At 38.6% G+C, this 111843-nt stretch overlaps 4 protein-coding genes across 21 annotated transcripts; 1 reads left to right on the top strand and 3 right to left on the bottom strand.

Annotated features, from left to right (window-relative positions):
• Positions 1-29897: 29897 nt before the first annotated feature.
• LOC148880237 (glutathione S-transferase 2-like) lies at positions 29898-35544 on the bottom strand. 17 transcript variants are annotated; one of them, XR_016104503.1, is made up of 12 exons: positions 35269-35526; positions 34980-35085; positions 34700-34756; positions 34445-34530; positions 34264-34335; positions 32499-32552; positions 32314-32389; positions 31746-31807; positions 31254-31392; positions 30468-30527; positions 30109-30264; positions 29898-29962 (listed from the first exon to the last, which is right to left on the bottom strand). XR_016104503.1 is itself a non-coding variant. In XM_088962096.1 (11 exons), exons 1-10 carry the CDS (start codon positions 35287-35289, stop codon positions 30163-30165), a joined length of 696 nt encoding a protein of 231 aa, XP_088818222.1. In that variant the 5' UTR covers positions 35290-35526; the 3' UTR covers positions 29898-29962; positions 30114-30162. The 17 variants fall into 17 exon arrangements, 8 of the variants coding, with proteins under 8 accessions (XP_088818222.1, XP_088818220.1, XP_088818226.1 ...); XR_016104504.1 differs by having other exon boundaries at positions 30114-30264; XR_016104497.1 differs by having other exon boundaries at positions 31751-31807.
• Positions 35545-43451: 7907 nt separating this feature from the next.
• KU80 (Ku80 family protein) lies at positions 43452-71255 on the bottom strand. 2 transcript variants are annotated; one of them, XM_088962092.1, is made up of 12 exons: positions 71073-71255; positions 70553-70645; positions 70183-70234; positions 69127-69258; positions 58254-58657; positions 56401-56687; positions 50564-50759; positions 50207-50410; positions 46505-46672; positions 46088-46414; positions 43851-43981; positions 43452-43710 (listed from the first exon to the last, which is right to left on the bottom strand). In XM_088962092.1, exons 1-12 carry the CDS (start codon positions 71085-71087, stop codon positions 43650-43652), a joined length of 2070 nt encoding a protein of 689 aa, XP_088818218.1. In that variant the 5' UTR covers positions 71088-71255; the 3' UTR covers positions 43452-43649. The 2 variants fall into 2 exon arrangements, with proteins under 2 accessions (XP_088818218.1, XP_088818219.1); XM_088962093.1 differs by lacking the exons at positions 69127-69258; positions 70553-70645; positions 71073-71255 and having other exon boundaries at positions 70121-70215.
• Positions 71256-71884: 629 nt separating this feature from the next.
• LOC148880235 (DUF1499 family protein) lies at positions 71885-74590 on the top strand. The gene is made up of 7 exons (XM_088962091.1): positions 71885-72615; positions 72726-72782; positions 72878-73003; positions 73120-73189; positions 73266-73358; positions 73464-73577; positions 74396-74590. Exons 1-7 carry the CDS (start codon positions 72470-72472, stop codon positions 74447-74449), a joined length of 660 nt encoding a protein of 219 aa, XP_088818217.1. The 5' UTR covers positions 71885-72469; the 3' UTR covers positions 74450-74590.
• PBF1 (N-terminal nucleophile aminohydrolases (Ntn hydrolases) superfamily protein) lies at positions 74537-84124 on the bottom strand. Its single transcript, XM_088962090.1, has 7 exons — positions 83928-84124; positions 83735-83842; positions 82204-82285; positions 76524-76653; positions 76305-76447; positions 76145-76231; positions 74537-74896 (listed from the first exon to the last, which is right to left on the bottom strand). The coding sequence occupies exons 1-7, from the start codon at positions 83975-83977 to the stop codon at positions 74822-74824; spliced, it is 675 nt and encodes a 224-aa protein (XP_088818216.1). The 5' UTR covers positions 83978-84124; the 3' UTR covers positions 74537-74821.
• Between the last annotated feature and the right edge of the window lie 27719 nt (positions 84125-111843).

The following is a 111843-nucleotide window of genomic DNA, read 5'->3' as shown; positions in this document are numbered from 1 at the left end:
GAATATTAGCTTGCACCAAAATGGATCCCTGTGATAAATAATAATGTCTAAGCAGAATACCAAAAGCTTAGGAAATTTTCATTTCGTTTGGCTTGAGTAAAATGCTAAAATTCCACACAATTAATTAGAAGTAAGGATTGATATTTTGTTACTTCAATATGTACAATTTGGAATAATGTTCTCTAAGCGAGTCATCACTTGGATTGGATCTGTTCTCCAAACGACCATCCTATTAGCTTAGCCTCTTAGCAGGGCTGAAAAGCTGCTCCATGAATCACAATTCAAAAGGAGACTCCTCTACCAATCACATACGTACATCTCCTTCTCATTTTCTTTAGGGTAAAAGACTTAAACCCCCCTTCATTTCTATCCTATATACTAAAACATCCCCTTCTTTTTCAAGTTGGACTAAGACCTCTCAAGCCTTGTAACCTCACAAGGCAAAAGCATCCCCTATGTTAACATTCCATATCTGTTAGCATTTGGCATCATGTGGGAGTTATTTTTTCCTTAAAAACCCAATTCTTTCCATTATTGCCCATTGCTCCGTTGTCTGTGCGTCATTGTATCGCATACCCCAAAACATGATAGAGGTCTGCACTCCCTCTACCACCCAACCACTAGGGGTGGCACTTTTTCACCCAACCCGCTGAACCCACCCAATCCACACAGAATCTAATCCATCCAACCCGCTCAATTACTTGTCGGGTTGTGTGATCAATCCATCACCCAATCTGTCCATTTAAATGGATTGAATTGGGTTAGGTTGTGGATAATCATTGGATTAATCATTATAGACATAAGTATTAATTCCTTAGCTTTTCTTTTCTTCATTTGAATTAAATAATTTATAATTAATCAATTAATTTTCTATTAATTATTGACTAAATTTAGTTTTGTCTTGAATCAACACACTTCACTCAACATAAATCCAAATGAATTTGACCTAAGTCCGAACCAGTTCAACACGGGCTGACCCGATCTAGCATATACTGATCCGGGTCGACCCAAATCCAAAATAGATCTCAGGCAGGATGGTTTGGTATTGCTTACTTTGCCTAGTTTGGGTCATCCGGTCCAACCAGAATGCACACAGCCTGATCCGACCCAGTACAAAGTCGATATGGGTCGACCTAAATCCGAAACGGTTCCAGACAGGATGGTTCGATGTTTTGTGTGCTTTTTCTCGGTCTAGACTGTTTGAGAGGAGCAATATCCACACACCCGACCTGAATCCGGACCAACCCGATTTACTTATGTGGACCCGCTTTGGGTCAGTCGGTCCAGTCCCAAACCCATGCACAAACTTGATATGGCTGATCAAAGTCAATCCACCACTGACTAAACCGGTCCGGTCCAGTTCGATCGGACTGATCCAGATCTAAACGGTTCAACCACCCTTTATGTGATTAACTTGAAGATAATCTAATTAGATAGTTCAAATTAGTCTTACCGGTTTGAACCAAGTGGTTCGGTCAAACCCAAAATCCGAACATAGTCAAATGGCTCCACCACTTGTGTAAAAATAACATGCATTAATGTGATTTGAACCTTCATCACTTATGTAAATAGTAACTACTATTACCACCAAGCTATATCCAAGTTATTTGTGAAGAGAGAGTTATTTTTTTTTTAAGTCCATAAATATAAGATTAATGGGTTTGGGCGGGTTGGATTGGATTAAAGCCGGTTTGAGTTGAACACAACCCATTTAATTTTATATAACTAGGTCATTAATGGATTGACGGGTTAAATGGATTGGATTGAAGCTCAACCCAAACCAAACCCAATTCAACCCGCCTAATTGCCACCGCTACCAACCAGTAACATCTCCAATCCACAAATGGCTGCCTCTCTCAACAGCAACACCACCACACTTTTTATTTTGGTATTGCGACATTGCTCATTTGGGTTGAACCTTGGCTATTGGCCAGACATGGTTGCATCTGGCTTCTTGATAGAATGGCTGCATAACACTATTTTGGAGGTTGCTTGGACTGATTTCTTAACCTAAGTGCTTGTGGGCAATCCAGAGGGTTTCTATGTCAGTGGTTGAAGGATAAAAGATTCTTTTTACACTTTCTTAAATTTAGGGTACCAAAGTATAGGGTACCTACCTGTAATTTACCCTTTCTTAAATTTAAAGAATAATGAAGGATAAAAGATTCTTTTTATTGTTTTCATCAAATTAAAAATCTTATTCTAACAGAGGAGGTTTAAGTCCTATTAAAAATTACAAGGGATGTATTAGTATTTACTTTAAACTTTAGGGGAGGTTTACGTCTTTTACCCACCAATGTGATTTACATTCTATTTAGTCCAATCTTGCCCAAATTTTCATTTAGGCTGCGTTTGGTAGATGTGTAAAATCAAACCGGGGTAAACTTTACACCCCGGTCTGATTTTGCAGGTATTTGGTAAATCAGTGTAAAATTACATTTGTCCAACTAATTACATCGATAATCAATGTAATAAATACATCGAAATTATTGATGTATTTATTACATCGCTCTCTCTCTCTCTGTCTTGCCATTGCTAACTGACGCTCCTCTCCTTCCGCCTAACTCCAAATTCCCGCTATAAGTCTAGCGATCTTCTACTTTATTCTATCTGGAGTAGAATACATCAACTCTAAGACCACAAAAGCAAGCGGAATCTATGGATTTGCCACTGCTAACGGGCATGAGGTTTAACGGAAAGATCTTCAATCGAAATGAGGATGAGAAGGAGAACGATAGGAACCAGAAAACAGCTCCCTCCATCTTTGGGTTTCTATAGATGCGGCTACAAGGTAACCGATGGAGGAGAAGGAGATCTCTAGTGGCTAGGTAACAAATTAATTTAAGCCGTTGGAGAACATCGATGGGGGAGAAGGAGATCTCCAACAGATAGGTAATAAATGAATTTAAGCCGTTGGAGAACACCGATGGAGGAGAAGGAGATCTCCAATAGTTGTCGGGTTTCGTCTCCCTCTCTTTCTCTTTCACTCCCTCTCTGATAAATCTCCCCAGAAAATAGGGTAACCTCTAACCAAACGGGATGAATATAAATGGGCACTAGCGGGTCCATATTTTACACTCTCACCAAACCATCATGTCTCAACTCCATTAGTGTAAATGTGCATTTATGCGGAAACAAATGCAGCCTTATTAATTGGACTCCATAAAAAAGGAAGGGCATTTTCTTATCCTACCTGACAAGATATTAGGTTAAAATTAAAAGAATAATTTGTGGCAAGTGAAGTTACCTAAGAAGGTAATCTTCAGATTAGGGTGAATTTGACATTATCTGTAACCCAAAAGCTTAAATTGTGGGATAATCTTGTGTTAATGGACAAGTGACAACCAATGGGGCCTCAAACTCAGACCCAGGATTTCCCTTGGCCCTTGCCTATAGGGGTGTCAATTGGAGTGGATCTGGTTCAATCCAATCCGGTTCAATATGAGTCCATTATAAATGGACCAGGTCCTATACAATCCAATGAATATTTTGGACCAATACATTCAATGTGTGGACCGTCTCAATCTGTTCAAATTGTTTTTAATTTAGATTTATTCCAATCCAAAACCTAGTCCATTGACACCTATGTTCTTATATTCTATCAATAGACCTGATATTGATTCAATTTCACCCAATCCAATATAAATCCATTATGGATAGATCAGGTTCACTCTAATCTATTAAATACTTTAGACCATTAAGTCTAGATTGGTTCAATTCAATATATTTTATTGGCCCATCCAATCCATTCAAATTAATTTTGATTTAGAAGGTCTAACTCAACTGGTCCATTGTGCAATGAAATATCAATACCTCTTGCTCTCGAGAGCAAGCATCCCTCTTGTCATAGCGCAGGCTTCCCTCCCTCTCTTCCCCTTCCACATCTCTCCTCCCACCACCATCTCCTCCCCCTCCCCCTCCCCCTTTCAAAGCCACTCTACATATGATACCATGGAAGAAGAAGACCTTTATACTACTTTCTCTAGAATGCTTACCCCTCATGCTACAAGGGGAGTCGAAGCCTCTTCAGAGGATGCCCTCCCTGGTGAAGAATGGAGAAGAAGCCTTACATTCAAAGTCTTAACGAATAGAATCATCAAACCAGGGGATCTAAAGGAGATGGTGAGCAAGGCTTGGAAGATACCTGTTTGAACTGTCTTGGATTTTGCGAAAGACACTTACATTATTAGTTCCCTAACAACTTTGATAGGGACTTGGTCTTCGATAAAGGCCCATGGCTTTTTGAAAACGACATCATTCTACTATGTAGAGGAGAACCAGATCTAAGCCCTGAAGACTATGAGATACCAACGGCAGATTTTTGGATTCACCTAAGTGGATTCCCTGTAGGATATCTATCAGTCAATGCAGTGAAAAAAGTGACAACTTCTATTGGTAAACCATTTGAACCTTCACCAAAAGAGCTGGCACTATGGAGCAAGTTTGCTCGCATTAAGGTTGTTCTGAATATCAATGAACCATTAGTTGATTCAGTCCCATAAGCTCTACTCTCAAGGAAGACAATTGCGATTAAGGTTAAGTATGAAAGGCTACCACGGTTCTGCTTGTTCTGTGGGAGATTAGGCCACGAGAAGGGTGCATGCAAAACTCTCCACCGACTGAAACTGTTCATTGAAGATTGCAGGAACCCGCATCAAAAAGAAAAGTTACAGTCCCTTAATGTAGATAGACTAATAGAAGACATTAAAGTCACTCCAGTTGGTAGGACTAATGTTCGTCAAAAGTCCGAAGCTACAAAAGGAGATCTTCGGAGGAATACAAACAACAATGATGCCCCCGGGGAGTTACGACCAGACTATACGCCGACGAACTCACATTCTCTGACAAATGGCAACAATGGAAAGTACCCAACAGAAGACGGGCCTCCCTCCAATTTCAGTGTTAGAGAGCCCGCCAAATCAGGCAAGCCCTTCCCACCTTCCTTTTTAATTTCTGACATTTCCAACATTGAAACGGATATGCAATCCTTCAATTTCTCTCCTAATCCTAAGTTAGTGGCACCAATCATGGAAACACACCTAAATGGTATGAGTGTTCATATTCATGACCTTACTACCAACCAGCTAGTAGCAAGGGGCATGGAGGATCATGCTATTGAATCTCCCACTATGGACAACGGGACCACCTCTATTTTACGTGGTGCTCCTGCCAAATCAACAATATTGGAGAACCATGGATCGATTCTCAATACTAAGGAACAACATGACATTAAGGGGAATAATATGAATGAAAGCTCACCCATGCAAACAAATGAAATACATGTGATTGCTAAATCTGAAATTACAATGGGGAAAAAACGCGTTGGTCGGCTTCTCAACCCCAACATCAAAGAAGCTGAACCTATGAAAGGATCATGGACATTCCAATAGACAATCAATTAAATGATTGGTGCGTGCAAAAGGAGATGATCTCCATCCTACAATTAGTTCTCCGAATCTAGATGAAGAATTGAGGGCCGGGGTGGCGGGCCCAAAACCACCCCACAATCAGCCATGAAAATCCTTAGTTGGAACTATCAAGGGGGAAGGAGGCCCCCGACAATTCGTCAACTGCATCATCTCCTGAAAAAACATGCTCCAGATATTATCTTCATTTAGGAGACTAAGTGCTCTCAGGAAAAGTCCTTAAAAATCTGTAGAAGCTTTTCTACATTTGACTTTCACATAGTTCATTCTGTAGGACGATCTGGCGGACTTTGGCTTGGCTGGTTGAAGCCTCTTAAATTAAATGTTTATCAATATTCTCCTTACATTATTGCTTGTGATTTCTTAATGGGCCCACCCGACTTGCAATGGACCTTATTATGCTGCTATGTCTACCCTAATAATGAAAGCCGACGGAATTCCAGTCTCAAATTATAAATTTTAATGCTTCTTCAACAAGGTTGTGGGCAGTGTTAGGTGACCTTAATATGATCCTAAACGCAGATAAAAAGGAGGGGGTGTGGAAGTGTCTCAGTCCAAGTGTTCTTTTTTCAATCTATAATACATGATAGCGCTCTCATTGACCTAGGCTTTAAAGGTCCTAGTTTTACTTGGTCGAACCACCAGGAAGCCTAATACCATGTCCGTCAAAGACTAGATCGAGTTCTAGTGTCTACTGATTGGTTACAACCTTTTCCTACAACTTGGGTTTCATATATCTTTGTGACTAATAGTGATCACCTCTCTCTATTACTTGAACTACAAAAGAAGATTACTCATGAGAACCAACCTCGAGTTGAAGCCAATTGGTTTAATGAAGAAGGTTTCAATCAGTTTTTCCTGACTTCTTGGGCAGCTCATGAGGACCCTTTTCATGTTAAAATGCCCAAGGTACTAAGGGATCTCCAAAATTGGGGAAACAAATGCTGCATCAACTTCCAACCCCATATCCCGAAGCTTAAATCCCAACTTAGTAAAATCCAACAGCTTCCCCTATCCCAAGTTACAATTACTGAGGAGAATAGAATTAAAGCTCAAATTAACGAGTGGTTATACAAGGAAGAGGTTTACTGGCATCAACAGTCACTTTCCATGTAGTGGTGTCAAATAGGAACATGAAGAACTCGGTGCTCTGGCTGAAAAATAACAACGGAATTTGGACATCAGATATAAAGGAAATTGGTGCCACATTGTTCTCCTTCCAAAAGCTATTCCAATCTTCTAATAGTGACATTGAAGATTTTGTTCTGCCTTCAAATACTGGTTGCACCCTCTCACATGAAGATAACAATAACTTATGCATGGTGCCTACGAAGGAAGAAATCTAAGCAGCGGTGTTCAGTACAGGGGCCAATAAAGCCCCAGGTCCTGATGGGATAAGTGCAGCCTTGTACCAAAGATGCTGGGATGTCATGGAGCCGGAGGTGACTACTCTCATTCAAAACATCTTTATGAACCCCAACTATTAAGGAGATTAACAAAGCAATTCTTTGCTTAATCCCCATGGACCAAAATGTTGAGGATGCCAATGACTTCCGTCTAATTGGATTAAGCAAGGTAAAATACAAGATTGTTACTAAAATTATCACAAACCGGCTCCGTCCTCTTCTTAAGAAATTGATATCCCCCATGCAAGGTGCCTTCACCTTAGGAAGATTGATAACAGACAACACTATTGTTGCACAAGAAGTGATTCATAGGATGAGGAGGGTCAAGGGCAGGAATGGATTCTTCATGCTCAAAATGGACTTATCAAAAGCTTATGATTGGATCGATTGGAACTTTCTGTTGAAAATGTTGAATATTTTGGGGTTCTCTAGAGAGTTCTGCAATCTCATTCACAACTGTCTTGCTACCAATGAATTGGCAGTGAAAGTTAATGGTGTAATCAGTTATGTCTTCAGCCCCACGAGAGGACTAAGACAAAGTTGTCCTTTAAGCCCTTATCTATTCATTATATGCATGGAATCTCTTTCCCGCACTCTCATTCACAACCTAGATACAAAGCAACTTACAGGTTTCAGGTTTGGGAAGTCAACAATAAGAATAAATCACTTGTTATTTCCAAATGACTTACTCCTATTTGGAAAAAATTCACTGCAAGAAGCCATAAAATTGAAGGATATTCTTGATGCTTTTTGTAGGTGGTCTGGCCAACTCCCAAACAAACAAAAATCAACCATTTTCTTCAGCACCAATGTGCATAGAAGAGCGAGACTCCAGATTTCTAGCATTATGGGAGTGACCCAAATAAAACTAAAGGATAATATCTAGGTAACCCTTTGTTTGTGGCTCGAAGATCCATTGGAGATTGGAACCAAATTATCGAAAAGGTGATAGACAGATTGGCCACTTGGAAGGGTAGGCTCCTATCTCAGGCTGGTAGATCAGTGCTCATCAAGTCCACACTTGAAAGCAACCCAACTTATACAATGCAAACTCACCTTTTGCTAAAGACAATAACGGATAAGTTGGATACCCTAAGCCGAAACTTTTGGTGGGGAGACGTGGAGAACCATATGAAGATTCATCTTTGCAACTGGAAATTCATGCAAAAATCCAAATATAAAGGGGGTCTGGGCTTTAAAAGTACCTACTATAGAAACCTGGCTCTAATCGTGAAACTGGGATGGCGTTTTTTAACCATGGTAGATTCATTATGGGTTACTATTCTATGACAGAAATACTTACAGAATAGTTCTTTTTGGGAAGTTAAGGCATCCAACAATGCTTCATCAATCTGGAGTGGTATCTTAAAGTGCAGACAACTCTTAAGGCTAGGGTGCAAATGGTTAATTGGTAATGGGTAGGACACGGAAGTAACTACAGACCCTTGGTTACCTAATGGCTCAATACCAAGACTTAAGCAAGAAACAAGTGCATGCCCTCACAAAGTTGCTGAATTAATTGGCCAGGACTCAATGACTTGGAGAGCTAAGAGAGTTGAGAGTCTTTTTTATGATACATCATGTGAAGCCATTTTGTCTATACCACTCCCTCCACTTGGAAACATGTTAAATGATAAAGTTGTGTGGCATGTGACAACTTCAGACAAGTTTTCCACTTCATCAACTTACATGCTTATAAGCAATTTGGACCCATCATCGTCACAAGATGGAGTCATTGCAGGAAACTTCAAATGGAAGCAGTTTTGATCTTTCACCACTATCCCTCAAAGAGTGTTACTCTTTGCTTGGAGATGTGTTCACAATCTATTACCAGTTCGAGCTTCCCTTCAGAAGCTTGTGCCAAATATTGATATGAACTACCCATTGCATCACAAAGTGAGGGAAACAGGGGACCATTTATTTTTTGAGTGTCCAGTCACATTTATAGTTTGGTTTGGATGTTCTCTATCACTCAGAGTGGCGGACAAACCATAGTTCACAATAAAGAATTGGTTCCTTTTCTGGTGAAGGGTGGATGATGAAAATGAGGAGCAGACCCACCACACCTTTGCTCTAGCCCTACTAGTCATGTGGCATATTTGGAGGGCTAGAAATCAGGTCATTTTTTAAAACAAGCCATTCGACCCTTCCTCTATCATTACAAATGCCCACCGAGATCTGGAAATGGTAGTGAAGAACAAAAGAAACAATATGGCACCACAAGCTTCACTTTCAGAAGTGAAATACCCATATGGCAAAAACCCACTCCGGGTTTTCTCAAAATCAACGTGGATGGTGCCGTGGCCCAAAATCGGTATGGAGTAGGAATTATTGTCAGAGATGACCATGATCATTGCATTTGTGCTAGAGCTGCCCCCTATCTCTTTGTCCAGCCCTAGAAGCGGAGACCCAAGCTATCCTTGAAGGGTTAAGATTGGCCTTATCTTGGAATTTTTCTGATACAGTTATTGAGAGTGATGCTAAGTTTATTGTTGACCTCTTGTTGGTGGAAAATTCTGAACCACCATGGCGACTCAGATTGGTGATTGCAGAGTGTAAGAGGCTTATTCATTAGCTACAAAACTGTGTCATTATTTACAAATCAAGGAATTGTAACAAAGTAGCTCATCGTTTGGCCAAATTTGCTCTTTCTTGTTGATCTCTTGGGGAGTAATTGTAACTTGAGTTGATTAATGTTAAGCCTATGGGCTTAAAAAAAAACTGGTCCATTGACACTCGTACTAGCATTCAACAACCACAACGAGAAAAGAATGTAAATATTATATACATTTAATGCCCTACAAAAGGACTGACCACAAAACATAAGAGATTGCACCTACGCCACATTCGCCAGCTGTAGAGCTGTAGTCTATGGCCCAAGCAACGTTCTTGGTTCTTCCTTAATCATTTGGTGAACGTAAAACATAGACAAAACTTGCTTGTACGAGATGTCCCTTCAAAATACAACCCAAGAAGTTCTCGTTACCCGTTGAAGCTTGAGAATATGGAGTTCCCAAAGATAATTAATCGTGATAAATTAATTTCAATCAAGTTTTATTTATTGGTAATAGCAAGGGGTACATTACATCAGATCTTATGTGAGCTCCATCAAAGCTACAAATTTATTATCTGCCGCCCTGATTTTGTATATACAAATATACACATAGCACTTATAGTGACTACCAGTAAAAAATTATTTAATATTTTCTTTTCAAATAAAGAATATATATACTTTAGATTTTTATCAAATAAGTATTGGTAGTAATGGGAATCACACGTCGCAATAGCATTGCATTGCTAGAAGTCAAGATAAGAATGCATAATTTAACTGTTAGACAGTGTATGCCCTTACTCCAATCAGAATGATGTACATTATGACATTTAATGTAAATGAATAGAGTACATATTTGATTCTTGTTATTATGGTGTGTTTCTGTGTAATAACTTTAAACTGTAAACATATGAGACTCGTGTTTGTTTAGAATCTTTACTAGAGAGATTTATCCTGCCAAGGCTGACACTGATGTGCCACAAAGTTGGTTGGGGTGGCTTGTCTTACCTGTCAGGGTGAGACCTGAGGTACATGCAGTGTGGGTTTTCTTGAAACCTTGAACCGGACCAAAATTATTGTATTGTCATGTACCTTGGAGATAGATGGGCAAAACTGAAATGTTATACCTGACCCCTAGACTCGATTATGATACTACACTAGGTGTCGGATTGGACTGCCTTTGATGTGCCAATCAGTGGGATCCATAGAAGGGGTCAAAACCTGGGTATGTTGGGACAGTTCAAGAATTCATCTGAGTGGGTGATCATAGTGACATGATCAACCCTTTTGTCGAACAAAATGATCGGGGATGCACTCTCTCTGATGGAAACCTAAAATGTCGGCAGTTGATTTCAACCGTTGAAATTTGTTTTGCAAAATATATTTATATAAAGATATACATATATATATTATGGTTTCAAAATGCTTGCAAAATGTTTTAATTCTTGAGATCCATATGAGTAGAGAATGCAACACTGTACCTTGCAGCCGAGGGAGAGATCCTCTCTTGTCGGGTAATGTTTGATCATTATGGGCTGAAAAGTTAAGTGTAAGACCATTGAGGATAATACCTGATGGGCTAATCTTGCATATGCCCACAGTTCTTGGCTTTTTATAAGGTGGCTTGACCTAATGACCATTTAGTGTAAGTGTTGGGCTCATCAAGAGCCCATAGTGATGGACTCTGGGGTTCACTGTCTCCTACAGTGAATTTGGCCAAGCCTTGTAACAAAGGCTGGGCTGAACCCATGTAGCTGATGTGTAGATTAATGTTTGAGTCCCATGCCATAGAAGGATAGCCAGCTGGGCAGTAGAAAAAGAGGGTAGTGAGCACATAGACTTAATGGGCCTAAAGCCCAACTCGAGCTGGCTTAATAAGATTAATTAAATGGGGGCGGTTCTGGGATTTGGATCAGTAGATAGGATAAGGGATTATCCCTATCCATTCAAAAGAGTCTAGATCCAAGAAAAAAGTTTGGATTAGGAAACTCCTAATTTGATAGGAAGGTTGATCTTTATCTACAGATAAGATAAGGGGTTATCCTTATCTCTTAAAGAGAGTCCAGATCCAAATATAAGATTTGAATTAGGAAACTCCTAATGGGATTAGGAAAACCTCTCTTTAAGGCTATAAATAGAAGAGCAAGGCGAACCTCCAAATCATCTAGCAATCTGCAGAATTACAAAAGAGAGACAACACAATTTGATTGCACTGTCTTCTTCTCTTTTGCTCTTGCCGCCCTACCAGTTTGATCTCCACCAGTGGGAGTGATCAAGAACAGTTCTTTATATTGCATTTTGCAAGAAGAGGCAATTCTTGCTGAAGAATTCGGTTCTTGCTGAAGAATCATCATGTTGACTCTACTTTACCTTGCACCGTGTCATCTTCAGTGGAAGTAGTCTTTGGTCTTCTCCTTGGGCATGAACACCTTCATTGGGGGTTTACTATTACTCCGTATCAAGTATATCCCTCTACTCCCTTTTGGTTTCAAGATTGATTGTTGAAAACGCAGTTTTCTAAAATAGGGAATGTGATTCCCACATGGGAAAGAAAAATTTTTGAAACTTCGCCCAACCTTACTGTAGGGTTCGGTCATCCATATGATGGATCTCTCATCCCTTCAATGGTATCAGAGCCAGGTTCAAATCTTGAACCGAATTAAGCCAGATCTGGATCTGCACAAATGGGAAGAAGGTGTTCTACCCAATTTACGTAGTTAACGTTTTACTGGGAAATTGGTTCCTAGTTTTTGGGCGATTGATCTCAAATTAAATCTTTATAAATCTGATTTATATTTAGAATTGTTCTACATATTTTTCTTGATTTTTGGGTTGTTCGTATGGTGGAGATCTAATTCTTTAATGGTGCAAGAAATCTGCGCACCTGATGTTATTTTCATTCTTGGTCTGTAATTAATTATTTTTAATTTTTAGATGGAATGTATAGGAATTCAATTCTGATGTAGTATTAATAGAAAATAGGTTTTCTAGTTTATTCCATTTGAAGATGAAGCAGATTGTGCAAAGGAGAAATTTTCATAGATATGGGTTCAGCTATCTACGATTTGCAGTTTTGGAAACTGCATTCCGCGATGTAATCTTTGTTTTGATGGGTAGCAATCCTATGAACAACCCTCCTACTGATTCTTGATTGTCTTTTATTAGTTATTTAATTTCTAATCATCATTCTTGAATTAAAAATCAAACCCTAGACCCATGCAAAGTAGATTGGACCAAACTAGTTGGATCGAATCTATGGTTCGATGGGGGCTATTCTCAGCCTTAAAATTTCATATTTGGGTTCAGGAGTTGATGATTAATTGCAAGATGCAATTCAGCCCACATCTGTAAAACCTAGTTTTAATATGTTACAATTGTTTTAGCCCATTTTAGCATAAAAACTATATAGGCCGAACTGCTCTTTGCAATTCAGCCCATATACCTAGATAATATTAATCAATAATATAATGAATTTATATGGGCTTTACTTATGGGTTTTATAGTTATTTAATTGATCGGATCAATTATGGATTTCATGCATGTGATGTATGGATGTGTTATGCAACGTTCATGGGCCATAAGTACTTGGTCCATGCTGATTTGATAGTGGCTCTTGCGCACACCATGGTTGAATGTACATCATTGCCATGGTGTCCTTCAGATCATTAGATGATCTCCCTTCGTGGTGAGCCCCACATCATCTTCATCCCCAAGAGGAACCGTGCGGAACCCTAGCCGTTTAGGGCCTATCTAAATCTGGCTTTGTGAAAACCAGTGGGAGCCACTTTGGTTTGACCCAAATTAAAATAGGGCGTAATATTTCGTTCCCTCCATAGAAATATGAGTGCATGTGATAAGGAGATTCATATGATGAACTCTCTAAAGGCCTTCCATCATTAACATGAAGATGTGTTCTTCAGTAATGAGGAAATGCATCATAAAATTGGGTTATCCATTTGTTGTTGGATCAGTTGGATTGTTTCATAAGATGATAGGGGCGTCATAGACCGATGTGGGAGGAGTCTATCCTAAAATGGAACTCTTTCATGGTACCTTGGCGTCCATGAATATAATGGGTGAGCACTCATTGGACAGAAAGGTTTAATCTAAAATGGCAAAGAACCTTGTCTAACAGAGGCCAAAGGGAAAACTCATAAGATGAGTGGATATGATCATTCACAGAAAGGTGGTGGGGTTATGTAGCTGAAACAATTGGCTCCATGCACCCTATGTGATTTCCCACATTTTCAGAGACATAATTCGTAGTCTCCGTCATTGAGATAAGAGGGAAATCTCGTGGATGAATAAATGGAAATGGAACATAGATTAAAAGTCATATCTATGTAGATAACATGAATCAAATAAGGTTGTAGACTAATATTTGCTTTGCCCTTTATTAGAAATGGCAAACGGTCAATTCGCTAACATGTTGGATGACAACAAGCTTAAGGGCCCAAATTATGCTGACTGGTATTGTAACCTTATGTTGGTCCTAACATCCGAGAAATTGGACAAGGTAGCTAAGAACTCTGCTCTGAAACGTTTGGGTGATAGGGCTTTTCTTGCCCGGTGCTATATCATAACCTCCTTAGATAATCAGATACAACGACAATTCGATCCCAAGTATATCTTGATAGTCTAAAGACAATGTATAGGAGTATAATCGTTCTATTCGTCAGAATGTCCTGAAATAGTTCATGACCACACAAATGTCCAAGAAACAGCTAGTTCATGACCATTGTCTTAAGATGATGGGATACATCAATGAACTGGAGGCTCTTGGATCTGGGCTAGATCATGTCACCAAGGTTGATGCCTTTCTGAACTCTTTGCCTCTTTCCTTCAATCAGTTCATCATGAACTATAACAAGAACAAGCTAAACGTTAGCACCTAGGAACTCATCAATATGTTGCAAAGGGTCGAGTAACTAATAAAGAAGGATGAGCCCATTGCCATGCTTGTTGAGAGCGGCAAATCGGGCAAGAAGTAGAGGAAGGCAAAGAAGAAGTCTCAGAAGAAAATTAGCAAGCCCAAAAGGCAGAGGAAGGACAAAGCATCAGATGCTTGTCATTTCTGCAGGCAAGCCTACCACTGGAAGAAGAACTGTCCTCAGTACCTGGAGACCAAGAAACAAGGTAATTTTGAATCCTTTGTTATAGAAACCAATATGTTGGTAACTTTTTCTTCCTGGTGTATTGGCTCCGGGGCTTCTACTCATACACGTAATACATTGCAGGGGTCAAGACAAGCAGAAGACTGAGTGATAGAGATGTGATTCTTTACTTGGGGGCTTCTACAAGTGTTGCAGCTACAACCATAGGAACTGTCAAATTGTATTTAAGAGAATGAACAATTACATTGTCTTTATGTACCCAATTTGAGAAGAAATTTGACTTTTGTTTCAAAACTGTGCGGATGGAGATTCCGTTCTCTTTAGTAATATAATTACTATCGAAATAAATAACAAATTTCTCGCATACGGAGAACTTGAGAATAGTCTCTATGTTCTCCATCCTTCTCTAGAAACAAATATAACCGAAAACTATTTAAAGGATAATGGGATAGTATCACAACTAGCTCCTCTTGCTACACCATAGTTAAATGGTGTGTCAGAAAGGAGGATCCAGACTTTATTGGATATGGTCCGATCACTTCTCGTGCACTCAGAGCTACCAACATCCTTTTGGGGTTACGCATTAGAGACTGCAATATACATGCTGAACCGGGTCCCTACCAAATCCATTCCAAAGACTCCCTATGAGCTTTAGACCGGTAAGAAACCAAGTGTAAGACACTTGAAGATTTGGGGTTGTCTGGCACATGTTAAAAGAACAAGTGCTGACAAATTGGAATCCAATACCAGTTGTTGCCTATTTATAGATTACCCAAAAGGCTTTGTAGGCTTTGGAAGATGATTACATCCTGAACAATCATCGTCAAGAAGTTGTTCTTGATGAGGAGAGCTCAAAGATAATGGGAGATGTCCCACAAGCTCCAGTTAATAACCAACCTAGGAGATCTACTCGGGATTCTAGGCCTCTAGTTCGTTACGACTATGACCAAGAAAGTTACTTGGTGGAAGCCACGACCAATGAGGAGGACCCCGTGACTTATACGGAAGCTATGTTGGACATAGATTCCTTGAAATGGGTAGATGCCATGAGAGCAGAGATGGACTCAATGGAGACCAATGGAGTCTGCACTCTAGTAGATCCGCTCCTAGGGGTAAAAGCAATTGGTTTCAAGTGGATCTATAAGAGGAAGAAGGGCCCCGATGATAAGGTCAAAACCTACAAGGCTCGTCTTGTGGCGAAAGGGTACACTCAGAAAGAAGGAATCGATTATGAGAAAACATTTTCGCCCGTGCCCATGCTTAAATCTATTAGGATCATGCCAGATGTAGCAGCATACCATGATAACAAGATTTGGCAAATGGATGTCAAAATTGTGTTCTTGAATGGAGATCTTACTGAAGACATCTATATGCAGCAACCGCAATGTTTCATAGCTGCGGGTTAGGAACACATGGTATGTAAGCTAAACGGATCCATATATGGACTTAAACAAGCTTCTAGGAGTTGGAACATCATGTTTGAATCTACCATCAAATAGTTTGATTTTGAACAAAATCTGAATGAGCCTTGTATTTATAGAAAAACTACTGGGGATAATGTTACATTCTTGGTTCTGTATGTAGATGACATTCTACTCATTGAGAATGATGTAGGAATGTTAACTACGGTGAAAGTATGACTTTCCCAGTAATTCTCCATGAAAGATCTTGGAGAAGCCTCCTACATATTGGGTTTTCGACTCTATAGAGATAGATCGAAGAGGATAATAGGACTATCCCAATCTGCTTACATTGACAAAATTGTCAAGAGATACAACATGGAGAAATCTAAGAAAATAAATGTTCCTTTCAGGTATGGAGTCACTCTCTCCGAAGGTATGTCTCCCATGAATCCCGAAGAGGTTGAGGGCAAGAAAGAGGTTCCCTATGCCTCAGCCATAAGGAGCATCATGTATGCCATGTTGTGTACTCGTCCTGACATTTCTCAGGCATTAAGTGTGGTAAACAGATACCAATCTAACCCAGGGTAGAAGCACTAGACCGCTATGAAAAACATACTAAAATACCTTCGAAGGACAAAAGAGTTTTGTCTGGTATTCGATGGTAGTTAACTATAGATCCAGGGGTATACTGATGCCGATTTCCAGTCAGATCCAGATGATAGAAAATCTACATCTGGTTATATCTTCATGATAGGATCGTGTGCTATTTTCTAAAAAAGTAGTAAACAGGGGTCCACCGCAAATTCCACAACCGAGGTCGAACACATTGTCATAAGTGAGGCTACCTAAAGAATGAAGGTGTTCATTCTGGAATTTGGAATTCAGCACATCACCCATTACACTGTTGTGTGACAACACTGAATCTACAGAAGATTGATGTTAAAAAGGTAGCATCAGCGGAAAATGTGGCAGACCCATTGACTAAGCCACTGACATAGAAAGTGTTTGAGAAACACGTGGAAGGTCTAGGACTCCGGCTTATACCCGATTGGACCTAAGTGCAAGTGGGAGCTGTTAGACAGTGTATGCCCTTAGCTCCAATCAAAATGATGTACATTATGACATTTAATGTAAATGAATAAAGTACATATTTGATTCATGTTATTATGGTGTGTTTCTGTGTAATACCCTTAAACTAGACACATATGAGACTCATGTTAGTTTAGAATCGTTACAGCGTTGGATAGATCTGGGGAGATTTATCCTGCCAAGGCTGACACTGATGTACCGCTAAGTTGGTTGGGGTGGCTTGTCTCAGCTGCTAGGGTGAGACCTGAGGTACATGTAGTGTGGGTTTTCTTAAAACACTGAACCGGACCAAAATTCTAGTATTGCCCTGGACCTTGGAGATAGATGGGTAAAACTGGAATGTTACACCTAACCCCTCAACTCGATTATGATACTATACTAGGTGTCGGATTGTACTATCTTTGATGTGCCAATCAGTGAGATCCTTAGAGGGGGTCAAAACCTGGTTATGTTGGAACAGTCCAGGAATTCATCTGATTGGGTGATCATAGTGACAGGATCAACCCCTTTGTCGGACAAAGTGAATGATCGGGGATGCACTCTCTGATGGAAATCTAAACTGCTGGCAGTTGATTTCAACCGTTGAAATTTGTTTTACAATATATATATATATATATATATATATATTATGGTTTCAAAATGTTTGCAAAAAGGTTTTAATTCCCGGGATCCATATGAGTAGAGAGTGCAACACTGTACCTTGTAGTCGAGGGAAAGGTCATCTCTTATCGGGCAGTGTTTGATCATTATGGACCGAGAGGTTAAGTGTAAGACCATTGAAAGTAATACCTGATGGGCTAATCTTGCATCTGCCCATAGTCCTTGGGTTTTTATAAGGTGGTTTAACCCAATGACCATTTAGTGTAAATGTTGGGCCCAATAATAGCCCATGGTGATGGACTCAGGGGTTCACTGCTCCTATAGTGAATTCGGCAGGTATTGTTATAAAGGTTGGGTTGAACCCATGTGGTTGATGTGTAGATCAATGTTTGGGTCCCACGCCATACAAGGATAGCCAAATGGACAGCAGATTAAGAGGGCGAGTGAGCACATAGACTTAATGAGCCTAAAGCCCAATTCGAACTAGCTTAATAAGATTAATTAAATGGAGGCGATTCTGGGATTTGGATCAATAGATTGGATGAGGGATTATCCCTATCCACTCAAAAGAGTCCAGATCCAAATAAAGATTTGGATCAGGAAACTCCTAATTTGATTAGGATGGTTGATATTTATCTACAGATAAGATAAGGGGTTATCCTTATATCTTAAAGAGAGTTTAGATCCAAATATAATATTTGGATTAGGAAACTCCTAATGGGATTAGGAGAACCTCTCTTTAAGGCTATAAATAGAAGAGTAGGGCGAACCTCCAAATCATCTAACAGTCTGCTGAATTACAGAAGAGAGACAACACAGTTTGACTGCACTGTCTTCTTCTCTCTTGCTCTTGCCGCCCTAGCAGTTCGATCTCTATTAGTGGGAGTTATAAAAAATAGTTCTTGATATTGCCTTTTGCAAGAAGAGGCAATCTGAAGCCGTGCTCACCTTGCACCGTGTCATCTTCGGTGGAAGCAGTGTTTGGCCTTCTCCTTGGGCGTGAACACCTTCATTGGGGGTTACTATTACTACATATCAGGTATATCCCTCTACTCCCTTTTGGTTTTAGATTTGGCCCGATTTGGTTTCAAGATTGATCCTTGAACATGCAGTTTTCTAAAATAGGGAATGTGATTCCCACATGAGAGAGAGAGAGAGAAAAAAAAATTTTTGAAATTTCGCCCAACCTTCCTATAGGGTTCGACCATCCATATGATGGATATCTCATCCCTTCATTAACAACAAAACTAATTTGTTATTATAAATATTATAAACCCAAAGCTTTCTCTTTATTCAGATGAAGCAAAAAATTTCCTCTATTGGTCTCTCGTTAGTCTGACTCCAATTTGTGATGCAAATCATATACAACCTAAAACCTTGAAACATGGTTTTAAAAAATGACTTGGACAATTTGTTCTCACAACAAAAAATTTTAGAAAAATAATTAAAAATATAAAATAACTAAAAAATCGTTGAACAAGTCTACACATTGATAATTTGACCACCCGGATAAAAAACGGAACCGATTGCCTGAAATCCTGAATGCTTCTCGGGCTGAACGATGCAACCATTCGGATGAAACACGGTTCGAAAACCATGCCTTCAACGATTGGTAGTTAAAAAGGAATCTACCAGTCAATCCAAATTGACTTTTTTGTTGAGCTAAAGTTGAAATTTTATCAAATAGGAAATAAAATTAAAGGATGTACTCGTAGTCCCCATTCTCAAAAAAAGTAAAGGGTAATAGGAAATCCGTCCTACCAAACAACAACGCAAGTCACAGCATTAGCCAATACAAAGCATATAGTAATACATATATGATGATCTTCCTGTTTAAAGGAACTGATAATATATGCATTAATGCCCATGAAGCCCTCTTTGAAAGATTAACTGTTAAAAAAAAAAAGAAAATAAAAAAACTCAGGTGTTTCACCCAATTCAATTTAAATATCGGATTAATGTTCAAAGATGTTTGGCTGGTAAAAAATAGAAAAGTGATTTGTTAAGTTGAGGGAAGAGCCCCTAAAAGGTAGAAGTAGAAAACCGTTCTCCTCAAAGAAAAAACGGTGGTAGTAAAGAAAAGAGGACCTTAGAAATTACCATGTATAAATGGATGGGATCATGATCGGGTATTCTGGTCTGGTCCTATTTTAGTTGGATTCAGATATCCCCATTGGATTTTTTAATTCAATAATAGGATCTGATTTTTAATTGGGTCTAATCCGGATCACCCCTATCTGATGATATATATGCTATTTATTTAAAATTTGTTTATATTGCATTTTCGTAATTTTTTATATTATTTATTCTTTTTTTTTATATAAAAAGACATGTATATATATGATGAAAATAGTTTGTTATATAAATTGTTATATTTTTTCTTTTATTAATTTATAAAAATTTTCAGAAATTAAATCATATTGAATCATATTAGGATATCCAACATCCTTAACTAATTCAAATTCAAATTAATGTTTGTAAAATCCAATAGAATCTTTAGATTAAATCTAAGATTTATATTATCAAATCGGGTTTAGATACAACCTAAATCAAACCTGATCTGATTTGTTTGCATCCCCAGGCCGAAATGAGAGAATAGAAAAAAATTAAATGATTTATTATAGGGTAAATTACATATTGGTACCATATACTTTGGGATAGTGAGAGATAGGTACCCTGAACTTTCAATTGCAACACTTGAGCATCTTGAACTTTCAAAAATAGACACTTGGGTCCATCTGTTAGTATTCCATCAATTAAATGTTACATAATATAAAAAAATACCCTTCTCACATATTTTTGGGATCATTTTATGGAATAAAATCATCACCAAAGAATGTCATTGTCGAAAATTTTGAATATATTATTTGTTGTTCATGCGAGAACGTCATTATGGGAAAATGTTCGATTACCTAAGAATAATCTCAGAAATACCTGAAAAAATATATTTTTGACATTATATAATGATTAAATGACGGAATATTGAGGGATTGACCTAAAAAGGTCTATTTTTGAGAGTTCAAGTAAAGTGTTGCAATTGAAATTTCATATTCCTATCACTGGCCCAAGGTACATTAATCTTATATCTTATCTTACATATATACTTAAAGTAAAAGGGGGCTAAAGGGAGGGGACGTGGATGCATGAGAACGGAGTAAATAACATATACACGTGTGGAGCTTGGGGCATGTAAAATTTACCATTATAAATTTGATATTAAACATGTAATTAATTATGATAATACCATTCAATAAAACAAAAAAAAAAAAAAAACAATGATAACTTGTAATCTCTCCTTTTCCATTTTCATATTTGGTGCTAAACTTATAATTATTTACAATATTGCCACTGTTAACTATGCCACTAAATTTTTACGTTTTCATATTTATTAAAAATTATCTCTCTCTCATTTTATATACAATCAAGTTGTGTGAGGCCATGTCGTGCAGGCCATGCTTCCCTCTCTTGGGATACCTTAGGGGGTCAGCCCAGCACGCCTTGCCACGGGCCAAGTCTTAAGCCAGGACGGGCAATGAAGTGGGCTAGGCCATGTTTTTAAAAATTAAGAAAAAAATAATGAAAATTTTAACATAAACTAAAAATAGACAAAAACTAAAAAAGATCTTAAAATTTTATTTTATATGATTTTTTATGTATACAATTGTTTATATGTGATATATAAAATGAAATAATATAATAAAAATAAAAATAAAATTATGTATACACTAATATATTATATAACTATTGTATATAAAATACGGCTCGAGCCCGTACGGGGCTGTGTCGTACCATGGGTCGGGCTGGTCCGCGAGCCAAATCTTAGGTCAAGTTGGGCCATGAACCGAGCTAAGCCATGTTTTTTGAAAATTTTGAAAAAAAAAGTAATGAAATTTTTAACATAAATTAAAAAAATAGACAAAAAATAAAAAAATATCTTAAAATTTTATTTTATACGAATTTTGATGTATACAATTATTTATATATGCAATAATAAAATGAAATAATATAATAAAATTGAAAATAAAATTATATATATTAATATATTATATAATAATTTTATATAATAAATATAATATACATATTATATTATATAAATAGTATATATAGGTCGTGTTGGGCTGTTCCGCGGATGACACCACCCAATTTACACTTCTGCCCGCGACCTAAAGGCAAAAACGACTCGACCTATGGTTTGGTTTTTAAAACATTAGCTTTAACCTGTTCCAATAAAGTTGGGCTTGGTGTTTTAGGCCCGAGAGTGAGCCCGGAGGCCTAAATTCTTATCCAAGCCTAACCAACAGTGAGTCGTGTAGGCCATGTTGAGCTGGGCCATGCTTCCCAATTCCCTCCCCTAGGATACTTTAGGGGGTCATCCCAACACAGCCCATGGCCAAAGCTCGCACAAGCTCGTGCCATGCCGTAGACCAAGTCTTAGGCCAGGACGGGCCACCAACCAGGCTAAGCCATGTTTTTTAAAAATTTTGAAAAAATAATGAAAATTTTAACATAAATCAAAAGAAATAGAAAAAAATGCAAAAAGATCTCCAAATTATATTTTATATGAAATGTGGTGTATACAATTGTTTATATATGCAATAATAAAATGAAATAATATGATAAAATTTAAAATAAAATTTATATATATTAATATATTATATAATTATTGCATATAATATATAGCCCGAGCTTGCACGAGCCTGCGCCATGCTGCGAGCTGGTTGGTCCACAGGCCAAGTCTTAGGCCAGGTCGTGCCACGAACCGAGCTAAGCTATGTTTTTTTTTTTAATTTTGAAAATAATAATGAAATTTTTTACATAAATTAAAAAGTAGACAAAAAAAATTAAAAAGGATCTTAAAATTTTATTTTATATGAATTTTGATGTATATAATTGTTTATATATGCAATAATAAAATGAAATAATATAATAAAAATGAAAATAAAATTATATAATATATTATATAATTATTATAAATAATATATAATATTATATATATAAAATATATATGGGTCATGTAGGGTCGTTCGTAGGCCATGGGCTAGGTCGTGCCTACATGCAGGCCATGAGCAGCATGGCCTGCTGGATTGTGCCGTGTCGTGCTAGCCCATGGACATGAAACCCTAAACCCAGCACGACCCATAGTCTATTGTGTCAGGCCGCGGACGACATGACCCGATTTATACCTCAACCCACAACCTAGAGGCAAAAACAGTTCAACCTACGATTGAGTTTTTAAAACATTGGCTTGGACCAGTTCCAATAAAATCGGATTTGGTGTTCTGGGTCTGAGCCTGTGCTCAGAGGCCTAAATTCTTATCCAAGCCCGACCAATAGTGAGCCAAGTAGCTCGATCTTTGGAACTGGAGCATGTGGACAATGGTCGAGTCTGTGAGGAGGTCTAGTCTATCTTGTTTACGTCTGACCCGATGATTGGGTCACAAGTTGCACACTAAATGTGTATAAAAAAATTTTAAAACTGAAATAAAAAAAATATTTAGGGTTGTCAATGGGTTGGGTTTGGTCCAATTGGTTAAATCACTCGAATCATCACCTAGTCAAGATTTTGGGTCTAGTTTTAGTAAAACCTAAGTGGAGGTAAAAAATTGTTGACTTGGTCAAAAACCATTTGACCCAAATTGTTGGAGCATTAACCCATTCGACCCAATGACCAGGTCATGGGTTGCACACTAAATATGTATGCAAACTTTGGGAGGCCATAACTTTGCACTCTAATGTTCGATTGAAGTGATTTTTTTTTGGGTAACTATTTTTGCCAAAACCTCTTTTTTGCCCTCAAATTGTATTTTTTTTATATTTTTACAAATAGAAAAAACTTAAAACTAATTCAAAAAAATATTTAGGGTTTCCAATGGGTTGGGTTTGGTCGAACTTGACTGGTTGCACTGCTCAAACCATCACCCGATAAAGACTTCGGGTCTAGTTTGAGTGAAACCCGGAGGGAGGTAAAAAATTATTGACTTGGTCAAAAAATGTCTAACCCAAATAGTTGGACTGTTGACCCATTCGACCCGGTGACCAAGTTATGGGTTGCGCATTAAATGTGTATGAACTTTAGGAGGCCATAACTTTGCATTCCAATGTTTGATTGAGGTGATTTTTTTTTTTATTTTAGATAACTTTTTGAGATCTATGTGTCTCAAGGAGTCATAGGCATCCTTGCCCTTCTATTTTCTCAAAAAAAAAAAACCTTTTTGGCCTCAAATTGTAAATTTTAATATTTTTTTACAAATAAAAAAATTTAATATAAAATAATACATACATTACATGTAAAACATGATTATACATTATTTATTGAAAAATGCATTCTTATAAAAATGGTTCAACCTGTGGTTCGACCACAACCCAGAGGCAAAAACGGTTTGGCCTCCGGTTCGATTTTCAAAACATTGGCTTGGACAAGTTCCAATAAAGTCAAGCTTGGTGTGTTTAGGTCCAAGCCTAAACCTGGAGGCAAAAACGATTTGGCCTCCGACTTGATTTTCAAAACATTGGCTTGGACAAGTTCCAATAAAGTGAAGCTTGGTGTGTTTGGGTCCAAGCCTAAACCTGGAGGCCTAAATTCTTATCTAAGCCTTGCCAATAGTGTGTCGGGTAGCCCAATGGCCCATTGACAACTCATGCTCAAAAAAAAGTCGGGCTTGGTGTTTTGGGCTTGAGCTCGAGCTCGGAGGCCTAAATTCTTATCCAAGACCAATGGCCAATTGACAGCTCAGGCTCAGAAAAAAGAAAAAAAGTTGGGCCCTAGCCTGCAAGCCTAAATTTTTGTCCAAGCCAGACCAAGAGCAGGCCAGATAACCCAAAGACCCAATGTAGTTTGTTGGCAACGCTTAATTAATTAATTTAGTAAAATAAGTAAACAAATAAACTTGTTGACGACCCTACATGTTGGGCTTAGGAGAGAAAGAGAGATCCGAGAGAAATAGTCTATTAGTAAATAAATTATTATTTAATTTAATAATTTAGTAAATTCAACAAATAAAAATTGATGGATAATAATTTACTTAATTTATTAAAATAAATAAATAAATAAATTATTTTAGTAAAACAAAATAAATAAAAACTCGTTTATTATTGGGATGGAAGAGGGACAGGCTATACCAACTAGACCTAGAATCGTGTATATATTTATATATATTTACTCTCTCACTAGATTATCTATTTATCTCATCTATTTTACTAAATTTATTTATTTATTAAATTAAATTAATTATTATTTAACTATTTACAATTATTCCACTATGTAAAACAAAAATACAATGACAAAAACTATCTCTCCCTCTTTCACTCTATTGCCTAATGGCCCTAATTATTTATTTATTATTTTGTTTTATTAAATTAAATATATTATTATCTATAAATTTATATTTATTTTAAATAGATCTTTTTTCAATAAACTTTTAATTAAAAAATTACCTTTCGCAAATATTTTCTATATAATAATTTAGCTTTGTCAAGCCACTTACCATCGTGTTCCTCACTAGTTTACCCCTTATCATAATATACCTTCCTTACCGACCACAGAGAACATGTTAGACATTCAATAAAACTAAATCTTTTGAATACCGAAAAATAAGAATAGTCTTTTCTACTTTCAAAAAGAGTACTGGAGTCTCCATCTTACCTCCCAATGGCAATGGCATACAGGTCATTTTTTAGAAAATGATGGCTAATTTCGTAACTTCCAATCCCCAAACCCAAACAAGTATAATGAAAGAACCACCAAGAACGACTGACAGCATTCTCACGCAACGAAGGCAAACCAACGCCACAAGGAAGAGAAAGTCTCCAAGCAACCACCCCTTCCTTCCTTCCTCTCTCCCCTCCAACTCCCCAACCAAAGCAACTTCCTTCGTCTTTCCTCTCTCTCTCTCTCTCTCTCTCTTTAAGAACTCAGTCTCGTTCTCTCTCTTTACATGTCAGAGAGAAGTTTCCGGCGACGAATTCTGGCAAAAGCCCCAAAAACTAGACCCCCATCGCAACCTATTCCGCCGCCTCGTCGGCGAACTCCGACGCCTTGTCGCTCAAAACCATCAAAGCCCATCGAAGTTCTGGAGAGATGCTCCTCCGAACCGATCCTTTACACCGTCGGATTGGCCTTGAGCGACGACCAAAATCGTAGTACTTCGAAATCCGATGTTCCACTATATCGCCTGCAGACATGTATGGACGTGTTCACAGCAGCACCGTCTCCACTTATATCTCCGTCTCCCTCTTCTCATAATGTCGAGGTACAGCGAGTCAAACCCATAAAATATAATTTCTTATAGATGTATTCGAATACTGAGATTCGATTTCGACAAAATTTGGGGGTGGTGTAAATGCAGAGATACAATGAGGAAGCGAAGGTGGTGGTGAGTGTGACGGTGGAAGGAAGTTCGGGACCGGTTCGAACCATGGTCCGATTGGGTTCGAGCGTGGAAGATACAATAAGACTTGTCGTTCAAAAGTACAGCGAGGAAGGGCGAAGCCCCCAGCTCGATCTCAGCGCTGCTTCGTCGTTCCAGTTGCATCATTCCTACTTCAGCCTTGAAAGTGAGCTTTCTGATTAATTTTAATTTTCATCTTTACTTGATCCAATAAACAAAGCCAAAAAAAAAAAAAAGAAAAAAGAAAAGATTGCCGAGTCAATAATTGACTCGCCCAGCTTTCGTGCTTCAACGCCGAGTCTTGGGTCAGGAAATGGACCGAGTCAATAATTGGTCCTTACTGAAAGATCCATCACAGATAACCCCGGGGCCCAAATTCGATGGTCTATATAGCTTATTTGAGGGATAGACATTCTTTTACCGAGAAACAAGAGTATCATATCATTTCCTTTTCCAAACGACGAGTCGTAGTGACTAGTGCTACGTGCCTAGTGGAAGTGGGGTCATAAATCAGTAATTCAGTTCAGTGTGGTCGGCCTGGGCCCGTCTGCTGCACTTTGGGCCACACTATGAAGGTGAAGCCCATTCCACGGTGGACCTTGCATTGTCTGTACCTTGGCCCGTATCCATATGCAGGGCATGACTAACAAGTCATAACTCATAACTAAAAGTCTAAAACCAACGAAAGGAGGAAAAAAGAAGAAGAAGATGACGGAGTAGAGTAGAGAGTAGAGACTTGTGTTTCGACTTGTGTTCTGTGTTTTTTGTGTTTGATAGGTCTGGATAAGACGGAGAAGATCGGGGAAACCGGGACCAGAAGCTTCTACCTCCGCAAGGGTGGTAGTGGTCGAAGTAATAATAGTTATCATGGCCATGGCCAAGCCCGAGGGATGCTGCAACAACCAATTTCTTCTTCTTCTTCTTCTTTTTCAACGTCGGAGGTTGTTTCCGTGAGAGAGAGCGCTCCCTTGCCACGGCCGCCGGTGATTTCACTACCACGTTTTGTCTTTTTCCCAGCCTTCATTGGCCGGAAGATGGGCATACTCGGTAGAAGAACGCGTAAGCTTTGGAAGATCCTAGGCTGTATATAAATCAATTAAAGATGGATGGCCTGGTTATGTTGATCACCATTATTTGTTTAGAACAGATCTTCTTCATTTTCTGGGTAAAGCGTTAATTCGAATGTATCAATGGTCAAGTCTGGCTTCCGGGCATCGCCTGGCTTTGTCTTCGTTAAACCAGCTGTGGCTACTAACACAGGGCTAGGCTAATTGAAAACATACTAAGAGGGGGTGGCAGGACGGCACCGTCGGCCAGAAAAATTTCGAACCAGTTAAGGCGATGCAGATTCGATCCGTTTATAATTGGATTGAATTTGGATCAAATCAAATTATGTACTTTGAATGTTGATAAAGTCATTTTGTTCATGATAATAACTTCATTTATATATTAATGATATATAATATTCTTATCGTTTTTAATTTTTTATTGTTGTATTCAATATTATCTAAATCAAATCAGATAGTTTGGATGTATAATATTTGATTCAAATCTAAATATTAGCAAATCAATTTTGGATCTAGTTATATCCAATCCCATCCCTCCATTTGCAGCCCTAGAAGACAGGCTTTTTTTTCCCACTCCCTTGCTCAGTTTGGGAAGAATACAAATACAAACATGTAAAACATGTTAAATGTAAGATTTTGTATATTGTTTTTCTAAACCTTGCATTGGCATTGTACATTACGAGGGGTGATTTGGCCCTCCAGCAGCCTAGTGACATGTGGCATTTGTCCTCGCTGCATGACACCTACAGTCACGAATCTAACTAAGTCAAGGAGGTGGACCCCGAAACTAGTCTTAGCACCTCGTATATAGCTCGAGCACCTTGGAAGAGCGCCTAGTAACACCTTGTCCAAAGCCGACTTGTTGTACCTCGTCAATACTGGTCCAAAGGACCTCGGCGTGAGGAATGACCTCCCCTAAGGAGTTGCTGGCCTGACTAAGGACCAGGTGGTGACCTACATGACATGTTCTCCGACCTCCTCTGCATGCACCTTATCACTCCCTAGTCCTCTAAAAGTCAGCTCTTGCACCGTCCGCTCTGGAGGCAACCAGATAAGGCCTTATCACTTCACACGGAAGCCTAGTCCATGTGCAAAATTACCTCCAAGGACAGCGGATCAGTGAGCCATGTCCTTCCGGAAATCTTGAACACGTTGTGTGAAGCTTACGATGACCAATGCCTATATAAAAGCCTCTCCTTCAACCTCACGAGGTATGCGCGATTCAGCACTAATAACTCTCTTACTCTTAAGCAATGGAGTGCCCACCCTAGGTAAAGCAAGCCAGACACTTTGGCATTGTTCTCTTATAGCTCACCCAAGTGACCACACCAACCTGGCGTTCGAGCATTCACCACCAGGGAGCACTAAATTGCACACCATAAGTACATATTTGTATTTGTACGCTTTCCAAACTAATTTTTTCATTTGGTAATTTGAGTGCAAAGAGTGAATTCACTAATGTGAATGCAAATTTGTTCAAACAGAAGGATGTAAACCTGGTTTGGTTTTGCACTCATAAATTTCCAGTATATTGTTTAGTTGTGATGGATGCAAATATGAATTTCAAGACTAAAACAAACCTATTTTACTTTTGTTTCAGTACAAAAATAGGTTCTTACTAAACACTTGCAAAACTGAACTGAAATACAAATTGGATTTGATTCCGCATTTATACAAATACAAATATGTATAATGCAAATACAAGGCTTAGAAGCACTTTTTTTTCTTGGTTTTTGGCCTAATGGCCTCATGGGGCTACACAGAAGCGAGGTAGCGTATTTGGGATGATCATGGGCTGGGCTGGGTTGGTTTTAGGGTGTTAACAGCTTTTAGGCCTGCCTGGGCTGGCCCATATGAACATACGGTATTTATATTTTAAAACAAATAAAGTTTTAATTGAACTTTATAATCAAAATTACAGAAAATATATATATATATATATACATGTTCATATCATATATGCTTATATGCCATTTGGTATAATACCATGCATATATGTAAGATACTATTCAATTACCAAAAATGTAAGACATTATACAAATAAATAGGGTATTATACCAATTGTATAAGATATTCTAAATATATAATAATTATACACAATTGGCCCGGGCCTAACCCACATTCACTAGTGTGTACATGCAGTTTCAGTCGTCTCATAAACATCAAACATGGATGTAGAGTTACGGAAGGTGGAGGGTTTCAGGTCTGAAATTGGAAATTGGAGAAAGAAAACGGATTACGGAAGGTCGAGGGATACTTACCTCCTGTCGGAACGGTCATCGGCGTCGACCAACGGATCTCAAAGAGAGCAATCTCCGGTGGATTACAGAAGGTAGAGAGTTTCAGGTCTGAAATTGGAGAAAGAGGATAAGGGAATGATGCCCTTTTGGGCGAAAAAGAGATAACGGGGCAGAATTAACGGCCGTCCTATGAGCTCCGCACGAATCTCTTTATTTCGCGTGTGAGCGGACACATGGCACTCCCACAACGCATGAGATGTATTTGGAGACCAACTGGGGGGGGGGGGGCGGATGCGAACTCCACATCCCGACCTTGTATTGGGAACATCTCCCAATGATATACTATCATCTGAAGATGTTCCCAGTATTAAGGTCGGGGTACTATCAGCGCCCCACGAGGGGCACCGACGTTGTGGGGCGCCTCCCTGTGGAGGGGCTACCAAGCTCCACCCATCCATTCCATCATTCTTCAATTTCCATCTACCAATTATTAAAGAGTTGCTTAATCATATGTTTTCTCAATTGTATGTTTACTCGGCTGACTGTATTAAGTTTTTAATTAGATTTTTGAGAATCAAAGAGATTGGTTTTGAAGCATGATTCAACCTTCTAGATGATTCAAAAAGTGACGTCATACCGCATCAGTTCGTTCTTATTTCATGAGATTAATATGAACAACCTGGATTGTTCAATACAATAAACAGTAATCAGCACTGAGATAAACTCCCTTCCCATGGGAAAAGCAAATTACTAACTAGGCCAAATAATGAAAGTAATGTTTTCACTAAGCCAATATGTTACTAATAATAAACCATAGTATCATACATTACTTGATTACACTGGACGCCATGGATATGAAGAGAATGCACTCAAGCATGCTCAATCTATACTAGCATCAGGTTGTCTTTCCGGCAAAGAAGCTTGGAATGCTGGGTGAACCTTATATGCTTCATAGATCCTACATAGAGTTGGGAACTTGGACTGCACAAATACCAAACAAAATTAAAAAAAAAAAAATTCTAATGAAGATTGAACACCAACCAATGGGGGCCAAAACATGCATATCAAGTAGCAACAAAACTACAGAAAATACATCACAAGTTTGCTGGCATTGCAGTAGATAATTTAATTCCAGCAATAAAGAAAAGTAGAACAGGACAACAGAAAGGAGAGAAGAGTTTCACCATATCAAACTTGAACCTCATAACAGCTACACTGATCTGTGGGGCCAAAAAGACATCAGCCTGCATATTAAAGAATCTCTGATTAGCACTAAGCTCAAGCCACCCATTAAGTATTCTGAGGAATGTTGCATGAAATTAATCATACCATAATGCTGTTCAGAATAAACTATTTGAGTACATAAAAAGAACTTTATTAATGACAAAACATTTAAGCTATGATTACAGAGCTAATACCTAAGAATTTTTTTACTGCAAAGAGACTTCACTACTGAATCTTAAATTTTACATTATTTCTAACCAAAAATCATTTATAGAAGAAAATGAATGGACAGTTGAGGATGATCAAACATATGAAGCCAAGAATTTAAGTAGTATTTAGAAAGAAAATTTATGTCATTCCAAAAGAAGGCTGGGGAAGATTAAGAACATCAACAAGAATCATAATGGGGTGGAATTAGATAGACAATGCATATAATTGATTGGGGTTTCTGTGATGATGGGAATCATTTAACATGGTGAGAAAGGTGAGGGAATCAGAAAAGAAGCATTAAGATTTCTACAGATATGAGGAGTTTGGAGATTTCATTTGTTTTTTATTGGGGAACATAAATAGAACCTTTCTTGGGAGGTTGCTTTTTTTTATATGCATAACTTTGATTAGACTCCTCTGTTTCTTATTTACATCAGTTGCTTTTTTGTAATTGTCATTCATGAAGGGGGGAGGGGGGAGGGGGGAGGGGGAAGACAACATTAATAACTTATTTTTTTCAACTTAAAACTAAATACATGAATGTGCTAGCTGGCTGAGCTGGTGATGTATCCTGTTCATTGCAATTGAGACCTGGATCAATCCCATCTTCCTCTGGGTTGATTGGTGTTTGGGGATGGGTTAAACCCCCACCCCGAGTTGTTTTAGCCCATTTGCCTAGCAAAATTGAACAGAAAAATTAAAACTAAATACATAGGAAGTAGATAACAGGGGGAAAAAAAAAGAAAAGGAAAAATTAAAATCTAGACCATTCTAATTACATTGAAGAGCTAGTGGCTAAAGCATCAAGTCAATTCAACATGCCACAACTATTACTGACAGAGAGAAAGTAACATTCTAAATAATGATTATTTACATAACAACCTTCACACCTTCAGAGTAAATCATTATTTGGAGCTCCCAAGTATAGAGAATAATCATAATGCAATGAACGAAAACATAAGCTATTACTCTACAGGTTTGAGTGGTTTCAATATGTATCATAAGAACATAAAGAAACAGAAAGAAACCATGCATATTTCATCCCCAGTAGCGTATCTTCCAGCAAAATCTTTCAACAACTTCTCAAGAGCTGTATACACATGCACAGACAATTTAGATTAGTGCCAGTAGTAGAGTGATACATTATCATGAAGGCTAGATAAAACAACGTACCTGAAGAACAAATATCAATACAAACTTAAAATTAGAAGCACAAAAAATGAAAATAAAAAATTGTAGTAGAAAACATACTGTTAACATCAAGTTACAATTAGAAAAACATATTGGTATCATTCACCAATTTATGATTCACTGTTGCATATATTCACTGTTGTTCTTTGATATTTAGTTTGTTCTGTTGTTTATTCACTGTTGCTTTTATTATTTATTATAGAAATAGTTAAGAAAAGGGTGGCAGATGGATTTTTTTTGCTTGATTGTATATAAACAAAAGAGACAACATGAGGAAGAATGTGCTTTAAACTAAAATAGATATCAGATGAAACAGCTTGTTCAATAGAGAATTCATGCATGCGAATTTCCAAATGTCAGTTGGTCATGAGCACAGTGGACAATATGGAGGATATAAGAACATACCAGCAAAACCTTTCCCTATATGATACTCAGCCCATGATTGGCGTTCTTCAGGACCAACTTTTTCCTCAATGTACTTCTATAGAAATGGAGATACAGATATTGAATTATAATAAATAACACTAGGCTGTCAGATAAATGCTTTTAAAAAGACCAAAATTTATATGCATTGAGGCAAGCAGAAATACCAGCACTGACATCATATGAAGAGGTTGCATGCTAGAGGTAACAATACTTGCAGCCTGCATTATAATATTCTTCTTTTAGCATATAGTGGCGACCACTGAGAACACTACAAGAAGGGCTGCTATATAGTCAGACCAGGCAACACCAAAATGAAGCTTGCAGGTTTTCCAAGAAGTGAATGTGCTATGTGTAACAATTCAATTAAGCTGTACTCTTTGCTCAAACTTTAATAGAAAGATTCCCAAATATTCTCATAAATTGTAAGCCACCAAATTGAATGACCTTATTGGTGATTCCCCAATCTATGGGATTGAAATCTGAAGCTCATTTAGAGGATGTTTGTTATAGATTTGTCTATTGCCATTTGAAATTTGGACACTGCCATATTAGCAGTTCAGCACCACATTGGTATTTAGAACTCAATGGTAAGAAAAAAAAAGAAAAAGAAAAAGAAAACATGTTAGGTATGGCCTGTTTATGGTGGAAGCTGCAAAACAACACTACACCTCGGGTTATGTGAATAAGCCCTGTCTTTTTTTTTGGTATTTAGCGCAACACATTAATTAGTCTCGAAGATAGGTGGTAATAGCAGGACTCGATTCTGCATATCTGCAGGGATTACCCAGCTAACGTACCAACTGAGCCACCACTCAGTTGGAAAGCCCTGTCTGAGGATGCCAATTTTTTAGCTTCCTTTAACATCCATGTGTTTCAGAAGCTATGTGACATGCCAACATCATAGCAATGAGGTATACCAATCAATTTGTACTTTTGAAATGCCCCACCTTGATTTCAGGGGAAAACAATGCAAAAACTGCCTAGTCAGCAGTTTTTAAAACCAAACAGATTTATGGTTATAACAGAAACACAATGGTGAGGTGTTGTGCGGACATTTTGAAATTGATTGTTTGATTGGTATCATAGCTAAAGCATCCATATCATGTGTGTGGATCCAGAAAATTGCAGATTCATTGGTGTTTCTGTTTCCTTTTCTTTGGGAGGGAGGATCATTTGAAATTCCACATGGTGATCCATTAGTCCAACCAAACGTTACTTACAGCATCTACACTTTTGTGCATGTCAGGATAAATGTGGTATTTTGACACTGCATCTTGAAATGCACATGACAGATTATTCATTTGAAATTTGTGGGTGCAGGCCATATGTTAGGACTTCTGACAGTTGTGAAAATCTACTTTTCAACATTGAAATACATGATTCACTATCAGAACTTGGCAGGGAAAACTCCTCTACTTAGAACAAACCTAGGTGTTCACCCCACTAAAAAGGAGTTCGGATCTGCTAACCACAACACATTGCTGGCCACGTTCACCCAGTAGCACATCAAGAACATTGGTTGTACTTTATATAGCCGATATTCTCAATGTGGGGCTGGGTGAATGTGACCAGCAATGTGTTGTAGTCAGCAGATCCGGACTCACTAAAGAGAACGACAATAGATCTTGCCTGGAGGTTGACTGCTCTGCGTTTGGCATCAACTGGCAAAAGGATACATGATTCACTATCAGAACTTGGCAGGGAAAACTCCTCTACTTAGAACAAACCTAGGTGTTCACCCCACTAAAAAGGAGTTCGGATCTGCTAACCACAACACATTGCTGGCCACGTTCACCCAGTAGCACATCAAGAACATTGGTTGTACTTTATATAGCCGATATTCTCAATGTGGGGCTGGGTGAATGTGACCAGCAATGTGTTGTAGTCAGCAGATCCGGACTCACTAAAGAGAACCACAATAGATCTTGCCTGGAGGTTGACTGCTCTGCGTTTGGCATCAACTGGCAAAAGGGCGTTTTGAGGATACTTCTCTTCCAAATACTGTCCATGAACAAGAATAAGGCAGAAAATTTCAACATTAAACAAGCAGCTTGGAAACATCATACTAGCATAGAAAAGGACAAAGTTAGCATCAATGTAGATTACCAACCAGTAAGATTGCAAAGGAGTCTGAAACCACAAGATCACCATCCACTAACACCGGAACAAAGTGAAGAGGGTTTAAACGCTCAAACTCTGCAATGTAAGCATGATATGTGTGAGGTCTTGGATCGACCAAGCGCATAATTCTGGTGCATTTGAGAACGTAAATATCCTTGTATAGATAACGGTTTGGATAAATCAATGAATAATACACGGAACACTTTAGACCGATTAGACTCTAAATAAAAAGCTTCGAATTCACCTGGACTAAACTGCTCTCCTTTTGAAAGGTTGACTGCTTTGTACTCATAGGGAAGTCCTACAAATCCGATGAAAGTGCGGAAGAAAAACAGATAAAATTTTCCAGAAAGACTGATTAATTCATAACTAGGCAATGCTTTGCCACATCATCATTTTAACTCTAATCGCGTAAACAACGAAAATAAGAACATAAAAAATAATAAAATTAGTAGTTACGCAGGCCAGCTCTCTGAAATCAACAAATACAACTTGGCAAATTCTTAAGTGGTGATCGAACTGACTTTTCAGGTTTAAGGCGAAGCGAACACGCCACGAGCACGAGCTCTGCCAGTAGGAATACAGCTGAAGTTTATCCGAGGACGAGGAAAAAGAACTGCCAGAGGTATCCTGAAAGAAGATGGAGAAAACTTATCTTAAGTAAATCTTATTTTATAAGATTTCTATTAAAAGGGGATTAAATGCATAACAAAATGGTTGCTCAATTTCGATGGAATTCAGAGTGGAAGTGCTAGAATCGTAAATTTTGCAACTAAATGAGCATGCAGTGGAAGATACGAAGAGGAAGTGTACCTGATGAGGTCTCGAGTCCATTGCTCAGGAATTAGAGAAGATCGGGAGAAGCAAGACTGAAGCTCTCGGCAACGAAGTGGTGGCTTCGAGTCTCCCCACGACTTTCGATCTTCGAATATGATCGACTGAAATAAATTCGAGTCCGCAGCCAACTCAAAAAAATAATAAAAAAAAAAGGGGGTTTTATTGTTCGGCTCCCCCTCGGACTAGTAGAGTAGTAGACTAAGAGGGGCTGTAATTTCAGATTTTCCAACAAACAAGTTTCAACCTCTTACCAATTCATGATTTAACACCGTATATCTGATATCTCACCGTCACCGTGAGACTGACACCCACCATAAAAGTAACATCCGCCATATATAAGATGTGCGATGTGAGATTATATTGATAGATGGTTAGAATATACATTGTTGGCAGGTGATTTGGGTTCAATTGAAATTGGGATTTGCCCTTTACAGTGCCTTTCACACCGACCTCACAGCCACATTCCACCTTGAATGTACCAAAGATGTTCCCAATGTGTAGTCAAAACATGCTGTGAGGTCTGTATGAGACACTTTCTATGAGGAGCAGATTCGGATTCCCATGCGTATCAAATCAAATTAGATCAAGAGTGTGTTGGGGTGTGGGTGGCATCAGGCTAAATTTTGAAAGAGTACAAATACTAATATATACAAAATATTAGGTTTGATGTATTAATAATTGTCTAAGCCAGGAAATAAAGATTAAATAAATCGAACCAATTAATATCTGACTCGAATCCATTAATAATTGGATTACATTTTTTAATTTAATCTAATTATAACTCGATGAATTTCTAAGGAAGGGTTTCATGAAAAAATGGTTTATTATTGTTCTTAATGTATAGTTGTAGACTTGTAGTGTCTTCCCAGTGGGTAGGATTATTATGTGAATCTGTTCAAGGGGTCCAAAATCCAAACCACCACTGAAGGGCCATCATGCCAAGGCCCAGAAAAGTAAGCGTCAGTGCAATCCTTAATACCTGCAGACTTGCAGAGAAAGACAGGTGCCATTTGAATAGTTAGGCAGTTAGAGACCCTGCATGGTGTTGGTACAGCGTTCGCATGGCGGGGTCACTGGTAGACCTGATGGACCGAGCTTCAGGCCCAATTTTATATTTGTCTCGGCCCATCAATAGGTCTATTCACTGGGATCCAAGGTTTAAAGTATGGATAGGATACGTATTTCGGCCGTATCATATTGGTACTTAGAAACAGTCGAAATACTTTTTTTCTTTTAGTTTTATTTTTAAATTTTAATTTCTTTTGAAAGCTTAAAACATGTTTTTTTATTATTAAAAAAAGTTGGGGGTTTGAAACACTTGGAAACAGACATTTTGGACCGTATCTTTTTCAAAAGATACGATACAATATGTTCGATATGGGGCGTGTCGTATCGATACTTTAAACCATATTGGGATCTTTGTTCCTATTAGATATAATAATGACACTGGAAGAGTTTCCATTCATATATGAGGGCCCAAGCCCAATTCAAGAAAATGATAGTAATCTGAAACAAAAAAAATATATGGAATCGACAGGTTTATTGCTGCCTTATAAGTTCATATTATTATTATCTAAAATCAAATACAAATGAAGATGTGGAATTTTTGTTTTTGATTAAAATATTCTTATTTTTTAATTTAGTGTCTCTATTTGTGAAAGTTGAAAGTGTAATTTAAAATTTTGAATTACTACTTTTTATCACATTTAATTTTCTCATTAAGTCTTATATTTAAGGTATTAACTATTATTCTCTCTCATTAAATCTTATATTTTAGGTATCAACTCTCATTCTCTCTCTCTCTCATTTAATTGTAAAGGTAAATAATGTAATTTAATCTACTACTTTTCATTTCATTTATTTTCCCTTTTTAAGTCTTATATTTAAGGTATTAACTCTCATTTAATCTTATATTTAAGGTCCACTACTTGGAAAATCAAACAAGATCGATTAGTAGGCCCATCAAGTTCAGTCATATCCTTGAAACTTGAATGTGTTAAAACCAATCAAAATCATCAACTAGAAAACTGTTGAACTAGTCTTGGTTTTTGAAAACTGGTCAATTTTTTTTATTTTTTTTAAATATAAATGCAAATGTCCACATGGAATAACTTTTTTATTTCCAATAACTTTTCAAGATCTATCTTTGCATTTGGACGCCATAACCTTTCCCTACTATTTTTGCCAAAAAATCGCCTTTTTGGCCTCAAATCTTAATTGTTAATATAAAAAAGTTGTAACTAAAATAAAAAATATTTGTCATAGTAGAATATAATCATATAATTGAATATATGTATACACATAATAGTACATTAAATTACATTTTCTGCCCTCATTGTCAGAGGTAAACCAAATTCAAAAAATAAGGGTGTTTTAGTCAAGAAAAAAAATCCATAAAGTGCATTTATTTAGTATACCTTAGAAATAAGATTTAATGAGAGGGAATGAGAGTTAATACTATGAATATAGGACTTAATAAGGATAATGGAATGAATTTAATAAGAGTAGTAATTAAAATTATGTTTTTATTCTCATAACAGGCACCAATTTCAAAATAGGGATATTTTAGTCAAGAACTTCAAAAACTAAACCTCACTTTTTTGGGAGGAGCCTACTGCCCTGGAGAGTCGAGAATGACCTACTTTTGTTTGCTTGAAAATTGAAATCAAGGTAGCCAGAAATTGAATGGATCTGCCCAACCAATTTCTCAGGTAATGGCAGGACTAAGCAAGTAAGCATTACATGACAACGATGATGTCATGATGGTAATTGTCATAATTCATGTATAGTTTATACATAGAATGCCCCATTCCCCATACCCATCCTTGTAAATATGGATACAATACGTCTCGTATTGGTATTGTTGGAGAAAATGGAGTCACTATAACTTTGGAGGAGAAGTTCTGAGGCGTGTCTGAAGACACTGTCTTTAGAACGTTATTTGCCCCCACTCAGTTTTACTGAGTTTGCTGTTGGGTTACAGGCAAATTCGTTCCCAGGATGCAACAGAGACTTGGGTGAGAATCTGCAACCAGCAAAGTTGAAGAGTCTCCAAAGAAACCTTATTTGAGACTGTAGTAGACCGGATTGGGAGAGAAAGAGAGAGAGAGAGAGAGAGAGAGAGAGTGAGTGAATTTTGAAATTGCGTGTTTTGGAGTCTGATTCATGCTCCTTAAATAATTTGTGAAGAGATATGAGGAAAATGTAAGTGCTAGTTTAGAGAAGGCACATTGAACAGTCACAATTTCAAACATTGTGACTGTTTAAAAAGTAGTTAACAGTTGGTGACTATTAACTTTGAATTGTGCCTCTTGATCACACTCGATCGAATTGTGACCGTTGATCTCATCAACAGTGATCAACGGTCAGCAATGCACCAAAACCAAAGCCGCCCATCGTGAGCCACACAGGTGTGTGCGAAGTGCGAGCAAAGTGCGCATCTAAAGCGCCTCATTGCGTCGCACACGCGTGCGCGTGCGTTGCGAGGTATCGAATCTCCATACTCTCCTCTACTAATTCTAAGGAGTGTAAATCAGCTCCTATTGAAATACTGAAAACAAAACTTATAATTTTCCAATGTGGGACAAGTTCAAAACTACGTTTTGCAAGAGAAAAATTCATTTTTCAATCAAGTGCAAGTGCAATTTCTCACGTAATTGACCAATCAAACCCATTAGATTTAATCTCTTATGAGATCAAAATCCAACAATCCTCCACATTGATTGATCAATTACATAGTTCTCTCTCAATCCAAACTACTATGACACAATTATGCATACAAAAGGTGTTTATCAACTTAAACCTCATGTTAGTATAGTTATCTCAGAGCCTTGTCAAAATTATTGGTGGTAAGACCTTAAACCAATTACTCTCAAGAAAAACCGGAAACACCTATACACACAAAAATGTTCAGTCTCTGCAAAAGCTTCAAGTTTTGCTCAGCACTATTATGACCATGTGCTTCTTTCCTGGTTTCATGAACAATCCCGAGAGCAAACCCAAACCCTCATGAAAAGCAGCACCACTTCTATGTTCACATAGGTGAAGTTCTACTATGTGCTCCGTTATTTGACACATTTCAGAACTTCATTAAGAGTTTATCTCAACCTCTCATCATAACGAACAATACTGTTTATGTTGTGATGGGAAATTTCTCAATACCAGTGCTAACAGTCACATTGCTGTAACTTATTGTTACCCATTAAACCCAATACTGATGGTTTTCAGTTCATGTTGGATTACCATTACAGGTGACTAAGTAAAGGGCTTTAATCTCATCTCTTTGGTTGGCATTCTTACCAATTCTCTGGCCAAGCCCTTGGTAAGAGGATCAACCAAGTTTTTACTTGACCTCACATAGGTTATAGTAATGACTCCATCTTTAATCAGTTGCCTAACAAATTCATGTCTCAGACTTATATGTCTGGACTTACCATTGTAGGTACCACTATAGGCCCTTGACAGAGTTGCCTCACTATCACAGTAAATGGAAATTGGAGGCATAGAACTAGGCCAAAGTTTTATATCCAATAATAAATTCCTAATCCATTCACCATCTTTTTCAGCAGCCACTAAGGCTATGAATTCGGATTCCATGGTCGAGTGAAATATACAAGTTTGTCTCTTGGATGCTCAAGAGATTGCACCCCCACCAAGGACGAAAATCCATCCAGATGTGGTCTTGTTATCTCCATTACCGGTAATCCAATTTGCATCAGTGTTCCCTTCTAGTACAACTGGATAATCACAGTAAAACAAGCCAAGTTCCAAGGTTCTCTTGAGATATCCAAGAACTCTCCCAATTGCCTTCCGGTGCTCTACATTGGGATTACTTGTAAATCGACTAAGTTTACTTATTGCAAATGCAATATCAGGTCTGGTACAAAGCATAACATACATCAAGCTTCTTACTGCACTAGCATACTCAAGTTGTGCAATTGCTCTACCAGTATTTTCTACTAGCTTTATACTAGAATCATATGGCGTGATATATTCTTTAAACCCTAAATGCTTAAATTTCTCAAGTACTTTCTCGATATAATGTGATTGGCTTAATGCATAGCCCCTACAATTTCTCAAGTAATCGCAGGACTAAGTAAGTAAGCATTACATGACAACGATGATGTCATGATGGTAATTGTCATAATTCATGTATAGTTTATACATAGAATGCCCCATTCCCCATACCCATCCTTGTAAATATGGATACACTACGTCCCGCATTGGTATTATCTGCAATTCACAAACCCAGAAATACGATGAAACGAATATAATTGAATGAGAGGGAGGGGGGAAGCAATTGTGCAACCGATAGCCATGGTAGAGAAAATAGATGGAAGATAGTTTTGGGTGGATGTAGAGAGAAGACAATGAACAGCCGTGGTAGAGAAAGTTTGGTTCATGGCAGGATTTGAAATCGCAATCCCTCAAAAATAGAATGGTCTATTCTTATAATCCGTTTGATTCAAACAGGAATTGGATTCAACTGGAATGGGATTTCATTCACAAAGGAGGGGGGGGGGAGGGAAGACCATTCCCTCAAGTGAGGAATAACATTCTATTAAGAATGGAAATGAGATTCCAATTCTACCCAACCAAATAGTTGAAACTGAAATAGCCCATTTTGATACTAATTCTAGACATTTATTCCTACGAACCAAACGGACCATAAGAGTTTTTATTTTGGTTAATGGTTAAGAAAAAATTAACAAAGGCATTCATCTATGTCACCACTCACCAGTGGCGAGTCACCATCATTAGCAGAGAGACTTTGGAAAACAAGTCTCATAATGTCCAAGATAATAATAGGGAATGATACAATGCTTCTAAGGCTTTACCACCACAATAGTACTCTCAATAAAACCACTACGGATCTCTTAAATAAGGTTTTGTGATAAAGTGTACACTAACAACGATAATTCATCAAAATTCACTCACGGGAGGAGTGGATTTGATTAACCAGGTTGATAGAATTCTCATTGATTAGTATGGTGCTTTAATAACAAAGCCTCAAGCTTTGGAGATCCGGACTCCTATAAATCATAACAGAACAATACCATAAAAATGGAGAAAATTAGAACTTGTACGGTTGTACCATTGCTGGGTGACGAGGACTCCATCAAAGTAGTTCAATTTAAGTTTTCTTTTTGCGTTTGTGTTTTTAATTCTAAAATATATTTTATTTAATAATTCTTTTGTTCGTTGAAGTGTTGGGCTCCATGAGTTTGGCAAGTTTCAATCATAATAAGAGAGAAAAAAGAACAGGTAAAAGTCCTTAAACCTCGCCTAAGGTAAATGTAAAAGACCCCCTCACCTTTCTAAGACACTAGACAATCCTGTTCACTGAGATGGCAAGAAAAACCCCACAAGTCAAGCATTTTTAGGGATTCGATTCAAACAACCAAAACCCTACAAGGTTTTCCTACCTTTCCCTATTTTTTCCTTCAAATCAAAAACAATCTAAATGAAAAATGGGCATTCTTGGTTTTCCAGGTCAAGGAAAGCAACCCATTTTTGTTACGATAGTGCCATAGCCCTGAGTTGAAACCATGGTTTTTAAAATCAGACCGGAAAAACCGGAAACCAATCAAGTGACTGATTCCGTTTTTCCTCAAAACCAGATTTTTGCGAAAAAATCGTTGATTTGGTCAGCAAACCGCTGACTCGAGCGTTCGAACCATTCAATGGTTTTGACTGTTATTTATTTATTTATTATTATTTTTTTGTCAGAACAAGTTGATTGTTCGATTCAAACGGTCGGACCGTTCGACCTAGGAACCAAACCCCTAACCGATTCAATCTCCGGGTAGATTTTAAAAACCTTGGCTGAAACAACTAAATCAAAGCCTTTGATTTGTTTCCATGTCCCCACCTTGAATTAGATATAGTGACTTTTTGATGGGGCCATGCAATACATCTAAGGTCATGAAAAGTAAACTCTAAGGGGGAAGAGAGAACAGCCAAAAATTCAGTCCAATAAAGCATAAAAGTGATGCAATAAATGATCGATTAATGGGGCAAATATCAGCTTAACCTCCCTTGCCACATGGTCAATAAAACAAATTTCTTGTTTAAACGCATGAGAATTCAAAATTTTGAGTGGTATAACTTGGGGTTTGGGGTCCTATCTTCCCACCCTTCTCACTTGAGGAGTAACATCTGTTCCATTACACAAGTTCTGTATTTCCAATGTGCAAGCAATCTCATTTCTCAAGGCTGTGTTTGGTTTGAAGGAAAAAGTAAGGAAATGAAGGAAAATGTAAGAAAACCTTTACAAATCTTGTATAGGTTTTCCTATGTTTTCCTTCCTTTCCATGCCTTTCCTTCAAACCAAACATAGCCTGAGGGAAAACCCTTTCTCTACCGTCTGTACAATATAGAAAAGGGAACACAAGATGCAGTTCCCCCTCCCTCTCTCTCGTTTTACCGCTGACTCTACAGTCTCCATCAACCTTTCACCAAAACCTGGAACCCTTCTCAGAATAGTGTCTCCTTCCTGGTTATGACATTAGTTTTGCCTTACAAGGTTTTTCTAATGGCCTAAAACTGGAAACCTGATCCATGGATAGAAAAGATGGATAGCAATAAATCCTACATTCCTACTTTCTTGGGTTAAATCTCAAAAATCTAATACAGGGAGATTGAATTGGTAGGAAGCAAAAAAACAAATTTTTGTGAAGAACATATCTGGAACTACAAGGAGATTCAAAAATCTATGTAAATGTCACCCACTTTCTTTACTTTCAAATCTTCCGTTTTTCATAAGCATTAAAGTCGTTTAGGAAACAAAATGCAAAGGACAGATCAGAGAGAGAGAGAGAGAGAATTGAGCTCATGAAGAGAAAAAACTGGTAGGATGAATGGTTAGGGTTGAGATACTGGGAGAGAGGAATTCAACCCATATCGACCAATACGTATCATTCCGAGAGCTCTGCGATATGCCCCTACAGAGGGTGGAGGAACCTTGAACCCACCCCCCCCCCCAACTGGTTTTGAAAAAAAAAATAAAAATAAAAGTAATAAAAAAATTATCGATATCACCCAATACACCCCTACCTGCAGATTAGACTAGGCAAATATGGCCTATCCAGGCATTTTCCTATCGTCTAAAAGATACATTCTCCTGGCAAAAACAGGTCAGGTTGTCCGCCGAACTTCCCTAGTTTACCCAATTACTAAAACTTCTTTCCAACAACGAAAAGAGTAACTATTTTTTGGCAGAGATTGGATGCAAAATGAGGATACATCTATATATATATATATATATATATATATATATATATCACAAAAGGAGCCTTAAATTGATATCAGTGCACTCTATATCAATAGAGAAGCAATTCCACGGTACACCTGGTTCTTTACAGAAATGTTGGCTCACTTTTAACCAGAAAACTCCTGGCCTCCTCTTCCGTTGCATCACTGTACAAGTGCAAATACAGAAAATAATGAAAGTCAACTTCTCTGTAATAACTAACAAATGAATGAGAATAATTAGGGGCTGGAACCTGGTATACCAACCCAAGCAGATAAAAGAAAAGATGAAACAGAGCAGAGCAAACCTGTCTACAGCTTCTGTTTTGGTTATCAACGTAATTTGTTTGGATGTAAGGAATTCACAAAAACTGCTCAGGTCTTTCTTCCGGCAGAATTTACAAAGATGACGTAGAAAGTCGTTGAACTGCTTTGGCTCCTGCATACAATGACTATTAAAACAGAGACCAGTGATATGATTTCATTTGTTCAGCTACACGGATATGACATTGGAAAACATGAAGATGGGATTGACCCACTTACGAAAATGTAAACTCAAAGTTGAAATGGAGATGGACCAACAAAAAGGTTAGATGATCCCTTAATTTCAGTGTGAAGATCCTTTCTAGCCAATATGAGGAGCACCTTTCTATTTACACAATAGCTAACAAATAGCTAGATGCATATCTGGAACCCTGATAACATTATTATTTCTATGTACAAATACATGGATTGCAAGACATATCATGATTGAATCAAGAAAAATCACAATGGAAACACTCTATTAAGTGGTATCATTCTTTTAAGACAGTAATTTTTTTTTTTGGTAAGTTTTGAGATATAAATTCAGGACAAAAGAAAGGCATCTTCCTATAATTTTATAGACATGAATCGAAAAGCATGATTGCTGAACAAAACCTATTTAGACATTTCTAGAAATATGGTGATTATGAGATAGCATTTCCATAACCACACATTTGCATAGTATTAATGTGGCAACATAACAGCAGTTAGGCATCCATGAACAACTACAACTGCTTGTAATCACTGGACTTTTTTCTCAGTGAACAACTACAAATGCTTGTAAGCATAAGTTTTACCAATCCAAATGTAACACCAAAAAGAGATAGCATACTACCATCTTCAACAGTAAAAATTCATGGGTGATGGAGAGTGTAATTTGTGCCACATCATGTAGTCTTCGCCTACTCATGTACTCATGGGTCAAAGGCTCATGGATCTTTTTTTCCCTTTTCGGATCAGTAACTGTTAAAAGATCTATTAAGATATGTACAAAGGAATGATATACAGCATTGGTGTTCCTAGACCCCTAAAAGGCTAAAAGGAAGTTAGCCATGGCTAACCACCACAATCCAGTCTTCCAAGTCCCTCATCCCCTTGGGGATTAAAACCCCAATACATTTGAGTTCTATTCACTCACGGGTTATGTTTAATTGGGTTTCTTTAGGTCTCTATAGGTCTGTTTGAGTGAGTTTCTATTTTGAATTAATTCTAGGTTAGTTTTCTATGCAAGTTCTTTTTGGATTCTGTTATTTGTATAGGTAATATGGTGAGAGACGTAAAATTGTGGATGAAACCATGGCAGACAGTGGAATGAAAAAATGCAGAGCCAAAAATATTATAAAAACTAAAGATAAATTCCTAATCCTTCCAATGCAATAACCAATATATCAGAAAAAAAAAAAGGATGAACCAGAGCCACAGCTTTTTCTTTATGCTTCATAACGTTCTTCTGATTGAAATAAGAGCTAAATAACCACTTTCTTCAAACTCAAAATCTCAACACATCATGCGTGTTTAGAAAACAAGGAAAGAGAAATCAAGTGATACGACTGGATGTCACATTCACCATCACAAAATCTACACAAGTAATAAACTGCATCTTGTATTAATATGATACCTTAAGAGATATGAAACAGCAACTTCTACCAGATATGGACCCAATATCTATTCTGAAGATTTGCTAATTTTGAACCCACCAAACGATTCATGTGGACATTTTGATCGTCTTTACTCTATAAATATTGTTGTTTTAACCCCTTCCCCTGAAGAAAAAGAAAAAAAAGGGAGAAGAGAGAGAGAGAAATACTGTGAGTCTGTAAGACAAGTAATTCTCAACTCTCAAATGTAATATTTCTTTTCCCTCTTTTAAGAAAATAACCAGAATCCCTTTGATTAACGATAATATAATTGGAAATATCTATCTTCTTGCAGCTACTATCGGAAACTGGTAAGCTGAAAACAAAACAAGGAAAAGAGAAGGCATTGCCATTTTGAAAAACTGAATTTCCAGTGTCATTATATTAGAGAATATATTATACATAGAGCAGGCTCAGAAAGGAAAAATAACAGGAACTACCACTGAAATCTAATGTTATTTTTCTAATTGAACTAAAAGGACAAAATCTAAACTTGGCAAAGCACCAAGAATAGGCGCATGAGATCATAAAAAAATATTATTAATTAGAATTATAAACAGATAAAAAGGTCAGATGAATGGGAGGAAATAGAGACAATGGAGTACCTGTTCAAGGATGCAACCCTTGCGAAAAGCAATTAAACATTCCACTGCCTTCTGATAGGTATCCCCTTCATAGGAATTTTCTACTAGGTCAAAAATTATATTTTTCATATCTTTAATTGCTTTGTTAACCCACTCAGTACTATCTCTACGTGACATCATGGCTTCAAAATCTTGGACAGGAGTCAAATCCCCAATTTTGTCAACCTTCACAGCAGACTCATTTTTAGCACTCTCAACTGCCCGGGCATCGGAAACATCTCCAGCACCCTCTCCCTCATTTGATCCCGATGGTTTTTCTCTCCACAATCTTCTAGATGACTTCTTTATCTGCAAGAAACATCCACAAAATAAATTAGCATAAATATTCACCAAATATAAACAATTTGTTTTCTCAAGTCACTCTTGGAATAAAATGACCTTTATGTTCTCCATAAGCTCAAACTGCTTAGAGAATTCATCTATGAAAGATTTGTTCTGAGAAAGAAGTTCTGGATCAGGTTCAGTTATCAGCTTAAGAGTGTTGTGAAGTAGAGGTACAGTTGCATCTGGCTGCTTTGATTTCAATTCAAGGAAGCAATAGAAACGCTGAAAGAATATACAAACAGCAAGATAAGTTTGAAAACAGAAAGAAGAGAGATAAGCAGCTATCATAAATCTCTGCTCAGAACCAGCAGATAGATATGCATATTCGATACCATTTTTTCTCTTGCAGCTGACATTTAGTTGCTTAAGTATAGCTATATACCACAAGACCATAAGAAAAGGAATGGGAAAAGCATAAACACCAAGGACAACGGTAAATTGCATAGAAAGGTGAGTCTAAACATTTCCAAACATTGATGATATATATATATATATATATTAAAACAAAGCAGTCAAGAAATTTTCTCCTTTTTTTGAATATTTTGTTTTTTTTATTCCATGTCATTTTTGAAATAACCAATGAGATGCACTTTCCCAATAAATAATTTCTTCTCCTAAAATTTATCCTAAACTACCTCCCCCACTTTCTCCAGAATTATCACTAATTCCTATTTATCTTCTAAATTATCTCTAATTTAGTACAAAGTTTTTCTCCTAAATTATCTCTAATTCCTATTTATCCTCTCCCCTACTTTTTATCTATATCTAACTAAAGAAAGTTTCGATTAAAAATTTTAAGAATTATTTAAATATTCTAACAAAATTAAATAATAACTTTAAAATATTTATTAAAAACACAAAAAAAATAATTTTATATTTTTACAAAATATATCACGAAAAATAATTATAGCATAATATTGAAATTAATAATAATTTAATATAATACAAAATTAACAATGAAATCACGTAATAATAGTATAAATTGGGATTTTATCGATAATTAAATTCGATAGATAATTAATATTTTACATATTATTTAAGTATTTAAATAACAAAATATTTTAAATAAAAAATATTTAACATAACTAGATTTTGAATAGCTAAAATAAAGAAATTATGTAATAAATTAAAAAAAAAATCTGAAAAGTAGAAAAATAATTATAACATAATATTGAAAATAATAATAATTTAATATTTTTACATAATATTGTAAGTGACTAATTTCACTTATATCAAGTAATAATTCGAAAAAAATAACTTTCAAAAAGATTAATATTTATGAATAATAATTTTAAACTCTTAATATGTATATATTATATAATTATATATACTAAAATTAATATTTATTGTATTTCAGTAATTATTTATTGTTTTTTTGTGATAAATGTATTTTCAATGAATATGTATAAAGTTATTTTGTTTTGTTATTTAACAGAAAACTTTCAATAATTATTGGAGATTAAACTACTATTTTTGAAATTTTTAAATTTAATTTATTGCATTTTTGTTATAACTTATTGATAATATTTATTAGATATTAAACTATTATTTAAGATTATACTATTTATTGACTAAGTTAATATACTTTTAGTACTTATTGTATTTTTGTAATTATTGTATTTTTTCATTATCAATATATTTTCAATAATTGTGTATTTTCATTATAAATTTTCAATAATTATTGGAGATTAAACTACTGCTATTTAGCAGATATGAGACTATTAATTTAACTAAAATTATGAGTGTTCATAAGTTGGTTTAGTTCGGTTATAGGATATTTGGCAAACCAAATTGACTTGGTCAGGTTGGGGAGTTGGTCAGCTGAAACCAACTGACCTTTTGTGAAAACTGACCCACTCAAATGGTATCGGTTTGGGTCTATTTTTTTGTTTTGTCAGTCGGTTCAAAAGATTTAAACTTAAAAATTTAATTTAATTTTTAAAAATATAGTGCAATTATTAATTTTAAAACATTTTAGACTGAAAAATATGGGAAATTTCCCACTTTCCATGTTAAAAAATATATTTAAAATATAAAATATTAATATATCCATGGTAAGATTGTTCGATTTTGATCAGTTTACAAATGGCCAAAGTGAAACTGATGCAACTTGGTCGAATTGGCAAATTTTTTAACCAAAGCCGACCTAAAATACTAGAGAACCTACCAACTCGAGTCGAGTTGACCGGGTTGGTTGGTTTCATCAGTTTGATGAATAAACCTAACTAAAATTAATTATTGCTATTTTTGTATTATAAAAAAATATTAAAAGTAGTATATAAAATATGAATAATTATTAATTATTTAAAAAGTTGAAAATATAAAACAACTGTATATTTTTATGTGTTTTTATTAGGGTCATTTACTAGAACACACCATATAGTTTTACATATTTACTTAAACCTACCTTTTCATTTTACTAAAACATCTCATATATTTTAACACTTATTTACTTAATCAACCTTTCATTAAGGAGTGTTTGTTTTTCCATTAGGCCCGTGATTTTTTATTCCAAAAATACACTTAACACTATTTTTGTATAGAAAAAAATGGCCAAATATAGCCAATAGAGTAGTTGCCCGTGTCTTATTAAGGGCAAAAAATGGTATTTTTAACTTTATTTTCTTTTGATTAAATTTATTTAAATGAACATTAGGGTCGACACTATCATCTAATGGAAGATTGATTAAATCCATTGCAAATTATAAATGGTGTTTTAGTAAAATGCCAACTATAGGATAGATTTTAGTAAATCCATGAAACTATAAGGGGTATTTTAGTAAATAACCCTTTCTATTATTTAGCTTTCGCTTAATAAATCCCGTGCATCGCACGGGTCCCCACTAGTGGACTGTTATGCTTATGTTTATTTGTTGGATTAGTGGGCTTGGCTCGTTAATAGTCATGTAATGAGTTGGGACCACATTTAATATGCCCATTAAGACTTGGAGAGCTTGGTGTTGGCATTGAGCAGCCATTAAGAATATATTGTGACAATTAGGCTGCTATCAACATAACCCACAACCCAATACAGCACAATAGGGTGAAGCACATAGAAGTGGATAGACATTTTATTAGAAAGAGAGTGGCATCTGATGAAGTATGGCTTCCATATGTCCCCTTCCTCTGTTTTCTCTCTTCTCTACAGCTTTCTTCTTCCTTTCTTTTACTATTTTCTCATTACTTTATCAGTCTCATAATTTACAAGTCCAAGCATGCATTGTGAGGCATTACAGAGATCTATTCTTTAGTGGACCAACTTTTGTACTTAAATATTTCCAAATCCATTCAACACACACATCAAAGTAAATAAATAAATAAATAAAATTTATGGATCCCTGTGGGTGTGAGGTGGGGACCCATAATGGCTTTTATCTCAAAATACCAGAATTTTGTGCATCACACGATATATTCAGTATACTAAATGAGGTATGTAAATGCTCTTATTATTAATAGGAAAAGAAAGATAAGCACATATTGAAAACGCATAGAAATAGAGAATATGTATCAAACACATCAGACGTCCTAATCATGTTACCATTAGACAATGCAGTTGTGGTAAATTCACCTTTATAACTTTATTTAAAGGCATATTGTGATTTTAAATATCAGTTGCACTTTCAAAAATGTATAAGCAACAAATCAACTAGTAAAATAAGTACTTAAACTAATAAATGAATCAGTCAAATATATGCAACACAAATGAAAAATGTATAATCTTGTGGTATTTTCAAGAAAGAATTGCAAATTAAGAACCTCCAAGATGGGATTAGGTGTCAAGTCAGGTGGCAGCACTTCTTTTCCTGGTGATCCAAGGTCAAGCATCTTGACCAAATTGTCTGCTGCCTTTTGCTGCTGAGCATTTGGCTGGCATGATGAAGGCAGATATTTGAAGGAGGGAAACTGAAACTCTCTGATATCTTCAGCAAAAGGAAGTACATTGAAGTAAAATGAATCCGGCTGCTCAACAAAGTAAACAACCTTGCTGAATCAAAAAAGTAACTAAAGCCAGAAAAGGAAAGAGATTCTTGTAGTGTATACACATACATATAATTATATATGTATTAAAAAGGTGAAGTAAAGCATGCACAGGAACCGGATAATAGAACTTACAATATTATCCTGGTGGGATACATTAGGTGTCAAGACCCCCACAACAACATTCCCCTGTCCTTGCCTCCAAACACAGCGCAAAATTGCCACCTTATTCATATCCCGCATTGCTCTTGCAAGGGCAGAAACTGCAAGAATGGCCCTTGTATTGCCCGGTTCAGCCATGAAGATGTTCACATCTCTCATATAATAGTGTCTTTGAGGTTATATATAAAAATAGATGTAAATCAGTCCTCCAATATCAGATTTAAAACAGTGAAAAACAGAACAAATAAGAGCTGAATAATGGTGCAAGAGATGTGTATGTCGAATAGAAGAGGTAAGAGAAGGAGTTGAATCATCCACCCTTCTACCCTAACCCTATTTATTAATTTCTAAAAAAATAATGATGACAAGTATGCCCTTAAGTGGGCGGCCAGCTTGGCAATTACATAAAGAAAATAAAACATGAATAAATAACAGGCCCATTAAGAGAGGCCCATCAACATAAAATAAAAAATAAAAAACAAAGATATCACATAAGAGGCTATTAGGGCCCATTCGACCCAGTCTCTTTACACTCCCCCTCAAGCTGAGCATAGATGTCAATCATGCCCAGCTTGCTTATATAATGTGTCAGCTTCCCTTTTGGAACTCCCTTGGTCAAGACATCTAGCAATTGCTCTTCTGATGTAATAAATGGCAAACAAACTTCCCCTTAAGAGACTCTTTCCTTTATGAAATGCCTATCAACCTCAATGTGCTTAGTTCTGTCATGTTGAACAGGATTATGTGCAATGTTGATAGCAACTTGATTGTCGCAATAGAGCATCATTGGTTTCTCATAGTCCGCCCCCAATTCCTCTAGGAGAGATCGTAGCCATAGTAGTTCTGATATATCATGAGCCATAGCCCTGTATTCTGCTTCAGCTGAGGATCTAGCAACCACTGATTGTTTCTTACTTCTCCAAGACACAATATTTCCTGCCACCAGAGCACAATAACCTGAGGTGGACCTCCTATCATCCACACATCCTGCCCAATCTGCATCAGTAAAGGCCTCCAGCTTCATGTGACCATGCTTAGCAAATAGAATATCTTTCCCTGGAGTACCTTTCAAGTAGCACAGGACCCTTTCCGCAACAACAAGATGAGTATCTCTAGGCGAATGCATAAACTGACTAATAACACTTACTACATAGGAAATATCTAGCCGAGTCATGCAAAAATACAAAAACTTCCCAAGCAGTCTCTAAAACACTCCCTTATCAAACAAAGGTTCACCATCTGTGGCAGAAAGTTTATGATTAGGACCAATGGGAGTGGAGATGGGTTTAACTCCAAGTTTACCAGTTTCAGCAAGAAGATTAAGGACATATTTGCGCTGAGATTTGAAAATACCCTCCTTAGACCGAGCAACTTCAATGCCCAAGAAATACCGAAGGTCTCCTAAGTCTTTGATTTCAAATTCAAAATTGAGGAACCCTTTTAGTTTCTTGGCCTCTTCACTGTCATTACCCATGACCACAATATCATCAACATAAACAATCAAGAAGGTCACCAAAGTGTTATTTCTCTTCAAGAACAATGTATGATCATATTGTGTTTGAGTATATCCAAAGGAGACAAGAGAAGCCTGAAATCTCTCAAACCAAGCCCGAGGAGATTGTTTGAGACCATAAATGGATTTGTGTAATTTGTACACCTTGCCTTTCATCTCTTTCCCATACACCCCTGGAGGTAGAGACATATAGACTTCTTCATGTAGATCTCCATTCAAGAAAGCATTTTTAACATCAAACTGGTGTAGGGGTCAATCAAAGGTAGCCGCTAGAAAAAGCAAAACCCTAACTGAAGTCATCTTAGCTACCTGGGCAAAGGTCTCAAGATAGTCAATGTCGTACATTTGGGTGTAACCCTTGGCAATCAACCTAGCCTTATACCTTTCAACCGAGCCATCAAAGTGATATTTAATGGTAAACACCCATTTACACCCCACTGGTTCCTTCCCTTCCGGCAAGTCCACAATATCCCAAGTATGGTTCTTATGTAATGCTTCAAGTTCAGTCATCACAGCATCCCTCCATTCAGGTTGAGATAATGCTTCTGGTACAGACCTGGGTATCACATGGGAAGAGACAGAAGCAAGAAAGGAGTGGTAGAAAGAGAGAAGGCTATAAGATAAATGCTTGGAGATGCAATGGGTTGTACACTTCCGCTTGCCCTTGCGTAGAGCAATAGAAAGGTCAAGATCTGAGACGGCCAAAGGTGAGTCGACAGAGGGCTGACCTGTTTGCTCAGGAACTATGGGAGTGGCAAGATGCTCTTCTGAAGGAGTGGAAACAACCTGCATATGTCTGAATCGCTGCCTTTGGTAACACGTTTGGAGAGGAGGAGCAGGGGTATTAGGGGTGGGTCCAGTGGAAGAGGTGGACACCCCATGGTCAGACTCACAAGGGATGGGAAGAAGAACAGCAGGAGACACGGCAAAAGGTTCATCAGATTTCTCCCCCTCAGGAGGAATACTAAAGAAAGGAGTCAACTCTGCAAAGGTGACATCCCGAGATGCAAAGCGGGTGCCACGAACTGGATCAAAACAACAATAACCCTTTTGTGTAGAGGCATATCCCAGAAACACACACTTATGAGCCTTAGGTTCAAATTTATGCCTTTGGTGACTATGAATATGCACATAACAAGTACACCCAAATATACAAAGAGGGAGAGAAAAGATATCCTCATCCGGGAAGAGAAGACTAAAGGGGATTTTAAAGCCAAGGACCCTAGAGGGCATACGGTTGATTAGGTAGGTAGCAGTATGAATAGCATCTCCCCAGAAACGTATAGGCACATGGGATGCAAACAAAAGGGATCTGGCAACCTCAACCACATGTCTGTTCTTTCTTTCCGCCACCCCGTTTTGTTGTGGAGTGTAGGAACAAGAACTCTGATGAATAACCCCACCCCAAAGGTTTCAAGGTAGGTAGAAAGGGTTCTCTCAAAATACTCCTTAGCATTGTCAGAACGGAATATTTTGATACGAGTATTAAATTGGGTGAGGATGAGTTCATGAAAATTTTTCACAATAGTGGGTACTTCATCCCAGGATTTCATGAGGTAAATCCAAGTATAACGAGAATAGTCATCAATAAAAATGATAAAATACCTGTAGCCCCCCATGGTTGGCATGTGATATGGCCTCCACACATCAGAGTGAACAATATGGAAAGGAGAAAGGGATCTTTTATTACTGATTGAATAGGAATGTCTACAATGGTTTGCTATCTCACATGACTCACAATGAAGACTAGATAAGGACACTCCTTTAAACATATCTGGGAACAAATGACTTAAAGCAGAAAAAGACAAATGACCGAACCGAAAATGACATAACAAAATTAATAGACTCTGACACAACTAACTCGAAAGCAACTCCATGAGGTGGTCCAAAGGCTTGATCTGGTGTGTCTAGCAGGTATATCCTGTTCGCCTCATGGCCACTCCCAATCGTCCTTTGAGACTGCAAGTCCTGGAAAACACAATGAGTGGGAAAGAAGGTTATGTTGCAGTTCATGGACTTTGTTAAGCTACTAACAGATAAAAGGTTTGTGTTAAGCTTAGGAACATGGAGAACAGAAGATAGGAACAGGGTGTCAGAGGTCTTTATATCTCCTTTACCAGAGATAGGAGCAAGTGACCCATCGGCGAGGGATATTTTCTCTTTCCCAGAGAGGAGATGATATGAACAAAAAATGTTAGATAGGTTGGTCATATGGTCTGATGCACCGGAATCTATAATCCAATGGATATTATGATTACCTGAGACTGAAGCATGATGTGCTGAGGCATATGTACCTGAGTGAGCAAAAGCTGATGAAGAGGATGCACTGTTGGACGGGTGGGCAGAAGAAACTGTAGCTTCCAAGTGATTTAGGAGTCTTCCATACTTCTCAAAGTCTAATTTCATTGCGACCAACTGCTCAAAGGTTGATTTTTCCTCACTCTCCTTACTACCCCTTCAGGTACTGTAGCAGCATTAGCAGTCTTGGGTTTTCCCACTTGACTGCCCTTCTTAGGATTGTTCTTGAACCTCTCAAGGAGTAGTCCAGGATGAAGTTTCCAGTAGGTATCCTTGGTATGTCATGGTTTCTTGCAATATTCACACACCTGCTCCCCTTTTTCAGTAGGCCCCTTAGATTTCATTCCCGCATGTGCAAGGTGTTCTGTAGGTGGATTCTGCAACTGAACCTGTCGTCTACTATCCTCACTACTTATCATCGCATATGCCTGTGATAGGGTAACCTCATCTCTGGCCAAAATATTATGTTTGATAATATCAAACTCAGGGTTGAGTCTAGTGAGAAACTCGAACACCCTATTTCTCTCCACCAGTTTTCTGTACATTTCAGCATCCTTTTTACTCTCCCATACCACAGTTTCCATAACATCAATTTCCTGCCATAGGGATTTTAGCATAGAGTAGTAGATTGCTACACTCTTCTCCCCCTGTCTCAGGTTTTTCACATCACTTTTCAATTTATATGCTCGGACAACATTCAGTTTCTGTGAATAAGTCTCAGTTACATTGTCCCATATCTCCTTAGCAGTAGACATCCAGAGATAGTGTTGGCTTATATGAGGTTGCATAGAGTTAACTAACCATCCTATAACGGTATAGTTCTCTTGCATCCATCTCTCAAATTCAGGATTTGTTTCTTCGGGTTTCACTTTACTGCCTATAAGATACCCGAGTTTTCCTCTACTACAAACATAAATTTTTATAGATTGTGCCCAAGCAAGATAGTTCGTCCCATCTAGCTTAATTGTGGTCACACCCGTCAAAACGGAATCTACTGGGGCAGGTCCAAAAGCTGGCACCTTCTTGAACTCACTTCCGTATGTCTCCATTAATCAAACGAAAATCAAAGAACAACAAATTTTGACTATGTAAACTTACTTGAAGTCAAACCAGAACTTCGGTGCTTGAAAACCTAGGGTTTTGCTCCATCTAGTAGATGGACGGGAGAGAGAAGACACTGCCGCACCTACCAGAATAACCCAAACTCTTCCAAACCTGAACCGCCCTCCTCTAGCAATCACCAGACACCTTCCAAGCATAGAGCGCCACACCCAAGCTTCACCTTTCCTGGTAACTTGAAAATCTCCAACCGACTAGGGTTTTGGGTAGCAACAAAACAGCATCACTTCTTGGCAAAATCTGGACAGAACTAAACTCTCCAAACCCTTCTACCAACTAGGCAAGTGATTCTCTAACTATTGAGAACCTATCTCTCCATACACTCTCTTGATTTTAGAGTGTACAGGAACGAAGAAAAAGAAGAAAGAGGAATTGAACCCGCTCTGATACCAAGATGTAAATCAGTCCTCTAATATCAGAATTTAAACAGTGAGAAACAGAACAAATAAGAGCTGAATAATGGTGCAAGAGATGTGTATGTCGAATAGAAGAGGTAAGAGAAGGAGTTGAATCATCCACCCTTCAATCCTAACCCTATTTATTAATTTCCAAAAAAATAATGATGACAAGTATGCCCTTAAGTGGGCGGCCAGCTTGGCAATTACATAAAGAAAATAAAACATGAATAAATAACAGGCCCATTAAGAGAGGCCCATCAACATAAAATAAAAAATAAAAAACAAAGATATCACATAAGAGGCTGTTAGGGCCCATTCGGCCCAGTCTCTTTACAAAAATCAAACAGAATTAGAGGATAGAGAAGCTAATAGTTCATAAGTAAAAAAGATTAAAAATGGCAATGGCTTGCACTAGCCATTGTAATCAGTATGAGAAACAAAATTATATGAAACCAAATTTAAAAAAAAAAAACTAGACTTACCGCAATATGTTTGAAGAATCTGTAAATCCTAACAACTTAACACTCCTTTCTGGTTTGAATTTGACTGCATCCCATTCTGCAGATGAAATAGGAATAACTTGAGGTCCATAGCGATAACCCTTAATCCTTTGCTCTGGGGGTACAACTTTACTAGGATCATCAACCCTTCTATATTCATAATCTACCTTCACTTCATGAGTTGCAAATCTATCAGTTGGAGGTGCTTTATCAGAATACTTCTTTAGCCTGGGGAACCTCTCCTCACTTGTCTTCTTATACACCCAGACCTGAATCATAAGCAAAGTTACATTAAATGAACCAAGACACCTTGCTCTCAAAATCCAACTTGTAAGATAGACTGATAAGATGTTTAATTCACACATAATTGTGGTAATGGAAATCAAAAGATTTCATTTTTTTATCATAGCAGATCAATAAGAATTTTATTAATGTAGTAAAAATCAGAAAATAGAAAGAATTAGCTTAAATTAAGCTGGATCAAAACAGACTTATGAGAGGCCAGGAATTAATGAAAAAAAGGAAAAAGAAATGAATCCAAAAGATATTAAAATTATCTTGTGCCCACCCCCCCCCAGGCCCCATGAGGACACCCAATACAAAATCTTCTCTATTTGCCTGTTCTCATGCTAAGGAACCAGTGGTAGAGTTAACTGATCTTAGCACCCATCTGAATGAGGTGTTCATATTAGATGCCAAGGATCCAGCCTCTCTTAATGCATGAAAACATAACCATGAATCTGATAGACAGCATCCATCCAATGACAACCTGTTAATCCCCTATGAAGAACAAGTGAAATACCCCCAAGGGATTAGAAGCCAAAACTCTACTATCAAATTTTGAAAAGTCTATAAAAATACCCTCAAGTGAAATAAGCGGGTCCAATGTCAAGGGGGTTTCAAAATCCCCTGTAGCCCTTTCTTGAAGTCAAATCCATGCAATCACAAGGTTTGAGGATAAGAATGGTTAAAGAAAAATATTTTTCAAATATCCCTGCACCAGACATCTTCCCAAAACTTAGTACATTCCCAGAACAAATATCAAACCTGATAATGTCACCAAAAGAAAGGGAACAAACCAGAAATGGATGCTAACCACCATCCATTAGAATGCATTATCCAAATCAGACAGAAATCTCCACCCTAACGTTGCCCAACCCAAGCCCACCTTGCTCTTTTTCTTTTGCACACTATTTCCCACTTAACTATGTGATCCCTCTTGGATTCAACAAGCCCCCACAAGAAATCTCTCATGACTTTTCCTAGCCTCCTAGCCGCCAATGCTGGGATTCTAAATCATATTAGTCATCCTCAATTTTTTGGGTCTATAAAAATACATAAATATTTATATGTAAATAGAAAGATAGGAGGCGCACAATCAAAAACACATATATATGGGGAAATCTTTGCTAGCCAAGTTGTTTAGAAAACTCTAAATGACCCAAGAATCTTCAGCAGAGTAATGTAGGTATGCATGTATACATGCATCATACGTCTATCCATCCATACATATATGCATATATGCATACATATAGTGTGTTTGTGTGTGTGTGAGTGCGCACGTGCGCACATGCCGACATGCAAGAGAGAGAGAGAGAGAGATCATCACAAACAGTAGAGCTTCCATGAAACATCAGATGAAAACGATGGACAGACTATTACTCCTCTAGTAGAGCAATGCCCAACTTAGCCTCTGTGAAGTAATTAGATAGAATAATAGAGTTGAACATTTTATCAAAAAAAGCAGAGAGAAACAGTTATATTTACAAGGTAAAAATTATCTTGTAGGTATAACATTGCATGCAGAAATTAATTGGCAGGAAAGGTTATCTCACCTTGATTTTCATTCGTGGGCTTAGTTCAAGATCACCTCTGAATATTGTAACAGGAGATATATTTCGAGTTCTTATAGCACCTAACAGTGAAGTTGGACTCTCAACATATGCTGTTTTTGCACATGATTTCTTTGAAAATCGATTCAACAAGAGATCATTTTCATCCATTATCCTCCTATTTGCATCACCAGTTAGCTTTCCTCTAACTATTATACATTCCAGTTTCATTCCATTAGCATTCATTTGTGCAGCAATCATGTCAATCTGATCTTCTTTTGTTCCTTCATATGGCTCTTTAATGCGGTACTGGGCACTCGTCAGAAGGCAAAGGCGTTTCTTTCCCTTGTTTGTTGGTCCAAACTTCTTTATCAGCATATCCATTCCTACCACAATAGCATCAAGAACTAGAGACAAGTCAAGGATCCTGCAACTCAGTGCCAACAAGGTACAGAAGGAAAACAATGAACAGAATACTGGCTTTGAATCACTGACTTGATAACTTCATAGGCAATGTTGTCAAACTTAGACTGGACAGAGAACCATTTTGGTGACTGGTAACAGACCAAATGGTTAAACAATCCAGTTCAACAGCTTGAATTGTTCAAATATAAAAAGTTAAAAAATTTTGGAAATGGTTCTGGATTGTCTTTTAAAGCTATTTCACATCAAAATAAGCTTAACACAATAAATATGAGAGGGTGTAATACATATTAGCACATGCAAATAGGGTTATTTGACCAAGTCAACTGGGCAACCAAAAATCCATTTTGGCTGTCAGTTCTCAATTCTAGCACTTTAACCATCCAGTTTAGTCTGAGAGTCTAACAACGCTGGCATTAGGCATATGATGGTATTTACTCATAAAGGATACTTTTTGTCATTGTACTTGTACAGTCATATTATATAGAAGCTGTTGATCTAGGTGGCAAGCCCTAGGTTTTGTTTTCTCTTCTAATTTCTATCTTCTACCTTTACTCAAACATATAATACTCAATTCATAATACAAAAAAATATAACCCCTTACACCTTGTGAAACAAAATATAAAAATTGTCTTTCTTTAAATTGAAATTCAAAAAAGTAATAGATGCAAGTTGCAATTGAGCCCAATACAATTTATCCCTGTTTACCCCTTGCTTAAAAGCATCTACCATCACATAGGCCGATCTCCTAACTCAATTAATCCTCAAATCCATATTTCTAGTAAGCCATTTAAATTTCTTCATCTTATCCCTAAAGCACCAAATTATAGACTTTGGTTCCTTCAACTAGCCTACCACCAAGGCACCAATTTAGAGTCCCCTTTCAATCTTCGCATTTATCAAATTCAATTTGTTTGCAAGCTGCATCCCTTGCAATGCAAGAAGTAATTGGACCCCAATGGAAACCACCTCTCCTACTGAACCCAAGAATGAAGCAACGTTATTTCCTTCTTTGTCTCTCTCAGCCCTCCTGTTCCAAAGGGGCCTAGGTTACCTTGACGACTCTAGTCAAAGTTTAGCTTCACAAAATCATCAACAGGAGGCTTCCAAACTAATTTAGCTCTTCCTTTTTGGATGAACTTATAGCCAACACCTCCCAATTTCTCCAAATATCATCCAAGGAAAATTACGAAAATGAGTCCAAAGTTCTAACCCAATGTATCCCCCTAACCATTACACAATCTCTTACATCTTCTTTACTCCGCACCTTCTCTGAGAAGATTCTAGCACTCCCTTCTTCCCAAAAGAGTCCAAATCACAGTTGTTCTTACACATCTCAACATAATCCTTCCCATTCTCTAAGGTCAAAGAAAGGTAGAAGGGTCAAAAAGCATGCACCTCCGTTGGTAGATTCTACCTGCACCCAAACAACGAAAAAACCCTTCCCAAATATCCATGGCAAAAAGACATGAGATTAGCAAGTGACAGCAATTCTCTCCATTGGATTACAAAAAAATGCACCAATTTAGGGATAAGCACAAAAAATGGTCTTCCTTTTTGTAACAAACCTAGAGTGTTAGCCTTCCCATGAGACACTTCCTAACAAAAATCTCCTATTTTAGGTGGAATAGGCCAAAACTAAGTAGGAATTGCAAGGAAGCAACTGCGCAAAAAAAAGGAACATAGGGATTATCCATTTGATGCATGAAATAAATTATCTTTTTTCTTTTTTGATGGGTATATGCATGAAATTATCTTATAACACTTTTTCATTACCAAATTAATAAAATTCATAAGATTTTATTCATCCAGAAAAACATTATTAGTAAGATCAAAAATCATGGAGGATGAACAACAAAAAAACTAATCGGATTAGTAACCCAATCAAAACCAAAGACCAAAAACATGTCCCTGTAAGAATTAAAAGAGCACAAAGAAAGCTTCGCATTCATGATCTTGTAGACCATCTAAAACTAAATTACTAAAATTTAAAGAATTACCAAACATTCCAAAAAGAAACATGGTTGTGAAAAATGGAGAAAAATATAGGCAAAAGAACATTGTCCACACCATAGGCCTTCCCAATTGTAGAGACTAATTTAGGTCTCTTACATCTTCTTTCCTTTTTTGGCTCTTGGGACCACTCTTTTATGTTGTAACTTATGTACACTATCTTTTGTTTTACTCTTTCTTGTAAGATAAGGGCACAACTGTCCTTTCCATAACCTTGTATTCTTTCTTAAATAAGTTAATCATATCTGGGTGTGTGATTCGAGAGAGAATACACCCTTTCATTCCTAGCTTTCTTCTCCGATTTGAACTAAGTTGACATGGTATCAGAGAGGGTTTTTCAACCTGTTCTTGATTGAAATCTGTTTAGGACTGTGAGATCAACCCACCTAATTCAACTTTGGATCTCGTAGGGTGCTGTACTGATCAGCACATCTCTGCTGTTCTTTCTCTGGAAGATCACCATCAGCAATAGGGTTTCTTCTTTTTCTCTCAATCGGCTACTCCAAACACTGAAACTTCAGATCTGAAGTCGCCCAGGTCAGATCTAGATAGATCTATATTTTAGTTCTGGTTCAGATTCCTTTTGAAGGGTGTTTTGCCCTTCTTCTTGTTCGAAAGTCTAAAAAACATACCTTTTTTGGACTTTTATGAGTTGAAAACTTTGTGATTGGATACACATATTCCATCAAGTTTTGGATTCATTTGGACCTTCGAGTACTCTACTTTCTTAGTTTTTCTGTTTATTCATTGCTGAAATGGCCATGGAGAAAAGGGATATTCTACCAATAAAGTCCAATGGGACAAACTATGCCTTCTGGAAATTCCATTTCCAGTTCTATGTTGAGGGAAATGGCCTATGGGGATTTGTGGATGGTTCCACAAAACAACCTGATGAATTTGATTCCAAGGGGCTGAAACAGTGGAAGATCAACAATGCCAAAGTAGTGTCCTAGTTTCTCGGCTCCGTTGAAACTGAGATTGCAATTCCAATGGAAGTTATCAAACTGCTAGTGAGATGTTCACCTATATGGAAAAGGTGTACCAATAGTCCAACATCTCTCGTCAATATCAGATTGAGACAGATTTTTTCTTACAGTCAGGGTGAGAAGAAAATACAGGAGTACTATGTTGGCTTTGTGAATTTGTGGACAGAATATGAATTAGTTCACATGGGTGAAAGCACCTCTGCTTGTTGCATCAAAAATTTGAAAGAGCACTTTGATAGGAGGAAGATCATGCACTTTCTAATGCATCTGAGACCTGAATATGAAATTGTAAGGTCCAACATTCTCAGTAGGGGCACTCCTCCCACACTTGACACAATTTTGGGAGAGTTTCTCAAGAAGGAAACTAGACTCATAACTCAATCAACCTTGAGGTCGAAATCTGATTCTAGAACACAGAGACAACATTTCTGATGAACAAACCCAAGACCAAAGACTTGTCCTGTGTACAGTGCTATGAATGCAAGGAATATGGACATCTTATCTCACACAGTCGGAAGAAAAATTTGTGTACACTGCAAACAACATGGGCATATTATTCTTGAATGTCCTACCCGGCCAGCAAAGGAGAACGGTTCAAGTTCTAAGAAGAGTCAATATAAGGCTTTCCAAACAACAACTGAAGGTGCAAATATAGGAAGTACAGCTTCAGCAGGAATGGATGAAAACTCTGGAACTCTTACAAAAGAATGCGGCAACTAGTATCCTCAGCTATTTCCTCTGCATTTTCAGCCAGGCGTTCTTTCAAGTAAGTCATCCTATTATTGTTCCTCTCCTAGTCACTTATGGATCATTGATTCCAAGGCCTCTAACCATATGACAGGGGCACACACTGGTCAGTCTGTTAAACCCAAATCTCTTAATAAACATATTATTACTGTTAATGGAGAGAAATTGGATAATGTTGGTTGCAATGATTTGTCTTTGACTACATCTGTCAATTCTTATTTTCATCTACCTAAAACTTTCTTTGTTCCTAAACTTACAACAAATTTGATCTCAGTTGGTCAACTAGTTGAGCGTAGACTGGTTCGGCTATTTGCCTTGGAATTTGAAAAGACACTAGGGCCTTCATCCACATCCTGTTTGCTTACTACTACCCCTAATACTAAAAAGTACTAAAGTACCTTAATAATGCAATTAATGTACTTCCTAAGGATAGAAGTAGCGAGGTCCAAGAATGGTATTAATCTGTTCCAGAGGAAAATGTCCTTGATCTATTAGAGGAGACAGGGTTGTTAAGTGCCAAACCAGTTGAAACACTCATAGAACCGAATGTCAAGTTAAGTAGTAATGCATGTGAGGAATTTGAAGATCCTAGAAGGTGAAGAAGGTTGGTAAGTAAACTGAATTACCTAACCATCACTCGGCCCAATATCTCATTTACAATTAGTGTAGTGAGTCAGTTTATGCAAATTCCTCGAATTCTAGATTGGGAGGCGATTCTAAAGATTGTACGGTACTTGAAAGGAGCTCCAGGTCGTGGTTTGTTATATAAGAGTGGAGGAAGTCGAGAGATAGAGAGATACACGGATGTTGATCAGGCCGGTTCCATATCTGACAAAAAGTCCACTACAAGGTATTGCACTTTTCTTGGTGGCAACTTAGTGACATGGAAGAGTAAGAAGCAAACAATGGTAGCAAGAAGTAGTGCAGAGGCTAAATATAGAGCCACGGCACACACAACAAGTGAACTAGTGTGGTTGAAGCATCTCCTAGAGAAAATGGGGTACTCGATTGACACTCCTATGAAGCTATATTGTAATAATCAAGTTGTAGCTCACATCTATTCTAATCTAGTGTTTCATGAAAGAACAAAGCATATAAAAGTTGATTGCCACTTTGTACATGAGAAGATGCTTAATGTAGTGATAAGTACAACATATGCGAACACAGGAAATCAATAGACAGATCTGTTTACCAAAGGGTTGAGTCGGGGAAGAGTGGACTACATATGTAACAAGCTGGGACTAATATGACATATACTCACCAACTTGAGGGAGAGTGTTAGATTCGGCTATAGAGGGGTAGTATAGGCATTTTACATTTAAGTTATATGCTAAATGTAATTATGAGTAGATCTTAAGTTTGCTAATGTGTCTCTCACTTAAGTGAGGAAGTAAGAGTAATTCTGATTTGTTTAGAAAGGTATAAATAAAGCTTGGCCGACTAGAGAGGGTGATTTTTCTCTCTAGTTCGACCAAAACAATTTTCTCTTCTTATCTTCTCTTTTCTTCTCTTTTCTTCTCTTCTTCCTACTATTTCTACATATTCTTCTTATTATTAACTAGAATTATAAGGACACTATACCTGAATTCTATCAACATGCAAATTAAAGAAGTCCTTATATGTATTGAAACAATCACCCAAAGCTTAGTTTGACTAGTTTAGAAGTGCATTGATTGGTTTTGGATACACTCAAACCCAGTCTAATGGCACTAATCATACATTTCATTACCTTGTCTGTGAAGAGAAGGGGATCATTGTAGTCACAGGGAATGACCTGAGTGAGATTGGGCATTGAAGTGGCAGGGTTCAAATTTGGGAACTTCATTTCCCAAAGGAAGTATGTGTTGGACAAACTACGAGACACGGGGAAACTTAATGTTAAACCAATTAATACACCCATTGACCAAAATCATAGAACTAATGCTTCAGATGGTGAGCTAGTAATAAAGGATGTTGGGAGGTATCAAAGATTGGCGGGCCAACTGTTATACTTGTGCATGGCACAACCAGATTGTTAGACAGTGTATGCCCTTAGCTCCAATCATATTGATATACATAAACATTTATGAATGAATAACATAAGTACATTATGGTTTTATGTTCGAATTGGTGTTTCCATGAATTACTCCTTAAATTAGACACTTATGAGATTCATATTAGTTCATAATGTTCTTAGCCATTGGATAGCCTTGGAGAGTTTATCTTGACAAGGCTAACACTGATGCGTTGCCAAATTGGTGGAGCAACTTGTCTCAACTACTAGGGTTAGACCCCAAGCATAGTAGGTGAGTGTTTGGAAGAAACACTAAACTTGGACCAATTTTCAATTATGCCCTGGACCATGGAGACAGATGGCAAAATTGGAAAGTTGCACTTAACCCCTGGACTTGATTATAATATTGCACTAGGTCTTGGACTGAACTGCTTTTGATATACCAACTAGTGAGATCCATTAAGGGTCAAATAACTAGGCATGTGGAGCAATTTGGAAAATTACCTAAGTGGGTGATCATAATGATAAGATTTGCCCCTTTATCAAACAAAGTGAATATCAAGGTTTGCAAACTCTCTAATGGAAACATAAACTGTCAGCAATGGATTTCAACTGTACTTGAAATCTGGTTTGCAAAATGTATTTATATAATTATATGTTATATTATTATTTTATGAAAAATGCTTGCAAAAGATTTTAATCCCAAGATCCATCTAAGCAGAGAGTGTGACATTACAATTTGTAGTTAGGGAAGAGGTCTATCCCTATAAAGAGTGTATTGATGATTATGGGCTAAGAGGTTAAAGACAAGAGACCATTATAGGGATGATTACCTAATGGGCTTGATCTTTCATAAGTCCCTTATCCTTGGGTCTTCAAAGGGTGGCTGAATCAATTGATCATTTATGTTCAAATGTTGGACCCAAACTGAGCCCAAGCTGATTGGGTCAGGGGTTGATTGCCCTTAGGCAATGAAATTGGGCTGCCCCTTTCTAGGGGTGGGGCTAAACCTTTGTGGACTTATGTGAGACCTTTGTGGATCCCATGCCACACGGTATTCAGGCCTAAAGTGGCCATGCAATGCCTTGGGCCTTAGGCCCATTATTAATAAGATTAATTAAGTGGTTAAAGTTGTCATGTGACATGGGTCGAATATGGTATGGAGCACCCATTTTTTTTAAAGAAGATAAGGCTTATCTAAACATGGAAGAGTCTTGATCCAAATTAGATTTGGATCAGGTCCTAATAGGATTAGGAGAGTGCTTTATATAAGGGATGAGAGAGAGAGGGAGAACCACCCAATTCTCCCCACTCTCTTGCACTCTTTCTCTCTTCCCTTGCACCCTAAAACCCTAGTTCGAACCAGCCAGTGTAGGGGCTGATGCTCTTCAATTCTTAGCTGAGCTTTTGGAGAAAAACATCAGTCACATCAAGGTTCACACAGCTTGATCGATCCAAGGAGGTTGGAGGCGGTTTTGCTGAAACTGTGTTTTTTTACAAATAACACAAAAATTGATTCATTAATTTTAAAATGAAGATATACAACAAGTTATTGTGGGCAAAGACAACAAGCCCAATGAGAACTATCCCAATATTTACAAAACAGCCCAACATGGATTGTCTCTAAATTCCTTATTTAGCTAAACCATCAGCCATACTGTTTGCAGATCTCCTAATCCACTTTATTTGGATCATCATGTCTTTAGATATCTATTTGAAACACCTGAACTCATTCCTTAACTTCCATTTTACTCCTTTCCTCTTTTTCAATCAACCCACAACTATTTTTGAATCACCTTCAATAATCAACCTATCAACCCCCATTTCTTTAGCTTTCTCTACTCGATACACTGTTGCCATCAGTTCTGATCTCAACACATCTCCATGCTGAACAAGACCTGAATACATGGCTAGAATGTTTCCATTTTCTGCCCTAATTACCACACAAATACCTGATGGTCCAGGATTGCCCATGCAACTACCATCAAAGTTCAATTTCCTCCATCCAGCACATGGAGGTGACCAGGCCTCATGTATTTTTTGTCCTCTAGAGGAAGAGTTTATTAATCCCCACAAGCTGAAGAAATCTTCAACCTTAAAGTCAACAAAGAGCTTTAAAGTTTTCACCCAATGTGCCACCCTTAAGGTTATAACCTCTATCACAGCTTACTTACTCCTTTTTTTGTCTTCAAATATTCTTAAGATCCTTTCTTCCCAAATTCTCCAAACTACTGTTGCTTTGGTGCATCTCCCCATTATCCTACCTCTTCTTTTAGAGCAACTATAAACATGAGAGCTAAACAACTCTCCTAGACTATTGGGAGGAAGGATTGCTTTTGTTGTCTGATATTGCTGAATCAACTTTACACACTGATGTGCCATCTTTAGCAAGAGGCAATCTAGGTCTAATACTGAGCATGAACTACCACTCTAGGAGCTGCTTTTGTGGACCCCATTTTATGTAAGATCAGCATTTAATTTGGATTTCAAATCTGGTCCATTTCAGTGCAAGATTGATCCGAAAATTCAGATTTCAAATTACCGGGAAATTGGTTCCTGGGGTTGGGTTAGAAATTTTTTTATAATTTAGCCAACCACTAGATCTGGTTCATCCATGTTAAGTCCGATTTCTAATCTAACGATCACAGATATCTCCAATGCAGTTAGTGTGGTGAGTCAGTACAGGCATGCCCCATGAGTTCACATTGGGAAGCCATTGACATGATACTTGCCTATTTGAAAGACACCCAGGCAGAGGGATATTGTTTGCTGACCATGGACATTTGATGTTGAAAGCTTACACAGGTGTTGATTGAGTAGGGTGCTTGGATAACAAGAAATCTACATTAGGAATTTGCACTCTTGTTGGGGTAATCTAATTTCATGGAAGAGTAAAATGCAACCAATTGTAGCTAGATCAAGTGCAAAAGCTAAATATAGAGCTATGGAACATTGTGTTTCAAAGTTTTCCTAGGTTAAGTCCTTACTATGAGAGCTTGAAGTTGATGAAATGGAACCTATAATATTGTATTATGATAATCAAGCAGCAATTAACATTGCCCACGATCCAACTCAACATGAAAGAACAAAGCATATAGAAGTGGACAGACATTTCATAAGAGAAAGGGTGACATCTAGAGAAGTGTGCCTACCATATATTTCATCTAACTTACAACTTGTTGATGTACTCACCAACGGAGTTGCAAGAAATAAGGTTGAACATGATCTACGCAAGTTGGGAATGTGTGACATCTACTCCTAACTTGAGGGGGAGTGCTGAGATATTCAACAATTTTTTGTTTCTCTTTATTTAGCATCATTAGTTAGTGTTATTGGGCCCAAGACCCATTAGTTTATATTGTTTTTATGTTTTTAGCAACAAGCCAACAGCCACTCTATTAAGGACATATTAGTCATTGTAATCTTATTTTGTGAGTATATAAGATAATGAGTGGGGTGGCCAGATCATTATTGGCTTTTCCGTTCTCTTCTTCTCTTCTCTCCAAGAAACTATTTTCTCTGTATTATCAAATCAAGTTATAGTTCTAAGTTTTCTACTATATCTTACTTTTTTTCCTTTATTTTAAATAAATCTTTTTTCCCAAAACAAACTTTTAATTAAAAATTTCAGGGATCTAAGTCCCCAATGGGGAACTCATCTTCATTAGAGACCGGGGGGTGGAGGCTAAATTTTTTCCCGACAGAGATCGGGCTATAGGATGGGGATTAATTTAAAAGTCAGGTTGGGGACATGGAATATGGTCACACCTTGAATCCACCCCATTGCCATTCCTAGTTGTAATTGGTTTATCAAGGATAGTGGAGTTTTCAAAAATGAAGGAGGTAACATTATGGCTCTAAACTCAATACCAATTGGTTAAGGAAGCTCAATTAGAGCTGAACTAAAGGCTGAATTGCATAGGTTAAGACTTGCTAGTTCCATCTAATGGCACGACTTGGAGTTGGAAGTAGAAGGGACTCAAACAAAAGTGGGATGGCTGAAAAAATCTGATACAGCTTTATGGGTCTATAGAGGTATCTTGAGGGAGATGAAGTAACTGAAGGAGGAGCTCATAATCTGTTGAAAATGGACACCAAGGACTGCCAACTTTCTTATGGATGGGCTAGCAAAACAGGTAGCTAACAGAAAACAACTACTCTAGGGTTTGGGCCCATATGGTATTTGTAAATATCATGAAGGGTGGCTAGTGATGCTAGGCCAAATCACGAGATAGTATTGGCATATCATGTTATTAACATTCTTCTTATCAAACTAAGAAAAATCCACAGTTCTAATCTAAAATGAACATGTTATAAGCCCCCTATGACAAATTTATTTCCAGTGCTACTGGAACATGCCCAATTTGAAAGTTATATTTTCCTTATTAGTCATGTTCTCTCTCTCTCTCTCTCTAGTCGCTTCCAAACCAATGAAAGAACATTTCAGGTTCTCTACAAATATATATGGTCATTAAGGTGAGACTCCCAATGTATTACTGGGACTCGATATCCCCTTCTGCTAGATTGGTCCACTTTGGATATCATTCATCAAAGTACCCCTGTGATTCCTAGAAGTAGTAGAAACAACCAATTTCCATGCTCAGGTGCAAGTGGGGGTAGCGGGTAGCAATGTTTTGTAGCATGTGTAAGTGTATATTGTCTCTTGTATAAAGAAACAATGAATAGTAATTCAACCCTACAATTCTGTGGATACAATCACCAGGAGAAGTTCCTCTGGGAAGCTTTTGTAAAGTTTCAATTGTATCTTCATCAACAACTTTGATCTGTTGTAAAACCACAATATGTTCATATCCACCCACTTCCTTTGTCAGATCATTGTTTGTCTCTGAGGATTCCAAGAAGAAAAAGAATCAGATAAGTAGTAATTTAATGAATCAATTGATATAGTAGAACATCAATGTTTCTGAAGAAAGAGCAACGATATAAAGTAAGAAAAAAAATCAATGATCTATCTTGTTATGAAGTCTAATGTGCGGGATCTCATTATACATAGGGGCTTTATATACACCATATTATTATATTTTTTATAGGATACACCTAATTATTATATTTTTATAGGCCACACCTTATTATTATATTAATACAATCATACTTTACCTTTTTCCAAAAAACTTATATAGAAAGAAAAGAAAACAGAAGAAAACAATAATTTCCACTGCAATATGGATGAAATAAATTAAAAAAAAAAAAAAAGAAAGTTACAGTGAACTAAGGCTGACAAATTAGTTTTCTTAATGAAAATATTACTGTTTGCCAGTATAAATATAAATAGGAAGAACAAAATCCTATAATAAATGGTTTCCAGTTTGATCGTCCCTTCACTCCTCTTTTAGGATTTAAAGTTGTAATCAACTATCATAAGCAGCTTAGAACTTGCCATATTGCTCATTTAGATCTCTACAGCACATTGTAGTAATGCTGTACAAACCCATGCTTGGCACCTAAGTGATACCTAGGCCAAAGTCATCCTAATGGTTTTCTGAGCAGAGAAACCTCATCAAACGGTATTTTAGAATCTTTTATTGCATGGAGACATTAATCAAATTCCAGTTTAGCAATGTATGAGAACAAAGATTTTAAAAGAAAACAAAGAAACTTATAATCATTTAAAAAAGTTTACATGGTGAATTAATAAAGCTACTGTCTGACTCCATTGCAACTTTATAAATGCAAAAAGACAAGGATACCAAAGCTGTCTTATTTATCAAACCAAAGTCAACACGAGCTTTCTGAAGAGATCAAAAGGTACCATCAGTTCCAAATAGAATAACTCCAACCTCATCGCTTTTGCTGTAAATTAGCTGCACAGTACAGTGAAATGATAATTCATAAGTTCTAAATAACAACAATGTACCTTCAATTATTTAATTAATAAAGATTCAACCATTAATACTAGCTCTTAGAGAAATAAAAATGAGGGAAAATCTTATTCTCACTCCGTCAAAAAAAAATCTTATCCTCACTCAATGAGAAGCCGCAGGAAATAGTGAAGAGAATATATTAAACTCAAATTCAGTTATAAAGATAAGTGTAAACACTCAGAGTATAAAAATAACGAAAGCTAGAAAACTAACAAAAATTAAGGGAAGGAAAGAGGAAATTAAACTTGGAAGAGGTACCTTCTTTTCTATGAGCATGGAACAGACTCTTTCGACTTCTGTAAGAAGATTGTGTATTGATGGACTAACATCAATAAGCAAAAGCAATGCTTCCTGTTGAAAGAGAGGAAATGAGTTCGTGAAACATCAACCCTAACACCGAGATGCCTCCACAAGGAAGATATTAACTTTCCCTGACATATTTGCATTAGTTTTCACCATTTTGATCATCAGAGTGTACACAAGGTTCATATGAACTAACAATCCATGTAGAAGTCCAAAGAAAAGTTCGAGAAATGGACCAACTCGGCAAAGTAAAAAAAGAAAAAAACAAGAAAATTAAAAACTAAACAGAACTTTTTGCTCTTTTCCACTTAATAGAACTAGATTCCTACAGAGAGAAACAACAAATAACACCAAAAAAAAAAAAAAACTACTGAATGACCAGGACATAAGTGCGACTGCGTAAACTGGGGAAAAATCAAATGCATGGACGTAGGAATCGATCATTCAAAAAGAATTACTGAAAATAAATTCTTGCCTTATTTCTGGCCATTGAGGAGTGATACAGAGACACTTCGAGAGGAGGCAAGAAACTGTTTGGCTTCTTAGTTCTTACTTCTCAGGAAAGCTGGAGCTAGAGTGCGTTTAAATATGCAATATTTCCTGGAAATGTTTGCTCGTTGTTCCCGCCGCTTAGTTGACATTACAGAAATACACCTACCTTTCAAATGGAATGACATCTTTCGCACACAAATGACAAATCGTCCTCCGCGGGTCAGTGACTCGTGGTCCGAGTCCGACTTGCCCAGGAGGCCATTTGCCCATTTTTTACCTTAAAATGTTTTGAAGTTGGGACGGTCGATCATGATTACGTTTGATAGTTTTAGGCCATGGTTTTGAAGTTGGACGGTCGGACCAGTTGACCCGGGAAATGGCTCTTCCAACGCCTATAAAATCGAACCATTTTAAATTTACTTCCAAATGCAGTATTAGGGGATAAATTGGTCAACCAGATAACTGACCATTCTCATGCTGTTATACTAGTTTCAAGGTAAGCAGATTTTTTTCCAGAGAACATCAGTTATCCAGCTGATTAATACTTTCCGATAATAGGGCTGTAATCGGATTGGCCCAAATTTGCATTTTATAATGCTTTGAATACCCGAGCCCAATCCAAGGACAAAAAAATTTAAACCCAGTCCGTTTAAAATTTTGGGCTAAGTCAATTCAGGCTCGGGTTTGGCCCACCCTAATTACACCCCTACAGAAGAATGTTGAAATCGAACATACCCCAACTTTTGCTTGGAAAGCACTTATTTGTGTAAATACTTACCTAAGTTATTGGGCCGAAGCTTTACCAGTGTCTGAACGGGATTTGTTCCTTACACTTGGGCGCCTCATATGTACATTCAATGTGCATTGAAAACATCTCTCGTAAAAAATAACTTATAAACACGGGAGATATTCTCAATACATGGTAGGATGTGCGTGAGGCGCCCTACGTGAGGAAACAGAATTCAATCAGAGCAAATGCCATTCGAACAGCCATCATAGCCTTGAATTGGGAATATCTTCCCATGAAATAAAGCAAATACGGATTTTGCTCTGACTGAAGCCAATCTCCTACGTGAGGAGCAGATCCGGTCTCACCGGTATCCTAATTAATTGTGGTTTTGATTTGCCACGTCACCATGAATTAACCACGTCAAACGACGGATGGCTCACCTGCGAGTGACGCAATGGCGCATCGAGAGATTGGAAAAGATGGCGTATTATGCAATTTATGTGGTGGTAGTATTAGTAATGGTATGGACATTGTTCAATGGGGACAATGGACCTCAGTTTAGACAACTATTTTAAAAGTTTAAGCGCAGGAAGAAGAGGGGAAAGCGAGGTTCATATCGTTTTCACGACCTTCTGTTCAGAGCTTCGAACATGGCCTCCATGGCTTCTTCTGTAACGAGACCGAGCAAATACTTGCGTACTCATAAGAAAAGGTATAATGGGTATCCCCCTGCTCCCCGTATTATTATAGCTTCACAGCAACAGCAGAGCAAATCGACCGACCAAATGGGACGAAGGTACCGTAAATCTCTTCGTTTGGAAAGCTCTTTCTTTTATTTTGTATGCATTGTGTGTTCTGGAGAAGTTAGGGTTCTGATATGTTTATGAAATTCTGAGAAAAATTAAGGGAGATCGTATTGAGAAGCACCGAATTCGCTGTCATTGCGGCCATCTTCCACTTCAGGTCCTTCATTCGAACTCCTTGTCCATCCCCGCTACTCTTATTTCCCTCCCTCTATCTCTAAAATTTCTAGTTTGGGATGTATCTAAATGTGACAGCGGAACAAAACCCAATTACCTTGGAGTGCAGAAGAATCCTCCAGCTCTAGCTCTGTGTCCGGCAACTAACAATTGCATTTCAACTTCGGAAGGGGTCAGTGATCTCACCCACTACGCCCCACCTTGGTAAGCTTGCTCCGATCCAGTTTCAACTCTGTATTAATTACAGTCAGAAAAACCTATGTCATTTAAATTATCTGTTGGTCATCTCTTATCTGATTATTCTAGTACGAGACTTTCAGGAACTATAACTCTGAAGGACGGAAAAAGCCGATCGGTAGAGAAGACGCAATGGCCGAGCTTATCCAAGTGGTATAACTATAAACTTAAAGGGAGTGGTCTGAAATATTGGATTGGACTGAGCTAAATTTAAGCATTACTTTCGCAGATAAAATCAACAAAACCAGACAAATTTACCCCACGTATAATGGAAAGGAAAGACGACTACATTCGCGTAGAATACGAGAGTCCCATCATGGGGGTATGTGATCGGCAAGCGGATATTGTCATTCTTCCTTTTATTTATATGAGTTAAGGTTTAAATCATAAAATCAAAAGGTTTTCATATTTTTCTCTGTTAATACAGTTTGTCGACGACGTCGAGTTTTGGTTTCCACCTGGGAAGAAATCAATCGTTGAATATCGGTCTGCATCCCGCTTGGGAAACTTCGATTTTGATATTAACAGAAGGAGAATTAAGGTATCAAGCCACATTTTGAGTTTTGATTGCACATAGAGGAAAAAGCAATTCTTAGTTTCTTTCTTGTTTATCAATCCCACAAAGATGATCTTAGTTTATTTTTTGTTTACCAATATCTTAACCGGTTCAGAGAGTGGATGGGCCTTAAACCAGCCCTTTTGAATCAGATTAAAAAAAAAAACTAAAAAAAATAAAAAAAACTACCAATACTGTCCAATACACCACTACCAGCATATCAGGCATATCAATATTTTGAACCTTGCTACAATGTGAATTGTTTTCTTGTTACCGGTTCCAAAAATAAATCAAAATCATTTGACTTGAAAATAAATTGTTTCTCAATACAAGAACACAAAAAACATGTTCTTAGTTGTGTGTTTGTCTTCTGTTTTAAAACTGAAACCAAAAATATGTTCTATTTGGTTTTAAAAACATATTTTCATCTGAATATTCAACTTCATGGTCATCTAACTTCTATATTAAAAATTTTATTTTTATTTTAAAAGTTAATATTTTGTTGATTTAAAAATCATGTACTGTTTTTTGAAATAAAACCAACTCATTTTTCCTTTTGGAAGCAAAAACAGAGTTCAATGTTCTTCTGTAATGTGGCAATTCCCAAAAAATAAAAATTGAAAACAAAACCAATCATGTTATAGAATGTCTCCTTATAAAGATTACACAATTCTTAATGTTAGCTTATGTTGCCTTCTGAGCAACCAGCTCATATGCCCACGTTTGACTCCGTGGGGGTTGGGCATTTGTGGTTAGCTATCCATGTTACATGCTTGATTAATGAGTTCTTAAATATGTAACAGGCCTTAAGATTGGAGTTAGAGAAGAAGGGATGGGCTTCAGAGGGGAGCTTCTGAGCTCACTTACTAAACCGTTATGGATCTTGGTTCTCAAGAATGGATGGTTGATTAAAGTTATCTGCGTCTCCATTTGTAAGATCAAAATAACTAGAAAATTTCAAGGTTTCTATCTCAATAAAGTTGAAAGGGTTGCGAAAAGTCTCCTAAGACAGCCTGCTCACTTGTTTGAAATAAACCACCATCTGAATGTATACGAGGATAATAATGAAAAATAGAAAACATCAGGCATTCCCCGGTTTCAATTACATGCATCTGCATCCAAGACATTTCCCTGTTGCAAGTAATTGTATGTGCTTTCCAAGCAAAAGATAAGCATCCGAGGCCAAAATACCATAACAACCATTGACGCAGAAACAGTGGTAGAAGACATCAGTCTTTCCTCATTTCCAGGTATTCTCGTCGAATACCGTCTGCTTTTACAACGACTATTTCCAATTTGTCTCCCTGCAAAACATTGGCAACGGATTAACAAAGACAATGGCCCAAATCGAGTATCATTGATGGCTTGTTCTTTATCTTCTTAATTTCCCCTAATCTGGCCTCTAAAATAATTCAAGTCCGAATCTCAAAGGTGAGAGCTAAAAAAGAGGAGAGAATAACTATATGCTAAGAAGGTTTTGTAGATTGGAGTTTCCGATGATAATCACTGATGATATTCATCAGAAATCGGGACAGCAATAGCTCGAGTTCATTGAAGTATAAATCAATTTAAAGGACAACCTACCCAAACCATGAACAAGGTACGACAGGCTGAGCGATGTGACAAACATAAGATAAAATGCCTTGATAAAAAAAAAAAAACAAAATGCCGCAAATTTTTATATGGACCAGTTCCTCAAGGACATTTTAACACAACTAATAGTTAAGTTTCAACACCAACAGAAACCCAATTGCAATCACACCGGACCTAGCAAGGGTGGAATGGGTCACCAACTCACCCATTTAACCAGTATATCTTGAAACTCCCGTCTGATAGTTATTTTTCCATTACCACAGTAAGAGTCTTAAAAGTTAAATTTCTTAGATACTATAGAAATGCAAGTAACAACCATAAAAAGAGGCACTAAGCTACCTATGCAATCTCCTTTACTTTCTTACTGTCATTCAGAAGATGCTCCAAAAATCAACCAAAAATAATAAATTTTGAGATGCAATATCATTTAAAAGAAACGGTAACTATGTGCCATGTAATATCATTTAAAAGAAATGATTCTTCGATCATCACCTGTTCTGTTTTATTTCAAACTGGTCCAAACTTGAAATATGAAAGCAATTGCAAATGGAACTCTGAGCAGGCTTGACAGAGATAATAGTAAATGTCAAAATTGGGTTGCTTGGTAAGCTTCCTGCTCAAGTTTGAAAGGAGTACAAATACAAATATGTATAATGCAAATACATACAAAATACAAGGTTTTGTATTCTACAAATTTGTATTTGTACTCCTTCCAAACTGTGCCTTCATAAACACACCTAGAAATCTTCCAACTGGCAACTTTGTTTGAAGATGAAAAGAAATCTTATATTCCTCTCCCCATCCTTTTAATAATACAAGGTTGTGTATGGGGTCAATATCCATAAGAACTAGATTTCATAACATTTTTGCTTAATACACTGTAATTTTTGTCCCATGCCAATTAGTATCTAGATTTTCAGACAAGAGAAAGAAGTATAAAATGGAAAGAAAAAACTTACAGAGTATATGTCCCTTTCAACTGCAGATGCAAAAACATCCTTCACCAAGTCAACTGCTTCTGATTCCGAGAGTGGGGTCACAGCATCCTGCAAAAGCTTGCATTAAGTTGATGGTCAAAATGACTTGACAACCACCAAGAAATTCAGGTCAAAATCTCACCTTGGCAGGTAATAAGAGAGGGCTAGGAGATTTCAGCTTGTTGTCCAAGACAGGCATGATCAGCGTAGAACCAGAACCTTGAGTACTGTATCCAACCCTCTCATAGGATCCAACAGCATCATACGTGAACACACAACCCTTTCCTAAAGGAGTAATTTATGTGATAACCTTGCATTGTAAATAAAGGCATATAATAGATTCTATGAAATATAGAAATACCTTCATTGTCAAGGCCACCTAAGACATTGAAAGCATAATAAGGGAAGAAACGTTTGTAGTATAAAGTGTTGGAAAGGAGCTGCGCCATTGCAGGGCAGCTCATCTGCTTGTTGTGTTGATGCTGATAGATCTAAACCACAAGAAAAAAGGAACCATATATCAGTTTCTATACAGTTTCTCAAATTCCTTGCCTCTTAGAGCAATAATCCCCATATAACTGGATGCCACATTTTTGGAATCCAAGATGTTAAATTTTGGGCTTTAAGATGCAGTCTCAAATTTCTTCAAGAATAGAAGACAATAGGCATACATACTCTTTTGTATCTTCAAATTGAACTCTAAATTCTTTGACATTAAACCCTAATTTCAGTTCTAATTCCTTTGCTAAAATAGATATATAAAATCATATATTCTTGTATTTATTCTCTTCTTCCACATAAAAGGACCATTACACGATGTTGGTCTCGGTTATCCAGGGTCTTGGGAGGGTGGACCAGATACGGATCTAACCTTTATTTGCTTGCATTAAGTGGCTGCACTCAGACTTTAACCCACATTCTCAAACTTGTGAGCCCCAGATTTTATCATTGCACCAAGCATACATTCTTGTATTTATTTTCTCTGATTCCACATAAAAGGGCATTACCCAATCTTGGTCCTGGCCATCCAGGATCTTGGGAGGGGTGAAACGAATACGGACCTAACATTCAGTATTTTCTTGTATGAAGTGGCTGCTCTCTGACTTGATCCTACATTCTCACACTTGTCAGCCTGATATTTTACCATTTTACCAAGCAATGGCTCATAATAGATTCCTTTTACTTGTCCAGCAAAAGAAAAGTTAAAAATAAAAATAAAGTGCATATTAATCAAGCATTATGCAACAAGATAAGAATAGAAGAAGTGTTTATGAATCTGCTCTAACTCTGCTGCTGGGGAGGGAGGAATTCTGTAGTCCATACTGGCGAACCTTCCAGAAATTCAGAATTATCAATCCCCATGCACATCTATGTGAGTCAAGTACCACAAATAAAAAGGTAGAAACAAGTTTTCCCCTCCCTGATCAGAAATCATCCCAAATCAAGTTCAATGACAGCCTGACATGTTCAAGAGTCCAATGGAACACAAATCCTACTACACATTCCTATTATCCTATAACCATCATTTGAGGTACATACATGGTCCATCCAGTAAGATGATTTTAGTGCTTTGTTTCTGCAAGAATTACATTTTGTAGATATGTAAGTTTAATAACTTACCTAGATAAACAATACACAATTCCAGCAAAGTCGTCCAAGTTTCAACCCCCCCCCCCCTACCAAAACAAAAATCATCAGAAATCATCCTAAATCAAGTTCAATGCTATGTTCTAAGAGTCTAATGCAAGATAAATTTCACCCATCCATTCCCAGGGTCCTATAACTCATTAGGTGTACACACACAGTCCATGCAGTAAGAGGATTTTAGTGCTTTATTTCTGCAAGAACTAGAGTTACAAAATTCTAGTAAAATAATCCAAGATTCAACCCCCCCCCATCACTTACCGCATTGCTTGTTGATTTCTAAATGTTTCTTTTCCCTATTTTTCCTCTTGTTTTACTTGAATTTCTGATTAAGGCATCCCAAGAACAATTAAAGGAGGGAGTTAGGACCAATGTTTTGTATCATGTCTTGACTTATCCTTGATGACCTTATCTATCAGTTTTCTCATTTGTTAAGGACACATCAAGTTAACCACTCATCCAATTTGTAGCACACCCATGAGAAAAGGCTAACAAAATCATATATTATTACCTTTGCCCACTGGAATGTGTCAAACGTGGTAACAAGCCAACAGAAAATTCAAAAGATGCCAGAATTCTGGCCAGGCTTTTACTTAGCCATATTTTTATATGCTTGGATGGCTAAAGGAAGAAGACAGTGGTTTGTGGAGTTATAACGATGAGAAGAAAAAAATTCAAATGGCTGAGTAGGGATATTGTGCTGCATTACAGCTGGGCGAAGAGGACTGCTAACTCATTTGCTGATGGATTAGCCAAGGAAGGGGTGAATAGGGAATCTATATTTTGGGCTAACTTTTGACTTTCTTCCAATGTATTCTGTTGGTGGGGAGTTAAGACATTTTACGTCCCCCCCCCCCTTGTACTTGAAGTTTCACATAGTTTCATATCATTAATAAAGTTTCTTGTTACTGATCAAAAAATATATATATAAAATACATTGTCTTCAGTATCTTGAGTTAAGATGGAATAATAGAACGTCAAGGAGACGAGAAAATGAGACACCAAACTTTTGACAAGAAAATACCTTCAATGTGAAGGGAAAACCATTGGACCTAGTCCAGAGAAAAGTTTAACTATCTTAATAACAATGGAGTTGCAAGAAGGTCCCTTCTAGTCAGATAAGGTTAACATTAAGAATGGAGCACGAACAACTATCTTGGGTATTACAAATAAATCACCATATAAAGGGTATTTAAACAAGAAAAATGGAAAAAAAAATAACTCGTGTACAGAGGTTGCATGATTTTCTTCCAAAAGCACTATTTGAGAAATTGATCAGTGCACTGAATAAGTGGTCACATAACTAGGGACATATCACAAGAACCACGAGTCCAGAACCTTGGATAAAGAAACATATCAAACACCATAAAAAGCTGTTTTTGTTTTCCTTTCTTTCCCAATGCGTCAGGAGGCTTTCCCAATCTCAAGAAGTTTCTTATCTTCACAAGAGGAAATATACCAAAAAAAAAATTGTGATTTCAAGGGCCTCCAGCACATAAGGAGTTCACTTTTTCTTGGTCAAAAGGCCTTGTGGGTCCAATAAGGACAGACCCCAACAATCCCCCACCTAAAAAATTAGTCTCATGACTTCTATAAGTACAACGCTCCTATAAAATTCCTGATCATCGTCAGGCGGTGCATTCATCATCATATTTTAATCAAAGTTATTGATATGGTTCTATCCATGTTGCAACACTATATCCCAAATCCACCCATACATCATAATTCACACAACACGTAGCATGCATAACCTTTGTACAGAGACCTGAGCTGCTAGTTAAGCAAATTGCTAATTTAATTGTCACAACGAACAACATACTTCTCCTTGTTTAAAATAAAATATTCAAAAGAATCTCTCACCCACAATGTCTCCTTGCATACAGCACACCCCAGTTGTAGCATTTTTTTAACCTCAGTAGTGGATAAACCACATACATACTTTTGTAGTCTCTATTTTCAAGGGATTGCTTCCTCTAATCCCAACATGGATTAAACAAAATCAACACCTTCAACCATATCTACACCTAAAAGACTTCTAGCATAGGCCTTCTAGCTGCAAAGCATAAACACATCTCAGGCTACTCCTTGAGATGCCTGAGAATCCACTTAACCACTGCCAAATGCTCCTTCCTAGGACTAGTAAGAAAGATACCAATATCACCAACTAATGCTGAAAATTAGCTGGTACCTCATGCAATGTAGATTGTAGACTTCCTAAAATCAGCATTTTCAACCATGTCTACAGCTATAAAATTTTCTAATATAGGCACTTCAGATTACCCCTTAAGATACCCATGAATTAGCAAGAAACCCACTAATAACACCAATTAATGCCCCTAATTATAGAGTTTCCTCTTCACGGGTGGGAAAGAGAATAAGAACAATGCTACTTTTTCCATTTATTTAGAATTTTAGATTGTATGTGGTGAAACCCACATTCCACTTACTCTTTGTTGATTTAAGAAAGAAGCTGACCAATACATATTTGGTATCTGGGTCAACCTCTTCATAGTGCTTTTAATATCCTACTCATTTAAATGCAATTCCATTTTTGTGCTTCATTAATGCAATTATCATGTATCTCATGTAACTATAGATTTCTTCATAAAAATGCTTGGAAGAAGAGGCAGTCACCTCTTGTCTGGGTGAGATTTTCACTCGTTTCTTATTCAAATACACATTGAATAGCAATTTCTTGTTAATACCAAAGGGAATCTTTTCCTCTTTACACTCATTTACCTTAGGTTGCAAAAAGAACATCTTCTAACTACATTAATTTTAAAATAGAAAGTTCGTGGTTTTCCCCTCATATTGGGCTTTCTATGTGGTTTTCCACACGGGGGAAAAACCTGCCTATTACTCTGGCCTCACTGCTTGCTTGCCAATTCTATTCCAATAAATTAATTGTTTTGGTTATGCATGAAAAATGTTTACAAGAATGATATGAAGAAAGATCACGGTCATATTTAATTCAGCCTTAAATATTCAATCCCAACTATTTTACACATTCCATCCCATCAGTGAGTTCTATCAAGAGCCGTGTTTTTGGTCAAATGCCCGCCTAGGCGACGACAAGGCGCCCTTGGAGGCTCGACTCGCCCAGTCTCCAAGCAGTTTTGTGCACTGGGTTATAAAATACTTTTATATTTTTAATTTTTTGACATTATAATTATAAAATAGACATTATTAAACTAGAATATTCATTTTATGTGTTTATATACTAATTTCTTTTTATTATTTTCTTATTTTGTTAGGGTTTAATCAACGCAAACATTGCTAACTGCTGTAAACCCATGGTTCAAAGTATCGATACACCACTGTGTATTGGCAGAGGTGTATCGGTACTTATAACAATATTCCCCCTATTTTTTTATTTCTTTGGTTTTCAATTTCATTCTAAAATATATATATATATATATATTATTTAAAAAAAATGGGTCCCCAAAAACACCTGTAAACAGGTATCGGGACCCCAAAGATACAATAGAATACACCTGATACGGGGTGTGTCATATCGAAATTTTGATCCTTGATTGAACCCTCAAAATTTTCAAAACCTGAACCAGTAAGGGAAGAACTTAAAATTTTGTCTGATCAACACATTTTCTTCTTCCACCTTTTCTTTTCTTCTCTCCTATAACAAAAGTAGGGGTTCAGCCCCTATATTTTTTGAATTTTCTTTCCTTTGTTCTTTTTCTTCTCATAAAATGTTGATTTTCTAGACTTAAACATGAAATTTATACTTCTTTTATGAAAATTATGAATAACTAAGGAAAGATGGTTATGGAACCTAGGGAACTACCCTAGGATATATGGTTTTACTTAAAAAAAAAAAAAAATCCATCACCTAGGTGTCGCCTAGGTGCCTCCTAGGCGACTAGGCACCCCCTTGTCGCCTAGCCTCACCTTGGCACCTTGAAAACTATGATTGTAAGTCCAAGTCCTTAGAAAGAATAGGACTGTGCATACTGGAATTTTCTCCTATACATGCTATGCAAGATGGGGTTTCAGCTTATACGAAGAAATTAGAAAAAAGTCAACACATTGATGGCATCATTTCAATACTTGTAAGTTGTGACAGGTGCATGACTAGATTTCCAAAAGCTCTGGTCAAGAGGGGGAAACTCCCTCTTCTTTTATGTTTATTCTACCATTTTCCAAACTTCCTAGATTGGTTGTTCACACATTGCATATAAATGATAAGCAGAAAAAACACATTCACCTCACAAATTATAAACAGACAAACAGAACTACGTGGCACCACATTAGCTAATGGATAAAGAAATTATGATGTGGACATGTTTTTTATATAGTATATACTACCCTTTATAATTAGGACTTTAATGGGAGAAATGATGAGTAAAGACAGTAAGCTTTTGATTCTTCCAACCACTTACCAAGTGCCTAGCAGATAAAACTTTTTGTAAAGCTTTCACGTCAGCCTGAAATCCAGAGGAAGCCATCAGACACTTGTCTGCTCTGCAATATTATCAACATAAAGAACATAGTCAGGTTATACAAGTAAAACCTTTTTTATCAGCATATACAAGTAAAACATTATTACAAACGTAATTCAAGGTGTTAACAACATTCACCACCATTAAAGTTTTATATTCCCACTACAGATTTTACAACATGAAGCACCACTCATGATAAGAGCAATGAGATAAAAGCTCAGTCATTCACTATAAAAGGGAAACCAGAAGGATAGTGGATTTATAAACCATTGATAAATGATAACAAAAGAATTACCATTTATATTTACTCCACAAAAACAGAACTTATCTTCAAGTGGGTATAAATAAAATCTTGAAATTTTTCCCCAGTCTTCAAAAGAAGGTCACCATTGATTTTTTTTTTTTTTTGAAAAGCCTTAAAGTAAACTTCTTTCTGATACCCAACTCAGATTATTATATCAAATCTTATATTTTTGTAACAGGTCAGTTGTGCACAAAACAATCTGTTATGAAAGTTGAAACAGAAATCCCTATTAAGTGGAATTTTACCTTTTTTGATTGATAACAAGATCAACAGGATTAATTAATAAATAGTAGGTATAATAAGAAGTGCAGCCGCTTCACCCATGACATGGTGAAGGGAAACAGCCCAAAGAACCAGTAAGCCACTTGACAAACATCAGCCAGATGTACATTTGTAGTTGTACACATTACACAACTAACTTGAATAATAGCTGTGCACCTAATATTTTCTAAACTCCTAGCAACGGTATCCACTTGGGAAATTATTGACCTCTAGATCCATTTTAGAGTTCTTCATCATTCTATCTTTCCTGATGGCATGCCTCAAAATGCCAAAATCCTTCGGAAGATATGAAAAATCTAACCTATAATCGCCATAGAATTTTTGAGTTTTTGCCCCTATATGGTATTAATTTAGGAGGAGGTCATTGGTGAGATGAAAGCAATCCTCAAAATCCTTCCTTTTAGCTGGAATAGGAAGATGGCTTTGATCAAATAGATTTTTTAATTGTTGAATTTGGGCCATCAAATTTCATCCTCTTTTCTTATTTTACCTTTTTTCCTCACTTCCACATTTAGGTTTCAGAAGTGAAACCAAGGAGCCAAAAGTCCCATGAGATCAAAGATGCAAATCGGGCCAGTAGAAATTCTTTCAACTATTCCAATTATTACCCCTATATTTCCTATAAATTTATTAATAAAAAAGAACTAAAAAAAAACTAAAGCACCAAATCACCAATCACCCCCCCCCCATCGAAGGATGCCTTGTATGTTTTATACAAGAGTGTGGTAGCAATTCACTCCGATTATTTCGCAAGCACAGAAAGAACAGAAGAAGTAGCCGTGTGGAGTAAGTACAATCAACGGAGACATACATCGCAACGGGATCAATAGAAATGCGTACAACATTTAAAAGGAATCAACAAGGAGCAGAATGAAAAGGCAATACAGTTTGCAGATTTTGGAGTAATCTCGAGTTAATATGTTATAACCCGTCGACATTCGAGTATCTGCAGCTATGACACAGTAATCTACACCTGCAATCGCAACACATGTTCTGCAGATGAAGATTGTATACGTTAGGGTAGGGAGTAAAAAATGGGAAAAAAATCACAAACGAAATCAAAAGGAAAGCAGCTTACCCTCCATTGTTTTCGTACGGAGACCAGTTGGCTTGCTGCTTAATACCCATGGCTTGGATCAGGAGAGTCGGGAGAGAAGACGAATGAGGGTTTTCTTTGTCTACCCTGGTTTTAGCCTTTTGATATTCTCTGTTTCTTTCTCCCGAAGAAAAATAAATACAGATGAAAAAACTAAAAACGGGTTGTTTTCTAGATTCATAAACGGGTCGTAATTGCTTATAAACGGGTTGGATTTATTCCTCGTTGAAGCGGGGGTGGACGCCTGGATGGCTCTACACGATGAGCCCATGAGTACGCCCATGTTGCGATAACTAAAAGGCCCAATCGGCCCAATCGGCCCAGCCTCGCGACATGTGGTGGCTCAAGCGCTGTCAATGGACTCGGAAAGTCTGATTGCCGATTTAGGTCTCGTTTGGTGTGTCTTTCCGCGCGAATTGTTTGACAATTTATATTTTCGTCGGTTGAGCCATGAAAAGATTCTGCCCCAAAAATATCAATGGATTAGCCAAGTTTATAAATTTTAGAACTTGCACCCAATTAATAAAATCTACAGAGATTCTATCCCATCATATACAATTAAAATCCATATCTTATTATTATTATTATTATTATTATTATTATAAGTGAGAATAATTAACTTTTTAAATAGTTTTTATTTTCTTTTTTTGTTCTTTTGTCATTACAAACACGACAAGTGCATATTAAATCTAAATCTAATCCGAATCTAATGTATTAAACTGCAGATTAGATACAGATAATTGAAAATCAGATTAGATGCAGATGCAAGTGAGAATTCCTTTGTTTTTTTACAAGTCTAGCTGAATTCCATCTAAACCCTAGCTTGTTACAGCCATAGTTAGTATGGTACTTCCAGGCAGGGTTAGGATGGACAGTTGAAATACAAATAGGTGATTTTATGACATCGCTGCTTTTTTTGTGTTGTCATCTTGTTTTAAGATGTGTTATCCGGGGTGATCATTTATAGTCTGACCTGGCCCAACTCTCAAACGTTTGGGCTTCAGCCTATATTTTATGCTCAGCTTATGCCTAAAGTATATGCTGATGTGTCATGTAACAGTTTTATATTACACGAACCCATAAAAGCATGCCATACAATCTATATATACACTTAAGCACAATGCAATTATAAGGCCCAAGACCGGCTAACCCATGCTATAGCCCATATAGGTATTAAGCCCTAGGAGTGGACTCAGAAGTGGAGGAGGGGGAGCCAACCCCAACCCCCACAATCCCGTATCCCACTTATATTTTGGCCCCATCTATGTTTATTAACATTTGAACCATCTAAAAAATCTTGGTTCCACTCATGCTAAGTTCAGCCAATTCATGATCACCCTCTTATTTCCTTAGGTTGTGTAGGGCTTAAGGAAAAAGTAGGGAAAGGATAGAAATATAGGGAAAGCCTTAGTAGGTGTTTGGCATTGGTGCTGGGAATACAGCCCCGTTTTCTCATAAAAATGGTATTAGTCATGTGTGAAAAAACGGTGTTTATTTTTTGTTTGGAAGCGGTACTGCCACATAGACTGTTTTCTCGAAGAACAACACTAGCTTTGTTTGGTACCAATGCTATAGAACTGTTTTCAGCACTAGTCATATTATCCAACATCCAAGATGAGGCCACGTTGATGCCACATCATAGTACCATTGGCAGCAACATGTTGTTTTATGAGAAAACATCAAATTTGGTGTTGCTTCAGACCACACTTTCCCAATTTCCAATGCATGGTCTGAGGATGATGCAGTCCCAAAGATCCTCAATTCGGATTATTTCTATCAAATCCAATTGCATGATAATATGATATTTCCTCAAACATTGTCCACATGAACATCATGCTCAACACTCGCAATGAAATATACAAGTTGATTCACTTACCTAAAGACATGTTGGGCCTAGAAACTCTTCCCACTCTAGATCTACTCACAAACCTTTATCACATCCCTACCCACAAGACACAGCCACCATTTATTGGGAACATCTCCCCATGAATGGCAAGGGAGATGTTCCCAATGCATGGTTGTAATGTTATGTGGGTAGAAAATGTGGGAAGAGTTTGTGGGTAGCTAAGCTCTACTTTTCCTACCTTGCTTGATCAGCACCTAGATGTTTCATGGGGGGCTTTCACTTGTTGTTGAGGCAATCAATTGTGAGTTGGGATTCCCCTTCAACAATGATGTAATTGTAGCCCAAGTTAAATCATAATTTTGATGGCTTCTTTGTCTCCCCATGCTTTTTTCATCTAGATTGTGTTGAGAGTTTTTTTTAATAAGTTTTAAGTAATGATATTTCCTCAAAAATCTCTTACAACCCATGCAATCGTGGATTCTCTATCTTGTTTAACAAAAACATCAAAATTTATTTTTAAACAGCTTTGACCTAATGAATATGGTTATTTTTCAGATTATTACTTGATGAAGATCAAAATTGGCCACAGGGGCAAGGATGGAAAGTTGTTGGAGAAGGGTGTCACCTTGGCTGCTTAGATAGACCTGCAACCACAAGAAATGTCAAAGACCCCGGGTGATATCCCAAGGGCATGAACTCTAACAATTAAGTCAGCAACGCCAAGGGAAAATAAGGTGAGCTGGAGAGCTTAGTGAGATGAGGTGAGAGATCATGTGGAGAGCTAAAGAGCTTGTGAGGAGAGCTAGTGAGCTTGTAAGGGGACCTAGAGAGCTCTATGAGATGAGTTGAAAAGCTCATAGGGAGAGCTGGAGGGCCCCATGTGCCAAGGTGTTAGGCGTGCCTTGTTTGGTAGTGTACTACCATGTTCAATTGTGTCCAAATGAATGGGGGACTCACCTATTTATAAGAGAGGGGCTTCATCCAAGAATCAACACGTCTCTCACACATGATTAGAGCTTAGTCCACTTGTCACACCCTCAATTAACACATTGTGTGCATGTGGTAAGTAGTGGGCCTGCAAAGAGTGTGCTAGCATTGATGTTCTAATCACCTCGGCCACATGTTGCTTGTGCATGTTATGAGTTGGTGTCAAATCAGCTCATTATGGCAAGGTCAACTTGTAGCTCATCAGGACTGAGTTAACTAACCAAGACAGGTTAGCTCGTAGCTCGTTAGGACCAGGTCAACTCATTAATTAACAACTTTGCCCTCCAACATGCTACCACTTGGCAGTTTCTAACTAGTGGTCGGTTTTAGCCTTATCATTACTCTTCACAGGTTTTCTGATTAGCTCCCATGATACTCAACAAATTCCAAGTTCGCTCTATCAATATTTCCTAGTCAAGTTTGCTTAAGATTGATTGAAGACACAACATTTCAATGTTTCTACATATTCCACGAAATATAGAAAATTTTCTCCATTCTCTTTCCCCTTGTTAGACTCCAAGGTTTAAAATAATGGTTATCTTTCAAGCCATAAATTCAAGGTTTAAAATATTGACAAGATATACCTAGGAGTATCATATCTATATCCAAAGGTGTGGGTATGCGAAACACAACAAAATGATACAATCTATGGAGGTGGTCATGATTGCAACAAAGGTTATAAAAGTGGTTGTAACTAGGGGATGATTCGAGCCAAGCTAAACTGAATACTTGGCTATTCGAGCTTAACTCGTAGATATAGTGTTAGGCTCAAACTCGATTCGAACTAGAGACTTGAGCTTGAGCTTGACTCGGTTCAAAGCTTGCAAGTTCAAGCTCGAGCTCGATTACAAGCCAAGCTTTTTCTAAAAAAAAATAAGAACTATACATATAAAAATATTTTTTTTATTTTACATACAATTATAAATATTATTTATTATTACACATACAAAAAATAATTATTAAAATTATTTAATATTATACATTAAAAATAAAAATATTATATATAAATATTTGTATGTATGTGGGTGTATATAATAAAAATAATTTATTTATTATACTAGGCTCAATTAGGCTTGCAAGCCTCATGAGCCGAGCTTCACTAGGCTTGAGCTCAACTCAATTAGAAAACTATCCAATATATCAGGCTCAAGCTTTGTTTAAACCGGGTTGAGATAGCTCTATGACTACCAAGTCAATTCTATTTTTTTGCTTTAAAAGCATAAAAGTGGTACATGGATAATCATATAATTTCCCATTCATTTTGAACACAATCAAGGGTTGAACATCACATAAAAGCATAAGCGGCTAAGGTAGCGTTTGATAAATTTAAACTTTGAAGTTTGAAAAGCAGAAAACCTCTGAAAAAGCTCTTAAAGTATTTAGAGGAAGTTTTGTTTTTCTGCTTTTGTAGATATCTGAATGTAATGGAATTGTTCGCTAATCTAAGTGTTACAAGGTCTGAAAATTTTGCATTTTACAAATTTATCCCTCAAGTTGTCATTTAAATTATTAAAATATTATAATATTGTAGAAAATAATATAAAATAATAAATAGTATAAAAATATTAAGAAATAAAAAATAATAAAATAAGTAATATTAAAAGAATATTATGATAAAAGTAATAAAAATAAAAAGATTAAAAATAAATTTAAGCAATAAAATAATACAAAATGTTAAAAGCAATAAAATCATTAGTAAAAATTAAACAATAGTTTAATGTAAAACAAATAGCAACCAACTACTCATGCATAAAATACTAAAATTATCAAAGTTTGTATTATTAAACTAATATGATTAGTATGATACAATTATTATAATAAATAACTAAAAAATTATACAATAATTAAAAGTGACCAAAATTAGATGGGCTTAACAATTACTACAGGGTTGTGACAGCGTTACAATGGGAACATATTACCTAGTGTGAACACAAAACGTTGCACACAAAAACAGAGGTGAAAGATTGTAATGGGTTTGGTTTTAGACCAATCTACAAAAGAGGAGAGGTTTCAAGATAGCTAAATTGGTTGATATAATAATAACAACTAAAACAAGTGTGAGTTGGGGTTTCTTCCACTGCAACATGAGTTACAAGGGTGATGGATTCTTGGTTCAATTCAACGATGTTTGTTATGAGGTTCGAAGTTCCTCTACAACAGAGTTCAGGTGGTCTTTGTTTTTTTGGTTAGATGTTCATCATTGTGATAAAAGTTCTTCCTTGGAGTTTTAGTGGTTGAAGAAGATTAATAAGTGTAGGTACATAGTGATCACTCAAATCATCAAATTACAAAGGATACTAAATTGATACCACATGGATGCTTGAGATGAGTTCACAACTCAACGGTTGCCTGCAATGAGCTTATAGCTCATCGAATGTCTACAATGAATATACGATGCACCCTCACGACAAACTCGTACGCGAGACAAGTCATGATAAACTTGGGCTAATGTGAACATGTGACAAACTTTAGACGTGCACAGTTCTGTGATAAACCTCAGATGTGCATAGTTCTGCGATGAACTTCAGATGAGCGTAGTTTTACGATGAAATTCAGATGCATGAGGAGTTGCGATGAACTTGAGACCATTACATGACCTTAGGATCACAGTAGACCAGGAATAAATATCGGTTACACATGCGTCTTTAGGTTACGCGCGTGATAAGGCACCACGTGAATCTAATAAAAGTGTGCCTGCTAAATGAATGACGTTACTAGTGCCACATTGGTTAAATGGGTCATGGAAGGAAGTAGCACACACGGATTATGAGAATCTTCGGACGAAAGGAAAGTTCATCCTTGAGAGATCTCATAAGACCTGTGCTCCTTAATAACCGACAGCGAATCCAATATTCCCTTTCCTAATAGGAATCAAACATTTTGTTCTTTCCTTTTGGGACATCGGGATATCTCCTTATAAATGAGAGACCATCTCATAATGAAATCATCATTCGGTCATTCCATTACTCATTCGGCCTTATCATCTTATCACTCACATTTGCCCTAACCTTCAACTTACCTACTGCCATCAATCTTCCTTTGTCTTTTAAGGAGACCACTCTCACGTAGCCTGACCACCGCACTTACAATAAGGCTGAAATGGGTTTTTCAAAAATTATAAATAGGCATTTAGGGAACAAAGTGTCATCCTCTACCTCTGAGCGCACTTGGAGGTAGCAGACCCACTGAACAATTTTGAGGTATTTTCAGTGTTTCGAAGGTGACTTTGGAGGTGCCACTAAACAACCCCGAAACACTGAAAAGCAAAAAAAATTGGTGTTTGGAGGTTGATTCAGTGCTACCAAACACCGCTTAAGTGTTAGGATGAAAAGTACAAGGGACTAAATGTCACATCCCTATAATTTACCTCTTATTATTTAATGACGAAACCACGCTAAATTATTTGCATTCTTTGGTGGCAATATATGCATCCCATGACCACACTTTTCACCTTTCCAATCTTTAAACGTCTCAAAAATAGAAAGGCTTTGGGAAGAATATAAATACAAATATGTATAGTGCAAGAACATACAAAATAATGCAAAATACAAGGTTTTGCATAAGTAAGCCAAAGGAATTGATTTTGGAAGAAAATGTTGGAAAATATATAGACCCAACTAATAAAATTAGGAAGTTTGATGGCATTGAAAAGCAACTTTCAATTAAGGCATTAGGGAAAAAATCAAAGAAAAAACTAGTTAGATCTCCCAAGCTTTATTAAGGTATAAGAATTTCAAAACCATTGCGTAGCTTAATAAGAAAAAACTAGTTAAACACCTTTTACTATGTTTCCTTTATATTTGCAAGTTTTTAGGTTACTTTTGTACCTTTTGTTTTACTATAGAATGGGCTTAGCTTTCTTCTTCCACCTTACTCATCTTCTCTACCTAGAAGAGCAAACTAGTATTTTAAAATTTTAAAATGAGTTGCTTCATTGATGATGGTATGTTTAAGTCCTAATGGGGTCGTAAGTTATATCTAAGTCTTTAAAAAACTCAATGAACACTTAGGTCAATTTATAAAATCTCAAGGTATACTTAAGGGGGTGTTCTGTAATGAGGATGAGAAATTGGTGGGTAGGAGTGAGCATTATTCGGTTAAAACGGAAATACCAAATTGAAATTTTCGGTTTTGTTTTTTTCAGTTCAATTTTTTTTTTTGTTTTTTGGGTAATTCGGTTCGATTAATTTGGTTTTTAGGAATTTTGGTTTCAGTTTTCATAGTTAGAAATTGGGTTAACCGAAAAAATTGGATTAACTTAAATTCATTATATAATATGTAATATATTATATACACTATATAACATTTAATATATAATATACTATATATTTATATATTAATATATTATATATAATGTATTATAATGAAATTCAATTTCATAATATATATTATAGGTTATAACATATAATATTATATATATTAATTAAATTCAGTTTTTAATCGAAATAACCGAAAGACAAACTGAAAATTTCAGTTTTCTTGTAATTTGGTTTTAGTTCGGTTTTCATATTTTTATTTTGGTTTTTAAAATTTTGATTTATTTGATTCGGTTTTTAACCGAATAAACCAAATGTTCACCCCTATTGGTGGGTGTGGACCGGTCCACACAACACTCGATGGCAGGGACTAATCCACAACACACTACTATTTACACCTATTCTAAACTGTGGACAAAACTATATGGACATAAATTGTCTATACCCACAAGGGCGTTCTGCAAGTAAGGTTGTTCATGAGTCAGTTTATTAGTGTTTTTTCAACCAACCCGACCTAGTCGAGTTACCTATAGACTAAACCAAAACCGACCCTCTATTAAGTAAAACCGACCTGGTCGGTTTGGGTTTGAACCAACTCCAAGCTTGCACAATGCACAAGAACTCAAAGTGCTAATATCATATATAATATTTGAGAATATATTTTTTGGAAATATATTTAAAACCAAAACATATATACAAATACATCAAAATATATATATTTTAATTTATGGAAATATATATAAGATATATTTCAGAATATATATTTTTCAGATATATATTTATTATTTAAAACTAAAATATCTATTGAAGGTGCACGATCTGGATGCTCCTAGCTGTAGGGCAGCTCGGATGCCTGTCACTAACTAGGTCGCTCGAACTGCAAAGAAAAGGAGGGATCAGAGAACCCGGGGTGGCTAACCCGACGAGATCGCTCGAATGCTTAAGTCAGTACTTAATAATATGTGAGCTAAGAGTTTGAGAACAATGAGAGCTAGAATGCACTTAATCGTGCGTACTTGGGTCCTAGGGGGTTGATGCCCTTATATAGTTGAGTTGTCATGGGCTCACGAAATGACTTTAGGATCCTCGGTCCATGTAGATGAGATCTGTTCCGCTTTAGAAGGAGAGTAACGTACCAATCAATGAAATATATCATTACCGTATGTTATGGGTGGGGAGAGGATAAGGCATGCCATTACTCGGTGTGATCCCAGGAGATTCAGAGTCTGCCGAGAAGCTTCTAGAGTTGATTACATGTTACTTCGGTACTTGGGTGCCAAAGCGGCTTTGATGTCGAGGTGCCCGAACACATAGGTTCCCAAATTGCTGACAAGGTTCCCCTTGCTGAATTATCATCCTTCTAGCAGGTCGTGTCCATGTATCCTAACTAGGTCGGGCCAAATCACCCCTCATCAATTGCTGACAAGGCTCCCCTTACACAGGGAGTTTATGATGAGCCCAAGTGGATTTGGCACGATGTCAAGGTGGTACGGAGGGCAGACCTTCAGTTGGACCTGCATGACCGCTTGGCTCGACTAGGAAATGACCCAGATTGCGTATCAGGTACACGCGGACATCAAACCGATTATAAACTCCACGGACATCAACCTTGGGTGGCATGCAACCAGTTTTCATAGGAGCCGTTGGATCATGCAGATCTTGGCCGTTGATCCTCGGATATGGTGGCTATAAATAAGGGTCAAAGGGCCCATTTTCCTTGCCACAAACCACGTGACTGAGCTCTTTGAGATCACATTCAAGTCTCCTAGCTATGTGTCAGCTATCCCCATGTCCGATGTTGTATTGATTTCTTCAGTCTTCTTTGGTGAGTTTGTCTTTCCTTGTTTTCGATTCCGTTGTCCATTCCTTTATCATGTCTAGCCTTAGTTTAGATAGTCTCTTAGATAGGAGCAGTGAATCCATTGGGACTGAGGTGGGCACCTCGGCATGAGCCGCGGAGTCTTGTCCTATTGAGGTGGGCACCTCGGCACAGGATGCCGACTCCAGCCCGTCCGAGGCGGACTCACCTTGGCAAGAGCGTGAAGCTTCCAATAGGTCGGCCTCCACTTCACGTCAGGGTCTATTGCTGAACAGCTTCAACCCATCTTTAATGACAACGGACATGCTCTTGTCCCTAGTATCTTGGTATAGGATACCTAACAACTTAGTGTACAACATTCCCTTAGGCAACTTTCCTTGAGATCAAGGTCATGACGATATCATGGTCGTTGAGGAGCAGCTCGTAGTCGGGCTGTGCTTCCCACTCCATCCCTTCATAGTTGAGATCATCAAATTCTTTGACATCGCCATAGACCAGATCCACCCGAACTCTATCCGTAACATTGTAGGTACCATCTCACTTTTCCACGATTATAATCTACCCCTAGACCTCGACACCTTTTCCTCGATCCTTTCTATCAAGAAAAATTCAGCATGTGTTCTCCCTGATCATAGGTGAAGCTATTACATGTCTCCTCGCCTCGGGTACAAATTGTTGCATGAACTCCCAAACAAAGTCCAGGCCTGGAAGAGGCGTTATTTCATGGTTCGTAACACTGAGGAGTGGCTGTTTCCAACTCACTAGAGGCCTGCCATCCAAGACCCCAACGTTAGATTGGACCAAAAGACACGGGAGGAAGTCCGATCCTAGGCAAAGCTCGGGTCGAAATTCGAGAACTTCGTGACCGAAGATAAGCTCTTGCAAGCCTAGCTAAGTCCTCTTAGTAGGTCGTCATCACAACTGCTATACTTTTTTTCCTTGTCTTGCTTTATATTGATCTTATGCTTACTCAGTTCATCATCTTTTGTAGCTACCATGGTTGACATCCCCGCCGATGAGCTCTTCGGGGGCATGCAGAAGGGGAAGAAGAAGAAGAGGGCCTCCAAGAAGGCTCACCTCCATGAAGAGACCACCACCTCCGACATCGGTGCCACCGTCCCCAAGCAACCATCGGTTGCTGAGCAGCTGCTAGTGATCGACTTGGTCGAGGAGGACCAAGGTAAAGCTTCCCCGCTCCACTTGCCTGAGGAGACCATATCTTCCAAGCCCCGACATGCTCAGGCGACCACCCCATCGAGTAGCGATGCCTCAACTTGGAGCATCTTGACTCCGAAGTTCGGTCTCCTCAAGAGCAAGGACGCGGTCTTTGCTGAGGAGGTTGCTTGTTGGGATGATTAACCAGTCACTCAGTTCGGAGCCAGAGCAACAACTCACTACATGGTGGTACGTACTCAACCTTTGGGCTATATTATACTTAGATTTTGTTTCTTCTCTTGGTAGGTGGATTCTTCGATCCATGCCCTGGCCTACCAGTCCGAGGTGAACCTAAAATGAGCTTTCGAGGCCGAGGAGTTCTCCCGAAGTGGCCACTCCGAACTGCACCTAGCTCGCAGCGAGATCAACCAGTTGAAAAAAGATGCACGAGATAAGAAGGAATTGTTGACTCTACTGATGGCAGAGAAGGAGCTGGAGGAGCGCGAGGTGACTCCTAAGAGAGAGAACGAGAACCTCGAGGCGCTGGTGAAGGAGCAGACTGATATTCTGCTCAAGGCAATGGAGGAGGCCAAGGTCAAGTCCATCGAGGAGTACAAGTCTTTGGCGGAACATCGCAAGTTGTTGGTTGAGGCCGTGATGGTGGGCTACCACAAGGGTTTTAAGCTTAGCAGATGGTTGACTCGGCGTGAATTCGCCCATCTCAACCTTAGTGCCATCACAACATCGAAGATCACCAAGGATATGATTGTTGAAGCTACTAAAGACCCAGACTCCGAAGAGGAGAGTGAGGACAGCCTCCTCGGCGATGAGACAATAGAAGAGGGAGAGGGAGAAGGTGCCGTTGAGGACCATATGGAGACCGATCAGCCTGCTAATGCTTCTATTGGGGATGAGGAGCCCCGAGATCTCCAAAGACTGCTCCCACTAAAGATGACACAACGTAGGGTGGAGCAGAATCAACAGGGTGGTTCTTCAACAAGAACCTAATTCCTCACTAAGAATCTAATGGAAGGCAAGTGAGCACGACTTAAGATCAGTTTTTCTCCAAAAAATGATATCAAGAACCTTTCTTGATCGCTCCAATAGGTGGAGATCGAACTGGCAATGGCGACAGCAATAGGAGAAGGCAAGAGCAAAAGATGGCATCAGTCCAACTATAGTTGTCTTCTCTCTTGTATCGGTAATTTGATTGGGGTGAACTGGGGTTTGCCCTTCTCCTCTATTTATAGCCTTAAAGAGAGGTTCTTCTAATCTCATTAGAAGTTTCCTAATCCAAGTCTTCTATTTGGATCTAGACTTTCTTTAAGAGATAAGGATAATCCCTTATCTTATCTGTAGATAAAGATCAACCCTCCTAATCTTATTAGGAGTTTCCTAATCCAAATATTTATTTGGATCTGGACACTCTGAGTGGATAGGGATAACACCTTATCCTATCTACTGATTTAAATCTCAGAACTGCCCCTTCTTTAATTAATCATATTAAACCAGTTCGAATTGGGCTTTAGGCTCATTAAGTCCATGTGCTCTCTTATCCTCCAAACTGTTGCCCAGTTGGATATCCTTGTATGGCATGAGACCCAAACATTGATCTACACATCAACCACATAGGTTCAACCCAGCCTCTGTTACAAGGCCTAGCTAAATTCACTGTAGGAAACAAAGAACCCCAGAGTCCATCACCATGGGCTCTTAATGGGCCCAACATTTACACTATATGGTCCTTGGGTCAAGTCATCTTATAAAAACACAAGGACTGTGGGCAGATGCAAGATTAGCTGTGGTGTAGCAAGATGAGCTAATTGTGATACTATCCCATTGACCTTCAAGTAGTACCTTAATTCGTTAGAGAGATACTCGCCACCTCGATCCGATTGAAGGATCTTAATTTCTCTCCCTAACTGTTTCTCGACCTCTTGTCTAAATTTTCTAAACTTTTCAAAGGATTCAGACTTGTGTCTCATTTGGTACACGTAATCATACCAAGAGTAGTAATTGGTGAATGTTATAAAATAAATGTGCTGGTTACATGTCCTAACACTCATGAGGCCACATACATCAGTATGTATAAGGTCAAGTGTGCCTGTACATCTTTCAGGCTTACTATTAAATGGTCGTTTCATCATCTTACCCTGAAGGCAAGGTTCACAGGTTGGAAGATCTTCTACAGTTAGAAAATCCAAATGACCACCCTTTACCAACCTTGTGATACGATCTATATTAATATGGCCAAGTCCGTAATGCCACAGGCACGTGGGATTAGCTGTATCACAGGTTCTTTTCTTGGGGATGTCATCCGATGTAGTTTTGGCTACGTTAGTTTTTAGAGAATGATGAAGAACATAGAGACCATTTCAAGATCTCCATATGCGAGGAATTTGTTATTTCTTTTTGATGCGGCACGATCTGGGCACTCCTATCTGGCTGCTGACTGGCTCCTTGTTGGCAACGGACGGCACCTGAGAAGATGAAATGAAGGATTCCCGGGGATTTTACCCGATGGGAATACTCCGATGCTTAAGTTAGTATTGTGTACAGGAAGCAAAGAGAGAACGAAGGCTAAGAGTGTAGGTTGCGCTTTATCACTATATTCGAGAGATTAGAGGTCTCTAGAAGACGTTTCTCTTCTGCCCTGAGGGCTTTTATAGGGGCACTCTTGTGAAATCAAGCATAACCGCCACTGGGCCCTTGCCACAGTCGTTACCTGCTAGGGCTGTGCAGGTGGCCGTTGTGACGCACTTCTTGCCCGGGTGAGTGACACATCTCCAAAGCGACAGGCACGCCTCCGCCTACTAAGAGACGTGGGTGCAGACAATCGAAAGGACAGGGACTACGCTGTCAGTAAGGGACATGGCACAACCTGATTGATATGGCCTGCTGGATAGAAATTTCCTCAGGAATGCTCGTGCGACCCATTCGTGAGCTACTTCGCAGCGAGCTCAGAATACTTCAAGAGTACCCTTAGTAGAATTGGTCCTTGGGATGACTTGCCTGCTTGGGAGCTCAATTGAGCTGGTTTTCTTAGCTCACAAACTAAAGTTGCCACAGAATATCCCTTTAGAGGTAGCTCGGAGAACCCGAAGCTCGCATTGTGGTGAGCTCCTCCTTTTGCGTGCTATGATGTAGCAAGCTGCTGTATGAGCCCGTTACTTAGTTGTACTGGACCACAATGCTGAGTTGTCGCTTACGCTGAGTCATTGTCCACGTGTCACCATTTCATAGGTTGGGTCAAATCATCCTTCATCAATTGCCCCCCAATCCTCGAGCTAAGAGTATCACCTTAGCACGGGGAGTTTATGAAGTGCAATGGACTGATTTGACCAAAATTCAAACTTGATTGACTATCCCCATTAAATGCATTTCCAGGAATCAAGAGATCTTCTAACTTCCCTGACTTTTCGAATTCCAAAAATGTGTTGAGGTGGCCTTTAACTCCAAATGACGTGCGACTGCGACTACCTTAATTATGGAAGATGTGCCGCCAATCGCCTTTGGTTTTTAGAAGGCGTGCGGTCAAGGCGCCCGCGGACCGTTGGATCTGCTTTGATCCAGGCCGTCAGTTTGAAAGGATGGGGACTATAAATAGGGGGCCCCCTCGGGCCCTATTTTCTTCCACGCCATTTTGCTGTCTTTAGATTCTGAGCTCGCGTACTTTGCCTAGTCTACTCGAGTTCCTCGGTCTACTTTGTTCCATCTAGTCTGGTGAGTCCCGATCGCCATCAGCCATGTCTGGGTACCCACGCCATACCTATTACAGGGGCGATAGCTAGGATGATGATGCTCCCTCAAGCTCGGGAGGAGCCTAGGAGCAGATCCCGGAGGCTCGGGAGGCCTCTGGCGACATGACGTCTACTTCTAGGGGGAGGGAACCTGATACCTTTGGCCCTTCCTTAATGATGGCAGAGAGACTCAGGTCTCTGATCAGCTACTTTCACCTCCCTAGGGACCTGGTTTACAGCCTCCCTATTGACAACTTTCCCTAGGAGCATGGTCCCAATGACATAGTCATCTTTCAGGAACAACTTGAGGCTGGCTTACGTCTCCCCCTGTACCCCTTGATAGTGGAGGTGCTAAATCACTTCAACGTCACTATTGACTAGCTTCATCCCAACGCCGTTCGAAACATGGTTGGGACTATATCTCTGTGTCATGAGTACTGCCTTCCTTTGGACCTTTATATTTTTGTCTCTATCATTCGTATAAAGAACGTTGCTCCTAGGGTTTCTCCGGAGAGGCGCTTTTATTACCTCTCTCCCCGTCGCGGCTATAAGCTCTTGTACGAGCTGCCGAATAAGATTCCCGCCTGGAAGCAGGACTACTTTGTGGTCCGTAACCCCGAGAGGTGGCCCTTTCCCACTGTTTGGAGGGGCGCGATCCAGGACCCCGGGGCCGAGCTGGACCTTGAGATTCGAAAAACGATACTGTCCTGGGCGTTGGTAGGTTTCCTTTGCTCGGACTACTTGACCAAGGAGAAGCTCGTGCAGGCAGGCTTGAGCCCAGGTAGGTCTGCCTTTTAGGTCGTGTAGTGCCTTGTGACTATTGTGTACACATGTATTTTGTTTCTTGTCGTACTAATATCTTGTGGTCTTTTGGCAGCCATCATGTCTAGTGCCGATTCGTGCCGCCATCTCTCGGGCAGCTGCCGAGCCGGTCCTACCCTCTCCTCTACCCGAGGTTCCGATGCCCCCTCCTAAGGGGGCTAGTGGGATTAACCCTGGGGGAAATGAGCTCCCTCAGCCGGGGGAGGCCCCCTGTAACCCCCTTCAGCCCCATCCTTACCCCCGGTTCTGAGTGGGAAACTGGGAAGGGGTAAATGATTATTTGGTAGCTCGCCAGAGGAGTCAGAAGGCAATCACTAATGACGAGGTCGCTCAGTGGGGAAACATGGAGCTCGGGGATCTCTCCGTGTTCGCCTCTGCCCATTGCATGGTGGTAAGTGGTCTTTTTCCCTTTTTTTTCTTATTTTTTCCTTTCCATTGTCTTCTGATCTTCTTTTTCGTCGATAGGTAAATTCCGCCATTCATGATATGGCTCTCCAAACGCGCATCAATTGTGTCAATGCCCTCGACCAGTGGGCTGCCAACCAGAAGCTCCAAGGTGAGCTCGACCGGATCTGGGGCAAGCTCCATCACACCGGCAAGGGGAACGAGTCTCAGGAGCTGCTCGTCCATGACCAGGAGGCTCAAATCGCCCAACTTACTGAAGAGAGCGCATGTTATAGGGAGGAATCGTCGAGGATGGCGGGGGAGAGGGAGCTCCTTAAGCAATAGGTGCGGGACTTGGAGTCCACTCTTCTGAATCAAACTCGAAACTTTGATCAGATGGTGGAGGCTGAGCGAGAGAAAGTGGTATGGGATTTTAAAGGCTCCCAGGAATTTCATGACCTCCAGACGGAGTATGGTTCGGGTTCGTACCACTCAGGGTTTAAGCTTTGCCAGTGGCTGGTTCTGAATAATTTCTCCGGGCTCAACCTCGACGACATTACTATGAAAGGTTTGTCCTCTGAGACAGCAGACCAAGTGGATGAAGAGGAGCCTGACTCTCCAGAGGATGAGGAGGCGGATCCTTGAGGTGGCGTTTCTCTAGGCTTCTGGTGGCTTCCGGGTGTCGTAAACCCGGTCTTTCACAAGTTTTCGGTTGGGCGGTTGTGCCCTGTGATGATCAAACCTTTCCTGAGTTGTTTAGCTCGGTTATTGCACTTGTTATTTTACTTTTCTGCTTTTTCTTCTTATTTTCTTTTTTTTGACAATGAAAGTTTCTTCCTTCTTCTGAGTATGATGAACTCCCTATATTTTTTCTAAAGCGATCCCATCATTTGAGCTATTAAAGTTACATACCAAAAGTTGGACTCTTCGTTAGAAGTTATCCCGATTTGTCATGTTTAAGGTTTGTGGTATACCGCGAAGTGATTACTATGTATGTCCAAACTAAGCATTGGTTGGTTATTCCTCTGTTCGATCAACGTATTGAGACAAGCTATGCTTCGTAGGGTTTGAACCCGAGCTGTTTACGCCTTTGATATTTCATACCTTGTCTTCGCCATTGAAGTGGCTATCTTTCTTCACGTCGAGGTCTTTGTTAGCTCGGTGTTTTGGCCCTTGGGATGAAGGAGTGTCTTGTGGTCCACTCTCAGAGTTTGCCCATGCCATAGAGGCGACTAGGTCCTATTGTGCCGAGGTCATATTAGCTCGGTATTCTGGCCCTTAGGCTCAGGGAGTAGCTCGTAGCCTACTCGATTCTTACAGAAAATATTGCCTTAGGTTGAAAATATTCCATGCTTGATGTACTTGTTTATGCTCCCTGCAATATTTTACTAACATAATAGATGGGTCGTTGGACCCGATCTACTTCCTTTATTAGTACCGAACTGACTATTTCATCGCTCGCCGAGAGGTACAGTTCTAAAACATCGCCCTCCCCGGGTCGAGTTAAGGTCGGCACACTAGCGAGGTATTTCTTGAGCTCATCAAACGCGAGCTGACAGTCTTGGGTCCACTCGAACCCTTTGCTCTTGATTGGCAAAAGAATGGCAGACAACGGTCCGCCGATTTGGACATGAAGCGGCCCAGGGTGGCTATGCGGCCATTCAACCTCTGAACCTCCTTCAACTTACGGGGGTGGTCTCATGTCTAAGATGGCCTTAACCTTATCCGGGTTGGCTTCAATGCCGTGCCGGTTAACGATGTATCCTAGGAACTTACCCGAGGTCACACCGAACACACACTTGTTTGGATTCAATCTCATATGAATTAATGCAAGTCTTGTATTAATTCATGTGAGAATTGAGTTTTGACGACCATGTCGTCTACATAACATTCTACTTTTCTGCCGATTAACGGCGCAAACAACTTATTTACAAGCCTTTGAAAGGTTACCCTTGCATTTTTCAACCCGAAGGGCATAACCTTATAACAGTATAGGCCGAACTCCATGATGAAAGCAGTCTTTTCTTTGTCCGTCGGGTCCATCTTGATCTGGTTATAGCCCGAATAAGCGTCCAAGAAACTTAACAACTCATGCCCTGAGGTCGTGTCCACTAATCGATCAATTCTGGGGAGCGGGAAGCAGTCTTTTGGGCAAGCCCGGTTCATGTCGGTGTAGTCAACGCACATGCGCCACTTGCCGTTGGCCTTCTTTACCAGGATGGGGTTGGCTACCCAGCTCGGGTTGTGGACTTCTCTTATGAAGTCCGTTGTGAGTAGCTTCTCGACTTACTCGTCGACCGCTTTCCACCATTCCAGGGCTAGGTTGCGTTTCTTCTGTCTAACGAGCCTAACTACAAGATCAGTGTTCAGCTTGTGAGCTTTGAGTTTGGGGTCTATACCGGGCATCTCTACCGCGGACTATGTGATAATATCTAAATTTTGAAGTAAGAAACTTACCAATTCTGATCGTAGGCGCTCTTGGATGGAAGCGCCAGTCTGAAGCGTCCGATCCGGGTCTGCTGCTGAGGTCGGGACTGCGACTGTTTCTTCCATGGGCATGGCTTGCTCTTCGCCTTGCTTCGTGGGTCGCTCCAGTTTGAGGTCTCCAGCCACCTTGGTTTTCCCCTTTAGGGTGGCAACATAGCATTTGCGGGATTCGAGTCGGTCGCCCCATGCTACTCCCACGCTGAAGTCTGTTGGGAACTTCATGGCCAAGTGGTAAGTGGAGACCACCGTCCGTAGGACATGGGTGATCGGTCGACCAACTATGACAATGTAGGGGGAGGGGGTCACGACCACCAAGAAGTCGTGCTTGAATCTGACCACACAAGGCCACGTGTCGACTACCAAAGGAGTGTCTGTGGGCTTCAGGTCACTTCTCTACAACTGGAGCTGGTCAAACGCAGCTTTGAACAGGATGTCGACTGAGCTGCCAGAGTCGACGAGTACACGCCTGACCTCAAAGTCATTGATTCTTAGCATTATTACGAGCGCATCATCGTGGGGGTAGTGGACTCCTCGCGCATCATCTTCTGTGAAGAAAATTGGTTCTTCTATCCTCGGCCACTTTGGGGGGTTTTGCTTCTCCTGTGTGGCTTCACGAACCGAAGTCCGAGCTGCTACTGAAGTGCAACCCACGACGATAGAACCTCCCACTATCATGTGGATGGTTCCCCGGACTGGCCTCTCTTCTCGAGGCTGCCTCTGCGATTGTTCGGCCGACCTGCTGGTGGCTCGGGAGCATCCTTATCGTGCTCCCCTTGCCGACCTGCTCTGTTATTATTGTTATTATTATTATTTTGTACAAAGTTTCTCAGATATCCGCAATGAATGAGCTCCTCTATCTTGTCATAGAGGTTTTTACAACTCCCGGTACTGTGACTATGGTCTTTGTGAAAACTGCAATACAGACTCTTATTTCTTTCATTGGGATCCCCCCTCAGATGGGGTGTCCTTGATCGCCATTAGGATTTCGGCCCGCTTTGCGTTTAGTGGGGTGTAATCAGCTTGGTCTGGTGCAAGAGCTCGGAACAATTGACCCAACTTTGCCCCTAGACTGTTTCCTTTTTTCTTCGGGTGTCCCCTTGACTGGAAGGCTCTCCTTCTCTCTTTCTTTTTTTGGGTGCGCCCTCGCCCTTCTGGTTGATCTCCTCTTCGGTGGCTATGAACCTATCCGCAAGCTTCAGAAACTCAGTTATGGTCGCGGGTTGGTTGACAATCATGTGCCACTTGAACTCTTTGTGCTTCATGCCCTTCTTGGCTGCTGCAAGGCGTACGACGGGGTCCAAGCATGGTATCTGCATACAGGCGTCGTTGAACTGCTTGATATAGCTCTGGATGGACTCTCCCTCTCTTTGTGCTATGTTGAGGATGCTTTCTTTAGTTCGTGGGCACCGTTTTCTGGTGACAAAGTGGGACATGAAGGCTTGTACGAGCTGCGCCCAACTTCTTATCGACCCGGGTGCCAAGTTTCGGTACCACGTGCGGGCTGCTCCCCTGAAAGTAGTGGAGAAGGCCACACACATGTACGACTCACTGGCTCGTGCCAGGTGCATCTGTGAGTGAAAGGCATCTACATGATCATTCGGGTCGAACAACCCGTCATACTTGTCAAGAGGGGGGAGGTTGAAATCCTTGGGCATCGGGACTGCCAGGAGTTCGGAAGATAGGGGGATGGAACTGAGAATAGGGGAGCTTTGGCTTCAGCCGAGCTTACCTCTTCTTTGCCCATGAGCTCAGGCAAACCGCGGGTGGTAGATCGGCAAGCTCGGCGGCAGTTGGGCGCTGAGGCGGGAGCTGAGGTTGCTGAAGCTGAGGTTGGGGCAGCTGGGGGAACTGTTGCTGATACTGATACTGGGAGACCTAGTGCAATGCCTGTTGTTGATAGAGCTGAAGTTTTTGGAACTGTTGCATTTGAGCCTACATGGCCCTCATGCACTGCATCAGGTCTTCCAGCTGGTTCAGGCTGGCCACTAGGGGCACGATCGAAGGTTCGGTGAACGTCGTTCCGACTGTAGCAGGGAGTGGAGCGATGACAGGTGCCATTGTGAGAGGCACGTTCAAGCTGGGGATTCCGTCCACTGAGAGGGGGACGGTGAACTGTCTGATACAGACAGTAGGAAGCTGGGTTTGTTCCTTGGAGTTGTCCATTTCCGTGCTTCGTCCAACGTTGCTAGAGGAAGCCATGAGTATTGGATTGTTTCGAGGAGGGAAAGACCTGAAAGAGTTTTGAGAGAAAATCTTTTTGAATCGTTTCCCACAGATGATGCCAAATGATGCGGGTTGATCCAAGCACTCCTAGCTGGCTGCTGACTGGCTCCTTATTGGCAACAGATGACACCTGGGAAGATGAAAAGAAGGATTCCCAGGGATTTTAGTCAGTAGGAATACTCCGATGCTTAAGTTAGTATTGTGTACAGGAAGCAAAGAGAGAACGAAGGCTAAGAGTGTAGGTCGCGCTTTATCACTATATTCGTGAGATTAGAGGTCTCCAGAAGACGTTTCTCTTCTGCCCTGAGGGCTTTTATAGGGGCGCTCTTGTGAGACCGGGCATAACCACCATTGGGCCCCTGCCACAGCCGTTACCTGCCAGAGCTGCGCAGGTAGCCGTTGTGACGCACTCCTTGCCCAGGTAAGTGACACGTCTCCTAAGTGACAGGCACGCCTCCGCTTGTTAAGAGACGTGGGTGCAGACTGTCGAAAGGACAGGGACTGCGCTGTTAGTAAGGGACATGGCACCGTCTAATTGGTACTGCTTGTTGCATAGAAGTTTCATGGGGAATGCTCGTGCGGCCCATTCGCGAGCTACTTTGTAGCGAGCTCGGAATACTTCAGGAGTACCCTTAGTAGAATTGGTCCTTGGGATGACTTGTCTGCTTGGGAGCTCGGGCGAGCTGGTTTTCTTAGCTCGCAAGCTAAAATTGCCTTAGAATATCCCTTTAGAGGTAGCTCGGGGAACCCGAAACTCGCATTGTGGCGAGCTCCCCTTTTTGCGCGCTACAATGTAGCGAGCTGCTTTATGGGCCCATTACTTAGTTGTACTAGACCACAATGCTTAGCTATCGCTTATGCTGAGTCAGTATCCACGTGTTACCGTTTCATAGGTTGTGTCAAATCATCCTTCATCACTTTCGATAGTAATCGTATTACTAAAAAGAATAGAATATCCATCCACATACAGTTTTGAAACAAAAATCAAATTTCTTCTCAAATTCTGTACATAAAGACATTATTTTAGTACAATAGTTCATTCTCTGAAAATTAACTCTACAGTTCCTATAGTTGTAGCTGCAACACTTGTAGAAGTCCCTAAGTAAAGAATTACTTCTCCATCACTCAGTCTTCTAGTTATCCTGAACCCTTGCAATGAATTACACACATGAGTGGACCGGAGTCAATACACTAGGAAGCAGAAGTTACCAACAAATTGGGTTCTATGACATAAGATTCAAAATTGCATTGTCTCTCAGATTTCAGGTAGTGACGACAATTCCTCTTCTAGTGGCCGGCCTGTTTGCAGAAGTGACAATCATCTGATGCTCTATCTTTCTTCTGCTTCTTAGACTTAGTAGTTTTTTTCTAAGGCTTTCTCTTTGCCTTCCTCTTCTTCTTTCCCGACTTGTCGGCTTCAACAAGCATAGCAATGGGCTCATCCTTCTTAATCAGTTCCTCGGCCCTTTGCAACATATTGCTGAGTTCTTGGATGCTAACATTTAGCTTGTTCATGTTATAATTCATGATGAACTGATTGAAGGAAGGAGGCAAAGAATTTAGGATGGTGTCTACCTTCGTGAGCTGGCGAGCTAGACTCAAATAGGAGCAAAGATTTTTCTAAGTATAGAAGACTCCCGAGCTGGCAAGATAGACTCAAATAGGAGCAAAGATTTTACTAAGTATAGATTACTCCCGATCTGGCGAGCTAGACTCAAATAGAAATAATCCAACATTATTAAACGTCAAGGTGAACAAACACTGTAAGGTATATGCCCAACCTATCTGTGCCTAGGCTACTTTTGCCTTACCCATGCCAAAGCGACTAGGGTTTTCAGTTGCCCATGTCGAAGTGACTAGGTCTTAGTGAGCCCATGCCAAAGAGGCGACTAGTATTATACTGTGTCGAGGTCTCTCATCAACTTACCACCATAGCCTTTAGGCTTCTGGGAGTGACTTGGGGTCCTCACTCCAGTTCGTCGTTCTTAGGATCAGCTCAGTGATCTTGTGGACTTAGTTGTTTTTCAGTTACATTGGGGTTTCACAGGTAGTATCTCCTTTGGTTGTTAATTTTCCAAGCTCGAGATACATGTTTTCCTTCCATAGTATCAAGCTCGTAGGTTCTCAGTTCGGAGCGAGCTCACCCAAGTCGGGCTCAGGTACCATTACCTTACGGAGAACCAGGTCGCAGACTCGGAATAGTCACTTCCAGACCCAGGTGTTATAATACCGACCTACTCGCTATTGGTAAGCCACAGTCGAATGTCAGCTAGGTCGTGTACCTCTTCAATCAGGTCCAAATTAGTCCAGAGCTCATCATTGTTCGCCTCTTCATCGTATGCTTCAAGCTGCAACGTCGGTACTACAATCTTTGACAAAATCACTGAGCTGCAACGTCGGTACTACTTCTGTCCCATATGTGACGTTGAAGGGTGTTTCTCTGGCCGCAATCTTAAAGGTAGTCCGGTAGGCCCAAGGAACACTAGGCAGCTCGTCCACCCACAACCCTTTAGCTCGCGCAAGGCAAGCTGTTAGTCAGGAGAGGATAGCCCTATTCGTCACTTCGTCCTGTCCATTTGCTTGCGGCTATGCTACCAAAGTGAAATTTTGCTGAGTCCCCATCTCAGCACATCAGCTTTGGAATTTAATGTCCTTGAATTGCTTCCCATTATCTGAGATCAAAACCCTAGGTAGTCCAAAATGGCACACGGTTTTCTTCCAAAAGAAATTTTGCACATTTTGGGCTTTGATGCTTACCAACGGTTCGACTTCTACCCACTTTGTAAAGTAGTTCTCTGCCACGGCCAAGAACTTCCTTTGCCCGGTTGTTGACTAAAATGGAGCAAGGATGTCGACTCCCCACTACGCAAAGGGCCACAAACTATTCAGGTACTTCAGATCGGCAACAAGCTGATGGAGGATGTTGGCATGCCTTTGACATTTGTCACATTTCTTGATGAGTTTGACGAGTTGTCGAAGCCCTAAAAATTAATTATAGTCCCACCTTACAACAAAATTGTAGTAACAGTGGTACCATGTCGAATCCCACAGGGAGCCAGTAATTAATTTCTCAGCTGAATGCGCAATTTAAAGAGTGAAATTTTCAAATAATTAAATTTCTAAATAATTAACACAAAATAGCAAATAACGATTAACAAGAAAAAATTTAGTCTTACCAAACTCTGATCCAAAGGTTCAATTTGAGTCAATTGATCACCAATCCTAGGCTAAAAATAGCAATCTTGCAAATCAAGCATTTAACTTTTAGATTTAGTAGGATAGCCATAATAAACCTTATACCTTCCTAGTTTAGTTGACCAAACCCAACATTCAATCAACACTTATCATTAACTGATTGGGCACGATAGCGTTCCATATCAATTAATGATAGCAATAAATTTTATGAAAGCAGTTAAACCAAAATAAAAATAATTGAGATAGCTACAATTATTATATTTTGTTCCGTTTATTCCCTTTAGGCCAAAACATGCCAACACATTGGTCAAAGGCTGTTACGAACAATTGACCCACAAAGATATTGACCTAATTGCTACTTGTACCACTATTCGTGACAACTACGGATCATTGAACCATGGATAGCAGTAGGAAGATCAACATTAATTAATTTGTCAAACTAATTAACATTAACATCCATAAGAAAATGCATAAGAATTAACGAATACTTGAATTAAAAGCAAGAATTTAAATTAAACACAGAACCTCACGATGACACAATTGAATCGAAAATCCCCCTTGAATCAGAAAAGAAAAGCTTAGCCGCTTGATGACTCCTTCTTGCTCTGCTTCCCTGATGGATGGACTGATCTTCTGAATTGACTGAGTGCTGAAGCTAGTCCCCCCCCTCTCCCCTTTATATAGCTTTAGGAGAAGGGTTGTTTTCCAACTCTCTTATCTAGTGATCTAATCTCAATCTTCTTATCCTTGTAGAATTACATCTGAAATTTAAATCTGATGGGGCTCTTTATTCTTGAATTCAAGTTGGGCTCTTTAATAACTTGGGCCGCTACAAGGCTTTCCTGCGAATTGGGCTTCAGTAGTGAACTGGGCTTTACTACAATTTTTCTCTGACTTCGGGCCCAATTTTAACATCGACGCAGACTGAATCTGTCAAAACCAAAAATAAGAGAGTTGTGGAGTTCTTCCTTATCTTTCTATTGCTTCTTGAATCATCCCAATCGGGTTCTGGAGTTAAGAGTTATGCATCGATTACTGAATGGTGCCGAAACTATGTAAAATCATTAGATTAGCCTTGTTTTCCTCTAGTTGCCTTCTTGCTTGCCCTGAATCGAAATACAAGAGTAATGAGTCCAATTAAGTGCTAATTCACTATAAAAGAATGAGTAATTGGAGGTAAAAATATGATAATTTTTATTCACATCAGAGTTCGAGTCTGTCTGCCTTCATAGTGGGCCAATAGTAGCCCTGCCTTAATGCCTTTGGGCCGATGTCCCCCAAATGTCCTCCGCATAACCCTTCATGGATGTCGTGAAGTATGAACTCAGCTTCTGAGGGTCGCAGGCAACGTACATAGGGGAGCGTGAAGGACCTCCTGTACAACCATCTATCTATAAGGGCGTATTAAAGTGATTGACACCCTACCCTCCGAGCTACATTGCGTTATGCAGGTAGGGTCCCATGGAGCAGATAATCAATGAGCGGATCAATCCAGCTCGATTATGCTTGCAACACAGGAGTGACCTCTTCTATCCCCCCCCCCCGAGAATGTTGGGCCGAGGCAGGTCCTCTATGTACACAGTTTGCATGGTGTTGTCACTAATACTTGTTAGTCATCACAAGGCATCAGCCTCTGCGTTCTCGAACTTCGGTATCTGCATGATGAAACAAGAGCTGAAGCCTGGTAGGATCTCCTTGAGTTTGGTTAACTACCAGTTGTGAGTTTGCTACACACGATGAGATGTATTCTACCCATTTCCTTTACTAAGTTTATCCCGACAATTAGTGCTTCATACTCCGCCTCGTTGTTCAACGCCTCGAATCCGAACCGGAGAGCGTATTCCAACTTCATCTCACTCAGGCTGTATAGTATTAGTCCAACACTGCTTCCTCGCAAGTTGGATGAGTCGTCTACGTGGAGGATCCAGCGCTCTCGTCCTAGATCAGTACTGCTCTAACCGGGACCGGTGCCATGCTGGTTGACGTCTCTGACATGTTAGCGGGCTCAGTCGGTTTAGTGGCCAGCGTGCTAAACGTCCATTCTACTATGAAGTCCGTCAAGACTTGGGCTTTAATCACTGGTCGTGGCTTGAATCAGATGTCATACTCACTTAACTCGATGGACCACTTCGTCAACCTCCCTGATACCTCGGGCTAAAGTAAGATGTGCCTCTGAGGTCTATAAGTAAGGATGATGATGGTATGGGTGCAATTTCCGAGTTGCTACTACTAGCGCATATGTTAGTTTCTCGATGTCAGGATATCTACTTTTCACATCTTACAAGACATTACTTACGTAGTAGACTAGTCGTTGGACCCGGTCTACTTCTCTTATCAGTACCGAGCTGACCACCTCATCACTCGTGGAGAGGTACAACTTCAATTTATCTCCTTCCTCAAGTCGGGTTAAAACTGAGGCAATAGTTAGGTACCTCTTCATCTCATCAAATGTGAGTTGGCACTCTTCAGTCCATTCAAAATTTTCATTTTTTTATTGCCTTAAAAAGGGTAGGCACCGACTTGGCCAACTTAAACATAAACCGGTATAGGGAAGCTACCCGGTTAGTTATCCATTGGACTTCCTTGATAGTTTGGGGCGATCGCATATCTAAAATAGCCTTGATTTTATCCGGATTAGCTTCGATGCCACGTCGGTTCACTATGTAACCAAGGAACTTGCCCGATGTGACCCCAAAGACACACTTGTTTGGGTTTAACTTCATATTGTACTTCATTAAAATTTGAAAAAAACATTTAAATAATCGATTAAAGATCTAGAAAATTGGGTCTTCACGACCATGTCATGAATATAACACTCCACTTTTTTGCCAATCAAAGGCTCAAAAATTTTATTTCCAAGTCGTTGGAAAGTTGCTCCAGCATTTTTCAAACCAAAGGGCATGACATTATAATAGTACAACCCGAGTTTGGTTACAAAAGCAATTTTATCCTGGTCGGCTATGTCGATCCTAATCGGGTTGTAGCTAGAGTAGGCATCCATGAAACTTGGCGACTCACACCTTGAAATTGCGTCAACCATGCGGTCTATTCTGGGCAGGGGGAAGCAACCCTTTGGTCTGGCTCTGCTCAGGTCAGTGTAGTTGATGCACATACACTATTTTCCATTGGCCTTATTCACCAGCATAGGGTTTGCAACCTAGCTCGGGTAATGGACCTTCCTGGCGAAGTCTGCGGTAAAGAGCTTCCCGACCTCCTCATCGACTACCCTCCACCGTTCTGAGGCGAGGTTGCATTTTCATTGTCTAACTGGCCTGACTAAAGGGTCCACGTTAAGTTTATGAGATCACACTAGGGTCAATTTTGGGCATCTCTGCCACGGACCAGGCAAAAACATCTAAATTATTTAGTAATAAACTTGCTAGTTGTGTTCGGAGCGATTTGCTTATTAGGGCACTGATTTGGAGAGTCTTGGTCGGCTCAGTCTCGGAACTGGTATGTGGTCTGTCTCTTCCATCAAGGCGTCTTGCTTCTCGGTGTAGTCCATTGGTTGTTGCAGCTCGACATCTTCCATAGCTTTGGTTTTCCCTAGAGGGCAGCCACGTAGCACTTACGGGATTCGAGTTGATTGTCTCGTATGACCCCTACCCCGTAATCTGTGGCAAAGTTCACCGCGAGATAGTAGGTTGATAGTATCACACGTAAAGCATGCGTGATGAGCCGACCTATTTTAGGGGGATGTAGCCGCGACCATTGACGGGTTGTTGAAACCCTCAAAATTAGTACTAGTCCCACAACAAGATATTTGTAGTAAAAGTGGTACTAGGTCGAATCCCACAGGGAGCAATTCAGTAATCTCTTTGCCGAATGGATAAAGTAATTGAGTGGGAAAATTTAATAAATAAAATTAAAAGAATAAGAAAGCAATAACAAACTAAACAAGAGAAAATCAGTCTTACCGAATTCTGGTTCAAGGGTTCGGGTTGAATCGATTGGCCATCGATCCTAGGTAAATTTCAACATTCTTACCATTCAAGCATTTAACCTTAGATTTATTAGGATAGTTAGAATAAACCTTGTGTTTTCCTAATTCAATTGACCAAACCTAGCATTCGATCAACCCTTATCACTATCAACTGGGTGCGTTCCATGTTAAATAGTGATAGCATTAAGATTTGTGAAAATAATTAAACCAAAATAATAATAATTGAGATAGCTGCAATTACTGAATCTTGTTCCATCGATTCCTTTAGGTTGAACCATGTTAAAACATTGGTCAAAGGCTATCACGATCAATTGACCTAAAAAGACATCAACCCAATTGCTACTTGTACCATTATTCGTGATACTTATGGATCATTGAAATCATGGATAGCAGTAGGAAAATCAACATTAATTCAGTTTGTCAAATTAATTAACATTAACATCAAATAAAAATATGCACAAGAATCAATGAATACTTGAATTTAAAAAACAAGAAAATAAATTAACTACAGAAACTCACAATGACACAACCGAACCTCCCCACTTGAACTAGAAAAAGAAGCTTAGCTACTCATGATCTGCGCAATCTCCATGCTTTGCTTCTCCACAGCCGAACTGCTTTCTTGAGCTTCTTGGTCTTCTTGGTGATCTCTTGGATCTGGGAGTGAGTGATGTTAGAGCTGGTCTGCCCCCCTCTTTATATAGCCAAAGGACATGGTTGTTTTCCAACTCCTTATAGGAGATCATCTTATCTTAAGGGAGTCCTGATCTTCTTTGAACTAATCCTATCCTATCTCTTATCTAATCCCCATCCTTCTTATCTTTATAGGATTACATTCAGAATTTAGATCTAATAAGAATCTCTCCCTCCTTGGAGGTTACATTCGAATTAGGACTCTAGGCTCTCACATTCGAGTTGGGCTTCTCTGATAATTTGGGATGCTTCAATGTTCTTCTATGAGTTGGGCTTCAGCTGTGAAATGGGCCCGACTATGAACTTGCTCCAACTTTAGGCCCGATTTCGGACTCGATGCTGACTGAA

The sequence above is a fragment of the Nelumbo lutea genome, chromosome 1 (assembly GCF_056320005.1).
Source record: "Nelumbo lutea isolate HS-2025 chromosome 1, American lotus-T2T, whole genome shotgun sequence".
Classification (NCBI taxonomy): domain Eukaryota; kingdom Viridiplantae; phylum Streptophyta; class Magnoliopsida; order Proteales; family Nelumbonaceae; genus Nelumbo; species Nelumbo lutea.
The sequence above is the reverse complement of the archived record's forward strand: the minus strand, read 5'-3'. Positions and strand labels throughout refer to the sequence as shown.

Bases quoted from the DNA above. Each gene is read 5' to 3' on its own strand.
- PBF1 (XM_088962090.1), bottom strand. From the start codon at position 83,977: ATGGGTATTAAGCAGCAAGCCAACTGGTCTCCGTACGAAAACAATGGA. The intron at 83,843-83,927 runs GTAAGCTGCTTT...CTTCATCTGCAG, and splicing joins CCGTACGAAAACAATGGAGG to AACATGTGTTGCGATTGCAG. The intron at 82,286-83,734 runs GTATTGCCTTTT...ATAATATTGCAG, and splicing joins TACTCCAAAATCTGCAAACT to AGCAGACAAGTGTCTGATGG.
- LOC148880235 (XM_088962091.1), top strand. From the start codon at position 72,470: ATGGCCTCCATGGCTTCTTCTGTAACGAGACCGAGCAAATACTTGCGT. The intron at 73,004-73,119 runs GTAAGCTTGCTC...CGAGACTTTCAG, and splicing joins ACCCACTACGCCCCACCTTG to GAACTATAACTCTGAAGGAC. The intron at 73,190-73,265 runs GTATAACTATAA...TTACTTTCGCAG, and splicing joins TGGCCGAGCTTATCCAAGTG to ATAAAATCAACAAAACCAGA.
- KU80 (XM_088962092.1), bottom strand. The intron at 69,259-70,182 runs GTACCTTTTGAT...TGGAATCCTCAG, and splicing joins TATTCTATTTGGAACTGATG to AGACAAACAATGATCTGACA. The intron at 43,982-46,087 runs GTACTCCATTGT...CATTGTATGCAG, and splicing joins AGGGTTGCATCCTTGAACAG to GAGCCAAAGCAGTTCAACGA.
- LOC148880237 (XM_088962094.1), bottom strand. From the start codon at position 35,289: ATGGACTCGAGACCTCATCAG. The intron at 34,531-34,699 runs GTGAATTCGAAG...CTTACATTGCAG, and splicing joins AGGAGAGCAGTTTAGTCCAG to AGTTTGAGCGTTTAAACCCT. The intron at 32,553-34,263 runs GCAAGATCTATT...ATTATAATGCAG, and splicing joins GCAGAGCAGTCAACCTCCAG to GCTGCAAGTATTGTTACCTC.